At 43.1% G+C, this 144,179-nt stretch overlaps 2 protein-coding genes across 6 annotated transcripts; one reads left to right on the top strand and one right to left on the bottom strand.

Annotated features, from left to right (window-relative positions):
- Positions 1-840: 840 nt before the first annotated feature.
- LOC115481121 lies at positions 841-13,934 on the bottom strand. 5 transcript variants are annotated; one of them, XM_030220163.1, is made up of 4 exons: positions 13,863-13,934; positions 11,791-11,893; positions 7,919-8,479; positions 841-1,063 (listed from the first exon to the last, which is right to left on the bottom strand). In XM_030220163.1, the coding sequence occupies exons 2-3, from the start codon at positions 11,878-11,880 to the stop codon at positions 7,976-7,978; spliced, it is 594 nt and encodes a 197-aa protein (XP_030076023.1). In that variant the 5' UTR covers positions 11,881-11,893; positions 13,863-13,934; the 3' UTR covers positions 841-1,063; positions 7,919-7,975. The 5 variants fall into 5 exon arrangements, with proteins under 5 accessions (XP_030076023.1, XP_030076016.1, XP_030076032.1 ...); XM_030220156.1 differs by having other exon boundaries at positions 13,837-13,874; XM_030220172.1 differs by lacking the exon at positions 13,863-13,934 and adding an exon at positions 13,788-13,859.
- A 15,196-nt stretch (positions 13,935-29,130) lies between these two features.
- Positions 29,131-125,049, top strand: LOC115481096 (unconventional myosin-XV-like). The gene is made up of 17 exons (XM_030220123.1): positions 29,131-29,310; positions 47,479-47,518; positions 54,589-54,680; positions 55,301-55,343; positions 66,806-66,878; positions 74,258-74,331; positions 80,656-80,747; positions 81,885-82,015; positions 92,157-92,251; positions 101,282-101,359; positions 102,168-102,264; positions 106,497-106,660; positions 107,010-107,140; positions 111,455-111,594; positions 116,372-116,484; positions 117,243-117,388; positions 123,926-125,049. The coding sequence occupies exons 1-17, from the start codon at positions 29,285-29,287 to the stop codon at positions 124,797-124,799; spliced, it is 2,409 nt and encodes an 802-aa protein (XP_030075983.1). The 5' UTR covers positions 29,131-29,284; the 3' UTR covers positions 124,800-125,049.
- Positions 125,050-144,179: the final 19,130 nt, after the last annotated feature.

Below are 144,179 nucleotides of genomic sequence, written 5' to 3'. Positions count from 1 at the left end.
CAGTTTCAATTTCTATCGTTTACTAAAATGTTTTGTGGGGTTATTGGTTCACCACTTTGTCTCTCTCAATAACAACTTAGCAAAGGTTTGGTATTTTTATAGATGCTTACATATTTGCAATTTTTGAACTGTTTTCAAGGGCTTATGGTAAGGTGGGCTTTTTATTATCACCATTTTTCATAATAGTTGGTATTAATATACCTTTCATGAATGTAGTTTTATGCAATGTTTGGTGGTCCCAAAACAAGAGACCTATTTGTTTTTCTTTGGTACAAGTAGTTTCAATAAAGCTTTTTCTGATGTCATTGCAAGGGAATTAGAAAAGCACACCATAGGGAGCAGCAAAATGCCAATGTGCCACAAAAAAGGAAGCAGCTGGCAGCATTAAGTGAAGCAGTATATGAAATTTAAAGCTGTTTTTCATCTCAAGTCCCTGACACGGATTCAAACCCCATGTAGAGTTAAATAGAAGGACTGTGACCAACACTGAGCAAAATATCAGTCGCTACTGTATTTGCACATTACAGATAAGTGCTTTAATTTGTATGGTTTAAAATGTGGAGTACTGCTGTACACACGAGAGCTTCTGCTTACTTCTTTGGACATATTATCAAGAATTTGGATTTTGTCATGGTTTGAGTGGAACACTATCAGTAAAATAAGGACCAAATGATTGAAACTGGTTACACTGGGTCACCTAAAGGCGTGCAAATGTTTTCCCAATGGTTCCGGGTTTTTTTTTTTTTACATTATTATTTTGATTACTGAAACAGAAATAAAGTCTTTAAATGAACCAGTATTGCTGAACATTGACTGACCTTTTTTTTTTTTTTTTGGGGGGGGGGGGGGGGGGGATACATTTGTTTAATATAGGCTTAGTCTTTCAGAGATTATCATTGTTTGGTTTGATCAAATAAAAACCAGCACAGCCCATCCAGTCTGCATGCTGCACCACTATAGAAGGGTGAAGAAATAGCCATTTGAACTTCAGGTATGTCACCTAGTCCTAGTAGCGGCAGGAGGGCAGAGCCAAGCATCCAGTTTCAGAATGACACAGGAGTAACTGCAAAACAGAAAAGTGACATAAGCACAAGCAAACAACTAGTCCCAAAATGTTTATTAACTTCTTGAGGTGCTGCCTTTCTGTAGTACAATCAAAGCGGTTTATATATTACACACTGATGATTTCTCTGGGTCTAGTGGGTAGCATTAAAAACCTATCTACTCTCAAAGGCTGCTGATGGAACACAAGATGTTAAGAATGACACACCGCTGAAATACTGATTGTAACTTTTTTTTTTCTCTTTCTACTGAAATTATTGTAATTGCTTTGTTTCATTCTTGTTTTACCTTGGTATTGTAAACCATATTTTTTAAGGATGTAAGGCGGTATAATAAATACTCAATGCATTAAGTGCCTCGCTATATAATATGTATGAGGCTTGTTTTTCACCTTAGAGTTTGGGATAGCACTACCTGGCAGTCAGTTAGTTAGTACTATAGGTGTCCTTGCATCTATGGGTTTTACTTATTACTTTTTTGAATTCTCTGAGGGCACTTAAAAGACTCTCCAGTATGAAACAGCCCTCAAACAGGAATACAGAAAGGGATACATTTCACACAAGTTAAAAGTGGAAGCTCCATAACATATTCATATTTCAAACTGCCATAACAATCCCACTCCAACTTCCAAGGGCTTCTTCAAAGAGCATCACAGATGTCACAAGGCAGCACCGCTCATCCCATATTCCTCCAGTATCAAGAATTTGAAATGTTTTGAGGATTGTTTCACACTGGAGAGTCTTAATTGCCCTCAGAGAATGCTGAGATGGTGAAATTGGTGAATTAATAAAAGTTTTTCTATTTTTTTTTCTGCAGAATCGAGGTTACCAGGTAGTGTCTAGGTTTTTTGTTTTTAGAATTTAACCTGAGAGCGCTGGACTGTGACTTGCTTGTTTGTAATTGTACAGGGGCTTTAAAGCTTGGACTATTATTGGGGGACATAAAAGGGGATTGTTTCCAGATAGAGACAGGGTGGGTTTCCTCCTAAGAAACGCTTGCCCAACTTGGAGGCCTGTCTGTGATTTTTTTTTTTACTCCTCATGCTTCCAACAGTGGCCCTTCAGAATCAAAGCAACAGGAGCCAAAATCATTGGAACAGAGTCTACAACTAATGGAATGCAGGATGATGCATTAAGGTAAAATGTATTTGCAAAAGATTAGATCTTGTGGACACAACTTCTACTGAAGTCACAGAAATAAAATCTGACACCACAGCAGCAGAGTCTAGATCAGATGCTGCTGAAAGAAAAATAGGTTCATTAGTCAAACTCACATATAGAACACAATTCCTGAGGGCACAGGTCTCCTTATTTCTTCTCTATTAGATTGTAAGCTCTTTGAGCAGGGACTGTCTTTCTTCTATGTTTGTGCAGCGCTGCGTACGCCTTGTAGCGCTATAGAAATGCTAAATAGTAGTAGTAGTAGTAGTTATCAGAAGAGCAGGATTCAAAATTGAGACTAGGATCCAGATCTAAGTCACATTCCCCAATTACTGGTAGACAATAGAATGTTCCTTGTAGGAAAAAGCCCAAATGTGACTAAGATCCTTCAGTGCTAGTTAGGTTTTTCCTGAAAAGTCCTGTAGGGGCAAGACCCCTGCCTATATAACTACAGCAAGAACTTGGTTTAACCTCAGCACCAGATGCTTCAAGCCATGTATCAGTGCACCATGAACTGTGACCTCATTTTGTTAAGGTCTACAGTCTCAAAGAAGGCTGTTATTCTCCACAAGTTCGTTCAAGGACTGCTCTGATCACCTGACATGGATTGTACCGAGAACTCAGGTCAGGTCGACCCAGTCTTGGGGAGCCAGAGCACCCATGTCACTAGTTTATTTGGAGTCTGGGTTCTTGGAAATTTACCCTCAATGATGTAACCTGGACATCTCTGTGTTTTACAGGGTCAGAAGATCCAGAACATATGGAGAAACTTGTCTGTCTTCAAGGATAATGCCTCTACCAGACTTGTATAAAGATGCATTGGGAACCAAGGAGCTGTTGAATGTTTTTTCCATTTGGCCTGATTTACCACTGTTCAGGTTTCTACTACTACTACTACTTAGCATTTCTATAGCGCTGCCAGGGTTACGCAGCGCTGTACAAGTTTAGACATGGGGAAGGACAGTCCCTGCTCAAGAGAGCTTACAATCTAACTGTAACAAGCTATGTAGCCAGTGTAGGTATCAGGAAAGGGGAAGGTGGTTAGGCGCCAAAAGCAAGGGAGAAGAGATGGGCCTTGAGTAAGGACTTGAAAATGGGCAGGGAGGGCGCACGGCGTATGGGCTCAGGAAGTCTGTTCCAGGCATAAGGTGATGCGAGGCAGAAGGGGCGGAGTCTGGAGTTAGCGGTGGTGGAGAAGGGTACAGATAGGAGTGATTTTTCCTGACAGCGGAGGTTACAGGTGGGAACATACGGGGAGAGGAGGGTAGAGAGGTAATGGGGGGCTGCAGATTGAGTGCACTTGAAGGTCAATAGGAGAAGCTTGAACTGTATACGGTAGCGGATCGGGAGCCAGTGAAGCGACTTGAGGAGAGGGGTGATATGAGAGTATCGGTTCACGCGGTAGATAAGACTTGCGGCGGAACTTTGGACAGAGTGAAGGGGGGATAGGTGGCTAAGCGGGAGGCCAGCGAGGAGAAGGTTGCAATAGTCAAGACGAGAGGTAACGAGCGAGTGGACGAGGGTTCGGGTGGTCTGTTCAAAAAGGAATGAGCGAATTTTGCTAATATTATAGAGGAAGAAGCGACAGGTCTTAGCTGTCAGCTGGATATGGGCAGAGAAGGAGAGGGAGGAGTCGAAAATGACTCCGAGATTGCGGGCTGAAGAGACGGGGAGGAAGAGGGCTTTGCCAACAGAGACGGAAAGTGGGGGAAGAGGAGAAGAGGGTTTGGGTGGAAAGACAAGGAGTTCAGTCTTTGCCATGTTCAGTTTCAGATGCCGGTTGGACATCCAGGCAGCGATGTCTGAAAGGCAGGCCGAAACTTTGGTCTGGGTTTCGACTGTGATGTCGGGAGTGGAGAGGTAAAGCTGGGTGTCATCAGCATAGAGATGGTATTGGAATCCATGTGATGAGATCAACGAGCCCAGGGAAGAGGTGTATATCGAGAAAAGCGGTCCAAGGACAGATCCTTGAGGGACCCCGACAGAGAGAGGGACGGGGGTGGAAGAAGAGCCGTTAGTAAATACTCTGAAGGTGCGTTGGGAAAGATACGAGGAGAACCAGGAGAGGACGGAGCCCTGGAATCCAAATGAGGACAGTGTGTCAAGAAGTAAATTATGATTGACGGTGTCAAAGGCGGCAGATAGGTCGAGGAGGATGAGGATGGAATAGTGACCTTTGGATTTGGCAAGGAACAGGTCATTGCAGACTTTAGAGAGTGCTGTTTCTGTTGAGTGTAGTGGGCGAAAGCCGGATTGAAGCGGGTCGAGGACGGCCTGAGAGGAGAGGAAGTCAAGGCAGCGGCTGTGGACAGCACGTTCAAGTAAGAACCTTTTCCCTGACCTACCTCACTTGTACACATCTGGTGTTCAGGCAGCCATCTGTGGTGAGGACCATGCTTAGTCATTCGTGTTTTTACTTATGGTGGTTTCACCTACTTGTGAATAAATAGCCTTTATTTTTATAATAATTGGTCAGTTCCCAGAGCAAAGAGAACTTGGATTTGTACGATTTCTAGGAAGGGGTTTTAGAATTCTGGATAATAGCTACCATTACACAATTTGTCCTTCCCGCTTTTATAGTGCATACAAGAGCACTAATCCAGGTCTTGAAACATTGCTTCCAGTGTCTCAACAGGCTCAGGCTTGTTCTTTGGAAATAGTCACTATAGAGTACCCTCCTGAGATACAGACTTTGGAGCAAATGAACAAATAGTATTGGAAAGTTCCTCCTGCTGGCAATAGTCATACAAGCTGTAGGCAGAGTTAATGGCTCACACTCTATGTACACAGAGGCAAGAAGCAACTAGTAACAAGGACAGGTGTGCCCTTTGCAAATTCAGGCTCTGGTGCAGAAGTCAGGGCACAGGCTGGCTGTGGCTTAGCATGGTACCAGCTGTACCAGATTCCCCTCCTACAAGGTACTTAGCAATTCTGCAAGTGCTCAAATCTTTTGCTTCATAAGCTCCATGAATGCTAAGAGTGCCTTCATTTTAGACACAACTGGAGCTCCCCTAACTGCAAGCATTTACATAGTAACATAGTAAATGACGATAAAGACCTGTACGATCCATCCAGTCTGCCCAACAAAATAAACTCATTTTACATGGTATGTGATACTTTAGATGTATACCTGAGTTTGATTTGTCTTTGCCTTTCTCAGGGCACAGACCGTAGAAGTCTGCCCAGTACTGGTCTGGTACTAAGTTCTGAAGCTAACATCAAAGCCCCTTAAAATTTACACTCCAGCCCATCCCTATCTATTCAGTCACAATCAGGGCGTAGACAGTAGAAGTCTGCCCAGCTCCCGTTTTGTTTCCAATTACCAGCGTTGCCACCCAATCTCCGCTAAGATTCCACAGAACCATTCCTTCTAAACAGGATTCCTTTGTGTTTATTCCACACAGGTTTGAATTCCATTACCATTTTCATCTCCAACACCCCCCGCGAGAAGGCATTCCACATATCCACCACCCTCTCTGTGAAAAAATACTTCCCGACATTAGTCCTGAGTCTGCCCCCCTTCAACCTCAATTCATGTCCTCTATTTCTACCGCCTTCCCGTCTCCGGATAAGGTTCGTTTGTGGATTAATACCTTTGAAATATTTAAACTTCTGTATCATATCACCCGTTTCTCCTTTCCTCCAAGGTATACATGTTCAGGTCAGTAAGTCTCTCCTCGTATGGTTTGCAACGCAAATCCCATACCATTTTCGTAGCTTTTCTTTGCACCGCTTCCAGTCTTTAAAATCTTTAGCAAGATACGGCCTCCAAAACTGAACACAATACTCCAAGTGGGGCCTCCCAATGACTTGTAGAGGGGCATCAACACCTCCTTTCTTCTGCTAGTTATGCCCCTCTCTACGCAGCCTAGCATCCTTCTGGCCACGGCCGTCAACTTGTTGCACTGTTTCTTCACCTTCAGATCCTCCGACACCAACACCCCAAGGTCTCTCTCCTGAGTCGAGCTTACTAATCTCTCCCCCCCTATCCAGTATCTCTCTTATGGGTTTCCGCACCCCAAGTTCATCACTCTATACTTTTTGGCATTAAATTTTAACTGTTTCAAATATAGGAAATTACTTTACATTAGAGTACGATATTACATATAGTCAATACAAAAGTACTCCAACACTACTATTCTACATATTTATTTAATGAAGAATAAATGTGCATATATCATCCATATATTAATATGTTTCCATAGGAAGTCTAACTTGTCAGCCTTTCACACCATCAACCACACTCACATATCCAAACATATCGCCAATTGTATACTTGACATGTTATGTGTTATACATTCTAACACAATAATCATATATATATATATTAGCAACTTGCTAAGCAGTCGCTAAAAGCAGAACCAACTTGCTTCAATTGGAGAAAGATGAGTTTTCAGTTTATAAAGGAGTCTCAAAATGGCCTCAGTAATAACTACAAAGTCCTGCGTTGTAACAAAGTATCAACGCTACATCACCAGTCCTGGGCTGTAACAAAAAATCAATGCCGCTAGTTCTTGACGTTCTACTGGGCTTACACGTATGACAACAGTGTCTGGCTTGAAGAAAGCTTCCAGAGGAAACCAAGTTACATAACCTAATCGATTATGTTAAATTCCACTAGTTCCTGAATGCGAGACTGCATTTCGTTCTTTACTTCATCAGAAGGACCACCACCCAGCACGCACACTATCTCTCTCTCTCTCCTCCCCTCCCTTCTTTAATTCTTCCATCCCCTATTTCCAGCATCTGTCTAATACCCCCCCCCCCCCACATCACTCTCTCTTTTCTTTCCGCTGCTGCAGTCCCCCCTCCCCCCTGCATCACACACTCTATCACTTTCTCTTTTCCCTGCCATGGTCTGCATTCTCATTCTGTTTTGTCTCAGGGTCTCACTTTCTCTTTTCCCCCACCGCAGTCCCCCTCCTCCCCAGCATCATTCTCTCTCAATTTCTCTTCTACCTGCTGTGGTTCCCTCCCCAGCATCACTCTCTCTCTCACCGTGGTCTCCCTCCCCCCTCCGCATCATACTTTCTCTCTTTTCCTCCTCCTCGCCTCATTTTCATTTTGTCCCGGGGTCTCACCTGGCAGTAGTTCTTCAAGGTGCAGCAGAAGGATGAGCAGCTCTTTCTCCCTGACTCACTCACCCAAAGCCTCTGTAGCAGAAAGTTCCACCCCCTCTGACAGAACTTCCTGTTACAGACAGAGGCATGGAGTGCGAAGAGGAAGGGGCTGCTGAAGAATCGGAGAGGTAATGTCCCAGCAGGGGAAAAAAAAAAAAGGAAGAAAGACTTGGCCAAGCGCAGAGTTAACTCACGGCAAAAACTTTAACGCATTAATCGTGTTATTAACGCGTTAAATGTACAACCCTTATATAATTTTTGCTCAGGATTTAAAAAGGAAAGGGGGTAGGATTTGATATTCCACCTTTCTGTGGTTACAATCAAAGCACTTTACATATTAAATGCAGGTACTAATTTGCACCTGAGGCAATAGAGGATTAAGTGACTTGCCCAGAATCACAAGGAGCTGTAGTGGGAATCAAACCCAGTTCCCCTGATTCTGAGGTCACTGCACTAACCATTAGGCTACATCTCCACTCCAAAAAATTTTAAGCCTAATACCATTAAGAGCCAGAGGTTTGGTGTACCGACTGCACAGACCTGCCTCAATGACTCAGAGTTGATTAGTGAGCTTACCCTTCAGAGAATGCAGGTCACTTTGTTTAGGGCACAGCTTTTGGAATCTTGCACATCTCACATGAAATCCAAGTACTGAATCTTCAAAGACCGCTGGAATGCTAGGGTCCCTGCGGCCAGGACACAGTCCAGTGCTGCTTCTTTCCTAAGTACCAGCAGTGCTTCCGTTTTCACAGTGGACAGTAGGCCAGCTGCACTCAGTGCCATGCTGCCCAGAATCCCATATGCATTTCCAGTAAAGATGGATACTATAAGGATGCTGACTGAGGTGGTCGCAATTACAGCATAAGCCATCATAGTTCTGCCATCCTCGGTGAAATACTCAAAACCTGCAGCCAGAAGCACACCACCTCCAAGGATGGTGTTGGCAGTGCTGTGATCACCACTCAGCCAGTGGAATCCAAAAGCGAGCAACGGGAGGCCGATGACTGTGAATATCCAGCTAGCAGCTGGGAGGAGGTCTTCCAGGTTCAGTCCTACTGGGTTAAAGAGGCAGTAAGCTGATCTCAGGACTGAAGTGAGAGCCTGCAGGAGAAACCCAGCAGCAGCCCCTCGATTCACCTGTAGAAAGAGATGAGGAGGGGGTGGAGACAATGTGAGAAAAAAAAATTAACCAATTTTAATCCAGCTGTTTAGAAATTAATGAACTAAAACTGAAAAGACTGGCTTACTCTGCAATAAGAAACAGCAGCCAGGTTTGTCTGGCAGATTTCAAGTACAGACATAAGTCCTATCTCAAAAAATGTTTTTCTTTAAGCTGCTGAATTTATTTAACAATACTTGATTTACAGCCCATCACAAAGTATCAGTGCAGCTAGATGGTTTACAGCAGCTAATTAGAAACATGAAAAAGAGGAGAAAGGGGAAAAAGAGGGTGGGGAAAGGTGGAGAGGTGTGGGAACAGCCAAATGACTGCTGAAAAGCCATGTCTTGATCAGATTTCTGAAAAGAGAATTCAAGTCATAGGGCAAGGGGGAAATCAGTTACAGAGTTTTAAGCTGCCAGACAGACCCATGCGCATAGCTGGGTCTATCTGGTAGGCTATGAAGGGGACCTAGGAGACTTGACTACTAGTGCTGTTGCTTTTAGATTATTCTAGAGCTTTATGGTTAGACATAAGAAATGGGGGTGCTAGAGGAACTAAGTGAAAGGATTCATCTACAGAAGATGGTGGAGTACCAAAGAGGAATCAAAGTAAACAGAGACTGGGTAATACAGATACTATAAGCAAAAATCACTAGTAAGTACCACTTAAGTCAAACAAGTCACTTTATTAAACCTTGACATGGGCCACGTTTCACCCTCAGGCTGTGTCAGGGGTACAACTAAAAGAAAAATAAATAATACACCTATAAAAACACACATATATACATATAAATGGTATCCATTTCAAATAAAATACATATCTATATATCTTATTCAGATAATATATAAAGTAATATATCTTTAAAACAATTCTCAGAAGAATCTTCCTGTCATAGCTCCACGAAATTCATGTATCTATTAAATACATTTCATAATAACTACCATTCATTTGCTAAGAGTTCTTTTGAAATTAAGGGGGTCTTTTACCAAACAGCGGTAAAAGGGGTCCTGCGGTGGTGAATGGGTTGGCCATGCACCGAGGCCCTCTTTTACCACTGCCGGTAAAAGTTTTTTTTTTTTTCTCTTAAGGAAGGAAATGGCTGTGTGGTAAGTTAAACACTTGCCACGCAGCCATTTCCTGGGGGAGCCTTTACTGCCTCCTATTTAGCAAGTGGTAACTGGGCAATGTACAGTGCTGCCCGATTATGGCTTGGCATGCCCCTGGTGCTAGAAAATTTTAAAACATTTTCCAGCACTGGAATTGGCACGCGACAGGAGTCGGAACGACAGTAGGGCCAAATCACCGTGCGCAAAGCCGGTGCTATTGCCCTTTTGTAAAAGGGCCCCTACATCATCATTAAGGAGAACTATATAGATGATAAATCTCAGAAATATCCCTATATCAGTTTACATAACATTAAACACAATTATAAATAAATATCTCATAATTCAGAATCATACCATCTTTGATATATTAAAAGGATCAAAATAAAAAATAAAGATAATTTTCTAAAAATAAAAAAAAGAAACCTGTATCAAATTTCATAGGTAAAATAACTTCTAAATCTTCATTTCAACTAAACCAATTAATATAGAAAGAGTTTATGAACTGATATAGATATTATGAGTTTTACTAACTTAGGGGTCCTTTTACTAAAGCTTATTGTGTGCTAATAGACAGTAGTATTTTCTACGTGACACATGGCCTATACGCATAAAATAGGACGTCCAGCATTTAGCACACGTTAATTCCATTAGCGCACTCTAAGCTTTAGTAAAAGGGCCCCTTAAATTGCAGATTCCAAATAATTAATACGTCAGCTTAATGGAACAGCTGAAGACAAAAAATTGTTCTTTAATGATGCAAGTTTAAAATAACCTAAAAGCAAAGACATGAGTCATCGGAGAGGCCAGTGCTAGTTTTAGGCACTATTATGGATGGCTGTCTCAATTCGTGATGTTAGAAGGAGGTCCTGTCTTAGCCTACATCTAGCCTCCACTTTCACGGAATGTGGCTGAGGGCATATGGCCGAAGGGGCGGGATTGAAAGGGCACATTCCATCCCTTTGGAGCAACTGAGGGGCTATGAATGCAGAACTCTGCTCCTTTCCGATGGGAAAGTGTTAAGGGTGGAAAGAGCAGACTGATAAAGCAGAGTAAGTGAACCTACTCCGCCCTGCTTCATCAGGCACAATGAGCACTGTTCTTAACCCAGACGTTTTGAATTCCGCTTGTGAACGAACCCCACCCTTACAATCTGAATGAATATAGGAGATGTCTAGAACATCACAAGTAGAGGGAAATTTAACCCTCAGGTATCAAACCAACGGACGGCTTTCCTTCCAATCTTAGGGGTCATTTTACTAGGGTACGCTAGCGTTTTTAGTATGTGCTAAAAGCTAGAGATGCCCATGTACATGTATATGTTTTTATATGTGTAGTATTTATTTTTATTTTAGTTGAACCCCTGACACAACCTGAGGGAAAAATGTGGCCACAATGGGTTTTAATAAAGTGACTCAACTTATTTGGCATCCTAGGTAAAGAGACCTTGCAGGTTGTTGCACTCTGTGGCTGGGCATATATCCTACCAATGTGAACAGCATAACTGGGTAAAATGGTTGGGCCAGGTTGTCTTTCTACCACCATCTACTCTTACTGTGTAAAGATGATTCAAAGCCACTGATCATCATAGTTTGCTATACCAGGGCCATAGCCTGCAATGCCCAGACCAAAAGATACTCGAAGCAGCCTCCTACAGAAGACAGTAAATGATGGCAGATAAATAAGACAAGATGGCCAGTCCAGTCTATCCAGCAGTGACTGGTCTGCTTTGGGTAGCTACTTATACACCTTTTCATACAGAACCAGACAACAACGTCCTCCCCCTCTCCCGCCTTTCTGTGATCCTCATGCAACCTTTTAAGATTTTAAACTGCTCCTACATATGGGATACCCCCAATGTATTTTCATAGATTTGATGGAATCATACCAGTGCTCTTTTGGACTATAATTGTTATTCTGTAAAACAAAACCCAAAAACAAGAACCACAGACAGGAATAGAACCCAAGCCTCACAAAACTCACCAGATGCAAGAACAAGAGGCGAAGTTGAAAATAGTACCTTGCCCTCCTGCACAGCAGAGGCTCAATCTGTGCATAGAATACTTTATTTTCATTTCTTTCTAAATGACCATAATACATTATGCACTTGATAATTTGCATCTCCCTTCTTATCACCGTGTACCTGGAAGGCCATGCCCAACTAACCTCAGTGCGCTTCTTACCTGATAAGTGCCCTTGGTGGCGCCCAAAGAGACTATAAACAGCAGGATATGTGAAACGATGACACTCAGCTCACAGCACTTATCTGTCATTGAGAGAGATTCCCTGTGGAGTAACAGTCTCACTGAGAAGTCATTGATTCCTCAAGCTTATTAATGCTCTATGTTTTCATTTTTTTAATTATAAGAGATCATGCAATTTATTTAACTGTGCACCATTATCATATTTTTATTATGTTAACTTGCTTACAGATCATGAATCTAAGGCAAAGAATCAAGTATAGCAATAAACTAAAAACTGTAATTTCAGTCTGTGATTTTCCCCTCTCCTGGAACAACAGGCTACATAGTGCTGTGCTATGCTCGATTCCCTCCACTCCCCCCCCCCACCCCATGCTGCATATTAGGGTGGAGGCCATCAGTGTACCAAGTTCTGAAGGTACTGGGAAGGAAATAGGAGGTAAAAAAGGGTTGAGAGACCAGGTAAGATATTGGTCTGACCCAGTATGACATATGTTTATTTTTATAACATTTATTTATTATATACCACCTAGACCTAAGTGGTTTACAATTTCTTACAGGTACTAGCACTGTCCCAAATGTGCTCACAATTTAAGTATTATATTGTAGCTGGGGCAATGGAGACCTATTGTGACTTGCCCAGGGTCACAGGGAGCTGCAGAGGGAACTGAAGCTGGTTCCCCAAGTCTACAACCTGCAGCCCTAAACATTAGGCCACTCCTCCGCTCCTTAAATGGGTAGACTAGATATCCATTTTGGAATTTTTTTGCCATTATTCATTTTGCTACTAGAACTAATTCAGAGGATGCATATGAAAAGAGAGTTGAACACATAATAACTATGTAAACCCCAAATGAGAGATGAGCAGGGGTGACATGATGCAGACATTTCAATAATGTACTGCTACACAAGACAAAAAAAAAACTTTCTTAAAGGAAGCTGTAGAACTAAGGAACATAGTTTATTACAATAACTTGATATGCCACCTAACATTTAGTATATGCAAGCAGTTTACAAGGCTAGCTTAAGAATCCCCTAGGATGGCAATTTAAGAGTTAGCAAAGAGCAGCTGTAATGAGGGGAAAAAAACAGTCGCACAAACTCAAAAGAATCATTCGCATATACTCCACACTAAAGGGCCCTTTTACTAAGCAACAGTAAGCCTACTGTGGGCTTACCGCGCACCAATCTGGAGCTACCACCGGCCCAACACAAGTGCCGGCAGTAGTTCCCCCCCAAGCGCTCATTATTTGTAGCGCCAGTGGAAACATTCAAAAAATATTTCTACAGGTGGTTACCCAGGTTAGCACAGGAGCCCCTTATTGCCACCTCAACAGGTGGCAGTGTTCCCCGCCGCATGGCCATGCGGTAAGAGCAATCTTACTGCATGACCCCATGTCTTTTTTTCAGCCTTTTTACCTGCTGCAGTAACAAGGGCCTCAGTGAGTGGCAAAAATGGCCTCTGCTGCTAGCGCAGCACCGTTTTTACCGCAGCTTAATAAAAGAGCCCCTAATATTTGTAAAGGCTCATTCTAGGCTAGGTGGTGTTAAGGTGCTCATAATTGCTAAGTTTAAGTATCAAAATCTTGGGGGGGGGGGGGAGAGGGGCACTGGAAGAGCCTATTTGCCTACAAGTTAATTGAGGGGGGGCACAAGGCTAAAGGTTTGCCTTGAGTGTTATACCCTAGCACTGCTGGTGGTAATGAGGGAACACCAGTAATGGAGTTCAAAAAGGGATAAGAAATACACTTAGGATTACTAAACGACAAGAGGATGGAAAACACTAATGAAATGACTCCCACGCTTTCCGGGGGGGGGGGGGGGCGGGCTACAGACAGGTAACTTGCGCGGAATGCACTTCTCTACACAGTAATCCGCGCGGCATCGGTCCCCTCCCCGCTCCTGACCCAAGCAGGAAAGTGAAAAGGGGAAACGAGACAAGACCCCCAAACTCTACAACGCACGTAGAGTAGCCAGACCTCGACCCTTGTTGTCACCAGTATAGGAACTGGAAGCTCTCGCACTCACACCATTCAGACGCCACACCACAGTACCTTAAGTTCTACGCCAGCCTTCCAGGCAAGAGCAAAGCTCCATTTCCGGCACATCGCACGTTGTGACCCTCCTGCACAAGGGTAACCACCAGGGAGGTTAGATTGCGTACAGGAGGAGACGACATGACGTCAAAATGTTGAAGCCACTTAGCTTAGTCTATGTTTCCCCTTCCCCGCGCAAGTCGTCCTCCTCCTCCTTCTTCTGCGCAGTGCCAGTGCGTACACTCAAAACAAGCAAACAAACGTATGAGCTGCTACATCCACGGTTTCGTTCTTAATTGTTGGTAGCATTTTTATTTAATCTCACTTATATTTTCAAACATACCAGCTTGTGCAGTATACGGATGTACATAGAGGAAGTATAATAACTTTTCATAGGTAGAGGTAGTAATTTGTTATAAATCGTAATCAGTGTGTCATTTGGAGGGGCTGGTTATAGAGAGACCATAACGTGTTTTAATTGTGCACAGATTTTTTTTTTTCCTCCTGGTAAAGGGCCACTAAAACAGACATCATGTTATGAGAATCAAGTGCTCAACATTCAGAGTTTCTATCTATTTATTTATAGCAGTTATATCCCACATTAAACATGAATTAGGTTGAAACCTGGGAGCATTTAAAATCTTTTTTTCCCCCTGTGCTTAGATCAAATCAAAAGGGAAATACGGTTTGTGGGAACTTGCTCCTTTTGTTTTGTGGAATACAGTGGTATATTATAAAAATGCACTTAACATTGATCATTCCGAAGTCCAGAGTCAGTCTAAATGTGCCAACATTTTTCTGTGACATATATTTATTTCTTCAAGTGAATTTTGAACAACATTTTCTCAGTTATTATAACAACAGTTATGATGAATTCATCAATAAACAGGATATCCTCACTGAAATCTGGCCATGTATCACTGTATTGTATACAACATTGTAGAACAATGAGCACAAAATACAGCCTTTATTCGTGCTGTTTTCCACCAGCTACAATACTTTTTGAAGCTGTTTTAGTGATATTCAGTTTTGATTTCATATTTATATCTACATACTGAACGCTTTCAAATAAATTAAAAAGCTATCAATAAGATAACAATGTTTTTAAATCTACATTTTAAGGTATTGCCTATCCAACTGGAACAGCTTTTGACTTTTTACAGATGGACCACGCATAGGCAGTCCATTATTTTTAATAAACTTTTACTATTGCTTTCAATAGCATTTGCTATTGTTTTGGGTGTACTTGTGACTGCCTACTGCCAGCAAGCTCTGCCTACTGGCTTCAACCCATATAATGAGCTAGATAGCCTCATACTGTCTCCTGTCTCAATCTAACCTTCTTGGACTTTACCAAGGAGGTTGAAGAAAACAGGAGACAGGAGGATGATGTGAAAAAGTTGAAGCCACTTAGGTTAGCCTAAGTGCACACATATTCCTACACTGAGACAGACCAAAGGTCCATCAAGTCCAGTATCCTGTTTTCAAATACCTGGCAGCAGGTGAAAGCTTGGCTCTTCAACCAGGTCTTAAATGGAAGAAGTAACTAACTTGCTACTCTCACTCTAACACACAAGGAGTGACTCTTAGGCTCATTTTTGAAAGATGGACGTCCTCCCAAGGACGTCCAAATCGGTATAATCGAAACCCGATTTAGGACGTCCCCAACTGCACTCCGTCTCAGGGACAGCCAAAGTTCAAGGGGGCGTGTTGGAGGCATAGCGAAGGCGGGACTTGGGCATGCCAATCACTTGGACATCCTTGACCTATAATGGAAAAAAATCAAGGACGTCCCTGACGAACACTTGGACGTTTTCACCCAGACCTGTTTTTCTTATGACTAAGGCACAAAAAGGTGCCCGAAATGACCAGATGACCACCAGAAAGAATCGGGCATGACCCCTCATTACTCCCCCAGTGGTCACTAACCCCCTCCCAAAAAACATCTTTAAAAATATGTCGTGCCAGCCTCAGATGTCATACTCAGGTCCATGACAGCGCATGCAGGTCCCTGGAACAGTTTTAGTGGGTACTGCAGTGCACTTCAGACAGGTGGCCCCAGGCACATACCCCCCCCCCCCACCACCACCTGTTACATTTGTGGAGGAAACCGTGAGCTCTCCAAAACCCACCACAAATCCACTGTACCCATATATAGGTGCCCCACTTCACCCGTAAGGGCTATGGTAGTGGTGTACAGTTGTGGGTAGGGGTTTTGGGGGGGGGGCTCAGCACACAAGGTAAGGGAGCTATGTACCTGGGAGCAATTTTTGAAGTCCACTGCAGTGCCCCTAGGGTGCCTGGTTGGTGTCCTGGCATGTCAGGGGGACCAGTGCACTACGAATGCTGGCTCCTTCCACAACCAAATGGCTTGCATTTGGTCTTTTCTGACATGGACATCTTTGGTTTTGAAAATCGCTAAAAATCAGAAATGACCATGTCTAGGGATGTCCAAATCTAGGGACGGTGAAATTTAAGGATTTGGACGTCCCTGACGGTATTTTCGAAACGAAAAATGGACGTCCATCTTGTTTCGAAAATATGGGTTTCCCCGCCCCTAGATTTCGCCGGTTTGCAAGGACGTCCAAATCGCAACTTGGATGTCCCTTTCGAAAATACCTCTCTCTGCATATACTGCAGCAGGGCATGTTTATCTATGCCTACCCTAGCTGAGATAATATTTAACCATCTCTCCGTACTCATGTGCAACTTTCTTTAAATCAGTCACCTTGCTTTCTAACTCTTCCTACTGTCTTACCTAGCTATATGTTACACCTTTGCTTTACCCTTCACTATCAATTATAATGCTCAGATGGAAGAGGTTCCTCCCTACAGTTGCTGATCCATTAGTTCCCCTGAAGACACCAATACATTGGTGAAGCATGGTCCTTGTCGGGAACCATGAACATTGAATAATGGATATCGTATTTATGAAATCACAAATTTGAAATATAAAAGTTTCACTCCGACTTGAGGCTCAACACAGTTCCTGCATAGCAGTATCCCACTGACACTTGGATAACGACGCACCCGCCAGTGGCGTAGCCAGAAAGCAATTTTTGGGTGGGCCAGCAGGTTGGATGGGTGGGCACCCATGCTCTGTCCCTACCCCACTCCATGCTGGACCTCTATCTTACTCCCCACATGGTCCACATCTCTCTCCTTTCCCTTCAGCCATCCCCTGCATATCCAGCACCTATCCCAGCACCCCTTCTACATGTCCAGCACCTCACCTCCCCTTTCCCTCTAACCCCCCGCCCGCCCGCATATGCAGCTCCTCTCTCCTTCCCCCCTGTAAATCCAGCACCTCTCCGTCTCCCCTTCCCTGCAACCTCCCCCTGCAAGTCCAGTGCCTCCTCACCTCACAGTCTCCGTGTCCTACCCCCGCTGCAGCGCTTGCAATTTGCTATCTTCGGCAGCTGAGAGATGCAGCACGACGTCCTGCTCCGGGGCCTTCCCTCTGCCGCTCTTTTTTAACTTCCTGTTTACGCAGGGCGGAACGCACGTGGCAGAGGGAAGGTCCCGGAGTAGGACATCACGCTGCGTCTGTCAGCTGTGTCAGGCAGCGCACCGACGATAGCAAATTGCAAGCGCTGCCATGGGGGTGGAAAACAGAGACTGTGAGGTGAGGAGGCAGCGCCGATAGCATTAAAGGGAAGCGCTACGGTGGGGGTGGGAGAGGGTGTGAAGAGACACGTCGGTGACAGAGGTGTTGGGAGTTTCTCTGGATGGGCCTGAGCCCAAACTGGGCGGGCTCGGGCCCATCCAGGCCCACCCGTGGCTACGCCCCTGGCACCCGCTATAATCAACGCAAGTTAAGTAGATACCAGGTCATAAATTTTGGAAAGCTACATTTATAGACTGTTCTAGCTGGTATACTACCATATAATGGAGTGGAGGTAGGGAGTGCTATGATGGTGGCAATGGTGTTTTTACATATCTCAAGTCTTCAAGTTGCAGTAAAACACCAAATAAACTGAGCACAATTTGAATTTTTATTCACATATATATTTTTTGAACAATAAGTTTGCTTTACAAGACAAACATTTAGTTTAGGTTGTGATTTATTTTTTTTTCTTTGGTTTCTGTAAGAATTTCCAGTTAAAATTTAATGCCAAGAAGTGTAGAGTGATGCACTTGGGGTGTGGAAACCCAAAAGAGAGATACTGGATAGGAGGGGAGAGATTAGTAAGCTCGACTCAGGCGAGAGACCTTGGGGTGTTGGTGTCGGAGGATCTGAAGGTGAAGAAACAGTGCAACAAGGCAATGGCCGTGGCCAGAAGGATGCTAGGCTTGCTTAGAGAGGGGCATAACCAGCAGAAGAAAGGAAGTGTTGATGCTCCTCTACAAGTCGTTGGTGAGGCCCCACTTGGATTATTGTGTTCAGTTTTGGAGGCCATATCTTGCTAAAGATGTAAAAAGACTGGAAGCGGTGCAAAGAAAAGCTACAAAAATGGTATGGGATTTGCATTGCAAACCATACGAGGAGAGACTTACTGACCTGAACATGTATACCTTGGAGGAAATGAGAAACAGGGGTGATATGATACAGACGTTCAAATATTTGAAAGGTATTAATCCGCAAAAGAACCTTTTCCGGAGACGGGAAGGCGATAGAACTAGAGGACATGAATTTCGGTTGAAGGGGGGCAGACTCAGGACTAATGTCAGGAAGTATTTTTTCACGGAGGATGGTGGATATGTGGAATGCCCTCCTGCGGGAGGTGGTGGAGATGAAAAAGGTAATGGAATTCAAACATGCGTGGGATAAACACAAAGGAATCCTGTTTAGAAGGAATGGTTCCATAGAATCTTAGCGGAGATTGGGTGGCGACGCCGGTAATTGGAAACAAAACGGGAGCTGGGCAGACTTCTACGGTCTACGCCCTGATCGTGACTGAATAGATAGGGATGGGCTGGAGTGTAAATTTTAAGGGGCTTCGATGTTAGCTTCAGAACTTCGTACAAGAACAGTACTGGGCAGACTTGTACGGTCTGTGCCCTGAGAAAGGCAAGGACAAATCAAACTCGGGTATACATATAAAGTATCACATACCATGTAAAATGAGTTTATCTTGTTGGGCAGACTCGATGGACCATATAGGTATTTATCTGCCGTCATTTACTATGTTACTATACGTGTCTCTCTTTCTCTTTTTTTTTGTGATATGTAACTAATTCTTGGAACATGGACGTTATCAATGCGAACTACCATTAAGATGGGTTATTTTACTAGAAGTTGGGCTGTTTTAACATAGGGTCTCATTGCATAAAATGGGACCCTGTATTAAAATACATGGGCCTGGTATTCAGACCAGATGAGTTTGCCTGGCTAACCCATGGTCGGTGCTGAACCCGAATATTTAATGTCGGGCTGTTTCCAGTGACTGGCATTGAATATCTAGTTTATTTTTGGCCAGTTTGACTTTAACTGGCCAAACTGATATTCAGCATTGGCTGGTTAAGTTGGACCGGCCAAAGATATTACACCTATTGACGTGGCCATATTTGTCTGCCAAACACAGCCAGCCAGAAGCTGAATATTGGCACTGACCAACTATGTCACGTTACATAGCTGATCATCTGGCTAGCCACTAAGTGCTAATATTCAGCCGAGATAGCTGGCTATCTCACGCCGAATACTAGCGCGTTGCCGGCTAAGAACGATTTAATCGGCCAGGTGCCCTTCCTGGCTGGTTAAATAGTTTTGAATTTCAGGGGGGGGGGGCATGACTTGTAGTAAAATAACCCCTCCTAACGGTAGCCCACATTGATAACTCCCCCGCTAAATGGTAGGACAACACTGATACACCACGGTGTGTTCTTCTAACAGAACCTTTGGACACAGCTACCTTGTTTGTGAATAGGCAAGAGAATTAAAAGACTAAGGAAGAGTATGCAAAGAGAAAGAAAAAAAAATGGCAAAGTAAAATGAGAGAAGACAAGAAGGAATGTTCAAAAGAGTAAAATGAACAAGAAAAAAAAGGCCAAAATAAAAGAGAAAATCAAGGCATAAGTCGGAGCCAGAAACACTAAGGTCAGCACACAAATATTTCCTTTCCTTATCAAAGTGCATATGGTTTCCACGCCATCTGCTGTACCCAGAAGTACTTTCCTCATGGGAACACTAAATATTAGTAAAGGGAACCCAGACTTGCAGCCAGAAACACACAAATTCTGCAGCAGGTATGAATGACTTTCAGAGACTTGTACAAAACTATGAGTAAACCCTGATAAGCGTAGTAATGTGGAAAAGTAGATCAAACATTGATTCTTAGTGTGGACATTAACGCTTATCTACCCTCAGCTCTTGTCTCAGTTATATATCACACCTGAAAGAGAAGCCTCAGTGAGCTGCGCTGTATGGGCTAGATGTAGTATGGCCCTTCAATAAGCTGCGCTCTGTAAGTCGAGTATAATCACAGCCCCTGATTTCCTTATTTATTCATAAGGCTTCCTTAACCACCATTTGGGCTATCAGCCCATCAAAAGTGCTTTACAATAAAACAAATGATTGTAATCCGCATAGGATAGTATTATTCATAGCAAGGCCCAGAGACCAATGGCAGCTCCTATTAAGAACATAAGACCATCAGAATAGCCATACTGGGTCAGACCGATGAGTATCTTGCTTCCAATAGTGGCCATTCAGGTCACAAGTACCTAGTAGAATCCCAAAAGGTAGTGTAACCTGGGTCTTGCTCACTGCCACTAGCTCAGTACCCCTCGGGGGCCACCCCAGTAGTCCTTGACCACAGTGATACAGTTTTCTCTCTCTTTCATAGTATTTTTCCAACTCACACAGTCACAAATACCCCCATCCAAGCTTGGGCCTGGGACAAGACCGGAATAGAGATCTGGAAAGCGATGGGGAATTTGGGCTTCTCAATGGTACTCAGCCAGTCCAGGGAGCAAGCATCCTCATTCCCACTCCAAAGACCACACTGAACTGCAAGGATTTTTAACTCCTTATTTACACCAGGCGTTTGCTTTAAGTAATTCTTTCTTTCAGTCAAGACTATCTACCACAGTCTCAACCACTTCTCCAAAATTTCCTCCTCAATTGCTATGGTCAGGAGCAGCAACTACTCCATAATTCAGCTTTGGTTTATTCTGCCTTTCCAGGACCCCCCTCTCATCCAAAGATTCCAGCAGGGGTACAGGCAGCCCATGACCCTGTGCCTTGCACAACACTTACATTTATGTAACCTGGGTCCACTGCCACCAGCACCAGCTCAGTTCCTTCCATGTTGACCTGGGTCACAGGGATAATCCTCCACTCTCTCGCTTGCTCCGCACTCTCCATCCAGCATAGTCCCTCTAGTTCAAGCATGGGAGTGGGTCAAGGTCTGGAATAGAGATCTGGGGATTGGAAAATTAAGTGGGGGCTTCTCAGCGAGACCTTACCAGTCCAGGGAGCAAGCATCCTCACTCCCGCTTCGAAGAACCACACTACACTCCAGGGATGTTGTTTAATGCAAACTCAACTTTCCTGAACTTTCTGCAACTAGCAAACAAATTTGAATAACTCCATTTGTACGGTGAACTCCTCCTGTTCATTCATGATCATGTACTACAAACTCAATCCCTTTATCCAAACTTGATCTTCTTTGTACTTTTCAATATTTACACAATTTACAATACCTCCTGACCTTAACCCATCCCAGAAGCTGGTAATAATCTAAGGCTGTTCCTTATATCTCTGATCACAATCCTTATCTCCTCAGGAACAGACTTTTAGGCTGTCCTCCTCAGTGTTGCCAGGTGGGCGGTTTTACCGCCCAATTGGGCGGTTTTCCGCGACCCGCCGCGGGAAATTTTTGCCCGCGGCGGGTTGCGGTTTTTTGGGCTGCTTTTTGGGCTTCAGGGTGGTTTTTGGGCGGCTTTTTCGGCCGCGGGGGGCGGGGTTAGTGACATTTTTGGGCGGGGTTAGTGACATTTTGGGCAGGGTTAGTGACGTTTTGGGTGGGGGCCGATGACGTGGGAGGCGGGGCCGATGACGGGGGAGGCGGGGCCGGTGACGGCGGGGGTGATGACGCGGGGGTGGGGGTGTCAGGGGCGGAGTTTGAGTTTGGGCGGTTTTTGTGCTGGATTGGGTGGGAAAAAAATTTTCCACCTGGCAACACTGGTCCTCCTTCCAGTGATGTACTTCTTGAGCTGCAACTTGGACAGGCTTCCCCAGTGAGCAGGGACTGTCTCTCTTTGTTAAATTGTATAGCGCTGCATAACCCTAGTAGCACTCTAGAAATGTTAAGTAGTAGTAGTAGTAGTCCTGGGTCCTGTTTTTGGGCTGGGCTCCCCTTACCCACCCTAAGCTCTCACACCTTCACAGTTGCCATTGTTATGGCAGTAACTACTCCTTAACTCAGCCTGAGTTTATTTAGCCACTTTGGGATCCCCCCTCATCACCAAGGGTCCCAGCGGGGGTACAGACAACCAAAACCACTTTCCCCCACAAGTCAGAGCCTTTATAACCTCCAGCTCCACCTCCCTTATCAATCAAATAATAAACCCACTTTCTTTCTGCAGTTTATTCCAACAATACACCCCTTGGGCTGGGCTTCCCTCCCACCAGGGACATTCCACATTCTCCTCCCAGTGACCAGGGAAAAGCTGTCATCACTCAGTGTCCCTATATAGTGGGAGATTATATTTATTAACTTTCAAACACCTTCCCCCCATGTCACTCATTCCCTCAAACCATTTCTCTCTGCAACTTATTCCTCAAAACATACCGCCTGGGCTGGATCACAGTCCACCCATTGAACTCACTCACACCCTCCATACCCATTTCAATGGGGTATTACACTATCAAATAGTGGGTTTCTCCATGTTTACCTTAACACCAGTTTAAGGACTTTTCCTCCAGGAGCTTGTCTGTAATCCCCTATTATAATGGGGATTACTAAGAGTCATCTGAGAGAATTCTCCAGAGTCTCTGAAGAGAGGGTTCTGGAGGTAAGGGAGGTCAAGGATCCAGCCCAAGGGGGTGGGTTCCTGAGATAAGTTGCAGAGGGAGATGTTTCTTGTTGTTGAGTGACAGTGTGGGAGGAGTTAAGAGTTAATAAATGTTATGGTTGGGGAGTGCATGAGGTCTTTGGTTGCCTTCACTCCCTCCAGGACCCTTGCAGGAGAGGGAGTTTCCTGGAAAAGCCAGATTAACCTAAGGCTGAGTTAAGGGGGAGTTATTGTAGGCCAAATGCAGTAGCTGTTTGCTCTGGGTGGGCAAGAGGAGCCCAGCTCACGAGCAGGAACTGGGAAGAGCCTGTTCAAGGCCAGAGGGTGCAGCCCAAGTGATGTGCATCTCTGTAGGAGAGGACAGACGAGGGAGTTTGATCCTGGAGGAGTCTGCTTGTGCCAAACAATGCTACAAGCATAGCCGGGTTATACAGCCCAAAGGGATGGATAATGAACTGGAGGAGTTGTAGATATGTATATATTTCTGGATCTGCTATCAGAATCCTTTTAATTAGTGGATAAGACTGTACCAAATAGTCTTGGATGGGCAGAAAAACCTTTTAAATCAAATGCTGACTGTACATAAGGAATTATGGAGTTTGTGATTTACTGTCTGTTGCAGAGTTCAGTAAAGTTTGCATAAAAGATAACTCTGGTGAAATGAGTATTCAGAGAGAGAGAGAGAGAGACACTTATTCACAGACTGTTAAACAGTGGCGTTCCTGGCCTGGATGGCACCCGGGGCGGAGCGCCAATGCGCCCCCCCCCCCCCAGATGCAGCACCCCCCCCCCCCCCGCTAAATGACACCTTCACCCCCCTCCAGCGAAATGACACCCCCCTCCGGGTGCACGCTGCTGGGGAGATGCTGCGGCGCACGCCTGCTCCGAGTTCACTAAACTTCGCTTCGCTGCAGCTCCCTCTGCCTCGGAATAGGAAGTAACCTGTTCCGGGGCAGAGGGAGCTGCAGCTAATGAGCGACGAAGTTTAGCGAACTCGGAGCAGGCGCCCCCCAGCGGCGTGCACCCGGGGCGGACAGCCCCCACCGCCCCCCCCTTGGTACGCCACTGCTGTTAAAGGATACTCTAAATAAAGGCCAGCTTAACATCCTTCTGGATTTTTATCTGCTGCGCCCAAGCTCGAGTGAGAAAAAGACTGAACTGAGTGTGAGGAGTGAGTTGTGGAGGAAAGGAGATATATATATATATATTTTTTTCCTGGTTGGTCAGAGAACTGAGCTGGTCAGTGAGACCCGGGTTACCTGTCCAAACCTATTTTACAGGGGCGGCCCAAGACAATCTTCCGCCTGAGACAGAAAATGAGCTGCTGCCCCGGATCCTCCTCCGCCGCATCCCCAGCCTTCCTCCCCAACCCCCTTCCCCAAAATTACCTTTTCTATTCTTTTTTTTTTTTTTAAGAAGGTGGCAGCAGCGACTCCCATAGGCAGTCCTGCCGCCGGTCCTGGCTCCTTCTCTCTACTGCGGGCGGCCTGCCTCTCTGATGTAATTTCCTGTTTCCTCAGAGGTGGGCTGCCACAGTAGAAAGAAGGAGCAACAGTATTGTTTCATTTGAGCCTAAATACACCATTAAAGACTTTTTATTGTCTTAGTTGTGGAGTAGAAGCTCTTTACACTTGCCCATGGTATCATATTACACAATGTATCTTTTTCTTTTGTTTTATAAAATACAGTATTTTACTGATATTTCTAGTGTGCCCAGTAAATTAATTTGGATTTTCATGGGGTGGGGGAGTGATAGATACTAGGATGGTAGGAAGGGGCAAGAGTCAGGGTATGGGAGGGATCTCTGAGGAAGAAGATGGAGTAAGACAGCAGGGTCATTTGGCCTGGACTTCACACAGAAAATGGGCCTCAAGTTAGAAAAGATGTTTATTTGATTAGTTTTTTTTTAACTTAGTGTGAAAACCTGAGGCCTCCTAATTTGCACTGGCCTGGAACCCTATGATTCTCTGAAAGGTCCTGAAGAAGGATTTGAGGCAGCAGAGGTAGAGGGATTTGGGATGGAGGAGGTACAGGATGAGGGGATCAAGGCACAGAGGGAGATGAGCATGGGGAATTAAGAGAGGAGAATGAGAGGAAGGGAGGAAAAGGTACTGAGGGAATCTGGATCTAAAAGGGGGTATTGATCCAGAGGAGGGATGGTGCTTTCACATCCTTCCTTTCCACATTAAACCTTTCTCTCAGTAGTATATTTGCTCTGATTTTCTCATTGTCACCTCTGTTAGGGTTACTGTACCTGATATAACTTAAAATCTTCTGCTGCTTTCTGAGGACTATAAAGAAACTCCTTTTGATACCTTGATGCTCCAGATTGGGTCTGTTTGGAAGATCCAGCCATCACAAATAATAACTGTGTCAGGAGCAAGGAAGTGGAAAGCTGAGGGATCACCCCAATACATACAAACACAGACCAAGGAAACAAAGGATAGGGCTCATGGAGAAGACAAGCCAGAGGTAATGTTAGAAATTTTTCAGGATTTATTGTTTCATGAACTTAAAGCACCGTGATATGAGCTAGAAAAAGAGAACTTTCAGTGAGACCAGGAGTCAGCTGCACCACTTTCCAGAGGCCTTTGGTTAGGCCATCTTAGGTTAGCCAAATTGTGGGTAGACACTGAACAGTCTGTGCAAATTTCTATAAACTGGGTACTAATATTTATGTGTCCACTGCTCACTTCTATGTTTTGAATACGGCCCAAGTCATGACAGATAAGGTCTCAGTTGGAGAACCAAGATTCAACATGGTTGTGTTTCAGCAAAAATGCCTTTGTCAGGAGTCATATAATAAAATCACATAAGCTTCAATGGGATAAAGGGAAGTGAATACTCTCTAGGTCTCGTATACCAGTGAGTAGTACAGCGGTGCTCAAAGATGATTTTAAGGTGGCCAAACCTTAAGGGGCAGGTGAAGACATCTTATGTTTGATAGAAAATAAAATGTTGTCAGTAACTTTGTTGGATTGTTGGTGTGGAGGGGTATTTTCAATATGACATCTAAATCCAACTTTGGACGTTTTGTGGAAAACATCCAAAACTCCAGTAGCGAACATAGCCATTTTCAAATCTGAAAAATGTTTATTTTTTTGTTTTGAAAATGGCCATTTGCTAGACGTTATTGTGCTCAGTGCATCTATCTTTTTGGACCATTTTTGAAAATAAAACATCCAAGTGAAAAACACATACATTCAAGCCATTGGGATGGGGGGGGGGGGGGGGGCAATATTCTTAGTAGACTGGCCACACAGACATCCTAGCAGAGCAGTGGGGCACCCTAGGGGGCACTGCAGTAGACTTCACATAAATAGCCATTTGCACATTGTGGGGAAAAAAAGTCCAAATGCCGCATTGTGCTGCTTTTTGGACATTTTTCTGTTTCAAAAATCAAGTATTGTATCACGGCCCTGCAGTGCCCTTCTGTACAGTGGCTCACCTGGGGTTACTTCTGGGCACAGGCTTCGGATGCCATGGCATTCTCCGGCGTCTCCTCCCACTCCTGTGGTCCGCCAGCTTGTACGTGCAGGCGTTCCTGGCGTCCAGGGGCCTGCCATGGGTACTGCGGGCTGTCCTTTTGCCAGTCTCACTGGACTGCTCTGGTGTTTCCTGTGATGGAGCGACCCAGCACTCAGCAACCTAAATGTCTGTCTGAACAATTCTGAAGGATATTTGAGGAGCTGGGGAAGGCAGGGAGCACAAACACTGGGAAATTATGCTATCTAGTTCTGCACCCTAGTCTTTGAATTGAACCAGAATAATGAAAGCCTGGTGGCAGTCTTCTGGCAAGGGTTACCACCACACATCAAAGATGAACTATCAGGCTGGGATCTCCCTTCCTCATTGGATGACCTTATCAGTCTTTGCAATTGGGTGAATATTCGGCTTCAGGAGCGGGTTCGGGAACGACAGGCCTCCCGCCTAATAATTTGGATGGCACCCAAGTTTCATCCTGTTCAACCTCCCAGCAAGGAAAACGCATCTCCAGATACGAGGGAACCTGTGAGGGTGGACCATTTTTCCACTTCTGAACAGGAGAAGCAAAGACTCAAGTTCCTATGTTTGTGTCTCTATGGAGGGGAGGCAGGACATTACACCCAGAAATGTCCTAAGAAGTCAGGAAACACTCTGGCCTAGCTCTGGTAGGGGAATCAGTGCTAGGGTCAGAAGACCGAGTTCCCCACACCCAAATCCTAGTTCCAGCATTGATCAAGCTTGACCAAGAAGTTAAGATGACTGAGGCCTTCATAGACTCCAGAGCAGAAGGTAATTTCATTGACAAGGCCCTTGTTTGTTATTTTGGTATTTCTACTCAGGAACTTCCCAGGGCCACTCTGGATTCTTCGTTTTATGGGAATATCTGCAACACATTAAAGCTAAGACTGTACCCATACACCTGAGAATTGGGGTGCTCCATAGGGATGTCATCACTTTCCACATGCTACAAACATCAGTAAATCCTATTATCCTGGACCTACCCTGGCTTCAGAAACATAACCTGAGCCTAGACTGGCAGATGGGAGAGATCCTGGCCTGGGGAGATATCTGCCAGCAACGCTGTTTGGATACTGTAATATCCACATTAATCCTTGCCTCGGTGGACATAAGCATTACAAAAGGCCTGCTTCAGGCTTATGTGGCTTTTACCTATGTTTTCTCCAAGAAACAAGCAGAGAGTCTTCCTCCTCATCAGGACTACGATTGCCCCATCGACCTTCAGCCAGGCAAGACACCACTGCGCGGGACAATTTACCTTCTTTACATACCCGAGACCCAGGGTTTATCTGACCATCCAAATCTCCTGCGGGGGCAGGTTTCTTCTTTGTTGGGAAGAAGGATGGTACCTTACACCCATGTATTGACTATTGAGGCTTTAATGCTATAACGATCAAGAATAAGTACCAATTTCCGCTGATAACATAACTGTTCGATCGTCTCCAAGGGGCCCGTATCTTTACCAAGTTGGATCTCAGGGGTTGCCTACAATTTGATCCGGATCTGTGAGGGTGATGAATGGAAGGCGACCTTTAATACCAGAGATGGCCACTATGAATAGCTGGCTATGCTGTTTGGGCCTGCCAACACCCCACCCCGGCTGTCTTTAAAACTTTGTCAATGACATCTTCTGAAAGCTGCTCCTGACTTGTGTGCTAGTTTACTTGGACCCTTACAACCGCAATCAGGGAAAATTCCACCAAAAGCCAGACTATAAATCTAAACCATTGTGGATCTCATATACACCACGAATACTCCAATTCTTCTTAATAAAAGAGAGGAAAAAAGGCCTCGGAAGTCTGCGGTTTGAAATAAGCATACAGCTCCCTGCAGAAATGCTTCAATCATTGGGCAAAAAACCTCTTCCGCCCTATCTAAACTAATAACAGATTTTTAGTCATCATTTTACAAATATAGCAACTATACAGCACATTGGAGCCGACTCTGTGGGTGCTGTGGGTGCTTGAGCACCCCCAATATTGAGAAAATTCCTTGTATGTGTCCAGAGAGGGGTTATTTCCATTGGGCTTAGCACCCCCAATAATTTTAAAACGTTGGCTCCTATGATACAGCACACTTATCTTCACTATCGTGCTCTGCACTTCCTGATGAGGACCTGTTTCACTTCAAAGCTTTGTCAGGGGCAGCATACTCGTAAACTATTTTCTACAAAGATAAAAAATTAATTATAAATCAAACTTCTTCATGGTGAAGCATGTCAATTCATTCATCATCAAACTTACTTAATGTTTTAAGCTCTGTTTACTTCATATAGCATAAAGCCTTAAACCCAAAATGGCGCTTACTTATATTCAAGATGCCATTCTTTTATCCAATCGGGTTACTCTTCTTTATTTAAAGGAACAACCACCTACACTACCACAGACTGAACGCCACTTAAAGGGATCCCGAAAGGACCTCACATTCAATTACTTAATGATAGAAAATTTTTATGATCTTCTCAGGAATGATATGCTTCTAAAGGTGGTTGTACCTTTAAATAAGGCATTTGCATTTGCCAGGGCTATGAGTACAATTAGTTTAAGTGTTACAGCCCTTGCAAATCTGACTGTGTACTGTCTGGTGAGGTTTTTTCTTTTTATAACATAGAGACTATAACTGTACCAGCCAGGGCAGCTCTGGGGATTTCCCCTGTCTGCCAGCAGATCTCTGCCTCTAGAGTTTGCAGGTCTGAGTTGTGGCTTCTGGTGGTATGAGTGGCTTTGTGCACAGAGGCAGGGTGCAGGTTAGAGATGTTGGGAACCCAGGGTTGGTGGAGGGGAGGGGGTTATAGCTCATTTTCCCTTCATCCTGATCTGTCACTGAAGAGAAAGCAGTGATCGCAGCAGGTGTTGCTACACAACTTTCCCTTGTCATAGTACAGCCCTCTCTGCAGCAGACTTTGACCCCAGCACTGGCTATTTGATTGCATTCGGTGGGCTCCAGGAAAGACAGAGGCACTGAGCAGTAGAGGCAGCATGGGGACAGCCGGCAGTACTACGAGGTAAGAATTTCCAGGGAGCAGGCAAGCAGAGGGTCACAGGTGCAAGAAGAGAAAGATTCAGTATTTTACACTGCTACTCCCAAGTCAACGCATTCCTACCTTATGCAATCCAATGAGCTGTACCCGCACTGTACTAAGATTGTTGGCCCAAGAAATAGAGAACATTAGGGCTGATGACAGCTCAAAAGATCAACTATCTTCAGTTGAATTACTACTGCAATACTACAGACCTCAGTGAGCTCTGCCTTTAATTCCTAACTCTCCACAATTAGGGATCTTTTGTCATCATCCCAGGATTTACCTCTCACTCCCCCGACAGCTAAGAATCCTTTGTGCCTTTTCAGTGGTAGTTTAAGGTGAGTTACTTTCAGGTATAGTAGGTATTATTTGTGGGGTTTAGCTTGTGCCTATTCAGTAGATAGTTGCACAGGGACAGAAATCTGACCCATTCCTGCCCGTCCCCATGGGAATCTAACCCGTCCCCACCAAAGGTAATCTCCTTCATCCCTGGCCCACCCAGCCTCGCTGCACCATATCGCACCCCGCTGCTCAGTCACCTTGACCTCCCCCCCTAAGAAATCCAGATTCTATAAGCAGTGAAAATAGTGGTAAAAGTAACATAAATGCATTTCTTCCATACTGTGCTAAATATAAAATTTTAAAAGATGTACATTTCCAAAAAAGCAAACATCTATGAGCAGCATGTTCCTTTCCCTCCCATCCCCTTCTATCCCGTGTGCTCTATTTCCCCCTTTTCCCTCCCCCCTCCATGTATGTCTCCCTTACCACTCTTTTTTCCAGCCTCCTTCCCTGCACCCACACTCCATCCACCTTTTTTACGTCCCTCTCCCACCTAACATGCCAAGCTTTTTCCAGCTCCCCTCTCCTCCCCTCTGTCTTTTTTATAACCCCCACCCACCCACCCACCCACCCACGAATGACGCCGTTCATCCATCCAACATGGTGTAAGAGCATAAAGTTATACTAGGATATTGTTATATATATGAAGCTATCAACATAATTGCTGTTAATCCAAGGTGAGTAGCTCAGAGTACACTGTTTATAAGTACAATAGCTTGTGTAAATCTTAACAAGGCCAGTATAAAAAAAAAAAAAGAAAAGAGAAAGTAGTCACAGCTGTTTAACATATTCTGTTAATGGTGTTGCTGTTTGAAGTCCTGCAAAAAAGACTAAAGGATGTGGTATTTTGTAAAATGCAATATACTGTACTTTTTAAGGGGTAATTATATGCTGAAGGATAGGGTTCTAACTAACAGGGTTAATATAGATTATTGTGTGGAGTGAAGGAGAAGCCTAATGGTTAGTGCAGCAGGCTTTGATGCTGGCAGCCTGGGTTCAATTCCCACTGAAGTTCCTTGAGACCTTGGACAAGACACTTAACCCTTTGTTGACCCAGGTACAAAAAAACTTAGGGCCCCTTTTACCAAGCTATGGCAAAAGGGGGCCTGTACTGGCATCGGCGCGTGTTTTTGACTCACACCGAGGCCCCCTTTTACCGCAGCTGGTAAAAGGGTAGTCTTTCTCTTCTGCAGGAAATGGCCGTGCGGCAAGTAAACTGGGCAACACAATAATAATGGGTGATTTCAATTACCCCGATGTTGACTGGGTAAATATAACACCTGTCATTCACCCTGTGTTATCCCATGTTCCTGTCACATTCTGTATCTGAGCCATCTATATATTGTATTGTATCCTCTTGAATTCATGTAAGCCACATTGCGCCTGCTCTTGTGGGAAAATGTGGGGTACAAGTGCACCAAAATAAATGCCTATTATCCTAACCTCTATGTAACTCCAACTGTAACTCTTCACTCTGGAATGGCGAATGCCATAACGGAACATTGTAAGCCACATTGAGCCTGCAAAAAGGTGGGAAAATGTGGGATACAAATGCAACAAATAAATAAATAAATAAATAAAATAAATAAATAAAGCACTTGCTGCACAACCATTTTGGAGGAAGCCCTTACTGCCAGCCATTGAGGTTCGCTGCAGCCACTTCTTTAGAATGCCTGCCTAGGCTTCAAGTGGTGGCCTCGCGGGACTTCCATGGAAGTCTTACGAGGCTGCCGATCGTGTCTCAGCAGCCATTTTAATGAAGTGGTGGCAGTGAATGGATCAGTGGCAGTGAGGCAAGAAAGAATGGGGATATTTCTTGCCCTGAAGAGGCCACTAGATCACCAGGATGTATAGAGGTACGTGCGGGGTGTTCTGAGGCTCAGGGGAAGGAGGAAAGGGAACTCCGGCCTATGCTTCTGCAGGAATCCCACAAGACTTGGATCCATCCATGTGGGATCCCAACAGTAACCGTGGGATTCCTGCTGACCCCGTTCCCGTGCAGTTCTCTACTTTTCAGTGGTAGTTTAAGGTGAGGTAGTTTCTGATACAGTAGGTATTGTTTTTGGGAGGTTTAGCTTAGGCCTTTTCAGTCGTAGTTTAAGGTAAGTTACTTTCAGGTATAGTAGGTATTATTTTGGGGGTTTAGCTTATGCCTTTTCAGTGGCAGTGGCGTACCAAGGGGGGGCGGTGGGGGCGGTCTGCCCCGGGTGCATGCCGCTGGGAGGGTGCCGCGTGCCTGTCGGCTCTTCGTTTTCATGCTCTCTCTGCCCCGGAACAGGTTACTTCGTTCCGGGGCAGAGGGAGCATGGAAACGAAGAGCCGACAGGCGCGCGGCATCTCCCCCCCCAGCGGCATGCACCCGGGGGGGGGGGTCTTTCGCCGGGGGGTCGCGCTGTACCCGGGGGGTTATTTCGCCAGGGGGGGGTCGGACTGTTCCATGGGGGGGGGGGCGCTGCACCTGGGGGGCAGGGCGCATCGGCGATCCGCCCCGGGTGTCAGTGCCCCTAGGAACGCCACTGTTCAGTGGTAGTTTAAAGTGAGTTACTTTCAGATACAGTAGGTACTATTTTGAGGGTTTAGCTTATGCCTTTTCAGTGGTAGTTTAAAATGAGTTACTTTCAGGTACAGTAGGTATTATTATGTTTGGTTTTAGCTTATGTCTTTCCAATGGTAGTTTAAGCTTAGTCACTTTCAGGTATAGGTAGATATTATTTTTGGTGTTTAGCTTACACTTTACAGTGGTAGTATAAGATGAGTTACTTTTAGGTACAGTAGGTACTATTTTTTTTGGGGGGGGGGTAGCTTTTGCCTTTGCAGTGGAAGTATAAGGTGAGTTACATGTAAGTATAGTAGGTATTTTTTTTTTAAATTAGCTTATTACTTTGCAGTGGTAGTTTAAGGTGAGTTACATTCAAGTATAATAGGTTTTATTTGGGGGGGGGGGGTAGCTTATGCCTTTTTAGTGGTAGTTTAAGGTGAGTTACTTTCAGGTACAGTAGGTATTTTTGGGGGGTATAGCTTTTGCCTTTTCAATGGAAGTATAAGGTGATTTATATGTAAGTATATTAGGTATTATTTTTTTTTTGGGGGGGGGGGGTTAGCTTATGCTTTTCAGTGGTAGTTTAAGGTGAGTTACTTTCAGGTATAGTAGGTGTTATTTTTGGAGTTTAGTTTAAGCCTTTTTGGTGGTAGTTTAAGATGCGTTATTTTCAGGTACAGTAGGTATTATTTTGTTTGTTTTTAGCTTATGTCTTTTCAGTGGTACATGAGAACATAAAAATAGCCATACTGGGTCAGACCAGTGGTCCATATAGCCCAGTATTCTGCTTCCAGCAGTGGCCAATCCAGGTCACAAGTACCTAGCAGAACCCAATTAGTAGCACCATTCCATGGTACCAATCCTAGGGCAAGCAGTGGCTTCCCCATGTCCATCTCAATAACAGACTATGGACTTTTCCTCCAGGAACTTGTCCAAACTATTTTTAAACCCAGATACACTAACTGGCATTACCACATCCTCCAGCAACGAGTTCCAAAGCTTAACTATTCTTTGAATGAAAAAATATTTCCTATTTGTTTTAAAAGTACGTCTATGCAATTTTATTGAGTGTCCCCTGGTCTTTGTACTTCTTGAATGAGTGAAAAATCAATTCACCTCCATTCGTTTCACACCACTCAGGATTTTGTAGACCTCAATCCTATCTCCCTTCAGCCACCTCTTTTCCAAACTGAAGAGCTCTAACCTCTTTAGCCTTTCCTCATATGGGAGCTGTTCCATCCACTCTATCATTTTGGTCATTCTTCTTTGAACTTTTTCTAATTCCTCTATATCTTTTGTGAGATACGGCGACCAGAATTGAACGTAATACTCAAGGTGAGGTTGCATTATAGAGCGATACAGAGGGATTATAATATTTTGGTATTATTTTGTCTTTTTAATACAAAGATACACTCTCCAGTGTAACAAGGAGAATATGTCTCTAATTGAACACTCCCCCAGTGTAACAAGGAGACTGTCTCTGTAATAGGGAGCCTCCCTCACTGTAACAAGGAGAGTATCTTTAATACAAAGACTCCTTCACTGTAACAAGAAGACTTTTTCTCTAATAGGGAGATTCCCCACTGTAACAGGAGCCTGTCTTTCTAATAGAGAGACTTCCCCAGTATAGTAAGAAGACTGTCTCTCTATTAAGGAGACTGCCCCAATGTAACAAGAACACTCTCTCTCTAATGGGATGACTCTTCCCCCCCCCCCCCCCCCCATCCAATGTAAGAAGGACACCATCTCTCTAATGGGAAGATGTTCCACTGTAACAAAGATACTATCTCTCTAATAGGGAGACTCCCCCCCTGTAAAAAAGAAGACTGTCTCTCTAGTATAAAGACTTCCTCCCACTGTAACAAGGAGACTGTAATAAGGAGATTCCCCCACTGTAAAAAGGAGACTGTCTCTCTAATACGATGACTCCCCCCACTGTAACAAGGAGACTGTCTTTATATTAGGGAGACTGTCCCAATGTAACAATTAGGAGACTGTCTCTCTAATAGGGTCCCTAGACTCTTGTCCACTTGCCCTAGCATAGGGAGGGGCATTGAACAAAGCAAGTATTAGAGCTCTCTCTTCTCCCCCCCCCCCCAACCCCTGAAAGAGAGGATACAGTTAAAATAAAACTGAAGAAAGTTCATAGGCTGTCTCTTGCTGTCTGCTGAGGGAAAGGGGGGGGGGGGTTGGAGGAGGAGAGAAAAAAAACATTCCAAGATTACATTCAGGACAAAAAAATCTAAGCAGGAACAAGCTTCCTCTTTAGAGAGTAGGAAAGTAATCTGTAAGGTTATTGTGCTAAAATAAACATTTCACTAGAAGAGATTACAGAGTTTACAGGTGCCATTGTTAAAGGTTTTACACTTGGGATCATACCAGTTGAAAGGAGTACAACAGAGAAGATAAGAGGCAGACTTTACAGAGTACCAACTGTTCCCACCAACTCTCTTACTGCAGCTCCTAATCTCTGGGCTTTTTTTCTTGTCCTGCCACTAAGATTTAACTCAATAACTTTTACAAATTCTCCCTCCCACCTACATCTAACCAGGTAAATTCATAAGGTTCCTAGACAGCTGGTTAAAAGGAACAGCGCCAGGAGTGTTTCCAGGTCATAGCTAATTAGTTCTCTTTAGATGGGCACTTCCCTTCTGACTGGATGTAAGGTGAATTTTCAGCTGTAAATCTAGTGGGCTAGGTTTGTTTGAAAATTAACCAGCTAATGTTTACTGCTTAGATAAACTAATCTGCCACTCTTTGAAAACTGAGCCCTTTGGAAGAAATTCTCTATAGAAATGCTCCCCTTTTAGGTACTCCAAAGCAGCATGGTGAGATCTGGGCACCCAGGTTCTGTTATAGAAATATAGCATAATCGGGCATCAATGTGCCTAAAATATAGGTGCTTGAGATACAGTTTTCAATGATTAATGGCGACAGTACTCGAGGAATATGTTTTCCAAATTCTTTTATTATATCTTGATGATATCCTTGTGTATGCGTCCACATTCCATGAACATTTACAGAAACTACAACAGTGTGGTAAAAGCTAAAACCAGCAAAGTGTAAATTGTTAAGCAGGGAAGTGAGATTTTTAGGGTACATATTGTCTGAAAAAGGGGTGGCCACTGATTCTGAAAAAACAAGAATATTGAAAGATTGGGTAAAACCAAAAACTGAGCTGAGAAGCTTTTTGGATTTTGCGAGCTTCTATAGAAAATTTGTGATAAACTTTGCATAACTGGCAGCACCTTTGCATCATTTGACTGGCAAAGCAAAGAAACATCAAGGGGATGTACTACTACTACTACTACTATTTAGCATTTCTATAGCGCTACAAGGCGTACGCAGCGCTGCACAAACATAGAAGAAAGACAGTCCCTGCTCAAAGAGCTTACAATCTAATAGACAAAAAATAAATAAAGTAAGCAAATCAAATCAATTAATGTGAACAGGAAGGAAGAGAGGAGGGTAGGTGGAGGCGAGTGGTTACGAGTCAAAAGCAATGTTAAAGAGGTGGGCTTTCAGTCTAGATTTAAAGGTGGCCAAGGATGGGGCAAGACGTAGGGGCTCAGGAAGTTTATTCCAGGCGTAGGGTGCAGCGTAGGGTGAAAGAATTCAGCAAGGGTCTGAGGAGATAATGAAGGGGGAGTTGGGGGAGGGGGCACCTTTAGGAGAGAGTTCAATGTGGTGAAGAGAAGTCGAGGGTTAGAGCCAAGAGAGTTGGTCAGTTGGATATAATATTCCTGTTTGGCACGTAAAAGAGCAGATTGGAAGGAGGTCAGCATGAACTTAAAGTGTAAGAAATCAGCAAGGGCCCGAGATTTCCGCCAGAGGCGTTCGGCGGAGCGGGTACAGGAACGTAGGTAGCGGATATTAGAAGTCAGCCAAGGTTGGGGTTTTGAAGTCTGGCAATCTCCCTGGAGGCCCAATGTTGAATGGACCTAGAGCCAAACCCCATTCTCACCCTAGGGGATGCCTACAGAGCTGCACTTCCTCACACAGAAAGGATGATTTCTGGCACTAATTGATGAGTAAGAATTAAAATGAAGCAAAAAGCACCGTTCTTTCAGCAGCACACAAGTTATACCTGAACTAGAAGAGCTCCTTGACCACTCTTTAGTGACTTCCTCTGAAAAACATTCATTTCAGCCCGCAGCCTTACTGTTGTCCAGCCATCCATCACTGCTCCAGCCCTTTTATTTGGGATGAGTTATGTCAGTCTGCATCGAAATTCTAAAAGAAAAACTTATTACAGCTCCAATCTTGACGTTTCCTGTATTTGATGTCCCTTTCATCTTAACAACAGATGCTAGTTTTAAGGGTCTGGGTGCTGTACTCAGTCAAATTCAAAATGGAGAAGAGACTTAGCCGATTACTTAGGAAATCAGAAAGAATCAATAAAAATTATTCTGCTTTTAAGTTGGAATTGCTAGCCTTAAAATGGGCAGCAACAGAAAGGTTCAGGGAGTATCTCCTGTATAAAAAGTTTATTGTTAGGTTGGATCACAATCCCCTGAAATACTTAAATTCAGCTAAAGTGCAAGCAGTGGAGCAAAGGTGGTTAGCTCAGCTTGCGGAACTTGATTTTAAAGAGGAAAACAAGCCAGGACACATTAACCAGAATGCTGATATATTATCACATCTGCCAGTAAAAGAGGAAGCAGAAAGTACAGAAGAAGATATAGAGAAAGATTTCTGGGTTTTCTCTGATAAGATAATTTCACATACATTAAAGCAAAATAAAATATAAAAATTTGAAGTTACAGTAAATACGCATTTTATTTACACAAATTTAGAGATAATTCAAGCTCAACGGAGAGATGTTGTTCTTAAGGAGATCATTGACATCCTTGAATTGAGAGTTCAACCTGTTCTGTCTCAAAAGTCTATAGCATTTAAACGACTATGGACACAACACAAGTATTTAATAATGAAACATTGAATATTGTATAGACAAATAGAGGACCCTGAGACAAGAGAACAGATATTTCAATTAGTAGTCCCTAATGACTATCAAAATGAATTGTTACAGTTGTACCATGACCGTTGAGTATATTTTAGTAGCGATAGAATGTTAAGAAAGTTAAGACAAGGATATTTCTGGGCAAAAATAACAGCTGATATTGAAAGTTGGGTGAAGAGCTACACTCGTATACTTTCTAAGGAGTCATGCCCTAAAGAGAACGCTGCCATGACATGCTTCACAGTGAGACAACCTTTAGAAGTAGTGGCTTTAGACTATACACTCTTAGACCATGATTCTAAAGGGTATAAAAACGTTTTAGTAATTTGTGATATGTTTTCAAGATTTACAGTAGCAGTACCTACTAAGAATCAATCAGCCAAAACTACAGTGAAAATGCTGATAAAGAACTGGTTTACCATTTATGGAGTGCCAAAACGCATTCACTCAGATGAGGGGAGGAATTTTGAGTCCAACATCATTAAAGAACTCAGTGCTTGGTACAACATTCAAAAATCAAGAACCACTCTGTATCACCCTTGAGGGAACTGTCAATGAGAATGATATAATAAGACACTGAGTCATTTGATTAAGACACTTGCTCAGGAAAAGAAAAGGTGCTGGTCCAACTTCCTGTGCGAGATAAATCAAATATACAACAGCACAGTCCATAGTTCTACCAGGTATACTCCAGCTTATTTGTTCTTGGGTAGAGATTCCTTAATGCCACTTAGCCACCCTTCAGATAATGTTGATGAAGAAAGTTATGTAAATTTAAATGAATGTGTTAACAAAAGACAACAGAAAATGGAAATAGCTCAGGATATTGCAAATGTCATCTCTGAGAAGGCTGGATTGAAAAATAAAAAACGATATGATCACAAACGTAGAGGAGATATCTTGCAGCCTGGAGATTGGGTCATAATTAGAAAGCAAGGTCTCAGAACAAGGCATAAACTAGAAGATATTTGGAGCACAACTCTATTTCAAGAAATCATTTTGTTTGGGCCAATCGTGTATAATATTCAAAATAAAGAAGGGTTTGAAAAAGTACTCCATCATGATTAACTTCGGAAAATTTCATGGGAACAGGCTAAAAATATTTTTTTAAACGTATAATGACAGAGTAGCTCAGAGAGCAAGTGACAAACCCATTAACCTAATGAATAATGTTCCTCCTAAAGAAACTGAATGGTACATTATTCAAACGGTTACCAATATAGAACCTTGAGTAGAGAGGTGTGGTGACCGTGTTAGTCCACTTTTAAAGGTAATCAATAGAAATAAAACAAAATAAAACATGGAAAAGAAAATAAGATGATACCTTTTTTATTGGACTTAACTTAATACATTTCTTGATTACCTTTCGAAGGTTGCCCTTCTTCGTCAGATCGGAAATAAGCAAATGTTGGTAGATGACAGTATATATGAGTGAAACATCAAAGCATTGCAGTGACAGTCTTACAGGATGGGGGTGGATAGGTGAGAGTCAGGGAGACAGGAAGGTGACAGAGCAATACAATTTACAAATATAGAACCTGAAATTGTGTTATCTAATGATAATGAAATTGCTCCTAATGTTAATGTAACTGTTCCTGTTGGTTATTCTGAGGAAATTAGAAGTTCCACTAGAGCAACCAAAGGGAAGAGACCAACTTTTCTTTGTGAAAATTATTGGATGTAACTGTGTAATTTTACTATTGTATAATTTTTGTTTAGAATTTGAATGTGGTGGGGTTTTGTGTTGGTGTGGCGTAAAGAAAATTTGAATGTAACTCTGAGGGTTAGAAATAAAATTTATTTACCTGCTGGTGGAGCTGGCTCAGAGGTGGTGGTGCTTAGTGGTTAGGGGCTGCAGCTATGGCTGAGTCGGAGGGCATTTGCGGGTGCTGCGAGCTCCTATTTGCAGAAATAGGTAGGAGTGGTTAGTTTTAATGTTTGTATCTTTACCTCTGTTTTAGCGAAACATACCCTAGGTATTTATTAGAGTATAGTAGGGTAAATCTTTCACTCTTGAAGGTGGGGTTACATTACCTTTTCAGCTACTACATTTGAGAACCAAAGCCTCTTTCTTTTCCTCTTACTTTTGTGTACTTTCCTAACATAATAGTTTGTCGCCTTTAAAAGAGCTCCTTCCAGTTTTGGCTACTGCTGTTCTACTTCCTCCAGCTGTTCCTATCTTCACTGAGATATTCCCTCATCTTGGCAAAGTTCTTTTGAAGTCTAGAATCTTCAGTCTTGAATAAGCTCTGTCCTCATGTGTCTTAATATTGAACCACACCAACCAGTGATCACTAGATGCCAAATGATCATCCACCAAAATAGTAACTACTACTACTACTACTATTTAGCATTTCTATAGTGCTACAAGGCGTACGCAGCGCTGCACAAACATAGAAGAAAGAAGTCCCTGCTCAAAGAGCTTACAATCTAATAGACAAAAAATAAAGTAATCAAATCAATTAATGTGTACAGGAAGGAGGAGAGGAGGGTAGGTGGAGACGAGTGGTTACAAGTGGTTACGAGTCAAAAGCAATGTTAAAGAGGTGGGCTTTCAGTCTAGATTTAAAGGTGGCCAAGGATGGGGCAAGACGTAGGGGCTCAGGAAGTTTATTCCAGGCGTAGGGTGCAGCGAGACAGAAGGCGCGAAGTCTGGAGTTGGCAGTAGTGGAGAAGGGAACAGATAAGAAGGATTTATCCATGGAGCAGAGTGCACGGGAAGGGGTGTAGGGAAGGACGAGTGTGGAGAGATACTGGGGAGCAGCAGAGTGAGTACATTTATAGGTTAGTAACATAGTAAATGACGGCAGATAAAGACCTGTACAGTCCATCCAGTCTGCCCCACAAAATAAACTCATTTTACATGGTATGTGTTACTTTATATGTATACCCGAGTTTGATTTGTCCTTGCCTTTCTCAGGGCACAGACCGTAGAAGTCTGCCCAGTACTATTCTGGTACTAAGTTCTGAAGCTAACGTCGAAGCCCCTAAAAATTTACACTCCAGCCCATCCCTATCTATTCAGTCACAATCAAGGCGTAGACCGTAGAACTCTGCCCAGCTCCCGTTTTGTTTCCCAATTACCAGCGTCGCCACCCAATCTCCGCTAAGATTCCATGGAACCATTTCTTTTAAACCGGATTCACTCTCCCTGTTTGAAAGCTTCAGGTCCGGAATAACTTCATTCCACGTGGATTCCAATACCAACTGCTGGAACAATTAATTCTTCCTGTAGAGAATCCAAGGATCCCCTGCCCTGCAATTCTGTTACTTTAATATTATTCCTAACGTATAATGCCACTCCTCCATGCTTTTTTCCTACCCTGTCTTTCCTGAATAGATTGTAGCAGGTATAACTGTATCCCAGTCATGGTTCTCTGTGAACCACACCTCCTTGACCGCCACTAAATCCAAGTCAGCTTCTACCATTACTGCCTCTAGATTCAGAAATTTGTTTCCCATACTACAGGCATTGGTATACAAGGCTCTCCAGATATTGCTCTTTTTCCCCCATTTCTATAAAAGTTTTCAGTATCTTACATCAGGCCTTGACAAATTTTCTTAGGACCTAGGAGCCAGCCGAAAAATCTGGGAGCCAGATTTGGACCAACTGTAATTTATGTACTTATGCATACTTATGGATCACCCAAGGTGATAATAATAACAAGCTACTTATTACAGCATCAGTTTAAACATAGAAAAATGAATAAAAGGTATGAAGCAATAGTAAACACAGTGATGTAAAAAAGGTTCTCTCCCCCTCCTGATTTCCCCTATTATTGGCATATATGTCACACTGAGTGGCAAATTTAAACAAAATTTAATATTATACAAAGAGGAAATGGGTAAGCACAACATTGAAACAGAAGGAAACTGCTGCGAGAATGTACAACTGTTAAACAAAACAAAAACATAAGGCAGACCTATAACCATAAAATTCATATTAATACAGATCAAATGCATTACCTCCACCAGAACCAAGATATGCCAAATATCCCAAAGACTGAGGTTTGCTACCTCAATGAGCAAGATAAAAACCCTCACTGACTGGCTTTTATTCTCATAGAAAGGGCAGAGGGCATTTGAGGAATAAATGTGGCATGATAAAGGAGGGTCTGAGGCCTGAGGAAGGGGCTGCTGACTACATTTACGGATAAGTAATGCCTAGACATTACTCCTCTATCATGCCACATTTATGCCTGGACCTCCAATAAATATAAAACAAGGCAGCAAGAGCACTATAGAGGTATGAAGGCAAATCAAAAAATGAAAGCCTCAAGTCAGACCCTGCATTCAAAGCAATACTAGAGATAATAGGGACTGGAATGAAAGATATCAGAAATGTGCATTTCCCAAAACTAAAATCTCTCTATATAAAAGGCACCACCAAAGTTCTAAATGAAGCCTCCAGCTGGAAGTGTGAAGGGGGAGAGATATCCGGTTTCCCCTTGAGTGTCTGCCCCGCCCTCGCTCTCTCTGTAACACAAACAGTGAAGGAAAACACAGCAAAGCACGAAATCAAATCGCTCTCTCTGTAACAGTGAAGGACTCAGAGGGGGGAGGGGAGAGAGGGCTCACTATCTCTGTAACACAAACACAGCACAGCAGGAAACTTAACACTGAAGGACTCGACTCCGAGGGGGGGGGGGGACAGAGAGGACAGACAGCACAGGGGAAGGGAGAGAGGGCAGAGGGCAGGGACACACACACACTCCCACATGCACACAGAAGAAAACCTTGCTAGCCCCCATTTCATTTGCATCAGAAACGGGGCTTTTTTACTAGTATATCAATAAATTCAGAATAAAAATGTCTTTCTACCTTTGTTGTCAGAGTGTATTTTTCCCATTCACTTGGGTCCCAGGGTCTCTTTTCTACTTTTCTCAGTTTTTCATCACTATCTTTCTAGGATCTTCTGTCCATTTGACATTTCTTCTCTTTCTATGTGCAGCAACCATCTTCCCTCTGTGAACCTCTCTCTCCTGTTCAGTATCTTCCCTCTGTGCCCCTGTCTCTAGCATTGCTCCTGTGTGTCCTTATCTCTGTGCTCCTTCCCCATGCAGTATCTCTTCTCCATGTCCCTGTCCCACCTCAAAGTTAGGATCTCACACTCTCCCCCTCAATAATCTGGTTCCTCTACTCTCCAGCACACGTCTGGCATCTATTCTAGCTCCCACCCTCACCCCACATGACATCCCACCCAGTAGTCTCTCATGATCCACCCCACACCACCAAGTGGTCTCACACACACAAACAAACCAGAGGCTCTTTGAAAGTAAATTTAAGCAGCCTTACCAAAGGTTGGAGACACTTCCTCTGCAGGCTGTTCTGCGCCCACTGATTCCCAATGCTCCCCCCCCCCGACGCTGTTCTCACCAGTTCATGCGCTGTTCCTGCTGGTTCCCAACGCTGCTACTCCTGCCGGTCCCCCAATGTTGCTCTTGCTGCTCCCTCCAGTTCCCATTGGTGCTTCTGCTAGTCCCCCCATGCTGCTGCTTTCTGCTCTGTCTGCTCTACTGATGCCTCAATGCTGCCCTGCTGCTCCTTTCAGTCCCTGATGCTATCACCACACAACCGCCATGTGGAAGGGGGAAAAATGTCCTCCACTTCGCAAAGCCGCCACTGCTCCATCCTTCATCCTCTCCCACTCCGCGTGGTAAGGGCTTCCAAAAGGCTCCATTGGCTTTGGTCATCCCCGCGATGGGAAGCAGTTGAGGACGCCCAAAATCGGCTTTCGATTATGCCGATTTGGGCAACCCTGAGAGAAGGATGCCCACCTCCCGATTTGTGTCGGAAGATGGGCGCCCTTCTCTTTCGAAAATAAGCCTGACAGTGATTTAGCCTATCATTTCAGGATTTAGAATTGTATTATATGGATCTGATGCATAGTATTTGCTTTGTAGACTTAATTCAAGGGATTAATTAGAGACCTGGAAATAAAATTTCAACAATAATAGTTAAATATGTGACACTGATTTCTTTGATTAGCCTTCTAAGCAATACTAATGCTGCTAATAGTTTCAGTAGGGCTAGTAGGGCTAGTTCTTTATAGAGTGTGTGTGTGTATGTATATATATATATATATATATAAGAGTATAACTTGTTTCCTTTTTTAAAGTGAGGGTAAAAAGAGAAGCTTAGAGTAAGCTGATGAAAAGTGAAGGTAAACTGATATCCTTCTCTTAGATGTATACAAGAAAGGAAGAGTAAACCTGGTTTTATATACAGTGGGGGAAATAAGTATTTGATCCCTTGCTGATTTTGTAAGTTTGCCCACTGACAAAGACATGAGCAGCCCATAATTGAAGGGTAGGTTATTGGTAACAGTGAGAGATAGCACATCACAAATTAAATCCGGAAAATCACATTGTGGAAAGTATATGAATTTATTTGCATTCTGCAGAGGGAAATAAGTATTTGATCCCCCACCAACCAGTAAGAGATCTGGCCCCTACAGACCAGGTAGATGCTCCAAATCAACTCGTTACCTGCATGACAGACAGCTGTCGGCAATGGTCACCTGTATGAAAGACACCTGTCCACAGACTCAGTGAATCAGTCAGACTCTAACCTCTACAAAATGGCCAAGAGCAAGGAGCTGTCTAAGGATGTCAGGGACAAGATCATACACCTGCACAAGGCTGGAATGGGCTACAAAACCATCAGTAAGACGCTGGGCGAGAAGGAGACAACTGTTGGTGCCATAGTAAGAAAATGGAAGAAGTACAAAATGACTGTCAATCGACAAAGATCTGGGGCTCCACGCAAAATCTCACCTCGTGGGGTATCCTTGATCATGAGGAAGGTTAGAAATCAGCCTACAACTACAAGGGGGGAACTTGTCAATGATCTCAAGGCAGCTGGGACCACTGTCACCACGAAAACCATTGGTAACACATTACGACATAACGGATTGCAATCCTGCAGTGCCCGCAAGGTCCCCCTGCTCCGGAAGGCACATGTGACGGCCCGTCTGAAGTTTGCCAGTGAACACCTGGATGATGCCGAGAGTGATTGGGAGAAGGTGCTGTGGTCAGATAAGACAAAAATTGAGCTCTTTGGCATGAACTCAACTCGCCGTGTTTGGAGGAAGAGAAATGCTGCCTATGACCCAAAGAACACCGTCCCCACTGTCAAGCATGGAGGTGGAAATGTTATGTTTTGGGGGTGTTTCTCTGCTAAGGGCACAGGACTACTTCACCGCATCAATGGGAGAATGGATGGGGCCATGTACCGTACAATTCTGAGTGACAACCTCCTTCCCTCCGCCAGGGCCTTAAAAATGGGTCATGGCTGGGTCTTCCAGCACGACAATGACCCAAAACATACAGCCAAGGCAACAAAGGAGTGGCTCAGGAAGAAGCACATTAGGGTCATGGAGTGGCCTAGCCAGTCACCAGACCTTAATCCCATTGAAAACTTATGGAGGGAGCTGAAGCTGCGAGTTGCCAAGCGACAGCCCAGAACTCTTAATGATTTAGAGATGATCTGCAAAGAGGAGTGGACCAAAATTCCTCCTGACATGTGTGCAAACCTCATCATCAACTACAGAAGACGTCTGACCGCTGTGCTTGCCAACAAGGGTTTTGCCACCAAGTATTAGGTCTTGTTTGCCAGAGGGATTAAATACTTATTTCCCTCTGCAGAATGCAAATAAATTCATATACTTTCCACAATGTGATTTTCCGGATTTAATTTGTGATGTGCTATCTCTCACTGTTACCAATAACCTACCCTTCAATTATGGGCTGCTCATGTCTTTGTCAGTGGGCAAACTTACAAAATCAGCAAGGGATCAAATACTTATTTCCCCCACTGTATAGTATATGTATTTGTAGTACAAAAGAAAGAAAAACCCTGTTAATCTCAAATTAGTAACTGCACCTGATAAAAAGCAGACAGTGCAAAGTAACTGCAATCAGAAATTGTCTCAAAATTGGCTGTAATCTAGATAGACTTGTTTGAAGGGGATAGGCAGTGGATTTGGAAGGCTATATAGGAAGTGTCACCCTTGGTGTGGGGTGGGCTGAGGAGTGGAGTGAAAGGGCCTAAAGAACCAAAGATCTGTGGATGGTGCTAGTTGTGAAGCCAATGTCCAGTGTTGTATTATAACACCTCACTACACCTCTGCTATTCAACAAAGCTTGCCTACAAGACGAGGTGCAAAATACTTTAAGGAATAAAAGTATGCAGGAAAACTACAGATAAATATCTAATTTCTACCAAGACCAGTGGTAAAACAATCAAATATCAGAGATTTAACAGTTTTGAAATGCAGTGCATAGTTTCAGAGCAAAATACATGTTTTTTGTTTTTGTTTTCTTTTTTTTGGAACAAGAACAGATAAATCTTTGAGAAACAGAACAGAAATGCACAAATCACAGCACAAAGATAAGGATTAGCCAGGTTGATATAAGGAGGAAGGAATATAGAAATTGGGCTTATCTCCAGACAGTGAGGCTCCAACTGCAAGGCAGATCTCAGTGTTAGGCCTTAGCGTCTCTGCTTCAGAAGAATAGCCACACCTCTGCTTTTCAAACCTGCCTAGAAGAGACCAGGATGTTTTAGCTATGGGTAATGAAAAGGTGGGGGAGGGGCAGGAGGCTAGTGGAAAATACTTTAAGGAATAAAAGTAAGCAGGAAAACTATAGATAAATATCTAAGTTCTACCAAGATCAGTGGTAAAACAATCAAATATCAGAGATGTAACAGTTTTTAAAATGCAGTGCATAGGTTCACATATGGAAAATGAGTGAAAATGCAGAAATGGATGGTCTATTTGGGAATCCCTGTGCTGCACTCACTTTTTGTTTGGTACAGTTTCCATAGTTTTGTCAGTTCTGAAGTTAAGCAACTGCAGACCCATTAATCTATCTCCTCCTGGTCTTCTCCTCTGCTAAGCCAAACCACATCTATTCTCCACCAGTCTCGGAGAATCTCTTCCACATTCAAATTCTTCCTCTACTCATACAATACATTACAATTAAAACGTGTATTCTACATTCTCCTAAATGATTTGGTGCTAATTACAATCAAAGAAGTCTAGATAAAACTAGGAATTAAAACAAATAGAATAGAAAACAAAATTATAATGTAAAAAGCGAAATAAAACAGCCATCATATTTCCATAAACCATGTCAATCTACTAAATAAGACTAAAACTTATAATGGGGTAAAATAAAAAATAAGATTGTAAAAGATATGGTTAGTTCCAGGGTGACCCATCAGGTCACATGGCCTTATCCACTCTCGGGTGTTTAACTTCCTCCTTCCTCTGTAAATAGATTTGTCATCATTTCCTATTTTAATGACATTTCCAGCCTTGAGTCTGTCACTTGACTAGTCTTCTGTAGATGATATGCAAAAGAACTTATTTGCAGGCCTGCCTCTTCACAAATCCCCTTTTCTCCATTTATCTTATCTACTCTACCTTTGGATTTTGATACTCCCTCTTCTGCTGCCTCCAGAAAAACAAAGCCATCAGCGGTGTTGGCAGAGCTGTGAAGCAGCAGCTGAGAACATCAGTTCCCACTCATTACTGGCTCTCTTCCCAGCCCCTTCTCTGTATTGTGTGCACGGCTGTTTCACCAAGAATGCATGGCCACACAGTACACAGTTATCGATGCGTATAATGGAAGTAGAGGTGGACCAACAGAGACAGACAAATGCCAGTAGGAATTTACCTATAGCAAAGAAATGAATCTACATAGGCTGTAAAAAGAATTGGAAATTGTAGTGAATGTTGTCTTCTGAATGCCATAAAAACTACTTCTTATGCCTTCTTTCATGTTACTGAATGTATGCCATGTTACTTGCTTTTTTATCTTGAAGTTAACCAAACATGTTTGAAACACCCCTTTCTCCCCCCCCCCCCAAAAAAAAAAAATAATATGAAATGGTGACAAAGTTACCATTCTAAACTTCACATTCCTTTTTACTGAACTTTAAAATGACTTCAAAAGTTTCAGTACCATGGCTAGTCCCCCCCCCCCCCCCATTAGAATAATATTCTTGAGAGTACTTTACAACTGTATAGGGCACTTATTATAGCAGGATAGGCTGATGGGGAGAGCCACTTTGCAAACATTGGGGATAAGAGAGGTTTGATAAACCATGGCTAACTTGCTTAAGAGCACTATACATTGATTTATGAAAGATACTGTTCCATGATTGAAGAGGCTTAGCTGTGGGGGAGAGAGGGGTAAATACTGAATAGGTGCAGAGGATCAATTATTTCTCTAACCTTTATGACATCCTGATCCTTTAATGTTTCATAGAATTGTGTTTCTTCTTTCTTCTCCGATAGGGTCCAGAACACGATTTCATTATCAAAGCACCAGAAACAAGTGAGTACCCCATATCTCTCCCACCTCCCTTGCACCCACTATCATGAGTGCAGGAGTAGCCTAGTGGTTGGAGCAGGTAAGCCAGAGGTCAAATCCCACTGCTGCATTTTGTGATCTTTGACGAGTAACTTAACCCTCCATTGCCTCAGGTACAAATTTAGATTATAAATCCTCTGGGTACAGGGAAATACTGTATCTGAGTGTAACTCACCTTGAACTACTGAGAAAGGCATCAGCTAAATGTAAATCCACCATATGAGAGAGGGAAGAAGCAGGGTGTAAGTTTACTTCCTATATTCTTTATACTCAGAACTAGGCTGTGAATTGTCTGGGAGCCTAAAATCCTGATGATGTCATTCAAAATAGGAGTAGCCTGATGCCCAGTACAGGCACTTTCCAGCCAACCTTGAATCTGATGAGTGAGGGAGGTGGGGTGAGGTCTCTTCCTTTGGTCAGTGGACTGCTTCTCACTAGACACCACAGAAAATAGCCTGGGCTTGCTGACCTCATGCCCATCCCTTCCCTACAGGGCTGTAGCGAGCTCTGCTTCAGTGGGCCAGGGCCAGCATAGGGACAGGGTGAGGGATGGTTTCCAGCTACTAGCATTGTTCCCCCCCCCCCCCCCCCCCCACACACACACTGGTATGAACCTGACAAAAAGCACTTGTTAGTGCATGTTCCTATACTGCTGCCAACCTGACTACCTTGCTACTGCTATGGTGTGATGATAGAGATGTAGTAGTAACAAAAGGAAAAAAAATACCTCTGCAGAAAGCAAAGCCAACAAAAACAGCAGAGGTGGTCAAAGGAAGGAGGAGTCACCAAAAAATAAAAAAAAAACCAAACATCAAATTTTATTGAGAAGAGACCCAACTTGGCCAGATTTCAGTTTATTGCCTGTATCAGGGGTCTGTTAACATTCCTTTCTTTTAGTCCTCCTAGTTCAGTCCAGACAAGTGTGTTAGGAGCCCCTTACTCAGAAACCTCACTGTTCTTTTCCTGGGAATATGTTTCCAGCCATAGCAGAAGCCCTGAGGGAAGCGTAGGAAGGAGAAAGTTCCAGAAGGAGAGCTATGCAGACTGAGTGGAAACCAAGTCTTCTGTACAGCTCCAATTAGCTATCAGGTACCAGCATGAATATTGGTGGAAATTGGACCTCTGTGAGCTGCCGGTACCAGGATGTAGCCCAGCACTGAATATCTGGATCTAATTCTGCCATGGCAGTCAGCATTTAAAGCAAGGAGGTTAGATGAACAGGAGATGGCAGGAGGGAGCTTGGCCCATTATATGGGCTGAAACCAGTAGGCGGAGCTTGTCACCCTATGAATTACATTAATTAAAACTTCCTTGGTTTAAGGAAACACTAATCACCATGGGCTGAATATCAACCAGAATGTGTCTTGCATCTTTTAAATGCATGCTAATCAATTTTACCCATATTAATTTGTATCAGGTTGTGACACCTTTAATTGGATCAAGAAAAGATTGGTCCAAAAGGGTGTCATAACCTGCAAAGACTCCAGTTTTGACCAAGGCCAATGTGCTAACTAGATTTCTACACTTCATTAGGTATCAATGAGTTACGTTATTTTCATAGTCATTAACTAGGAATATGGATGTGTAAGGGAGACCATTTCAAAGCCTAATAAATTTTCAGACTCAAGTAAGGCATCCGGCCATAGCTGCAGAACTAGATAATTGTCTAGGAAAATAGAAAATCAAGAGCTGGGGTCTTCCATTGGGCATCCTGAGTTGTTTGGACATCTTGTATGTTAACTAAACCTGCTATTTGAGCACCTAACTAGGCATCTGATCTGTTTTTTGGGGGGGAGCAGGGGGACTTTATATTGGTTTGAACTCTATTTCATCCATTCAACATGTAAAGATGATCTGGAAATTTTTAGTTTCTAAAATGGCTCAGTAGATGAAATAAGAGGAGGGAAAGGGGAATATCTATTCAAAAACATTTTCCCCTCCTATAAGAAGGGTCTTTGTGAAAGAAACATGACAGAACCTGGAATTATACCCAAACCATGCCCTTATGAGAACTGTCTAATGGTTTTCATGTGATGATATCCAAACAATAACCTTGCTTGATGGGCTGAATAAGCTTGCCTGCCTACATCGAATGTATAAAATGCTTACTGAACTGCAATAACATTAATGCAAGGATTTTAAAAAAGCTTTGTACTTTCTCAGGAATTATATAGACACAGTAATTAACAGGCAAAGATAAGACTGGAATACAATCATATGCCAAGGTCGAACTGTGAGGCACTCGGTTGGCAACCAGAAATGTCTGTTTTATGACCTACCTGTTTTATCGATAAAATGCCGTGCTTATCTGATCAGGAAGCAGCCAGTCCCACAGATTCAATGCCTTCTTATCTTTTGAGGAAATGTTATCAAATATGAGATTTTTCTCTCTGCTTTCTAAACACCCTGCCGGTAGTGATTTTTCCACTTGTGATAAGTAGCCTGGTAAAGTTTTGTTTTTGAATAACCCCAACCAGGTTTGCTTTTCTTTCACTGGGACTTGTGCTGACAGCTTGAGAAACTTACAACCCCAAAATATTGCCTTCCTTGCCATTCATGAATAAATTATTATTAAATGTGGCAAAGACTGTATTTGTGATGATGGGACACCCAACAACGTTGTTCCCTTTTGAGAACTGTCAAAAATGGATTACTGCAACACCTCTTCATCTTAGAAAAGAGACAGTGATATGGAGGAAAAGTCTATAGTCTGCTATTGAGACAGACATGGGGAAGCCACAGATTGCCCTAGGATAGGTAGTATGGAGTGTTGTTACTATTTGGGTTTTTGTCAGGTACTTGTGACCTGGATTGGCCACTGTTGGAAGCAGGATACTAGACTAGGTGAACCATTGGTCTGACCCACTATGTTCTTAGGGATGGCAAAAATGCACTGAGTTTCAAAATGCTGCAGCACAATTGATTATGGGGGCCCTGTGATTTGAGCATGTCACCCCGTTGTTGAGGAGCCTACTTTGGTTATCAGCAGTGTTCCCTCTAAGGCGAATGCATGAGCGATCGCTCATAGAAAACGGGAACGTCACTCACTTAAGATCAATGTGTGTTCACTTCAGAGGGATGCGGGAACAAAATGTTTTACCACCCCATGGTGGTATGCGGTAGCTCCTTGGTATCTTGATCAGATAATACAGCTATAAGTCCTGCCTCGCAATTTGAGATCTGATGGTGAGAGAAGCCTTGTGGTACTAGCCCTTAATGCCATTCTTCATGCTGCTATGTTAGCATGTGCTTTTTCTGTAGCAGGTCCATTGCTACGGAATAAGCTTCCAGAGCACCTCAGATTTTGTTCTAATTTGCAGCAGTTTAAAAAGGTTTTAAAATTTGTTATTTATTTTTGCAGGCTTTTCCTTTTATGTAAATAATTATGATTGGTAATGAAAGAAGATATCTGTAGTAGATTTTTAAAATGTTTTTTTAATAAATAATTTCTCATACAGATCAAGCAAAATCAGAAAACAGAAAATTACAATAAGCAATATATTCAAAAAAGGCAAACAACCAAAAAAACTTTTAGTCCACAATAAGAAATGGAGGGGGTCACAGGATGGAAATAAAGTAAGCAGGGTCTAAAACTAAACCCCATAACATATATCTAATACAAGACAGACAGAAAAACAGGAGGTCTATGCTAACTATGGGAAGCAACCCCCACCTCTTTCAATTCCCTTGACCTAAAAAAATGATGCAGTTGTCTTGGATCAAAGAAAGCTAGATTCTTTTATTTTTAATGAAAAGTACATTTGTGTGTTCTGTTTTTTTTTTTTAATTGAATTATGTATGTTAATGAGCTGTAAGCCTAAATGAAGCACCTTAGGGAGCATGGGGAACCAGTTTCCCCACCTATCCCTTGTGTGTCCCTCAGTTCTGTTAGCTAGGCAAAGAGGAGCTGTAGCTGTGCTTTTTCAGGATTGTACATGGTTTATGTTCAGCTCTTTATTGTAACTTCTGCAACTGGCAGACTTTTTGATTCGATGATTCTTAACACAGTCAATACTATAAATCCTTGTGAAACTCAGTGTCGGACACCTGTCATTCCGTGGGGAACACATTTATCTCTGTACTGCTCAGAAATATTTACAAAAGCTTTTCTTTTCAGGGCTATTCACAAATATACAGTCTCTCCCCCATGCCTATTCTGCAGCCAGATGTAACCTCAGGGCTATTTTGTTCTCACCCTCCCAATGTACTCCGTTACCACCAGGCACAGATCCCTTATACTTATCCTCCTTCTGTGGATGTACCTTGCAGGACTGCACCCCTGCCTTGGGCAGGCTTCTTCCTACCCCAAATCCCGCTCATGGGCCAGACTCCCCAATCCACCTGATGCTCTGGCTCCTTCTCCAGTTGCTGCAAATTGGTCAACAACTGTCTCTTGATTGTATCTCACACTTAAGGCAGCACTTCAGGAGCCTCCTTCTTTGGGTTGCTTGGCAGGGGTTTGCAGGCAACCAAGGACATTTCCCACACTAAATTTTCTCTTTTATCTCCTCCCAAAGCTGTCACTCACCCAGTGGCGTACCTAGGGTAGTTGACACCCGGGGCCGGTCATTTTTTAACACCCCCCCAAAAAACAAATCCAGTACTAGGCATGCCGAGAATACAAAACACTCAGGACCTATATAGCAATTCTACCATAAGCAGTCATTTCTACGAGTCACACAAGGAAAAGGAAAGCATCTTAAACACTACAGTGAGCACTAGAACATCAATTCACCTATTGTAAAACGAAACCAGACAGAATAGTACAGATCGTAGATCCTGCACAGTCAATGCCAACTGAAAGCCATGTCTTTTTCACAAACACAGATACACCCTAATCCACTATAGAATAAGTAATCATAAACTTTCTATTTAGACAAAAATTAAACTGAACCCCCAATGCCAGACTCTGCATACAATGCAACACCACAGAAACAGAAACTGTCCCCTAGTACTGTGCAAAATATAAAGACAGCAGATGTAAATTTGAAAAAAACTAACAAGTACCAATCATTACTTTACAAATTAACAAATAGAAATAAAACAAATATAGAAAGTAAAATAATACCATTTTATTGGACTAATACATTTAGCTTTCAGAGGCCAAAACCTCCGTCCTCGGGTCAGTACAGTATAGTGCTGTTACAGTATCCTATCCTGACCTGAGGAAGGGGGTTTTGTTCTCCGAAAGTTAGTCAAAATGTATTAAAATTAGTCCAATAAAAAGATTACCTTGTTTACATGTTCTATTATAAAAATTTATTAACACAGCTACAATACTACTTTATCCTAAAGCAAAAAACAAAAACATATTTTATTTACAGTTTGTTGCCTCTGGTTTCTGCTTTCCTCATCTTTTTTTCACCATCTTCCTTCCATCCAGCATCTGTCTTCGTTCTCTGCCATCCAGTGTCAGCCCTCTCTGCTGTCCCCTCAATCCAATGTCTGCCCTCTCTCCAATGTCTGCCCTCTCTCCCTGCCCCTTCCATCCACATCTGCCCTCTATCTCTGCCCCTTCCATTCACTGTCTGCCCTTTTCCTTCCATCCACTCCACTGTCTGCCCTTTCTCTCTGCCCCTTCAATCCACCATTTGCCCTCCCTCCCATCCATCCAGGGTCTGCCCTCCCTCTCGCTCCCCCTTCCATCTAGGATCTGTCCCCTCTCTCTCTGCCCCTTTTTTTCAGCCCCCAGTTCCAGCCCCCTTCTCCCCTCTAAACACCCCCACCCCAGTCCCCTTCTCCCCTCCCCCTCCCCTGTCTGAGACCCCCACCCCAGTCCCCTTCTCCCCTCCCCTGTCTGAGATCCCCACCCCAGTCCCCTTCTCCCCTCCCCTTTTCCCCTCTGAACACCCCCACCTGAGTCCCTTTCGCCCCTCTCCTTCCCCACCTCAGTCCCGTTCTCACTACTGTCTGAATCGGCGAAGCAGCATCGCAGGCAGCGCCTCGTCTGCCCTGCTTGTAAAAATCAAATCTCCTTCTCCTCATCTTGATGTCGACTCGGGCCTTCCAATCAATCACTATGTCCCGCCCTCCTCTAAGGTAACTTCCACGAGGGCGGGCGCCGGGCGGGACATAGTGATTGATTGGAAGGCCCGAGTCGACGTCAAGACGAGGAGAAGGAGAAGGAGAGATTTGATTTTTTCACAAGCAGCAGGGCAGACGAGGCGCTGCCTGCGATGCTGCTTCGCCGATTTTTGTTTAAAGGAGGAGGCAGCGGGAGCGGAGCACCCCCCACCCACTGGCACCCGGGGCGGACTGCCCCCACCGCCCCCCCCCCTTGGTACGCCACTGCACTCACCCCAATATAGGCACGATCTTTCTGCTTTTTATTCCATATCCACTCCCCATGGGCTGGGTTTCCTCCCACCCAGGGACCTCCTAGTCACTCCCCCCAGTGACTCTTTATCAGGGTTTACCTTTTCAGTAATCCCAACCTCACCAGGGATTACATATCTAAAGAAAAGAATCTTAAAAATCAGAAAACAAAGCAAAATCCTGTTTCATTTCCTACTTGGTGCATTCTCAGCCTGCTCAGGGTGTCTTCTTATGAGAAAGGAGGTCCGTAAGGATGATGAGGTTGCAGGGGGTCAACAAAATGGTGGGCTTGGGTGGGAGATGGACTTCAGCTGTAAGATGAAGGCTGGGTGAGGCACAGACCTTTCAAGAGGATAAATGCTAAGGGGAAATGGAGTCTTTACTGGATAAATACGAGTTTTTTTTATTTTATGTGCTTATTTGTATGTTAAGTTTATTGATATTGTGAATGTTTTATTGTAACCCACTTTGATCTTAAAGTGGGATATACATTTTTGAAAATAAATAAATATTAACATCCTCTGTTCTGCTTGGCTGGAACTGGATGACTATTCACATTTTCCCAAACTGCTGTCTGATTAGCTTTTTAAATAACTATCTGCTATTTAGGGATGGAGCTAGATAAAATACTGCCCAGTAATAATGAGGGCTTTGGGTATTTTGTTCATGTCTTCTCTGTCTCATCCATTCTTCTTTTTTTGCCTTGTTTTATCTGGAAGGGACATTGCCCCAGGTCCCTTGACTGGAAAGTGAGAAATCCCCAGGACTGGCTAGTGGAGATCTTACTGGCATTTGCCCATCAACATTTCAGGTGAGCATGTGTAAGGGATGGTGAAAAGGCATTGGGCACCCTAGATGAATCTTCAGCCTTACATCTGCCTCCACCCAGCTCTATTAACTTTCAGTTTCAGGGCTATACTCTGCCCCCTCCCTACAACACACACACACACATCATATTTTTAATATCAACTTTGTTTGGAGTGTGTGTGTATGTATGTATATATATATATATATATATATATATATATATATATATATATATATCACACAAATAATGAGGCAATTTCTAAAAGTCATATACCCAAGTAAATGGACTATTTGAAGACTGTCATCCTTCCATTGATGGTTCTTTGACTTCGTCTGGCTGTCAGGATCTCTTGTTTTGCTTTGACTGCGGCTGCTTATTGCTGCCTCCCAGAAGCTGCTGCCCTAGACAATCGCCTAATCAGATCTAGTGGTTGAGCCTGCCCTAAGCGTGTGTCTGAAGCACTAAACTAGTTCTAAGAAAGCAGATGTGACTGCACATCTCCATATGGTGGGCCAAATCCAGAGTGTCGGTACAGGCATGCACACTATAGTAGGCCACATTCAGAACATTGCTGTTCCTAAGTCAAAGATACTAAAAGAAATATCTGTTGTGCTTTCTTTCAGGAGTCCAGAGAATGTCACCAGATCCTCGGTGAAATACATAAAGGTAATTCTGATGAAATCTTACAGGGAGAGATGTCCTTGTACAGTGTGATGCAGGTCAGCTGATCCCCAACACAGGAGTGAAGTAAGACTTACCCTTAGTTTGCAGTGAAGGAGGTATGCGTGCTGGCACAATAAAAATCCATTTTAGAGGTTTTCTGGTTGAAGGCAATGTCTCCAAGGGTGTCTTTTACTAAAGATTAGCTCATGTTATCTGCAGCAGGTCCCACATTATTGCTATGGGCCCTGCTGCAGATAACTCGAGCTAACCTTTAGTAAAAGACCCCCCCCCCCAATTGGTTATTTATGCAAATACTATGACAATAATGAAACTCACGCCTAAGCTAGGGTATGTGGAGTATGATCTCAGCCTCTCAAACGTACTGTTAACACTCACCATAGTACCTGCATCATACCAAACAGAGTGTCACGTCTGTGGCCGTGACCACCCTCATTCTTACCCTGTTTCTGGGAGTCAGTGGCTGTGCTGGCTTCTGCTTGTCTCTGTGTCTGTCTCTGTCTTAGTTTCTCTCTGGCTTTGTGTGCTGATTGCCTTACTGGACCTCACCTGTGTGGGCTATGCCTCTTCCAAGATGGCTGCCGACTCCTCTATGCCAGTATCCAAGATGGCTCCCGCTGTTCCTTCCTGTGAGCTGACTTCTCTGTGTGTCAAGCCTCTGTTTGGAGGCAAGGAGATTGCTGCAGCTGTGCTTCTGGTGTTGAAGAGCTTTATTAATCACTTAGAGACTGCAGCCTTTGCCTTTGCATTTTGTCTAAGGGCCCTGGTATGTAGAGTGCTCTGTACACTGCTACATTGTTTGCTCTGTGTGAGTTGCTATGTTTGACTAGCTAGCTTGGGCACAGCTTTGATTGTTAGCCTGTGTACAGCTTTACCAGATCTCCTGGGTTTGCTTAGTGTATGTTTCTAGTGTATGACTTGTTAGCTTGGGCACAGCTTTGCTTGTTAGCCTGTGTACAGCTTTACCAGATCTCCTGGGTTTGCTTAGTGTATGTTTCTAGTGTATGACTTGTTAGCTTGGGCACAGCTTTGCTTGTTAGCCTGTGTACAGCTTTACCAGATCTCCTGGGTTTGCTTAGTGTATGTTTCTAGTGTATGACTGGTTAGCTTGGGCATAGCTTTCTTGTTAGCTTGTGTTCAGTTCCTAGTCTTCTTGTGTTTAGCCTGCTGGTTTTCCCGTGTGTGTTTTCTTTTGCTTCTGGAGCTTCAGCCCTTGTTCAGTCTGTTGCCAGTACTCCTTGATACTGAAGCTCCAGCCATAGTCTTGCTCCTTGGCCTGACCATTGCTTTGAACCTGCCTTCTGCCGGAACCCGGACATTCTGCCTGTCTGCCTTGCTTTCGCCTAGGTGCCTGGGGGCACTTCTGTATCCTGATTCCTGCTGTTCCTGCTGGCAAGTTCCAGTTCTTCCTATAAGCCCTGCCGGCTGCCAAACCTGAGGGCTCAACCCTCGGGGAAAGGTGGCTAAGCGTAGGTGAAGCCAGTCCAGTGGGTTCTGCTCCAGTGTGTTCCAGTCCAGCGGGCTCCACTCCAGTGCGCACCCGTCCGGTGCGTTCCAGTCCCGTGTATTCCTGTGTAGGACTCCAGTCCGGGGTTCCGGTCCAGCCTTGTTTCGTCTCTACCTTGAAGGTGATCTTGCCTGCCACTGCCGCTCCACGGTAGTGGTCCAAGGACTCACGAACCCAGTGCTCCCGGGGAAGAAGCCTGACAGTATGCCAAGGTCCTCGGGAACGCAACACAGAGCTTCCTTTTGGAGTTCATAAGATATTAGATGTATAGGCAATTTATCCATGTGTGCTTGGAAATTCTTTTTAATCAGACCTGTGGCATCCAAAATGATGGGAAATCTTTTCATGTCCTTCTGCCACATTTTCTTGGTCTCAGGCTCCATTTCTTGATACTTGCAGATCTTTTCTCTCTCTACATGATTCACCAAGTAGTCACTTGGGACTGACATTTCTATGACCAATGCTGTTCTGTTTTTCTCTTTCACCACTATGTCCAGTTTCTTGGCACTCAACTTTTTATTTGACAGAATGGGGATGTCCCAGGTGATCATAACTCTTCATTATCCATGATTCTCTTAGGGTCATTATCCCAATGCTTTTCCAGTACAGTGATGTTGTAGTTTTTACAAAGTTTCCAGTGGATGAAGCATGCCACCTTGTTGGGTGCATCAACACTTCACAGCCAGCTAAGAGATGAGTGACCATTGGGCTCATTTTCAAAAGAGAAAAACGTCCAAAAAGTGGCATAAGTCTGCATTTGGACGTATTTCTCACAAAAACGTCCAAATTGGTAGCTTCAAAATAAATTTTTAGATGTTTTTCTATGAACTCATTGCATACAAATGATATCCTTTGATACTCCTGATAAATTTTGTATATAGGAGGAAAAAACCTCAAATTGTAAGGGAACACTCCTTCGTTGGTATCACCAGCATTAGGGCGGTCCCTTAAATCATCATGGGTAAAAAAAACCTCCTTTAAATCTACTGTTGTACCCTTTGGGTCTAAAACCTTAGACTAATTGTTCTCAAATCACACAAAAGACCCGTTTATAAATATACTTCAGATCAATAGCACTTATCTTTTCAATCCACAGTCAGCTAGACACCTTCCACGGCCCGACTTTGGCCTCAGTTTCGAATCCTTCCTCAGGGTCCGTGGTGTCAGACTGCTCAAATCTTTAGGAGAAGCGCAAAACAACATCAGCTTGATCTTTCAATAACACGGCTCCACAAATAGAAACTGAACAATCTGTTCCTTACAGTGTGCTTTCTGATCCATAAGCAAACGCTTTCACACTTCAAAAGATGGCTGTTATCTAGTTATACTAACGTCAGATGCCTTCATAGCAAACCACTCCCTCACACATGTCAATCAAATATTGTCACACAATAATTCCACATTGGGAGCAGGGAAAAAGTTTTCAAAAAAACATGCTAGTTAGAAAAAAAATTTCTTGCTAGACTCAAACGAATTTATTCCATTCTAGCCTCGTATTCATCCCCAATGGCTCTAATGTGTGTAATCGAAAAATCCAGCGCTGTTCTTGTCTGAGTAGGAGGAGTTTTCTATCTCCTCCTCCGATTTGTCATTTCAATTGTTGAAGTACAAAACATTTTAAACTTTCAAAAGTATGTCCTTCTTTGTTACAATGCGCTGCTAGAGGTGCTGTGGTTTTCTTTATATTAATATCGCTCTTATGCTCTATTAACCTGGTGGACAATCTTCTAGACGTTTGGCCAATGTATAATTTGTTACAGACATACCTTGCAAGGAACCTTCCACATGTTCAGGGGGAAAACTTACTCACGATTTCCAAATTTGAGAAGCCATATTTCTATGCTCTACAACAAGTGTAAAATATACAATCTAAATTTGAAAGTAGAGCTCCGCTAGGATATCTGGATAAACCAATAATACAAATTGCACACAAATGATATCCTTTGATACTCCTGATACATTTTTTATATAGGATTTAGATTTTCTATGAACTCAGTCAGAAGTGTGTTCAAATACAAGGGGGGGGGGGTGTCAGGGGCATGCTAAGGGTGGGAGTTTTGCATTCCTAACGCTTGGACGTTTTTCAGCCATAATGGAACAGAACAAAACCATCCAAGACTAACACTAAGACGTTTTGAGCTAGACCTGTTTTTATAATGAATAAGGCACAAAAGGGTGCCCTAAATGACCAGATGACCACTGGAGGGAATCAGGAGTGACTTCCCCTTACTCCCCCAGTGGTCGCTAACTCCCTCCCACCACCCAAAAATGTGATTAAAAACATAACTTGCCAGCCTCTATGCCAACTTCAGATGTTATACTCAGGTCCATTAGAACAGCATGCAGGTCCCTGGAATAGTCCAGTGGTGGGTGCAGTGCACTGCAGACAGGTGGACCCAGACCTCTCCCTACCTGTTACACTTGTGGAGGAAACTGTGAGCCTTCCAAAACTCACCAGAAACCCACTGTACCCACATATAGCTGCCCCCTTCACCCGTAAGGTGGGGGTAGTGGGGTTTGGGGGACTCAGCAGACAAGATAAGGGAGACATGATGAGATGTGTACCTGGGTGCATTTTATAAAGTCCACTGCAGTGCTCCCTAGGGTGCCTTATTGCTTTTCTGGGATGTCTGGGGGACCAGTCTACTAAAAATGGTGGGTCCTCCTATATCCCAATGGCTTGATTTTGTGCGTTTTGCACTTGGATGTTTTTTGTTTGAAAATGGACCAAAAAACAAAACGTCCAAATCACAAAACCTTGTTCAAAACAGTATTTTTGAAAACAAAAGATAGACATTTTTCTTTTTTGAAAATTACCTTCTTTCCTATTCAGATTATGGACGTTATTTATAAAACGTCCAAAGTCAGACTTAGACGTCATATGGGAAATGCCCCTCCACGTCCAGCTCTTTCTTACAGAATCTACAAATATCTGTGGCACCAGTTTTTTTCTATGCTTGCTGTAAACCATCTCATCCATAATGAGTTGTCCTGGGCTGCAACTGTCACTCTCTCATCCTTAGGTTTCAATTCACCTCTTATTAATCATTCACGCGTCCAGTGTTGATCAACAAATGGTTCCTGGACTAACACTTTGTATTTTCACTGTACTTATGTGTCTGGCACTTGTTCCTCATCTGCTGATTCAATTCCTTGAAGAGCTTTTCCTCCTCCCTTGTAAATTCTGTTTCTTGCTTCCCTTTCGGTACCGTGGATTCTCACTCATTCCTTCTAGTTGTTGGAACACCTGGCTAAGTTTAATGATGGAAATGGATTCTGGAAGTTTTCTTTCATATTTCAACATCTTTTGTGCATTGGGATCTGATGATGTTTTTAGGTAAGTCTGGAGGTCATAGTAGCTCGATAGATATAAGTTTCACGTAGAAGATTTTTGGAACCAAGTGACTCCTCTGTTATCTACAGTAAAAGGAACAGTGGAGTCATCTTTGAAAAATTGGTCTTAGAGTATTATAACTGTATTGGATTTAATAGCTCCTCAAAAACTTAAATCCAGCTCCAGAATCAGGAATAACCCTTGGTTCTCGATAGAATGGAAGGCTTTGAAATCTGAGTGTAATCAGCTGGAATGAGCTTGGTGAAGAACTGGTGATAATAATTCAAAGAGAAGCTGGAAAAACTCTTTGTTCCAATATATGCATCAGTTAAGAAATGTAAATATAATATATTATTCAGGGTTGAATGGAATAGGTAACTCAAATCTGGGAAAATTATTCCAACTTATGAAGTGGTTAACTACCTGCTCTAGTATTAGTACCTCTGTGAGCGATCAGCCCACTTCTAACCAACTTGCTACATATTTTTCTCAGAAGGTTGATACAATTTCCACATTTTTTAGGGTTACACCAATATGTGACTGTGAAGACATAGAGAGGAATATAGTTGATCATACTTCTCTGGTGAGTCCTCCAGACAGGTTTTAGTCCACATTTGCTGAAGTATCTGTGAGGTATATAGAACCCTTACTGAAAACAATTAGTATCCTTTCTGTGTGTATTAGATATCTGGTTTCTTTGATTTTAAATTATCCAAATTCAGTGAGTGGTTGGTTGATTTTGTAAATTTGATTCGTGGTCAGGGACACTTCTCTTTCTAGTGGGAGATATAGTTCTGACTCCTATCCTAAAGGGAAACAGCCTGGATCTTTCTCTACTTGCTAGCTTTCGACCTATAACGAGTGTACCTTTCTTAATGAAACTAACAGAATTTTTGGTTAGTTCTCAATTATCACACTACATCCAATGATTCAATTTGCTGGATCCATCCCAGCATGGTTTTAGGTGCTTTCATAGTACTGAAACTTTATTGATAACTTTGACATCTGAGGTAAAAACAATATCTGAGTAAAAGTTCCCACGTTGTTCTGTTGCAATTTCATATTTCTGCAGCTTTTGATACAGTATCTTAAGTAGAGGAGTGTGGTAGCTGTGTTATTTCCGATTTGACGAAGAAGGGCAACCTTCGAAAGCTAATCAAGAAATGTATTAAGTTATGTCCAATAAAAAAGGTATCATCTTATTTTCTTTTCCATGTTTTATTTTGTTTGATTTCTATTGATACAGTATCTGAATTTGGAATAACAGAACTAGTTTTAAATTTGTTTTTGAAAAAAAAAAAGAGGTTACAAAGATGATATTTTTTCTTTGGAATGGTCTCCTGCGTGTGGGGTGCTACAGGAGTCACCAATTTCTCCTTTGTTGTATAATGTATATATGACTATATTAAATAAGATTACTTGGCAAAAAGACAAAAAGATTTTTCTGCTTGTCTCAACTGAATATAGCTTATTACTAAAACCTAAGGTGCTAACTGATATTTTGAAGAGGATAAAGAGCTGGTCTTCTCATTTCCATCTAAAGTTGAATACTGATAAAACCAAGCTTCTTTGGTTTGGTTCAAATCAGGCTTTGTTCCCAAAGGCAGCAGTACTAGAAGATGAGACTTCCTTGAAAATAGATACAATTTAAAAGCTCTTGGGGATGACTGTAGACTCCTGAAAGGGTATGGAACATCAAATCAGTGCTCTAATGAAAAATAAATTTTCAGGCTTAGACAACTGAGGGCAATTCACACATACTTCAAGAGCATTTTAGAGTCTTGGTCCAGACAAGAATGTTGTCATCTTTGGACTACTGTAATTTTTTTTTAATTTCAGTATTTCAGTTAAATTGCAGTTGAGACTTAGCTTGGTAAAACAAATATTACCTTTGCTGTTGAAGCTTCACTGGCTCCCAGTGACTGCATGTGTTGATTTTAAGATCTGCTGTGTGGTTTATAAAACATAGATTTTGTTTCTTTGATCTCATTTTTAGAGTCATCAGTGGTGGGGTGTAATTATTCTCGTTTACTTATGGTATTTCCCTTATGAAGGATATATAAAATTAACATCACTTTATGAAAGATCCTTTCCATTTCTCAGTAAAGATTTGGAATTCCTGACTTCTGACTATTCGATTGGTTCCTACCTATATTCTTTTTCCAAAACTTGTGAAATCTTAACTGTTTGAGAAATATTATAAGATTGGTGGAATACGAAAATCTTGTGTGTTATTTTGAGGCATATTTTCAAAGCACTTAGCCTTCCAAAGTTCCAAAATTTGTTCTCAATCTTTTGGTTCATATCTACCTTGAACCTGCTTTTATGGGAGTAAGTGTAGATTATAAGTATTGTAGCATAGTATTGCATAATCATCTTTTTTTAATTTTAAAAAATCTATTTATATATAATTTTAAGCATACAATCACAAGAAATACAGAGAAGGTTTCCTAAAATTATAACATCAACGCTAAAAGCATTGATATAGGAAAATACAAGCAAACCTTAAAAAAGGAAACATACCAGGGACCTTAGACGATGCAAAGGCTGCAGTCTCTAAGTGATTAATAAAGCCCTTCGACACCTGAGGAGCAGCTGCAGCCATCAGTAAGTAACTATGGAGGCTGTCCAGGCACAAACAAGACAGACAAGTCTGGCAGCCTGGAAGAACCGGACCGGACTGGGCTAAAGTCTGGAACGGGTAGGAACAGCAAGACAAACTATGGCAGCCACTGGCTCTGGCCACCAGCGGGTGAGAGGAGCACAAACCAAGGAGCAGGCAGAGCGCACACAGAACATAGAGAAACTTAGAATACCTAGGTGCAGCACAGAGGAGCAAACAGAGCCAGGCTGGAGACAGAGGTAGAGCTAACTCAGGCAGCACCCCCAGGTGCAGTAGAGTGGAGTAATTAGAGCCATGCTGGAAGCAGCCAGCACACAGAAGGAAAACTACTCCAGAAAGGATAGGCAGAAGCCAGCTTAGAAGCTGACCCCCAGAAATAAGGTAAGTCTGAGGGTGGTCATGGCCACAAACGTGACCATATAGGAGGGCAGACACCATCACCTCTGACTCTATGAAGATTGTCAAACAGAGACAGCAGCACCTCAGTGAATTCACAAAAGCAGAGTCAGAGGGATACTGGTGTGCATTGGGAGAGGCATAGCCAGGAGGAGATAATCATACCTCTGCACAGAGTGTGTGAGTACTAGAATACAGTTTCAGATCTGGAGGCCAAACTTGCACCTTTTTGGATAACAAAGATTCGATTTTTAAGAGTGCATGCACTAATTGCATCACGTCTGGATTACGACAGTTTTCTTTATCCACATCTTCCTAAAACTCAGCTGAAGAGATTGCAGCTCAAAGTTAGAGCAAATTGCAGCCCTCTTGAAGATGCTCAATTGGCTCCCAAAGCTGATGCTAAACATTACAACATGGTCCTATAAAAAAGTAAAACCCAGAGGATTGACCCACACGCCACCACTTGGGTTCCCAAAGGCATGAGATGTCACCACTAGAGAGACCTAGGCAGATCCTGCTGGAACAAATCCAGTGAGAGAGTGAAATCACATGATACATCGACAGAAGAAAGAGCACCTGGGACATTGTAATAGATCCAATCTTCATTTCATTCTGGGGAAGACTAAGGTTTCCATAGCAGCCTGACGGGACACTTCTCCCCCCCCCCCCCCACGCCCCCAGCAGAAAAGCACTGTAAAGTGACAGAGCCATGATCCACAGGTCTATTCCTCCAGCTCTGTTGAGCTGAGGGGGCAGAGTGAGATCATTTAAGATTGTGAAACAACTTTCTCTTCTATGTAAAGTGACATGAGGGTTTTATTGATTTACTACTACTACTTATCATTTCTATAGCGCTACTAGATGTACGCAATGCTGTACACTTGAACATGAATAAACAGTCGCTGCTCGACAGAGCTTACAATCTAATTAGGACAGACAAACAGGACAAATAAGAGATAAGGGAATTACTAAGTTGGGGATGATAAAATAAGGGTACTGAACAAGCAAGTAAGGGTTAGGAGTTAAAAGCAGCATCAAAAAGGTGGGCTTTTAGCCTAGATTTGAAGAAGGCCAGAGATGGAGCTTGACATACCGGCTCAGGAAGTCTAATCCAGGCATATTAAAATGTTTGGCCATATTTCCAGGAGACATACGAAAATAACATAAATGATACGTGGAGGGGCATTTTCTATATGACATCTAAGTCCGACTTTGGACATTTTGCACAAGACATCCAAAATCCAAATAGGAAAGAAGGTCATTTTCAAAAAAGAAAAATGTCTTCTTTTTTTTTTTCAAAATACTGTTTCGAACAAGGTTTTGTGCTTTGGACTTTTTGTTCTTTGGATCATTTAAAAAACAAACAAATGAATAAGTGCAAAATGTAGGGATTCATGCCATTGAGATATAGGAGGAGCCAGCCTTTTTAGTGGACTGGTGCCTCAGACGTCCCAGGAGAGCAATGGGGTACCCTAAAGGGCACTTCTGTGCACGTCATAAAAATGCTCCCACGTGTCCATCTCACCTTTCCTCCCTTATCTTGTCCCATGAGCCTTCCAAAACCCATATAAAACCCACCGTCCCCCAGTGTACACAACTACAACAGCCCTTATGGGTGAAGGGGGCACCTTTATGTGGGTACAGTAGGGTTTTAGTGACTTTAGGAGGGAGTCACAGTTTCCACCACAAGTGTGACAGATAGAGGGAGATAGGGACCTGGGTCCCCCACTGTGTACTGCACTGACCACTACACTACTCCAGGGACCTGCATGTTGTGACCTGAGTTTAATATCTGAGGCTGTCATAGAGGCTGGTAAGTCATATTTTTATTCACATCTTTGGGGGGGAGGGAGGGGTGACTCCTGATTCTCTCCAGTGGTCATCTGGTCATTTAGGGCACCTTTTTGTGCCTTATTTGTTCTGAAAACAGGTCTAGACCAAAATGTCTTAGTTTTAGTCCTGGACGTTTTGGTTTTGTTCTACTATGACTTTAAAACGTCCAAGAGTTAAGCACACCTTTATCCCATCTTTGAAACACCCCTGACATGTCTCCTTGTGATTTGGATACACTGCAGATGAATTGCGTAGATAAATGTCTCCAAAATAGGTTTCGAAAATGCTGATTTGGATGTTTTGAAGAGAAAAACGTCCAATTTGGGCTTTATGACACTTTTTGGACGTTTTTCTCTTTTGAAAATGAGCCCCAAAGTCAACATTTCAATAAAAAATTGTTACAGAGCAGTAGCAAAAATAAAATTATACGTGTTCAATGTATCCCTTTAAGCAACAGAAAAATACAACCAGAACCAGTTAGATTATGATGTAGTCTATAATCCAGTAGTCAAAAGTAGAGGCTGACAAAGGACGAATCACCACCGGAGATGTAAATCCAACAGTCTTTATTATTATTCTAAAAAGGAGGACCCGACACGGGCCGTGTTTCGACGCACGCAAGCGTCTACATCGGGGTCAAACAGTAAACTCATCGTAGAGGTATTTCTCCTGTTGTGTACTTTGTAGTCATAAGTACATAAGTAATGTCACACTGGGAAAAGACCAAGGGTCCATCGAGCCCAGCATCCTGTCCACGACAGCAGCCAATCCAGGCCAAGGGCACCTGGCAAGCTTCCCAAACGTACAAACATTCTATACATGTTATTCCCGGAATTGTGGATTTTTCCCAAGTCCATTTAGTAGTGGTTTATGGACTTGACCTTTAGGAAACCGTCTAACCCCTTTTTAAACTCTGCCAAGCTAACCGCCTTCACCACATTCTCCGGCAACGAATTCCAGAGTTTAATTACACGTTGGGTGAAGAAACATTTTCTCCGATTTGTTTTAAATTTACTACACTGTAGTTTCATCGCATGCCCCCTAGTCCTAGTATTTTTGGAAAGCGTGAACAGACGCTTCACATCCACCTGTTCCACTCCACTCATTATTTTATATACCTCTATCATGTCTCCCCTCAGCCGTCTCTTCTCCAAGCTGAAAAGCCCTAGCCTCCTAAGTCTTTCTTCATAGGGAAGTCGTCCCATCCCCGCTATCATTTTAGTCGCCCTTCGCTGCACCTTTTCCAATTCCACTATATCTTTCTTGAGATGTGGCGACCAGAATTGAACACAATACTCAAGGTGCGGTCGCACCATGGAGCAATATAATGGCATTATAACATCCTCACACCTGTTTTCCATACCTTTCCTAATAATACCCAACATTCTATTCGCTTTCCGAGCCGCAGCAGCACACTGAGCAGAAGGTTTCAGTGTATTATCGACGATGACACCCAGATCCCTTTCTTGGTCCATAACTCCTAACGTGGAACCTTGCATGACGTAGCTATAATTCGGGTTCTTTTTTCCCATAGGCATCACCTATAATCCAAAATTCTTTTCCTATTTGTTCTAAAAATCTGCACTAAAGATGTTTCTTCAATGTGATTAAGAATAAGCTAGTTGAAACAGGAATATCTTCAAAAGTCATCTGAATGTAAGAAATTGTTTCAGCTCTCCGTTCTGTTTGTAAGGTATTCATGGGAGAATGTGTGTTACTTATGGTCTATGCATATCTCTTCCTCTCAACAGATGCCTCTCTCAGAGCCTCTCCTGCCCCACTCAGACCCTTCATTGGATGAATTGGCCCTGGAGATCTTCAGAGGTGAGCTCTGTTCAATATCTCTGAGCAATGTTGGTGAAAGGTTAGAAGGAAAAGTTTGTCTTTTTGCAACAGAGTGAACACCCTGGAGGGCATGGACAACAAAATTATTTAATAAACCGCCACTTCTAAAAGAGGGTCACAGCAGTTTACAATTTAAGAAATTAGAAAAGAACCACAGTTACTAATAGGAAAGAAAAAAATCAGTCAGCAGATACAGACACACTGTAAGGGTAAAAGCAAGCATTTGTTTCTGCAGGAGAAAACCCTGCGTCAGTCTCTAGCTAGCCTGAGGAGTGATGCCAAAAACAAGGGAAAATGAGTTTTAAGGGGCGATTTAAAATGTGGCAAAGACAATTTGGATCTGAGCAAAGGTGGGAGGTTGTTCCAAAGTTTTGGGCTAAGAAGTAAAAAAGCAGTGTGGCAGGTTGATTCATAGTGGGCCTGAGGTATAGGGAATAATGAGTGACGACAGATAAGCAGGTGAGCCAGAATGAAGGGTTTTATGAATAATGCACAGTATTTTGAACTAGGACCGAAATTTGACAGGCAGCCAGTAAAATGAGATAAGTAAAGGGGAGGCTGAATCAGACCTACAGAGGAAGCGGGCAGTGGCGTTCTGCAAGGCTTGAAGGTAACGGAGTTGAGATATAGGGAGACCAGAATAGACAACATTACAGTAGTCAATGTGTGAGATTACAAAGGCATGAACTAAAGTATGCAAAGAATTTAAATTAAACAGCTTAGAGATTAAGTGAAGATGATAGAGGGAAAGAAAGCCATGTTGGAGAACCAAAGACACCTAAGAATTGAAAGAGAGAGAAGAGTCCAAGATAACACCTAAGTAACAGAAAGAATTGACAGTTGGGATTAGAGTTGAAAAGAACAGGAACAAGAGAGGTTTAGACAAAGGGCTGGTGATCCAACAGGTAACCGTCTTAGAGGCATTAAGAACAAGACAGTGTTCTGAAAGCCAGACTGAGTCAGCAGCCAGGCATGAGTGAAGGCAAATGAGATCAACCTGAGAAGTTACTAAAAAAGAAAAAAAATAGAAGCGTAGGTTATTTCTTGGCAGTTAAGCTTGAATGCAAATAAGTACAGAGTGTTGCATTTGAAGTGCAGAAATCCAAGGGAGTTGTATGCAACAGTAGGGGAGAGTCTGATATACATGGACCTCAGGGTGATAGCGCTGGAGGATCTCAAGATGGTGAAACAATATGACAAGGCAGTGGCCAAGGCCAGAAAGATGCATAGAAAAGACCATAACCAGTAGAATACTCCTGTACAGGTGATATGGTTGCAGTTCTTGTCCACTGTAAAGGAAATTAAGAGAAAACAAACAAAAGAAATTAAGTTGATTCCTTTTTCATATACATTTTTGACTAGCTTTGGAAGACCAGAACCACCACCCTGAGGTCAGGAGACAACACAGTCACAGATAAACAAACAAAAGATGACAATTTCAGAATATATAAGTGAAACCCAAAAGCATTCCAATGACAGTCTCATGGGGAGAAACAGGGACAGATGGATGGGTAATCAGAGGATGACAAAGCTATATAATTGTTCGGTTTATAATAAGATAGGAAACCCAAATCTCTGTCTCATTGGTATCAAAATATTTATCATCTTAACTTCAAAGTTCTTATCTCCCTAGATTATTTTAGAATTTCCTCTTAGTATTCTGACCATAAAGTCATTGATCTGGTCTCGCAAATTGGGTTTGATGTTGTGCCTGTGTGAATTGATTCTTGTCTTTTAACATTTTGCCCAACCTAGCATGCTCCTTTCTTCACATTTTCTGCATTGAATGATATACCACTACATTGGAAGATGAGCATGTGTAGGATCCCCTTATGCTGAATAATTTCCCACATGGGTTGTGTGATATGTGCTAGCACAGTTTGCAGCCTGGTATATTGCAGGAACTTGTGTCCTTCACTTCTTTTTCAGCTTCTGTTGGGAGTTTGTTTTTCACTAATTTTTGCTTCAGAATGGTGGTTGTCGTAAGGCCAGTGAGTGTAAGCAGATGTTACAAAGTTGAACTGGACAAGCGAGCAGCCTACAACTTCAAATCAGATAAACTTAAATATTTTGTATTGTGACTTTTATTACCAAAATATAATTTTGTATTGCTAGTTTAACTTACAAAGCAATACAATACACGCATCTTTAGAGATTCCTATCCTGGATTGTAAATCTCACTCTTTGAGCTTAGCCTCACTTAGAATCTCTGGAACTAAAAGTGCTACCAATTATTTGCTGGATTATTGTAATGTCCTGTACTCAGGATTATCTGTGAAATATACAATGTTGTATAGTAACTAAGTAAAAGTAACTAGTTAATGTACTTACCGTATTTTTCGGACTATAAGACGCACTTTTTTCCTCCCAAATTTGGGAGAAAAATGTTGGTGCGTCTTATAGTCCAAATGTAGCAACCCCCCGTTATAGGCACCTCCCTCCCTCCGTTACAGGCATCTCCCTCCGTTAAAGGCATCCTTCCTCCCTCCCTCTGTTACAGGCTCCCTCCCTCCGTTACAGGCACACCCGCTCTCTCCCTCCGTCGGAATTTTAAAACTCCTCACCTCGTCGGTGTGACTCGCGGTAGCAGCAGCGCTTCAGCATGCATGTTGCTCGGCGATCTTCACTCAGCCTTCTCTCTCTCAGCTCTGTGGGCGGGACCAGAGAGAGCTGAGAGAGAGAAGGCTGAGTGAAGATCGCCAAGCAACATGCATGCTGAAGCGCTGCTGCTACCGCGAGTCACACCGACGAGGTGAGGAGTTTTAAAATTCCGACGGAGGGAGAGAGCGGGTGTGCCTGTAACAGAGGGAGGGAGGATGCCTTTAATGGAGGGAGGGTGCCTGGAACAGGGAGGGGGGCCTGTAACTATTTTTCGGACTATAAAATGCACTTTTTTTTTCCCTCCAAATTTGGGAGGAAAACCTAGGTGCATCTTATGGTCCGGTGCGTCTTCTAGTCCGAAAAATATGGTAAGTAAAAGTTTTGTCCCTTTTACTTATACAAAAGTACTGGAAACATTTGTTACTTTACTTTTACCAAAATAATAATTTCACCAATTTTTACTACTTTTACATAATTACATCTGATGCTGACCATTGAAAGTAAAGAGTAAAAACCAAAATGAGACATAAATGAAGATTCCTCAGGAAACCAAATGAAATAGCAAAACCTGGAACAGGATTTTGCTAATGCAAACCTTGTCACGCAAGCAGTGGATCATCTTATCTTGAATTTTGCTGTTCAGGGAATTCAGCCTATGAGAAAAGTGGAGTTGCCTGTGTTTGTTGAACTGGTTGCTGGTCTCCAACCAAACAGAACAGTGATATGTTGGATCACTTTGAAGTGGAGATGAAGCTGATTGCAATTCTTGGTAAACAGACGTATGTCTCTATTGGGCATCCTATGAAAACTTTTACATTGGTGTGGCTGTCCACTGGATTGATTGTCTTTAGAAAGGAGGTCTTTCCTTCTCTGGTTGTAAGAAGGTGGAAGGATTTGCAGATGCACACATTTGAAGTTCTTGTATCATATCTCAAAGTCATTCATACAGAGAGGGGCATAATCGAACGGGGACGCCCATCTCTGAGGACGTCCCCGTGAATGGGCGGGGCATCCCATATTCTCAAAACAAGATGTGCGTCCATCTTTCGTTTCGATAATACGGTCGGGGATGCCCAAATCTCAGCATTAAGGTCAATCGTAGAGATGGTCAAACTAAATGTTGAGATGGTCGTCCTTAGAGATGGGCGACCTCTGTTTTCGCCAATAATGGAAACCGAGGACGCCCATCTCAAAAATGACGAAATCCAAGGCATTTGGTCATGAGAGGAGCCAGCATTCATAGTGCACTGGTTCCCCTCACATGCCAGGACACCAACTGGGCACCCTAGGGGGCACTGCAGTGGACTTCACAAATTGCTCCCAGGTGCATAGCTCCCTTACCTTCGGTGCTGAGCCCCCCAAACACCCCCCAAACACCCCCCAAACCCAATCCCCACAATTGTACACCACTACCATAGCCCTTAGGGATGAAGGGGGGCACCTAGACGTGGGTACAGTGGGTTTCGGAGGGCTCACATTTACCACCACAAGTGTAACAGGTGGGGGGGATGGACCTGGGTCCGCCTGTCTGAAGTGCACTGCACCCACAATAAACTGCTCCAGGGACCTGCATACTGCTGTGATGGAGCTGGGTATGACATTTGAGTCTGGCATAGAGGCTGGCAGAAAATGCTTTTAAATTTTTTTGGGTGGGAGGGGGTTGGTGACCACTGGGGGAGTAAGGGGAGGTCATCCCCGATTCCCTCCGGTGGTCATCTGGTCAGTTTGGGCACCTTTTCGAAGCTTGGTCGTGAAAATAAAGGGACCAAGTAAAGTTGGCCAAATGCTCGTCAGGGATGCCCTTCTTTTTTCCATTATTGGCCGAGGACGCCCATCTCTTAACCGAGCCCCCGTCACGCCTTTGCTACGCTGCCGACACGCTCCCGTGAACTTTGGTCATCCCCGCGACGGAAAGCAGTCGAGGACGCCCAAAATCAGCTTTCGATTATGCCAATTTGGGCGACCCTGAGAGAAGGATGCCCATCTCCCGATTTGTGTTGAAAAATGGGCACCCTTCTCTTTCGATTATGCCCCTGAGAGTTTGCCATCAGACAAAAAACTGTTAGAATGATAATGAGTCCAACTTTGTGAAAACCCTTCTCTGTAATTTGACAGCATGATGATAGCAAAGATGAAGATGCTAGTGATGAATTAACACTGTTTCTAATGAAGTTGATAAGGATGATGATGATAAAACATTCTTTGCTATAGTGAAGTCAAGTGTTTCAGACAGAGATTCTCTTCATCAATATCTGCAGATCCTGTCAGAAGACATCAGTAATATTGCTGCCTGACCTGATTTGAAGGAGCTTTTTATCAGACTGACCAATCCACTTTCTGCTAGTGCAGTTGTTGAACACCTTTTTAGCTGTTCTGGATTAATGACTTACAAGCGCACTCACATGAGTGACAGTCATATTCAAAACTTAGTTTTACTAAAAGCAAAATGGATTGAACTGTAGAGCAATAAAGTTGTTGGGATAAAAACGTTAACAATACTTTTACTCAAAAAGTATTATGCTAGGCAATAACTTTTTTACTGAAATCATTTTTTTACAAGTGTTCTCCACTGTACTTTTACTTTAGCATTAAAACATGCTTTTATTTACTTTTACTTAACTACTTTGACCTCTTTGAACAACATTGGAAATATATACTTTTAAAAACAATTTACATGATTCAAGACTTAAGGTTTCTATTAGGAAGAAATAAATGGGAAAATGAGCATCCTTTTCTTAAGAAACTTTGCTGGTTGCCAATCAGGGAGTAATGTTTGTTTAAGCTAATATTTCTTTTTCCTGTTGTTCAAGATATTTTATACCCCAAAACCGGTACATCATTGAGTTCCTAATCGTATTCTTAGATCATTTATTGTTTATTCCATTTGATATACCATTTTACTTGTGGCCAAATCAAAACAGTTTACAGTATGCAAATAAACAAATAATGCAAACAATGTATAGTATATAAAAAACACAAAATTATAAAAATAAAACATAGAACTCCATTGTTTTATAATAAAACCCACACTCCCAAGACCAGACTGTCACCCAGGCACACCATACACTCATATCAAATGGTAACATATTAAAATCCAGATATCATCTGTATATATTAAGATCCCCTTCTGGCAATTGACTGCCCCAACTTGACATTTCGTCCTTTAGATTGTAAGCTCCTTCGAGCAGGGACTGTCCTGCTTTATTAAACTGTACAGCGCTGCATAACCCTAGTAGCGCTCTAGAAATGTTAAGTAGTAGTAGTAGTGATTGGAGATCTGTTCTTTATATTACTGCCCAAGAATTAGATGGAGAAAAAACTCTCGAGTATCTTTGGTTCGGAATTTTGGAATAAATTACCCAAAGAGCTGCAGGAGATGGATTCTCTGCTGTCTTTTAGGAAGGGATTGAAGTATTACACTAATGGATTTGTGGGTTTCTTGCATGGGTGGTTTTATTCTGGCTTTTATTTTTCCTTTTTTCTTGTTTTATTTTTGTTGTAATGAGTCTAGTTCAATAAATGGGCTAACAATTGATGGTGATCAAGCTAGGGACCTTACGAATGCCACTAACAGCACTGTCACAGAGTCAAAGAATTATTTAATGTATAAGTATATACTTGTACATTTTATGAACACAGTACACCTACACCTACTTCATCCCTATGTCTGCCCCTGAATTAGACAAAGGTTAGGACGCAGGGTGGGAATTGAGCAAGGTTCAAAAAAAAAAAGTTCACGAATTAAAGTTAAGTAAAGTTAAGTCATTCAGAAACAAAACCTGAGAGTAGACAAGGACAGCAAAGAAGCAGTGAGTCTGTGATACAAACTTTCCCTCAACTCACACAGCTAAGGATCCTCTGTGCTTATCCCAGGCTCTACCTCTCACTCCCTAAGGATCCTCTGTGCTTATCCCAGACTGTACCCTGCCCCCCCCCCCCCCCCCCACCATAGCTAAGGATACTCTGTGCTTATCCCAGGTTTTACCTCTCACAGCTAAGGATCCTCTGTGCTTATAACAGACTTTACCCTTCACTCCCCCCACAGCTAAGGATCCTCTGTTTTTATCCCAGGCTTTACCCCTCATTCCCCCCACAGCTAAGGGTCCTCTGTGCTTATAACAGACTTTACCCATCACTCCCCCCACAGCTACAGCTCTGTGCTTATAACAGACTTTACCCATCACTCCCCCCACAGCTAAGGATCCTCTGTTTTTATCCCAGGCTTTACCCCTCATTCCCCCCACAGCTAAGGGTCCTCTGTGCTTATAACAGACTTTACCCCTCATTCCCCCCACAGCTAAGGGTCCTCTGTGCTTATAACAGACTTTACCCATCACTCCCCCCACAGCTACAGCTCTGTGCTTATAACAGACTTTACCCATCACTCCCCCCCACAGCTACAGATTCTCTGTGCTTATCCTAGATTTTACCCATCACAGTTAAGGATCCTCTGTGCTTATCTCAGACATCCCAGGCTTTATCCCTCACTCCCCAACAGCTACAGATCCTCTGTGCTTATCCCAGATTTTACCCTCCACAGCTAAGGATCCTCTGTGCTTATCCCAGACTTTGACCCTCACTCCCCCTCCCCAGGCTGAGGATCCTTTGTGTTTACTTTGGACTTTCTTGAATTCCATTACTGGTTTTTATTCCACCCACTCCTGTGTAAGGCTGTTCTCTGTATTGCCAACTTGATAGTGAAAGAACATTTTTGAAGGTTACTCCAGAATGATTGCATTTCTCTTTTAATTTTGTAGTTGTTCTGACCTTCATGGGAGATCTACCATGCGCTCCTAACTCTGAAGTGGTTCTCACCCACAGGCTGTTGGAGGTACCTGATGCACACTCTTCTTTCTCACCAGTGACAGATTTCAAAATCGTGTGAGATATGACAAGAGAAATCAATAAATGTATAAAGCATTTCTACTTGAAGCAAATCTTAAATGACTTTCAGATTAAAAAAACTAAACTAAACAGAGGGGTTAGCTTGCATGGAGCAGGAGTTACAACTCTGAGAATAGGGGGAGTGTTGGTTTAGGTTTATGCATTTATAATCTGCCTATAACTAAAATGAATGCAAAACAACATACATAAAAACACAAATTAAGCAAATCAATATAACAAACATAAAGCATCAAACATAATAAAAACATACCCACTATCCACCTTATTTTCGAAAGAGAAAGATGCCCATATTTCAACCCACATCGGGAGATGGGCGTCTTTCTCCCGTGGGCACCCAAATCGGTATAATCGAATGCCCATTTTGGGCGTCTTCAACTGCAATCTGTCGCGGAAACGGCCAAAGTTGACGGTGGCGTGTCGGAGGCGAGGTGAAGGTGGGACTTGGGCGTGTTTATCAGCTGAGGAGAGATGGGCGTCCTCGGCTGATAATCGAAAAAAGAACGGTGTTTTAGCGCGAATTTGGGTCACTTTTTTTGGACCCTTTTTTTTCACGAACAAGTCCCAAAAAAGTGCCCTAAATGACCAGATGACCACCGGAGGGAATCAGGGATGACCACCCCTGACTCCCCCAGTGGTCACTAACCCCCTCCCACCAAAAAAAAACAACTTTAAAAACTTTTTTTCCAGCCTGTATGCCAGCCTCAAATGTCATCCAGCTCCATCACAGCAGTATGCAGGTCCCTGGAGCAGTTTTAGTGGGTGCAGTGTACTTCAGGCAGACGGACCCAGGCCCATTCCCCCCTACCTGTTACACTTGTGATGGTAAATGGGAGCCCTCTAAACCGCCCCCAAAACCCACTGTACCCACATCTAGGTGCCCCCCTTCAGCCATAAGTGCTATGGTAATGGTGTAGAGTTGTGGGCAGTGGGTTTTGGGGGGATTTGGGGGGCTCAGCACCCAAGGAAAGGGAGCTATGGACTTCAGAGGTAGTTAAAGTTTTTTTAAATTATTACAAGTGCCCCCTAGGGTGCCCGGTTGGTGTCCTGGCATGTGAGGGGGACCAGTGCACTACGAATCCTGGCACTTCCCACGACCCAATGCCTTGGATTTGTTCGTTTTTGAGCTGGACGCCTTCAGTTTCCATTATAGCTGAAAAACGAAACCGCCCAGCTCAAATCCACACAAATCCGATGCATTTGGCTGGCACAAACCGTATTATTGGAAAAAAGATGGACGCCCATTTTTTCCAAAAATACGGTTTGTCCCACCCCTTCACGTACCCATTCTCGGAGATAGACGCCCATGGAGATGGGCGTTCGCGTTCAATTATGCTCCTCTATACCATACACACTCTCATCTTAATTAGAGTGCATCTCAGATATATGTGTGTGTGTGTGTGTGTGTGTAGAGGGGGGGAGCAGTTAACCTGTACGAATCCTGGCCACCTTCCCTGTTAGACTGGGTGTATCACACTTGTCTTTATATAACATCATTTTCTATGTTACTTAACTGTGTAATCTCTGTGATTAATAACAAAAAACAAGGGCAACTAGGAGATAGGTAGATATTGTAGCAGTCAGATCCAAAGGAATAGATCACATCTATTTAAAACAAATCAATCACAAAATACAACACATTTGTCTTTTAAGTTATACTCATTGATTGCTCAGCATGCTATGGCGAACCACCTGCACGTCAGGCCACTTTGCTTATAATGAAGTTAATGCCACACAAGGATGAGCTGTGTGTATCAAAGAGTGCAGAAAACCAAGGAGAAGAAAACGAACAGAACAATCTAAAAATAAATAAAAACAGAGAAGGGCAACACTTATACACAAGTGGTTCTAGTCACCTGGAATCAATACTCTGGGATTATTATTATTATTATTTGTTACATTTGTATCCCACATTTTCCCACCTTTTTGAAGGCTCAATGTGGCTTACATATAACCGTTAACAGCGTTAGCCGATTCCGGTCTAAATAAATACATAGTATGAATGAATACACAGTGATATTATGGTAGAATGAGGTACATGTATGGTAGGTACAATTGGGGAGAACTTAGGGAGGGAAAGGGGGAAGAAGAGTCAGGTAATGTCCGCTACGGTCTTCGGTTACATTGTGTCGCAAGATAAAGATAAAACCTTAAAAAAAGGAAAAGGAGAATTAAGATTGTGTGTTTATGTTTGTGCAGGTGCAGTGTGCACCTGTATAAATGAAATCATAGAACAAAACAGAGTAAACAACCCCCCCCCCCCCCCACCGTGAAAAGTAAGACCCTTCCTCTCCCGATGAGGATTAAAAATCTTCTAAACCTGATTATTCTTCTCCATAGGATAATAAGCAAATGAATGCACTGGGATGAGAATCACTTAAGCTACTGAGTGCAAGAAAAGAGTCCTTCTGTAATAGATAAAACTATCAGAAACAATGGGAACATATGAGAGTTATAGAAACATATCAGAAATCTTTCTATATCAAAATAAAAATAGGAATGAAAATGAAACTAAGTACTACCACACAGTACAGGGCACATATTGTCCTGCTCCCCATATCTGTCCCAAATGTACCAGAGACTCATTAATTTACTTAAAACTTGCTATACCGCTTTAAGGGGCCCTTTTACTAAAGGGCAGTAGGGCTACCATGTGGGTAGCACATAGCGATCAGCGCCTCCGCAGGGATGCTGAGACTTCCTGCAGTATTGCTGTGATCAGCGTGCATCGATACCTGCAGTAGAAATGAGAAATTAGTTTGTAAAGCGGGGGGGGGGGGGGGGGAGGGGAGTAGGCATTCCGTGTGGTAATCAGGCAGCGCACGGTCATCGCCACGTACTGCCCAATTACCATAGGATTAGTGCGTGAGCCCTTACCGCCAAATAAATAGGTGACGGTAAGGGCTCGGGTGGGAATGGTCTCGCGCCAATTGTGAAATCAGCGCACGGCCATTACTTACAAATTACGATTCCATCATTCTTCCACCGCGCTAGAAAGTGACCGGAGTGCACGCCAAACCCATGCGCTAATCATGGCGCCAGCCACTTTCTAGCGCAGCTTGATAAAAAGACTCCTAACTGACTCGCAGGACAAAATGGTATGCAGACAACAATAACATAAAGGAGCTACAGTAACCATCAGAAATGAGATATCTCACACCAGTTCCAAGTAGACACAAATTTCAGGAGAAGCACCCAGAGCAATCAGGGCCCAGCTGAGTCAGGGGCCAGAGGCTTCCTGAAAAGAAAACATGTTCTAACCACCAATTTAAAATGTTTTAAGGAAAGCTCTCCACAGATCTAGAAGCTTGTAAATGCAGAGGGATCCAGTATTATAACATCTACTGGGCAGCCCTCAGAAACTGAAAAGAAGTAACAGGAAGCAAACAATTAGTGTTATCCAAATTTTTAGAGAACCTAGAGTTGTTAAGAAGCTTGACCCAGCTCAGCTATAATCCCATATTAAAGAGGGGGGTGGGGGTACCAATTGAAGCATTAATATCACATATGAATTCAAATCACAGTTGTCAGCCTATTCACTTAATCAGATTGTAGGAGATGTACGATTGAGGAGTGTGCAGTAATGGCTAAGAAAGCAAATAGAATGTTAGGTATTATTAGGAAAGGAATGGAAAACAAAACTAAGAAAGTTATAATACCTTTGTATTGCTCCATAATGTGACAGCACCTTGATGCTGTGTGCAATTCAAAAAAGATATAGCAGAATTAGAAAAGATACAGAGAAGGGCGATGAAAGTGATAAAGGGGATGGGACGACTTCCCTATGAGGAAAGACTAAAGTGGCTAGGGCTCTTCAGGTTGAAGAAAAGACAGCTGAGGGGAGATATGATAGAGGTCTATAAAATACTGAGTGGAGTGGAATGGGTAGACGTGAATCACTTGTTTTCGCTTTCCAAAAATACTAGGACTAGGGGGCACACAATGAAGCTACTAAGTAGTAAATTTAAAATGAATCAATGAAAATATTTCTTCACTGAACGAGTAATTAAACTCTGAAATTCATTGCCAGAGAATGTAGTAAAAGCACTTAGCTTAGCAGGGTTTAAAAAAGGTTTGGATAATTTTCTAAAAGAAAAGTCCATAAACCATTATTAATATGGACCTGAGAAAATCCACTGCTTATTCCTAGGTTAACCAGCATAAAATATGTTGTATTGTTCTGGGATCTTGCCAGCTACTTGTGACCTGGACTGCCCACTGTAGGAAATAGGATACTGGGCTTGATGGACCTTCAGTCTGTCCCAGTATGGCAACAGTTATGTTCTTATGGGTGTAGTTAGTAATGTGTGCTACCATTAAGATGTGTTATTTTACTGTTAACCCAGTTACTAAGGTTTTGAGCTTAATGCACTATGGTGCAGGATTTTAATGCGCAGCAAACCCAAACGCTGCATCAAGAAGTATTTTTTGTTGCAGGTCATACATTAACATTCAGATTAACACACAGTACTTGCTCTTGTTCATACCCACTCGAATCTCAAAATGGCTGCCATGACGTCTAGCAGCAGCCTCAACAGCTGGAGGTCGAGTCTGGCACGGGAGGTTGTGACAGCCATTTTGAAAGTGGAGATGGCATAGGCAGGAGCAACCAGGGTTTGCTCCTGCCCGACTACACCACTAGACCACCAGGGTTTGTAAGGTAGGGCGGGGAAGCCTACAGATGGGTCCTGGGGGAGGGGAATATTTCTGTTCGGGGGAGGATAGAAGGGAGGCTGCTCCTGTTTGGGGTGGGTGGGGGAGTGTGCTAATTTTTGGCACTGAAACTGAAATTCAGTAGGCCTTTACCACTCACGTATACATCCCCTTACGGTTACGGGCTAAGCAGGTTTGGTGTTTGTTATAGAATTAGCATCTTGCACTTACTCATAACGCCAATTATTGGTGTCTCTAGGTCACATAAGTGCTCTCATTCTATAACATACATGTGCTGGGCGCCAAGTTATTGAATGAGGGGGTTAATCCGTAAAGAAACAATTTAGTGTAATGTTTGCTGTCCAAGGAACTAAATTCAAGATCAGCCGGACCCCATGAAGAATCATTTTCAAAACATAAATGACTAACATCAGTAGAGTACATGTATTTAACCTAATGATGACACCTCTAGCCAAGCTTCTAGACAATCAAAACCTCAACCCATACATATATGCTGACGACGTCACAATCTACATCCCATTCAAACATGATCTACAGGAAATCACCAACGAGATTAGCCAAAGTTTCCAAATCATGCACTCCTGGGTGGACGCATTTCAGCTAAAACTCAACGCAGAAAAAAACACAATGTCTTATACTCACCTCACAATATAACACAAGTAAATTTTCCACCATAACCACCACAAACATGTCCCTTCCCGTCTCTAACACTCTGAAAATCCTGGGTGTTACCATCGATCGAAATCTCACGCTTGAAAATCACGAGAAGAATACTACTAAGAAACTGTTCCACTCCATGTGGAAACTCAAAAGAGTAAAACCTTTCTTCCCAAGGGCCATTTTCCGAAACCTGGTACAGTCAATGGTATTAAGTCACCTGGACTACTGCAATGCACTTTACACTGGCTGTAAAGAACAGGTTATTAAGAAACTCCAAACCACTCAAAATACCGCAGCCAGACTAATATTTGGAAGGACAAAATATGAAAGCGCAAAACCCCTAAGAGAGAAACTACATTGGCTCCCACTCAAAGAACGGACCACGTTCAAAATCTGTACGATTGTTCATAAAATTATTTACAGAGATGCCCCGTCCTACATGCTTGACCTTGTGGACCTTCCATCCAGAAATGCTAAAAGATCTGCCCGCACTTTTCTCAATCTTCACTTCCCCAACTGCAGAGGATTAAAATACAAACTAACTTACGCGTCCAGCTTTTCATACATAAGCACGCAGATGTGGAATGCACTTCCAAATCACTTGAAAACAATTAACAAAATAACAAGCTTTCGTAAATCGCTGAAAACCTACCTCTTCACAAAAGCTTACCATGAGAATCCATAACTAACCACTCCTCCCTTACTATAATTGCCTTCTTTCCACAATTGCTTGATTAGATTGACTTGTTAGCCTTGTTACTCTTAATATATTTGTAACACCAATTGTATTTCTTTACCCTGAAATGGTGATGCCATAACAGGTCTTTGTAAGCCACATTGAGCCTGCAAATAGGTGGGAAAATGTGGGATACAAGTACAATAAATAAATATTTAAAAATGTCCTTCTTTATAAATACAGATGTGTGGGGAAGGCCCATGCCCTCAGGAACTGCAGCTGGAGGTTTACTGCCAAATACTTAAGCAACTGACGTATACCAGCAGCTCCAAGAGGTAACACCTGAACATTACCTGAAGGATGGAAAGGTGGGAGCTTCAGGAAAGGGAAGACCAAAGGTCATATGGAGAGTGGAGGAGAAGAGAAACAAAAGCAGGAACGGGGGGGGGGGGGGGGGGGTGGAGGGAAAGAGGAAAGGAGTCCAGAGAGAGGAGAAGAGGGAGGACAGCAAAGACGGGGTGAGGGAAGAAAGACACCTTCAGAAAAGATCATTACCCTGCCCTTCCTCACTGCGTATCTACTAACCATCATCCTGCCCCCTCCTTTCACTCCTCACCCCATGTCCTCTACTCCCACAGTATTTATTTTATTTATTTAATTATTGGGATTTATTAACCACCTTTATGAAGAGATTCACCCAAGGCAGTGCACTTACAATTTTGTTGACAGCATAACAATTGTCTAGGCCTTTTAAAGCGTAATATATGTAAAGATTTAATATCCCAGAAGTATAACCTCGGCACATCATCACACACCTGGAGCCTGTTTAGTTTCTGAAATTTCCTTGATTGAATAAATATAGATAGTTTACTTACAGTCAGATGTTCAGAAGTGTTGCCCCAAGACAAGAGACTCTGTAATTCTGAGAGCTGTATCAGAATTACGGAAATCTGAAGAAAGGAAGCTTGTTGCAGAGGTGGATGAATAGTTTAACAGATGCAAGCAGTTTAGAACTGGGAGGCTGGAATATGCAATATCTTATGAGAAAGAATGAACAAGGTAAAAAACGAGTTTGTTACAAGAGGGGTGGGTAGCAGGACATGTGCTGTATGAAGCAAGAATGAGAATGTCTCGTGGAGAAGGGGAGGTTAAGAAAGGACTGAAGGGATGGGGAAAGGGATGGAAGGATGGGTTAGCTAAGAGGAGGGATGTGATTATACCTCATTATATTTTATGATATCGTCCTCTACTGTTAAGATTAATTGTGATTTTAACATTCTCTGTTTCTGTCTGGTCCCTTCCACTAGTGTCTTTATGGCTTTACTGTTCCTAATATGACAATCTGACGGTCACCTCAGCCCTGGAGAAATCTGTAGTGCTGTATCAGAATCCAGCAAATGTACCCCCATAGAAAGTGAGCCCCTCTCCAGGGCCCTCTTTGCTTTTAATTCATTCTCTTTTTCCCCACACAGTGACAAATATTACCGCGTCTGGCAGTTACTCTACACCATGTTGGCTTATTACCTCTGCCCTGCCCCCCTCCAGAGCACTATGAAGAAGTACCTGAAGGCCGTCGGCACACACGGCAATGCAAGCTTAGCAGGTAGAAAGTTGTTCAGTCACAGTGTCCATAATACAAACAAATACAGGCCACAACTACAGACAAGAGTCTTTGACAAACTATGTCATAAGGAAGTGCAAGATCTGGTCCATCTATCATTTTTAGTAGAATAATATTGTGATTTCTAGTATATTAATTATAACAATATATATGCCTTCAGCTTGGAGTAGACCTTCTATCATAAGAACATAAGCGTTCTCATACTGGGACAGACCGAAGGTTCATCAAGCCCAGCAACCTGTTTCCAACAGTGGCCAATCCAGGTCAAAAGTACTTGAACAGTAAAACAGATTTTATTCTGCTTATCCTAGAATATGCAGCTGATTTTCCCAAGTTATCTTAATAATGGCTTATGGACTTTTCTTTTAGGAAATTATCCAAACCTTTTTTAAACCTGCTAAGCTAACTGCTTTTACCGCATTCTCTGGCAATGAATTCCAGAGTTTAATTACTCATTGAATGAAGAAATATTTTCTTTGATTCATCTTAAATGTACTATTTAGTAACTCCTTTGTGTGCCCCCTAGTCCTAGTATTTTTGGAAAGAGTAAACAAGTGATTCACGTCTACCTCAGCAGTCTCTTCTCCAAGCTAAAGAGCCCCAGCCTCTTTAGCCTTTTCTCATAGGGAAGTCGTCCCATCCCCTTTATCATTTTCATTGCCCTTCTCTGTACCTTTTCTAATTCCACTATGCGGTGACCAGAACTGCACACAGTATTCGAGGTGCAGTCCCACAATGGAGCGATACGAAGGCATTATAACATTCTCAGTTTTGTTTTCCATTCCTTTCTTAATAATTCCTAACATTTTGCGTATTTATTTATTTCAGCATTTATGTCCCTCATTTTGCAATTCACATTGTTTCAGTGTGGCTTACAAACAAATAGAGCAGTTACATTTGATGACATTATCTGTGTCGGTGGCAGAAAGAAATGGAGTGCAGGTTAGTGTGGAAAATTAAGTTAACAATTAGTTATCAGATTAACAAGTCTAGTTTGGAGTCCCCATGAGTCTTCTTAGAAGAACGTTTTGAAGAAGAACACTTTGAGTTGTTTTTGGAAGTTCAAGTAGTCGTTCATGCTTTTTAAGGCTTTCGGGATTGTGTTCCAATTCTGTGTGCATAGATATGTGAAGCTCAAAGACCATACTGATAGGTATCGCAGTCCTTTGCAGTTGGGGAAGTGGAGTGTAAGGTAGCTTCTTGATTCTGTGTTTATGTTGTGCATTGGTAGGGTTATTAGGTCGGCCATGTATGTTGGAGCTAGACCGAATATGATTTTGTAAGCAATCATACATAGCATGAAAGTTATTCTTGCCTTGATCGGGAGCCAATGTAAGACCTGGAGTAATGGTGTTGCTCTGTTGTAGCGAGATTTTCCATGAATCAACCATGTTGCAGTGTTTTGTGCTGTTTTTAAGTTTGTAGGACCTGATCTTTGCACCTGGCATGATGTGCTAAGGCTACTGTTTGTACAAGCATGCGGAAGACTTTTCTTGGAAAGTAGTTTCTTACACGTCTTAGTTTCCACATTGTTTGGAACATTTTCGTTAAGACCTTTGTTCAGTGGCATTCATATGGGGGGGGGGGGGCGGTGGGTGCGGTCTGCCCCAGGTGCACGCCGCTGGGGGGGTGCCACGCGCCTGTCGGCGCCGCTCATTCCATGCTTCCTCTGCCCCGGAACAGGTTACTTCCTGTTCCGGGGCAGAGGGAGCATGGAACGAGCGAAGCAGACAGACGCGCGGCACCCCCCCAGCAGGTAAAGATGCACCCGGGGGGGGGGTGTTGTTTCGCCGGGGGAGGTGTCATTTTGCCAGGGGGGACGCATCGGCGATCCTCCCCGGGTGTCAGCCACCCTAGGAACACCACTGCCTTTGTTGTCTGTTTTTCGAAAAACAGGTTTCTGTCTAGTGTTATTCGTAGGACTTTTAGGCTGTTGCAGCTAGCAGGTGGGTGTATTCATTTGGAGTGATGCTGGGGAAGGTGTTCTTGCAGTAGGTGGATGTGAGGATTAGGAATTGTGTTTTCTCTTTGTTCAGTTTTAATTTGAATGCAGTTGCCCAGGATTCTAGGATGTTCACTCCTTGGGTTAGTTTGATCGCAATTTCTGTCAGGTCCTTGTCAAATGATAAGTAGATTGATACATCATCTGCATAGATGAATGGGTTGGAGCCATGTCTTGCCAGCATGTTGGCCAGTGGGGTCATTATTATATTGAAATTTATGGGTGATATTGGTGATTCTTGCAGGACTCTGCATTTTGCCGTCCACGCAGGGGAGAGTGTGTTATCTATCTTGACTTGGTAGGTTCTGGATATCAAAAATCCCTTAAACCATTCTATTACTTCTCCACCGATGCCAATTTTGTCCATTAGTCTTTGGTGATCGACCATGTCAAAGGCACTTGACATGTCGAATTGTAGGAGTAGGATTTTCTTTTCTTTGCTGATTTCCCTTTTGAAGTTGGTTAATAGTATTATTAGTACTGTTTCGGTACTGTATTGTGGCCAGAATCCCATTGTGAGTCATGGAGAATGGAGAAGTTGTTGAGGCATTCCATGAACTGTTTGGCTACCAGGCCTTCCATGGCCATGAGATGTGTGGAGGCCACTGGTCTGTAGTTGGTGATTTCACTTTTGCTCTTTTGTGTGTTCTTTGGTATCAGTGTTAGAGCTATTCTGCCTTTTTCTGTTAGAAATAAACCTTTGGATAGCATGTATGATATGTGAGATCAGATTTGTTCTATGAAATGTGTAGGGGCTTCATACATTAGGTGGTTAGGGCATTCGCCTAGCAGAATGCCTTGGAGAATGTTTTGACTAACTATGTTTGACTAACGATGTCAGTTGTGGGTGGAGTGAATGATGTCCAGATTCTGTCCGTGGCAATGCCTTCCTGCTTCACTTCCATTCATCTTTGTATGAGTCTAGGGTTCTGTGGCCTTGTGTTAGCCCCTTTCTAAGATCTACGACCTTATTCTCGAAGTGTTTTGCTAGGTCTTATGTGAATGGGGTCAATTCATTCTGCGATGTCACAGAATTTGTGTCAAGTATGTTTTTTACTAGTCCATGTGGAGGGGCATTTTCGAAAGAGATTTGGATGTCCTTGCAAAATGGCGAAATCCAGGGGTGGGGAAACCTGTATTTTCGAAACAAGATGGACATCCATCTTTCATTTCGAAAATACCGCCAGGGTCGTCCAAATCCTTAAATTTGGACGTCCCCAGATTTAGTCATCCCTGGACATGGACTTTTCTGACTTTCGGCGATTTTCGAAACCAAAGATGTCCATGTCAAATATGGCCAAATGCAAGCCATTTGGTCATGGGATGAGCCAGCATTTCTAGTGCACTGGTCCCCCTGACATGCCAGGACACCAACCAAGCACCCTAGGGGGCACTGCAGTGGACTTCATAAATTGCTCCCAGGAACATAGCTCCATTACCTTGTGCACTGAGCCCCTCAACCCCCCCTCAAAACCCTCTACCCACGACTGTACACCACTACCATAGCCCTTACGGGTGAAGGGGGGCACCTATATATGGGTACAGTGGGTTTGTGGTGGGTTTTGGAGAGCTCACTGTTCCCTCCACAAATGTAACAGGTAGGGGGGTATGGGCCTGGGTCCGCCTGTCTGAAGTGCACTGCAGTACCACTAAAACTGCTCCAGGGACCTGTATGCACTGTCATGGACCTGAGTATGACATCTGAGGCTGGCATAGAGGCTGGCACGACATATTTTGAAGATGTTTTTTGAGGATGGGAGGGGGTTAGTGACCACTGGGGGAGTAACGGGAGATCATCCCCGATTCTCTCCAGTGGTCATCTGGTCATTTCGGGCACCTTTTTGTGCCTTATTCGTAAGAAAAACAGGTCCAGGTGAAAACATCCAAGTGTTCGTCAGGCACATCCTTGTTTTTTTCGATTATGAGTCAAGGATGTCCAAGTGTTAGGCATGCCCAAGTCCTGCCTTCACTACGCCTCCAACATGCCCCCTTGAACTTTGGCCGTCCTTGCGATGGAGTGCAGTTGGAGACATCCTAAATCGGGTTTCGATTATACCGATTTGGACGTCCCTGGGAGAAGGATGTCCATCTTCCGATTTATGTTGAAAGATGGACGTCCTTCTCTTTCGAAAATGAGCCCCATAGGTTCCTTGTCTTTCTGTATTCTATTCCTACTTGTTTTCTGTAGTGATTCCATTTTGCTTGTCTTATACTCACCTGTAATGGAAAAGTTTGTGCTTGATATTGAGTTCTGCCTAAGTGTTATCATATTTAATGTTTCTTGAAAGTACATAATGAAGTAATGATATCATAATTTGAAAGTACATAATTAACTCCCATATGGATATTTAATGCTCTCTTGAAAGTAATGGACTCTCAGGACAGGAATTGATAGCATTATCGTACTAAATTAAGTAATTTGTACTAAATGGAATGACAACATGCTCAGGGCTAAGGATGATGTTTCACATGAATCTCTGGAAACCTGGCCAGTTCCTGGGGATGCATTAAGAAACTGTCACTCCTTAGCTACACGTCATCCTTATTCAATTGAATGAGATCATGTTTACTGGTCAGTATAAAAGCTGGGAGTTAAAGCTGAACAGATGAAAGTCTCCACTAGGAACAGACGTGTTGCCTAGGCCTCTCGTGCCCACTGAGGCTTTCTCTGTTTGGCTGCATCGGGACTTCCCAGCCTCTGACGGGGGATGTTGTCTGCAACTCAAGCGGTAATATATGGTTTATAATTTACTTACTTGAATAAAGTTTATTTAATAACCTTTGACCGTCTCTATATCTATGTCTGACAGAGATATACTCGAAAGAACCAATAGCAGAACATCACCTTGTAGCTCTTTATTGCATTTTTCCATTCCAGCTTATTCTCATTGGTTTTATGCTTTATTCTTCTCTGTTCTCGTTTTCTGCATTGGCATTTTAGTTCCTTTAGGTCTTTATTGAACCAAGGGGATGATTTGGTTTTATATTTCTTCTTCTTCATTACCGGGGCAATTTTGTCTAGTGTAAGTTTCCATTATTCGTCCCAGATGGTTAGGAATTCTGTAGTTTTGGTTGGTAGGTTTCTAGGTTGTTAAGGATTCTGTTCCAGAACTCTTTGCCATTGAGCATGCCTCATGATTTATATTGGGTCGGTGTTTTCTTGGTTTGAGATGAGGTTTCTTTCCAGCTGAGTTAGCTGCAGTCTATAATGATCAGACCATGGTATTTCCCACCAATTATAATTTCCTATTTGTATTGCTTGGTTGGTAGTAAATCTGTAGGCTAGTAAGTCAAGTGCATGCCCTTTTACGTGGATCTTAGATACTGTTGGATGTAGGAAGTCCCAAAGTTTTAGTATTTTCCTGTGTTTTTGTCTTCCTATTCATCTAGATGTAGGTTGATGCCTCGAGTATGGTATTTGAACATGTCATACAGGAGTTTGATATAAAGTCCATAAAGTCTGTTTGGGATTCCTACCAATTGCCTGGTGGTCTGTACATAAGTATATAAGCATTGCCATAGTGGGACAGACCGAAGGTCCATGAAGCCCAGCATCCTGTTTCCAACATTGGCCAATCTAGGTTACAAATATCTGGCAAGATCCCAAAACAGCACAATACATTTTATGATGCTTATCTTAGAAATAAGTAGTGGATTTTCCCCAAGTCCATCTTAATAATGTCTTATGGACTTTGCTAGCCAAACATTTTTAAACCCTACTAAGCTAACTGCATTTACCACATTCTGTGGCAACAAATTCCAGAGTTTAATTACTTATTGAGTGAAGAAATATTTTCTTTGATTCATCTTAAATTTACTACTTTGTAGCCTCATATCTCCCCCCAGACATCTTTTCTCCAAGCTGAAGATCCCTAGCCACTTTAGCCTTTCCTCATAGGGAAGTCATCTTATCCCCTTTATTATTTTCATCGCCTTCTATGTACCTTTTATAATTCCACTATATATTTTTTGAGATGCGGTGACCAGAACTACACACAGTATTTGAGGTACAGTCACACCATGGAGTGATACAAAGGCATTATAACATCCTTATTATTTTTCCCATTCCTTTCCTAATAATACCTAACATTCTATATGCTTTCTTAGCCATTGTCACACACTGAGCAGAGGGTTTCAATGTATCATCAACTATGACACCTAGATTCCTTTCTTGGTCAGTGACTCCTAATGTGGAACCTTGTATCACATTGCTATAGTTCGGGTTCCTCTTTTCTACATGCTTCACTTTGCATTTGCTCACATTAAACTTCATCTGCCAATTGGATGCCCAGTTTCCCAGTCTCGTAAGGTCCTCTTGTAATTTTTCACAATCCTCTTGCGATTTAACAACTTTGAATAACTTTGTGTCTTCAGCAAATTTAATTACCTTACTAGTTACTCCCATCTCTAGATCATTTAGAAATAAGTTAAAAAGCAGTGATCCCAGCACAGACCTCTGGGGAACCCCACTATCTACCCTTCTCCATTGAGAATACTGACCATTTAACCCTACTGTCTGTTTTCTATCTTTTAACCAGTTTTTAATCCACAGTAGAACACTACTTCCTATCCCATGTCTCTCCAATTTCTTCTGGAGTCTTTCAAGAGGTACTTTGTCAAATGCCTTTTGAAAATCCAGATACACAATATCAACCGGCTCCCCTTTATCCACATATTTGTTTAGCCCTTCAAAGAAATGTACTAGATTGGTGAGGCAAGTTTTCCCTTCACTAAATCCATGTTGGCTTTTTTTCATTAATCCATGCTTTTGAATATGCTCTGCATTTTTCTTCTTTATAATAGTCTCTACCATTTTGCCCAGCACTGATGTCAGGCTTAGTGGTCTATAATTTCCTGGATCATCTCTGAAAATCGGCATTACATTGGCCACCCTCCAATCTTCCGGTACCATGCTTGATTTTAAAGATAAATTACATATTAATAACAATAGTTCTGCAAGTTCATTTTTCAATTCTATCAGTACTCTGGGATGAATGCCATCCGGTCAAGGTAATTTGCTACTCTTCAATTTGTCAAATTGTGTCATTATATCTTCCAGGTTTAGAGAGATTTCAATTTGGTTTCTCTGACTCGTCAACTTTGAATACCATTTCTGACACCAGTATCTCTCCCAAATCTTCCTTGGTGAATACCAGAGCAAAGAATTCATTTAATCTGTCCGCTATGGCTTTGTGAGTGCCCCTTTTACCCCTTGGTCATGTGCGAGGGGCATTTTCGAATGGGGATGCCCATCTCTAAGGGCGCCCATTTCTGAGGACGTCCCCGCGAAGGGGCGGGGCATCCCATATTATCGAAACAAGATGGGCGTCTATCTTTCATTTCAATAATACAGTCGGGGATGCCCAAATCTCAAAATTTAGGTTGACCTAAGAGATGGTAGACCTAAAGGTTGAGATGGTCGACCTTAGAGATGGACGCCGATAATGGAAACCGAGGACACCCATCTCAAAAACGACCAAATGCAAGCCCTTTGGTTGTGGGAGGAGCCAGCATTCGTAGTGCACTGGTCCTCTTCAAATGCCAGGACACCAACCGGGCACCCTAGGGGGCACTGCAGTGGACTTCACAAATTGCTGCCAGGTGCATAGCTCCCATACCTTTGGTGCTGAGCCCCCCAAACCCACTCCCCACAACTGTACACCACTACCATAGCCCTAAGGGATGAAGGGGGGCACCTAGATGTGGGTACAGTGGGTTTCAGGTGGGTTTTGGAGGGCTCACATTTACCACCACAAGTGTAACAAGTCGGGGGGGATGGGCCTGGGTCCGCCTGCCTGAAGTGCACTGTACCCACTAAAAACTGCTCCAGGGACCTGCATACTGCTGTGATGGAGCTGGGTATGACATTTGAGGCTGGCATAGAGGCTGGAAAAAATGTATTTTATTTTTTTTTGGGGGGGGGGGGGGTGGGACCACTGGGGGAGTAAGGGGAGGTCATCCTCCATTCCCTCCGGTGGTCATCTGGTGAGTTCGGGCACCTTTTTGAGGCTTGGTCGTGAAAAAAATTGGACCAAGTAAAGTCTGCCAAATGCTCGTCAGGGATGCCCTTCTTTTTTCCATTATCGTCCGAGGACTCCCATCTCTGAACCATGCCCCCGTCCCGCCTTCGGTACATTGCTGACACGCCCCCGTGAACTTTGGTCGTCCCCGCGATGGAAAGCAGTTGAGGACGCCCAAAATCAGCTTTCGATTATGCCGATTTGGGCGACCCTGAGAGAAGGACGCCCATCTCCTGATTTTTGTCAGAAGATGGGCGTCCTTCTCTTTCGATTATGCTGCTGCTAGCAGTCTAACTGATTCTTTTGCCGACTTCTTTTTTACTGTGTGGTTTTGCCTCCAAAGCAATCTTTTTTTCAAAGTCTCTCTTTGAGAATAAAGTAACACAAACACCCCTGGGGTAAATTCTGGGATAAGCATAGAGGATCTTTTTCTGTGGGTGAGTGAGAGGTAAAGTCTGGGATAATCACAGATGATCCTTAGCTGTGAGGTAGTGAAGGGTAAAGCCTGGGGTAAGCACAGAAGACTCTTAGCTATGGAGGAGTGAGGGTGTAAAACTTGGGATATACACAGATGAATCTTAGCTGGGGGGAGTGAGGAGTAACCTGGGAGATCCTTAGTTGTGAGGGAGTGAGGTGTAAAACCTGGGATAAGCACAGATGATCCTTAGCTGGGGGGCAGGAGGATGAGAGATAAAGCATGGGATAATTAGAGGATCCTTAGCTGGGGGGAGTGAGGGATAAAACCTGGGTTAAGCACAGAGGATTCTTAGCGGGGGGGGGGGGGGGGGATTGTAGGAGTAAAGCCTGGGATAAGCACAGAGGATCTTTAGTTGTGAGGAAATGAGAGGTAAATTTTGTCATAAGCACAGAGAGTCCCTAGTTTCAGAGGTGTGAAGAGAATGCCAGAGATGAATTGGTATCTGTTCTTTCTGCCAAAAATAGAACTGTGCATATTGGTTATACATTATGGTCTGTATTTTGCCATCTGTTCTCTGTATAACATGATGCCTTTTCTGTATTTTCGTTTACTCACATTTATGCACTTGGTGAGGCACCACTGACCAGCCTTGTGCACTGCTGTTTTATTGTAAAGAAAAACATGAGCAAGGTATATTTTCAGGTTAAGGAATTAGACATTTCTGGACATAAGTACATAAGTAGTGCCATACTGGGAAAGACCAAAGGTCCATCTAGCCCAGCATCCTGTCACCGACAGTGGCCAATCCAGGTCAAGGGCACCTGGCACGCTCCCCAAACATAAAAACATTCCAGACAAGTTATACCTAAAAATGCGGAATTTTTCCAAGTCCATTTAATAGCGGTCTATGGACTTGTCCTTTAGGAATCTATCTAACCCCTTTTTAAACTCCGTCAAGCTAACCGCCCGTACCACGTTCTCCGGCAACGAATTCCAGAGTCTAATTACACGTTGGGTGAAGAAAAATTTTCTCCGATTCGTTTTAAATTTACCACACTGTAGCTTCAACTCATGCCCTCTAGTCCTAGTATTTTTGGATAGCGTGAACAGTCGCTTCACATCCACCCGATCCATTCCACTCATTATTTTATACACTTCTATCATATCTCCCCTCAGCCGTCTCTTCTCCAAGCTAAAAAGCCCTAGCCTTCTCAGCCTCTCTTCATAGGAAAGTCGTCCCATCCCCACTATCATTTTCGTCGCCCTTCGCTGTACCTTTTCCAATTCTACTATATCTTTTTTGAGATACGGAGACCAGTACTGAACACAATACTCCAGGTGCGGTCGCACCATGGAGCGATACAACGGCATTATAACATCCGCACACCTGGACTCCATACCCTTCCTAATAACACCCAACATTCTATTCGCTTTCCTAGCCGCAGCAGCACACTGAGCAGAAGGACAATGATGAGTTAAAGGGTAGTTGCTGCTGCTCTGACCATATGAAGGATTGTCCTAGTTTGGAAGAAAAAGCATGGGATAGAGCACTGAGTCTGCTGGTTTTCTGCACCAGCGCTAGTCGCTAGCCGACGTTTAGAAAAGTGTGCAGTGCCTTCTTCCTAGCGATATTCAATCTCTGTACATGTTGAACCCTCTCCTTTTCTTTCTTCTCTGTTGCAGGAGTGGCCAAGGCCTGCTATCAGCAGCTGGAGAGAACCAGGGTAATCGGAGGCCGGAGCCGTTACCCTTCTCCCATGGAGATCAAGGCCCTCTTGGTAAAGGAACACAGTCACTGAACCACTGGGCTACTGAGCCAAGCAAGCACATGTTTGAGGCGGTACATTTCCGGGGTCAGCAATTCGGCCATCATGTGGACAAGTAAAACTAGGGATGTGTATTTGTTAGTGCACATTTCGTTTAATGCTCCTTAAAAATTTAAGGGCATGCAAAATCAATTTAATACATGTTAACCTATGAATTAAACACTAGCCACATTGAGCCTGCCATGAGTGGGAAAGCGCGGGGTTCAAATGTAACAAAAAACCCCCCAAAAAACCCTAAAAGTGGAAAGAATGACGGTGTCCCACGAAAAGTCACAGGAGAAGAAAAGGAGTGGGAACAGAATCAAGCTCTTCAAAAAACAGACCAAAAGGCATCCAAAGTTGATAAATATTATTTACTTAAGGATGACTCAACACGGTACCATGTTTTGACACTGAAAAGTGCCTTCTTCAGGAGTCTTAGTAAACATATCTGGCAATCCTTTAGCGATATACTGTTGCTGCACTACACAAAGGTCTTTCTTAAGACCACTACCTTTACAGCTCCAATTTTAAGATATCATCTACAAGGATTGTCAGACACATTTACCAAGACTCCTGAAGAAGGCACTTTTCAGTGCCGAAACATGGTACCGTGTTGAGTCATTATGAAATAAATAATATTTATCAATGCTGGATGCCTTTTGGTCTGTTTTTTGAAGAACCTGATTCTGTTCCCACTCTTTTTCAACCTATGAATTAATACATATATGATTAATTTGTGTACATTCAAAAGTTCCTATGTATATTAGAAAAATTTGCAAGGCACAAGCATTAGTCTGTTTTTCTGAAGGTCCCCCTTTCCCTGTGGTGTTTCTATGGGCTAATTCTTCTTCTGGAGGACTTCCTCAGCCCCTGTACTTTTGCAATGGCTTAATCTAGTACTCTGTCTGGAAGATTCCTTCCACCTTTTTGCCACACAGAGGAGTTGCAATGACTTCATCATGCACCTGGAAGTCTTTTCCATTCCTCCACTCTAGCATCCTAGAGAATTCAAGGAGGTTACAGGGGTTCTGGATCTTTGAAAACAGGAATGGTCCTGATGTTACTAGAGAAAGAGGATGTTGTCCCTCTCTGTAAAAGTGGTAATAGGAAGAGATGAGGAATTACAGAGCAGTTATTCTGACTTCAGAGAGTGATAGGAAGAGAGAAATTTATTTATTTTATTTATTTGTTTATTTATTTGCTGCATTTGTATCCCTCATTTTCCCACCTATTTGCAGGCTCGATGTGGCTTACAATGTTCCTTCATGGCATTTGCCACTCCAGAGTTAAAAGGTACAGTTGATATTAAATAGAGTACATGGATTACATAATAGATTATGTGATTAACATAATGGATCGTCATTACAGAGTAAAAGAGACAATTGGTATTACCTAAAGAATATTGATGACCTGGAAGATTAAATAGATAGATTAATAGCACGTCATTTCAGACTATAGATGCAATTTATATACTACAGAGAATATGGATGATCTACAAGAACTAAGCAATAAGCATAATGAAAAAACATTTTGGATATCAGTAAGAGGTGATGTATTACAGTTCCTGTTATGGGTCATTGTGGTATGCCTTGTTGAAGAGATAGGTCTTCAGTGATTTGCGAAAATTGATTAGATTGTAAATTATTTTCAGGTCCATTGGCAATGTATTCCACAGCTGCATGCGCATATATGAGAAGCTAGATGCATGTGTTAGTTTGTATTTTAGTCCTCTACAACTGGGGAAGTGAAGGTTAAGGAATGTGCGTGCTGATCTTTTAGCATTTCTGGATGGCAAGTCAATAAGGTCTGTCAAATAAGTCGGAGCATCTCCGTGGATGATTTTGTGAACCAGACCTTAAACATAATGCGTTCTTTAAGTGGAAGCCAGTGTAACTTTTCTCTTAGGGGTTTGGCGCTTTCATATTTTGTTTTACCGAATATGAGTCTGGCAGCTGTGTTTTGGGCTGTTTGAAGTTTCTTGATGAGTTGCTCTTTACAGCCAACATATAATGCATTTGCAGTAGTCTAGATGACTTAGCACCATTGACTGTACCAGGTTACGAAAGATGTTTCTTGGGAAGAAAGGTTTTACTCTTTTTAGTTTCCACATAGAGTGGAACATCTTCTTTGTTCTGTTTTTCACGATTTTCAAGTGAAATAGGACCAGGATGGGAAAGGGAGAGAGGTGAGTGGGAATGTGAGGCATAGACCATAGAAGTCTGCCAGGTACTGTCCTTGTTCTAAAACTTCTGAAGTTGTCGTTGAAGCCCCTGAAAAGCTCCACTTCATCCCATCCAAATCTATTCAGCCACGATCAGGGCACATACCGTAGAAGTCCGCCCAGCATTGGCCTTGTTCTCCAATTTCAGAAGCTGAACCTGTCCAGCCAAGATCAGGGCACAGACTGTAGAAGTCTGCCCAGAATTGGATATGCTTTCCAATTACCAATAACAGAGCCCTCTGACCTTTTGCAGTACTGCAACTACAGGAAAGGCCACAGAATTTTCATTTTCCTGTGGAATTTACTAGTCTCTGGAACAGCTGTGGAAACAGGCCCTGAACTGTATCAGGAAAGTGGGGACTGATGCTCGGTGTATATATAACTTTCTTCCTCCTTCTCCCAGTGGATTTTCCTCCCTCAAGCTGGACAAGCAGCAGATGGAGTAGGAGAGCAGCAGCGGATCAGTTCACATTTTCCTCCTTTGCTACCCCAGGCCCATCTTTGCAACTATATAGCTGTACAGTGTCCCATGCAGGTCAAAGCGAGAGTCAGGCCCTGAGGACATGGCATAGGTTATAACATGTTTCTCCTCACCCTCCAGCTGTCTGATCAGTGGAGGAGGGAAGGGAGAGAGAGATTGTAAGTTCTTTGATGTTTTCAATTTTTCGATGAAGAAGTAATCTATCTACTGCGAACTGAGCTTGATTCTCTTGAACTTTTACCATGTCCGTTTCCAGTTTAATTTGTTTAGCGGAAAATTTTTCAATAGTTTTCTTGACTTCTCTTACTTGAACAGAATTGTTTAAAGACACAGATACAAAAGAAGAACAAACCATGTGCAGGGTTTCAAGAGCAGTTCAAATGGATTCCAGTGATATTTCCTGTGGTCTTTTCAGTGGCTGAATCACCGAGGCACATAAGGAAATTTCCTCCTGAGAATAACCAGTAACAGCAACCTCCACCGTTGCCTCTCCCGACACCATAGTCGGAAATAGCTGGATCCCCTCCACTGAAGGCCGAGGAATAATCTCGGCAGTATTTCATCAACCACTTCCTGAGACAAAGTTCGCCTCCCCTTTGAGCCTCCGTTAGTCTGTACTCTCGGTACCGTTGCCCCGTCCGGTCGCGGGAGTGGAGGGGTAGCTGGTCCTACCGGGCTGAGCGAAAGTTCGCCCTCCTGACCGGGGCTCTTCCTCGCCCTGGTAACGGAAACGCCCGAATGCGGGGTTGACACCAAATAGGCTGAGATAGAAGCTTGACACGCTGAGGGGGCTTCTAGCTTCGGGAGAGGAGGTCCCTTAAGCTTGCCTTCCTCTTCGGCATGCTTGTTGCGCGGAAAATGAAAATTTTCAAGCTTTTAGTGGAAGAGCGTTCTCCTCAGCCTTCCTGTATCGCCGCTATCTTCGATTTAAAATTTTTAAATTGAAATTTGAAAATAAACTATAATAGAAATGAAATCACATTACAATTCAATTGTACCATCATTACTATGATGGAAAGAAAAACAATGTATTCAATTCACCAGATTACGGAAGCTAACCTTAACGTAGAGAAAAGAGAGAAAAAGTACAGAGCAAAAAAGGGTAATACTGTTGACCTATCTAATTCCCCCTATACCCATCTTCCCCCAAAAGAAAAATATCAAAGAAACAAGTTATATTTACTTATTCAAAAGAAAGGCCTCCAGTTGAGAAGGATCATTAAAAATATAATTAATCTGGGAAACCATAAGATAAAAATAGCTCCAACAGCTAATACTTTAGATTTTAATTGAAGAAATTGTCTCCTCAGCTGGGTAGCTCCACAAACATCTGGAAAAATAGTAATCTTCTGACCACAATACATCAGATCTTTCTTTGAAAACTAAGCCTTTAAGACTAGCAATTTATACTTCTCAGTACAACATTTGATTTAGACTGTTTATAGCCAGTCTAGTGCGCACATTATTCAGCATCTAATGCTCAAAGGGGTTCTGCGTTGCTTTTACCATTCACGGTAACAGCTACTGATAATCCTATGCAAATGTATTACTTTTTTTGTGTGTGTGCCCAAGTATCTTTATTAACTTTGAAAAGTACAAAAAAAATGTGTACAACAGAATACTGAAGTAAAGAATTCAATGAGACCAAGCAGAACAAAGGAAAACAATTTGTCAGGTGAATTGCTGGATGTGAAAATAAAGAAAGTCATCACCTTTCAAGTACAGTGTCTAGAAAATATCAGAAACATATATTAAAGCTGTTAAGTAAGTATTTAAGCATTGGACATATAGAGGGGCATAATCGAACGGAAACGCCTATCTCCATGGGCGTTTATCTCCGAGAACGGGTCCGTGAAGGGGCGGGCCGAACCGTATTTTCGAAAAAAATGGACGTTTTTGAGCTGGGCGTTTTTTTTTTTTTAGCGATAATGGAAAGTAAAAATGCCCACCTCAAAAACGTCCTAATCCGAGCCATTTGGTCGTGGGAGGGGCCACGATTCATAGTACACTCGCCCCCCTGACATGCCAGGACACCAACTGGGCACCCTAGAGGTCAGTGCGGTGGACTTCAGACAACGGTCCCACATGCATAGCTCCCTTACCACGGGTGCTGAGCCCCCAACCCCCCAACCCCCTCCCCCAAAACCCACTACCCACAAATGTACAACACTACCATAGCTCTTAGGGGTGAAGGGGCACCTACATGTGGGTACAGTGGGTTTTGCAGGCCTCCCATTTACCAGCACAAGTGTTACAGGTAGGGGGGGGATGGGCCTGGGTCCGCCTGGCTGAAGTGCACTGCGGTACCCACTAAAAGTGCTCCAGGGACCTGCATACACGCAGGCCTCTAGGACTTGTTGCTGCTGTATAACATTGGCACACCAGTTGACTCCTGAAGACTAATCTCTCCGAAAACGTCCTTTATTGGAATAACCGCGTTTACTCACAGTTAACTGCAGATCAGAGGTTGTGCCCCACTGGCAACGAGTCTCCCTGGTACTGAGATTAGTAGTAGGTCAGAGCTGGCAGAATGCTGTACAATGCCCTCTTTCAGCCACATTCAAGGTAAGAACTAAGTTCTGTAACGTGGCTAACACAGGAAAGGGAACTAAAACTGGCTTACAAAAATGGCCACTACCACATGGACTACAACAGGAAACACAACAGGGCACACTCTGACCCAGTAGGCAGGGGGAAAAGCACCATGGGAGAAGAGCCTACCAACTACCAACATCGTGAGACTGTAAAACAAGCTAATGAAATCACGGAGCCCAATATCCTACACCCACAACAATGCAATGCTGATGTGACCCTGTACTGCACCCGAGAGCCACATCTGACCCAGGGAAAGGCTGTGACAGGATCAAACACATTCTGCTGTTGGGAGGTGGGTATGGCATTTGAGGCTGGCATACAGGCTGGCAAAAAAGGTTTGTAAAGTGGGAGTTTTTTGGTGGGAGGGGGTTAGTGACCACTGAGGGAGTCCGGGGAGGTCATCCTCGATTCCCTCCAGTGGTCATCTGGGCAGTTGGGGCACTTTTTTGGGACTTGTTCGTGAAAAAAAAGGGTCCAAAAGAAGTGACCCAAAATCGCAGAAAAAACGCCCTTTTTTTCCGATTATCAGCTTAAGACGCCCATCTCTCCTCGGCTGATAACCATGCCCCAGTCCCGCCTCCACCATGCCTCCGACACGCCCCCATCAACTTTATTCGTTTCCGCGAGGGAGTGCAGTTGGAAACGCCCAAAATCGACTTTCAATTATACTGATTTGGGCACCTTTGCGAGAAAAACGCCCATCTCCCGATTTGGGTCGAAATATAGGCGTTTTTCTCTTTCTAAAATAAGCAGGATAGGAGTCCAAACTAGACCATACTTTAAGTGCCAATGGAGAAAGATCTTTCTTATCTATTACTGAGACTTCAAATTGATGAAGTTGCAATACAGATTGCCACCAGAAATTAATATTTAAAAGAGAGTTATCTTTCCAATTGGATAGTACGGATTTTACAACAACTGCTAATAAAATGTTGAGAAATTTAGAGTCATGTTTATCCGGAGAGGTGTCCAATGCCAGAGAACCAAAAATAATCATTTTCCAGGAGATTGGTTGTTGAATATGTAGAATTTTGGAAATAATGTTCCATGTCTTTTCCCAAAAGGCATGAGTGAGACTGCATTCAAAAAGAAGATGTTTCAGATGACCAAACAAAATCAAAATGTGAGCTAATGGTTGGAGTGGCATGTACATTAAGGGGTATTAACTCAGTTTTTTGTTTATTGATCTTGAAGCCTGAAAAATAAGAGTAAGTTTCTACCAGTTTTAAAAATGTTTCTATAGATTGTATAGGATTTGTGAAGAATAGTAGGCCACTGCTTTGATTTCTTCATTTTTAAAGGAAATGCCATATATAGTAGAATTATGACGGATGGAAATAAGTAGGGGTTCCAGAACTAAATTAAATAGAAGAGGTGACAGCAGGCAGCCTTGTCTGGTGCCTCTCTTCAAACTTATTTGCTTTGATAGTGTATTATTTGCAATAATGCAGGCAGAGGGATTAGTGTATAGTATTTTAATTTTATTGATGAAAGAATCTGGTGCTCCAAATTTATGAAGGACAGAGAATAAGAAGTTCCATTCTACTCTATCTAATGCTTTTTCAGCATCAATAACCATTGCTATAACAGGTTGATCTAGAGATTTAGCAAGCAAGGAAACCTGGTGAAACAAGCAGGGATTGTTGGTGATTAATCTACCTGGCATAAACCCAACTTGATTGGGATGAATAACAGAACCAATGATTAAACACAGACGGTTAGACAGGATTTTTGCAAATATTTTGTAATCTACATTTAGTAGAGCTATTGGCTGATAATTGGAGACCTGTGTAGGATCTTATTAGGTTTTGGTATAATAGTGATAACTGCCTCAAAGAATCTATTGGGTGTTTTTTTTTAACTCATGTTTATTAAAGTAATTGCAAGATAACATGACATGTTCAAAACCAGAAGTTTTCAAATGTACAATCAAAAAAGTCATCCCTCAAGCTTAAGATAACAATTTTTACAACATTTCCTCCCCCCCCCCCTTCTTCACCCCTCCCCTCCCCTCTTCAAGAATTCAGTATTCTGCTTCGAGCAACTGGAGTTAACATGTCCCAAAAGGGCGCCCAAGTTGTGCAAAATATATCTCCCTTTTTCCCCCACCAAGTTTTTAATGAAGAGTCATTTTCTAGTTGTTCAATCAAATCTTTACTAAATACTTTATAAAATTCGCTAGGAAGACCATCTGGTCCAGGTGCTTTCCTAGACTTTAATTGGTTAATAGAGATTAAGATTTCTTGATCAGTTAAAGGGGAATGGAGTGAGTCTCTTTCTTTTGTGGACCAGGAAGGGAAAGAGATATTATTTAGAAAATTTTGTAGTTGAGATTGGGAATATGAGGTTTCTGTATAAAATTTGTGAAAAGGTTCAAGTATATCTTTTGTTTCAGTATAATATCAGAATTTTTTTGTTTTATTGTAGGCATCTGTGTTTTAATTGTTTTCCTTTTCAGATAGTTAGCGAGCATATGACTGCATTTATTCTGTTCAGCATACTGGGATTGATTGCGAATAAAGATCTCATGGCCAGCTTTTATACTCCATAATCTGTTATATTTGTTTTTGGTTTGATATATGGAATTGAGAATGTTTGGATTAGGAGATACAATATATTGTTGTTCCAGTGATTTTAATTCATTCTCCAATTCTGTAAGGTGTTTATATCTTTCGTTATTTTGGTGTGCAGAGATAGCAATGAATTCTCCTCTTATAGTGGCCTTGAAAGCTTCCCAAATTGTGATTTGGTTTATGTTAGGATTTTGATTACAGGCAAAAAAAATCAACAATTGCATTTTTTAATTCTGTTTTTGTAGTTATCATCCATTAATAATAGACTATTAAGTCTCCAGAAGGGTTTTTTTTTAAATGAGGTAGATGTATTAATTTGAAGAGTAATACAGATTGCTGCATGATCTGAGATTGTAATTGGAGATATGTCTGAAGAAATAGTTGGTTCCAGTAAATTATTAGAAATTAAAAAATAATCAATTCTTGGAAAACTATGGTGAGGATTAGAAAAAAAAGTGCATTCTCTGGAATCCGGGTGAAACTGTCTCCATGGATCAATCAGATGATATGTATTTATCATAGAGAGTAAGGCAGCGTGTGCTTTAGGTATATGGTAAATTATATTGGATTGTCTGTCTAACCATGTATCTAGAGGCATATTGAAATCACAGGCTGTGATAATGGGAACTGGAGGGTACTGGAGGGTTAGGGGCATAAACATTGAGCAAATTTAGTTCTACACCATTTACAACTATATTTAACAGAAACCATCTTCCCTCTGCATCTTTTGTTTCGCTGCCCTGCTCTTCTTTCTTCTTGCTCCTCACGTAAAAGGAGCGTCAGCATGCACAGGAGGAGCAAGAAGAAAGAAGAGCAGGGCAGCGAACGCTGCTGCGCCGGAGACTGGCGCTGAAGAAGGCTTCGGCTGGCGGGGGTTGGGGACCCCCACCAGCCAAGCCAGGGGCCCGGACGAAATTTACGGGGGCCCTGGTCCCCGTGGCCGCCCGTAGCTATGCCACTGGCTCAAAGGAAATCGCATGAATGTGAGATGTGCGGAAATTCTGCAAGAAGCTTGGTAGGGAAACTGTCTGTTAAAACAGGTTCATGTGCTTTCCTCTCACAGTACTTGTGGTACTTGTACAGTAATGATAACTCTCATCCATTTTAATTGGTAACTCTGTTTTCTGCAGATTGGTCGGAGTCAGAGGTGGATCTTTGTGAATATTCCCGGAAGCTCCAGACAGGCTGTGCATGTTAACATGGGGACTGTAAGTGTACAACCATGAAGGGGCTGTGGGAGTGGGCAAGAGAGCTGATGTCTTCCTAAGTCTACATCTATAGGCAAACTTCACCATCATTTACTGGAGCTTCTAATGAAGTGGAGGGCAGAGGACAGGAGGAGTTTTAGGAAGTGATCTGGGCAGTGAGTGGTATAAGGTGTTGGGGGGTGTAGTACAGGGGACAGGCGGGGTTTTAAGGAATGATCTGGGCAGTGGTATAAGGTGGTGGTGGAGTACAGGGAACAGGAGGAGTTTAGGGAGTGATCTGGGCAATGGTATCAGGTGGGGAGGTGTAGTACAGGGGGTGTGGGGTTTTAAGGAGTGATATGGGCAGTGGTAAACGATGGGGGTGGAGTGCAGGGGACAAGAGGAGTTTTAGGAAGTGATTTGAGTAGTGGTATAAGGTGGGAGTGGAGTGCAAGGAACAGGAGGGATTTAGGGAGTGATCTGGACAGTGGTGTAAGGTGGGGGTAGGGGGTGGATTGCAGGGGACAGAAGGGGTTTTAGGGAGTGATCTGGGCAGTGGTGTAAGGTGGGGGGTGGAGGGCAGGACTGAATATGGTTCTTACTGCTGTATCCTGAAATGTGTGAAAAGGACAGATGTGGATATTTGTACAGTGTTCTTAATCTTTGCATGAATTCATTCCTGCGTTCATGTGGCACTCTGTACAGAGTATGTAATAAATCTGTGACCTGTTTCATGTGCATCTGTGTAAAATTTCATGCAGGTAGATCTTGTCTGTCCCTCAGTAACCAGCACACACTGATGTCCAGTACTTGATTTCCTTTTCTCCAGACCCTTGGTGATGTGATTCACAGTTTGTGCACAAGACTCGGAGTCAGTACCCAGGAGCGTGTAGCTGAATATGGAGTCACTTGGGCAGAGGATGCAGGTTGGTCAATCTTAGTAATGAAAAAAGACTTTTTTAACCAACCTGCTCCAGCTGTCCTAGACAGAGATGGAGGTGTTATAAAATATGAATTAATGCCAGGTAGCAGTGAACAAAGGCTTATGGCCCTGTGACTTAGTAGATACTGGTTTTGATTGATCTGTAAGCCCAAAGGAGCCACTGAGAAATTTTCTATGGGAGTAGACAAGTCCTTGGACACTTCACTTAGGGAGGGGGTTGCAACCTCTGTCTGTGGAGGATTTGAATCATAGATCGGACACACATTTGTCTATGATCATTGAGGTGCACAGGATGCTTCCAAGAGGCTGAGGATAAACCTCACTTCCTGATCTTTCTGTGGTTCTCTTTAGTTTAGTTTAATTTAATACCAGAACTTATATTCCACTCTTTCAAATTACAGAACAGAGTACAACAAGGTGAATTTCTAAACTTAATTGCCAGAAATGGGACTGAAAGTTTAGGCACAAGGCCTATGTAGATCAGGGATTCTGGCTCCATCAACCCCATAGTTGAGACTGATCCTGTAACTTTTACCACAGTATTACTGTGGTAATGGGGAACATTTTTTGGATTTCAACGGTAACACCAAAATTTGGTGATGGTAAATGGTCATGCGGTATTGCCACCAGAATGAGGACCAAAACTATGATACTCCCATGGTAATGGGGATAAATGGGTGACTAGCCATCCCTCCCCGAGCCTACCTTAATGAACCCCAGTCTTTTCTGCCCAGCACCACTGCTTCTTCAGAATGGCTTCCAAGAGTTCCTGCAGCAATCTCAGCCTAGGTAGAGCAATGGCAGTGGTCAGGAAAGAGTGGGGTTCTTTTCTGCCGCCAAAGAGGCCACTGGACTGCCAGGATTCCTCAGGGTAGACCCAGGGAGGGCCTACTGAGGTTCAGGGGTGGGGAACTGTAGTGTGCAGGAGGGGAGAGGTAGAGGTCCTGGAAAATGCAGATGGAGTGTGAATGCAGGGAGGGGGCTGGAAAATATAGATGTGTGTGTGTGCAGGGAGAGGTGCTGGAAAATATAACATACATAGTAACATAGTAGATGATGGCAGAAAAAGATCTGCACGGTCCATCCAGTCTGCCCAAGAAGATAAATTCATATGTGCTACTTTTTTTATTTGTACTGTCCTCTTCAGTGCACAGACCGTATAAGTCTGGCCAGCCCTATCCCCACCTTCCAACCACCAACCCCGCCTCCCAACCACCAGCTCTGGCACAGACCGTATAAGTCTGCCCAGCACTATCCCTGCCACCCACCACCGGCTCTGGCACAGACCGTATAAGTCTGCCCAGCACTATCCCCGCCTCCCAACCACCAGCTCTGGCACAGACCGTATAAGTCTGCCCAGCACTATCCCTGCCACCCACCACCGGCTCTGGCACAGACCGTATAAGTCTGCCCAGCACTAGCCCCACCTCCCAACCACCAGCTCTGCCACCCATTCTAGGCTAAGCTCCTGAGGATCCCTTTCTTCTGCACAGGATTCCTTTATGTTTATCTCACGCATGTTTGAATTCCGTTACCGTTTTCATCTCCACCACCTGGATGTGTATGTGTGCAGGCGCAACTAGAAATAAAGATGAATGGAATATGGGTGCAGGAAGGGGGCTGGAGTGTGAGTAAAAGAAGAGATGCTGAAAAAAGATGGATGGTATGTGTGTGTGCAGGGGGGCCTGAAAACAAAGATGGGTGGAATGTGGGTGCAGGGAGGGGGGCTACTACTACTACTTATCATTTCTATAGCACTACTAGACATACGCAGAGAGTAATAATTATCAACCTATTGCTAATCTCCCTTTTCTCACAAAAATTATTGAGACAGTCATTCACTCTCAGCTCCAACATTTCTTGACCAAAACTAATGCCCTTCACCCAAACCAAACGGGATTCCATGCACAGCACAGCACCGAAACTGCTCTGTTAGGGGTCACCACTTATATACACCGTTATCTAGATATTAATAGCTCTGTAATCATGCTATCATTTGATTTATCAGCGGTGTTTGATCTTGAGGACCATACTATTCTATTAGATAGGCAGATATGCTATCTCAGTTAGGACTTCGTGATACAGCTTTTGAATGGTTCCAATCATATCTTTCCAACTGTATCTACGTTGTTCATTTCCAGAATGACACATCAACACCTTTTTCACTATGCTCAGGAATATCAAAGGGCTCCATTCTGTCACCTATGCAATTTAATATTTTCATGGCATCTTTCCTTAACTTGGTTCAGTCTTTAGGATTTACAGCTTACGTATATGCAGATGACATTCAATTGTTACGTGCTTTTGAGCCACATAACCTCAAAATGATTTCTGATACTAACTCTAAATTGACACAGTTGGCTATGTGGCTTCAAAATGATAGGCTTGTGCTTAATCCTGAAAAATCAAGATGCATCCTGTTTTCAAACTGTCCTAATACTATTCTGCCAAATACTCTCATGCTTTTTTCAGTACCAGTTCATCAACATTCTACAGTAAAGGTCTTAGGAGTTATCCTAGATGAGACACTCTCGTTCTGACTGCAGATCGCTACCGTGATTTGTAGATGCTTTTACCGTGTCAGACAAATTTGATCAATGAAATCTTTCATATGTCCTCTAGCTTTAAATATCCTGATTCATTCTTTTGTTATCAACCAACTCGATTATTGCAACATACGTTATAATGGACTTATACGAAAGGATATATGCCATTTACAACTCATACAAAACACTGCCATTATATTAATTACCGGTTCTAAAAAGTTTGATCATGTCTCACTACTTCTTAAGGCAGCACACTGGCTGCCTTTACCTCATCAAATTATTTACAAAACGTTGCTCCTAGTGCTTAAGGATCTCATAACTAGCAAACCCTAATACCTTTCCCACCTATTGACTCCCTACATCCCTTCATTAACACTAAGATCAGCCACTCAACAACACCTTGTGGTTAAGCAATTCTGTCTTATCCTTATCAGGTTCTACGTATAGCTCCCCTTCACCCTTGAGTCACCTTTTGCAACTTTGGCATACTTTTGCACCTCCTATCCCTAACATACCTATGAAATGTCTTGTCGCTGCATTTTACCGTATTGGGTATTGTTTTTCTCCCATTTGCATCTTTGCTTTCCTGACTACTTTACCAGCTTCTCTTAGCTTTTCCAGATATTGTCGTTTTCCTCTTTCTATGATCTCTTGTAGTTTATAAAGACTAACCTCTTTTTCCTTACTTTTTCAGCTACTAATTTTGAGAATCAAAGTGGCCTGCTTTTCCTCTTACTTTTAGTTACTTTCTTACAAAAAGGTTTGTTGCCCTTAAAATAGCAGTGGGTTTGTTGCCCACTATGTTTCTACTTCCTCCAGATGCTGCCATCCAGCTAACAACTACTTGAGGTAATCCCCCCATTTGAACAACATTAGTTTTTTTTAAAGGTTGGAACCTTCACTTTTGAATGAACCCTCTCCACAGCTATCTTAATCTTAAACCACACCATCCAGTGATCATTGGATGCCAAATGATCACCCACTATAATATCAGAAACACTCTCTCCATTCAAAAGCACAAAATGCAATATGGCCCATTCCCTATGGGTGCAATTACCGACTGCTGGAATAGTTTCCCCTGTAGAGAATCTAGGATCTCGCTAATTCTAGAAGACCCTACAATAGGGATACCCCAATCCACATCTGGCATATTAAAATCACCTATTAATAGTACTTCCCCGTTCAAAGCTATATTTTGAATGTCTTCAATTAAATCTCTGTCCACTTCATCTATCTGTGAATGTAAATACATTTTCCATTCCATGTTTCCATATTAACTCAGTCCCTTTTCCTTACATTGTAAGTCCTGTGAGTCTGTCACTGTAATATTATCGTTAACTTATAATGTCATTCCTCTTTCCTTTCTTCCTATCCTGTCCTTCCTGAATAGATTGTAGCCCAGTATAACTATATTCTAGTCATGAACCATACCTCCATTTCCACCACTAAATCCAAGTCATCCTCTTCCATCACAGCCAGAACCCTATTCCCTATACTACAGTCATTAGTGTACACTGCTTTCTAGATTGTAGATATCTGAAAAACCCAACTGACTGTGGTAATAATAGGACAGGTTTTGGAAGCCCTGCCCTGGGTTGATTTGCTCTGATTAGGCTATTGAATGTTTCCTTTTGTTCATTGCCTTTCTGTGCTCTTCCTGGGGTGACAGAGAGTCTGGAGAGCCCCTTGAACCCCTCCCTGTACATCCTGGACCTGCTACAGGAGATGCAGACCCCAGAGAGAATGTCCTTCAAGCTCTGGTTCTACCAGATACACTGGGAACAGCCACTGGAGTTCAACAACAAGCTCTGTGTTGACATGCAGTACCACCAGGTGAGCACATGGTCTCCTATGTTATCAGTAGGTGAAAGCGTCTCTGCAAGATATCGGCAGGTGGGAGTGTTTCTGCAGGTGATGGTCTGTGTGTTTGTGTGAATGTGTCTGTAGACAAGAGTGTCTTCAGAGTGTTTACAAATATATCTTTAAGGTGTTAGTAGGGTCTGTGGGATGCCTGCAGGGTGTTAAGAGCTGACAGTGTGTCAGCATAGGGTAGAGGAAGGAGCAGTGAAGATACCATCTGCTTGCAGTAATAATTCAGTTCCACTTGCCAAAGGGAAGGGAAAGCCATTGGGAAAAGCCTGACATGTCATGACTGTCTCTTCTTTTGTGCTCCTGGATGTAGGTACTGAAGCTCTATGAAACAGGTCAGCTCTTGCTGCGTAAGGAGCATGCACCCATCTCCCAGGCAGAACTGGCATCCAGGATGGCAGCACTGAAGCACCGGGCTACTGCAGTGTTTCACCCGCCCAACAGGTAAATTCATCTGCAGGAGTCACAAGGAGCAGATGTCAAAACTTTTCCAGTTACAAAAAGCCATGCCCAAGGGAGAACCAATTCTATAGCAGAGGTGCTACCATTTATGCACCATAATGTGCATAACACAAGAGACACAGTACAGACCCCTCCCTTGAAAATATCCACATCTGGGTACTGATTACAGACCCCTACTCTAGAAATATCAAAACTCAGAAGACACAGTATAAGCCTGTCCCCCACAAATATCCATACCCAGTGGATACAGTACAGACCCCTCCCCCAGAAATATTCACACCCAGGGGACACAGCATAGACTCCTCCCTCACAAATATCCACACCTAGGGCATACAGAACAGACCCCTCCCCCAGAAATATCCATACCCAGGGGACACAGAACAGACCCCTACCTCACAAATATCCACACCTAGGGCATACAGAACAGACCCGCCCCCAAAAAATATCCATACCCAGGGGACACAGAACAGACCCCTCTCCCAGCAACAGTGACAATGCAGCATATCTAGTGATAGGGAGAGTAATTTTCAAAGCCATTTCTGGGACTGAACAGTGCACTACACTTGTAAATAGTCTTTTATAAAATTGTCCGCTCTGTGTGATGTATATACGTAATGCCGTTTCCCCTGAATTTGGCACATTTTTGTATAACCCTGCACGCCAAAATGGTCTGACAAATAACCCAAGAGGGGACGTGGCCTGGGAGGGTGATGGGTGGGTTGGGGCAGTGGGAGTACACGCCCAACTTGTGTATCAGGATTTACAGTAAGTTTCAGCAGGCGTAAGTCCTCGCGGACACAGTTGGGTCCGGGAATCTGCATTACCAGGGGCGTAGCCAGACAGCAGATTTTGGGTGGGCCTAGTCAAGAAGTGGGTGGGCACCAAGTGTTCTCCTCCCCCCCCCCCCCCCCCCCCCCAATGCAATGAGGCCAGCATCAGCAGCTTAGGAAGCTTAGACTGCTGAAGTGGAAAGCAGTGTTTTCAGCACCATCAGGGGGAGGTCTTCAGCTGGTGGAGCTTGGGATCTCCACTAGCTAGCACTAAATATATGCTGCTGTTGGGTGGGCCTGAGCCCTAAGTGGATGGGCCCTGGCCCACCCAGGCCCCACCTGTGGCTACGCCACTGCATTAAACACTATTCTAGAAAAGGCACTTAGCTCGGACTGCCCTTTAGGGAATAGCGCTTAGCGGGGAAGAGCCTAGTGGTTAGTGCAGTGGTTTGATTCCCACTGTGGCTCCTTGTGACTCTGGGCAAGTCACTTAACCCTCCATTGCCCCAGGTACAAAATAAAAACCTGTATATAATATATAAACTGGTTTGATTGTAACCCACAGAAAGGCTGTTTATCAAGCCCCAAGTCCTTTCACATTGAAATCCAGCAAAACCCATGCAACAATGTTTATGGTGCAGTTTTTAGACAACAATAAGAATTGGGGGGTTACCAATGAAGTGAAACATTGCACAGAATTTTAGTGCTGTATAAGAAGATTTTTTAATGCCAGTGATTCACCGGGTTCACCCCAAAGTCTTAATTATTCCAGTAGGAGAAGATGGGGTTCTGAGGCTCTTTCCTCCTATTTTTAGCACACTCTGGTGCAAGGTGTGTAGTATTGAAGTAAGAGAGATACTGTTTATGCTGGCTCATGAAGAGAGAATTGAATGAATGAGATGCAATTTTCAGACAACCCATATTGCTGTGAACTCCTGTGTGGCTCAGAACTGAGTTGCTCATTTTGAAAGGAAAACCACATACTTCCACAAAAACAGCAAAAGCAGCCAGAAAAAAGGGGGTAGAAGTGACCACAATAAGACTGTTCCAGGTTAAGATAAAATAAAGGTTTATTCACAAATCCAAAATGAGTTCATTCATTATTGATGCACAAACCACACCTTGTAGCATATATGTTGACAGATGAACAAACCTGAAGGTACTCAGTCTTACAAGCAGGTGATGAACAAGTAGATACTCAGTCTTACTGTCTTAAATCGTGTGCAGTACAGATGGACCCTACATGGGCCATGTTTCGGCAAATATGCCTTCCTCAAGTGTCCTTTATGTATGGCCCAGATTGTTAGTAAAACAGAATACAGTAGATCTGAGAAGACATGAAGATTGTACAGCCTGAGAATCCCAGGGGAGAAGGGCCTCAAAGGAATGAGAAGCTAGAGAAAGGCTTTTATTTTTTACCCCAGGTAGTTTTGTTTCTGTGCCATAAATAAATGTATAGAAAATAAATATGCCTTTAACACCTTATGAAATTGTAAATAGGATTCTACTAGTTTCAACTCCAAGGGAACTATGATAGGACTACTAGTCTCAACTCCAAAACCAGAACTATGATAGGACTTATATTTCACATGCTTTACAAAAGGAAACTGCAACAAGTAACAGTCCTTAGATCTAAAAGAATGAACTGTTGTTCCCATAGTGAATAGCTCCACCAAATAATCGCTCTTTACCTGGTTTAATGGCTTTGAGAATTATCCTCTAACTGCAGAGTCCCAAAAAGTGAGAAGATCTTTACATCCAGGGACCTGCTGTTGTCTAATCCTTCATGTGCAGCCCAGCCAGCAGTATCTCCCAGCCACCAAGTGCTTATCCTTTACCTGACGTGGTCATGTCAATTCTCTTGTCGATAACCAATGTGACAAGGCGGTGGGCATAGCCAGAAGGATGCTGGGCATATCCAGTAGAAGAAAGGAGGTGTTGATGCCTGTGCAAAGTCATTGGTCAGACCCCACTTGGAGTATTATGTTCAGTGTCAGAGGCTGTACCTTGCTAAGATTTGAGGCAGTTCAGAGGAGGGTGACGAAAATGATATGGGGCTTGTGCCAAAAGATGTATGAGAAGAGACTGGAAGACCTGAATATGTATACTCTAGAGCAGGGGGTGTCCGACCTCGGCCCTCGCCAGGTCAGGTTTTCAAGATTTCCACTATGAATATGCATGAGATCTATTTGCATACAACAGAAGCAGTGCATTTCTGTGTTAAACTCCCACAAGAACGGGAGAGTTGACAGATATGGATTAGATTTTTATTGTGGAAAAGATTTATATATTTGGATGAATAATCAACAGCCACGATAAGTATACAACAAGATCCTTGAAGATTGGTGAAGTTATAAAGGAATGGAAGCGATGATATAGACTTGGACTAGATGTTCATTGAGAAAAAGATCCATGTACTAGGATAAGTAATCAACGGTGGTGTAAGCCTGTTGTGAATCACTAGCCCCTGTTTAGTAACAGTCAGATCTTAATTGTATTAGGTAGTAAATGGTTGTAGTAAATGGTGTGTAAATGTTAAGTGTGGATGAGAGAGAATGATAGAGTATGGGTGTAAGTAGGAAATGTTAATGACTATGAGTTAAGATTTTTCTAAATAAAGATTAAAGAGTTTTTTTTGGCATTTTCAAAGGTTGTTGTTACAAGTATATGCATATTCATTAGGGAAAATCCTGAAAACCCAACTGAATTCCGGACCTCGAGGACCGAGTTTGGACACCCCTGCTCTAGAGGCAAGGAGGGGATGGGGGAATATGATACAGATGTTAAATATTTAAAAGGTATTAATTTGCTAATTAATCTTTTTCAGAGATGGGGAAATGGTAGAATTAGAGGACATGAATGGAGGTTGCAGGGGGGGTTGATTTTAGGAGTAACATCGGGAAATACTTTTTCACTGAAAGGGTGGTACATGCTGGAATGCCTTCCCGGGGAAGATTGTGAAGACAAAACAGTGACAGAATTCATGAATGAATGGGTTAAACATGGAAGATCCCTATATAGAAAAAAGATGGAATCCAATTAAAGCAAAACTTAAGTGACCTGTTAGCTGGGCTGAGCTTTGACAGCAGCTCCAGAGGTTGGGAAGTATGACCAATGCCAGAAGACTTCTGTGGTCCGGGTCCTGTGAATGGCAAAAACGGAACAGGATCAAGGCTGGAGTGGGCTTCGACAGCAACTTCGGTAGTTGGGAAGTAGGATCAGTGCCAGGCAGACTTCTACAGTCTGTGCCCCAAAATTGGCAGGGGGTGATAGAGATTAAGTATGCCAGTGTTTAATCATGAAGAAGTGGAACCTGCACAGAGTGCCAGATTCAACTCTGGTCACCTTGTTGGGCAGACTGGATGGACTGTGTAGGTCTTCATCTGCTAACATTTATTATGTTACTATGTAAGGAGGTGCCTCCAGATTGCTGACTTGATATGGCTGCACTAGGACTGACTCAGGCAGTGTTAGAAGTCCCACTTCATTGTCTCACCCTCGTGTATTCTCAAACCCTCTTTTCCAGGTGTGAGGTTCAAGCCTCTATCCCTGCGGACCTCTGGCCAGCCTATAACGAGGAATACTGGATGAAGAAAGTCCTGGCATATCTGACACAGCTTCTGGAGGCAGGAATGTCTCACTTGGGTGCCAAGCAGAACTTTTTGGGTAAGCTGTGTATGAAGGTTGGATGCAGTACATGGCAGAGTGGTACACAGGAGGACGCTTACTGCAGAGGTGGTGTTCACAGCTTGCAAACTGAGTGAGAATCGGTGCTGGTCTCCAAGATCTAGGGTTAATGAGGGTCTGATGCTATAATCGCCAGAGGTTCATCATGGCCTGGGGGTAAATCTTGGATCTTTTCCAACCTCAGCCAATAATTTCTGGTTCTCTGTAGCATGGTTATCACTTGCACGGGGGCTGGATGAGGGGTCTCAGAAATGGACAGGCAAAGGTCAAGAAACTCCCCAGACAGAAGCTGATCCAGTGAGAGCATACGTAGTGGCAGTGTGAGAACATGTGTCTGCATGTGAGAATGTGAGTGCCGATCTCCACTTGATCACCTTCACACTTCATCACCCTCCCCCTCAGTCCCGCCCTACACTAACCACTACCTTCAGGAATCTCCAAGCCGTTGACCCTCCCACCTTATCCTCTAGTATCTCTAATCTCCTCCAATCCATCATGTCCTCCGAGTCTGTTGATAAGGCTGTCTCCGCTTACAATGCCACTCTCTCATCTGCTTTGGATACCCTTGCACCATCCATCTCCCATTCCACAAGGCGAACTAATCCCCAGCCATGGCTAACCCCCTGCATCCGATACCTTTGCTCCTGCGCCCGATCTGCTGAACGCCTCTGGAGGAAATCTCACACCCATTCAGACTTCATTCATTACAAATTCATGCTATCCTCCTTCCAATCCTCCCTATTCCTTGCCAAACAGGACTATTACACCCAACTAACTAATTCCCTCAGCTCCAACCCTCGTCGTCTCTTCGCCACCCTTAACTCCCTCCTTAAAGTGCCCTCCGCTCCCACCCCCCTCACTCTCTCCTCAATCACTGGCTGACTACTTCCGCGATAAGGTACAGAAGATCAACCTCAAATTTACTACCAAACCACCTCCTCCTTTAACCCATTCCCTCAACCAACCATCCCAGGCCTCCTTCTCCTCTTTTCCTAATATCACCGAAGAGGAAACCACCCACTTTCTTTCCTCCTCGAAATGCACCACCTGTTCCTCTGACCCCATCCCCACCAACTTACTTAACACCATCTCTCCTACCGTCACCCCCTCCATCTGCCATATCCTCAACCTCTCTCTCTCCACTGCCACCGTCCCTGACATCTTCAAGCATGCTGTGGTCACACCACTCCTCAAAAAACTATCACTTGACCCTACCTGTCCCTCCAACTACCGCCCCATCTCCCTCCTACCCTTCCTCTCCAAGATACTTGAAAGCGCCGTTCACAGCCGCTGTCTTGATTTCCTCTCCTCCCACGCCATCCTTGATCCGCTTCAATCTGGTTTTCACCCTCTACACTCGACAGAAACAGCACTCACTAAAGTCTGTAATGACCTGTTCCTTGCCAAATCCAAAGGTCACTACTCCATCCTCATCCTCCTTGACCTATCCGCCACTTTTGACACTGTCAATCATAATTTACTTCTTGCCACACTGTCTTCATTTGGGTTCCAGGGCTCTGTCCTCTCCTGGTTCTCCTCTTATCTTTCCCACCGTACCTTCAGAGTACACTCTCATGGATCTTCCTCCACCCCCATCCCGCTCTCTGTTGGGGTTCATGAAGGATCTGTCCTCGGTCCCCTTCTTTTCTCAATCTACACCTCCTCCCTGGGCTCACTGATCTCATCTCATGGTTTCCAATATCATCTTTATGCCGATGACACTCAGCTTTATCTCTCCACACCAGACATCACTGCGGAAACCCAGGCCAAAGTATCGGCCTGCTTATCCGACATCGCCGCCTGGATGTCCAACCGCCACCTGAAACTGAACATGGCCAAGACTGAGCTCATTGTCTTTCCACCCAAACCCACTTCTCCTCTCCCTTCACTCTCTATCTCAGTCGATGGCACCCTCATCCTCCCCGTCTCATCTGCCCGCAACCTTGGAGTCATCTTCGACTCCTCCCTCTCCTTCTCTGCCCATATCCAGCAGACAGCCAAGACCTTTCGCTTCTTTCTCTACAACATCAGCAAAATTTGCCCCTTCGTCTCTGAACACACCACCCGAACTCTCATCCACGCTCTCATTACCTCTCGCCTTGACTACTGCAACCTACTCCTCACTGGCCTCCCACTTAACCATCTATCCCCCCTTCAATCCATTCAGAACTCAGCTGCGCGTCTTATCTTCTGCCAAAACCGATATGCTCATATCACCCCCCTCCTCAAGTCACTTCACTGGCTTCCGGTCAGGTACCGCATACAATTCAAGCTTCTCCTACTAACCTACAAATGCTCTCAATCTGCAGCCCCTCACTACCTCTCTACCCTCATCTCCCCTTGCGCCCCTACCCGTAACCTCCGATCACAGGGCAAATCCCTCCTCTCAGTACCCTTCTCCACCACCGCCAACTCCAGGCTCCTCCCTTTCTGCTTCGCCTCACCCTATGCCTGGAATAAAATCCCTAGGACCATAAGCCAAGCACCCTCCCTATCCATCTTCAAATCCTTACTCAAAGCCCACCTCTTCAATGTTGCTTTTGGAACCTAACCATTGTACCTCTACCCAGGTAATCTAGACTGTTCCAATTTTTGATTGTCTGCAGTCCTTGTCCTTCTTGTCCTTTAGATTGTAAGCTCCTTTGAGCAGGGACTGTCCTTCTTTGTTTGTTTTTGTACAGCGCTGCGTAACCCTGGTAGCGCTCTACAAATGTTAAATAGTAGTAGTAGTATAATACCAATTTTTAAAAGAGCTTCCATGGTGATCTGGAAAAAAATAGACCGGTGAACTGATGCCTTTTTAAAAATTTGCAAAACTAACTGCTTTTACCACGTTCTCTGGCAATGAACTCCAGAGTTTAATTACATGTTGAGCAAATAAATATTTTCTCTGATTTGTATTCAATTTACTGCTTAGTAGCTTCAATCCTAATATTTCTGTTGGCGCACTAGGCAAAAAATATCAATGTATTATCCACATTGACTCCAAGATCTCTTTTTCTTGGGTGGTGACTCCTAACTCAGAATCCAGCATTTTGTTCTTATAATTGGGATTCATTTTCCCTACTGTATGTGCGTCACTTTGCACTTGTCCACATTAAATTTAATCTGTCATTTAGACATCCAGTCTCCTAATCTCACAAAATCTTTCTGCAACCCCCCCCCCCCCCCAATATTCAACTCTGATTCTTATCTTTTTTTGTTGTTGTTGTTGTTAATAATTTTTATTGGCAAGAAATATGCAGAATAGTAACATCAACATGACTTGCATCCTCAAAAATACATAGCATCTATTCTTATCAATCTGACACCTCGAGCCCCTTCTAGATTCTGTTAATCCCTCAGCCACCAAGATTATTGGGGCTATAGTAAAGTCCAGTCTTTTCATATTGACCAAAGTGTGGGTTTCAACCATGATCCCTCTATGCAGGTCACAATAGTCATTCGGGATGTGGAATTGGAAGTGTTTGCAGGTGTGTCTGTATGTCACTGTGAGTGTGCATGTTGTGTGAGCGTGTGTGTTTGCATGTGACTGAGTATGGGTCTACCTGTTGCTTATCCTGTGACCAATTATATGTGTGTGTGTCTGGATAGGGGGTACGATGTGAATGTGAGTCTGGAGTTGTTCCACAGTGATTAGATCCTGAGAGTGAATCTTCTGTTGAGCAGTCAGTTTTTGGCACCTGTATCTATTTGCCTGATATCAACTCATCTCACTCCATTAGGGCAGTGGTTCTCAACCCAGTTCTCAGGGCACATCTAGCCAGTCAGGTTTTCAGAACAATCAGAAAGATTTGCATGCAGTACCTCCATTGTATACAAATCTATCTCATACATATTCCTTGTGGATATTCTGAAAATCTGATTGACTAGTTGTGCCCTGAGAACTAGGTTGAGAAACATTGCCTTAGGGGATGATCCCAGGTCACCGACAGCTAGCTGTGTGGTATGTCAGCTTCTATAAATGCGTGAATGCCTGTCTGTCTGCCCCAAAGTAAGAAATGTAAACATGTTTGAAGGGTCCTGCCTTTCTGGGGAGCTGTCTAATACCATAGTTCACAGTTGGACTATTGTGGGACGCCTATAAAATACGTCCTGGTGCTGCAAGAGCCTGCAGGTGTCATGGGAGATTTTCAAAGCAGGCTCTGGGGCTGTTTGAGGCCCATTTGTGAGGCCTGGTACCATAGTGGAGACCCTGATCCTGCAGAGAATCTATGGCAGAGGCTCTTGTGCCATAGTATTTATTTATTGCATTTGTATCCCACATTTTCCCACCTATTTGCAGGCTCAATGTGGCTTACATAGTTTTGTAAACATTGTCATTCCAGGATATCATATACAATTAGTATTGTGCAGAGATTAAGTAAGGGAAGAGAGAAGAAGGAAGGGAGTGATTAAGGTAGTTGTAGAGGTGGACTTGTAGTAGGGCCTGTTGGGGAGATTCTGACATGGGGAAGACCTTGATGCTGCTGAGGATCTGAAGAGCATGCCTTGGTGCTACAGAGGGGTCTATCAGGGAAGCCCTAGTGTCATGGGTGACTTGAAGGGCAAGTTTTGGTGCCACAAGGGAGACCCTGGCCCAGCAGTGAGACCCATAGGGTAGGTCTGGTGCTGCTGGTGATCTGCAAGGCAGGCCTTGGTTCTAGAGAGGAGTCAGTCAAGCATGAGGGCCTGTCAGGGAGTCTTTCGTTGGCATTCCATGAATTGGAGTGACACAGTGATGGGATCAGGTTGATAGTTTTCCTCTTGGTTACAGACATCGCTAGCTCCTTCCCACTTTTTGGGACAACACTGCTGGAGATCGCCAACAGCGGTGTACGAGAGACACCAGAACAGTTGCTCACAGCTGGAACCAACTCTGAGGAAAAGGTGAGGAGTAGAGGCCGCTGTGGATACATTGGTGACATCAGCTCACACAAAATAAATGAAATTTCATCTAATAATATCACAGGGAGACTATAGCCATCAGCTATTACACAGATGTTGAAGAGACCCCTCAGACAGCAGGCTGGCTCTTCAACCTCCTCCTGTGATTCTCAGGTAAACTAAGTGACCTTTGGTTTTCCATCCAGGGAACAGAGCCTGGGTCTCAGCAAACAGCTGCAGGTTAAGGTCTAGAGAGGCTGGGTTTTCCTCCTCTTGGCCACTCCCATAGCATGTCTTAGGCCCTGTGTCTCTCACACCTTAGCTCATTGGAGCAGAACCACTCAGCCACACATTCACAGACAGTCTCTGTAGACACTACCAGAAGTATTTTATGGTGTTAAGGCAGTTTTAGCATGTCAGTGAAGAATATGGGAAGCGGATGAAACAGATTTAATCCTTAACTACCCTGCATGTAGCAGTTCACTGTCATACTGTACAGTCACCCAGTCACATCTGTGCAGTGGTTGTGGCCTGATACAGTATTCCTAAGTACAGTTTAAGTAAGAATTTGTCATCTTTCTTTTCACCTTGTTCCTGTGATGTACAACATGTTTATCTGTGTTCCTTTCCCCTCCCCCTTTACATATTATTAGAAAGGATGCACACCACTATGTGAGATGTGCCTGCTTGTAACTCACATGCTGTGTGTGTGATGGTCCTCTCTCTTACCTACAGTGTTGCTATTTGTCTTCTTTCCTTAGGCTGAATGGGCGCAGTTGCCAGCACAGGCCTTGGCTCTCATTTATTCCCTCCTCCCATTTCCTGACAAGTTCTCTATGTCCCTGACCTGCAGGCCCTGGGCCCAGGTGTTTTCTTCACCCAGCTTATGGCAGAAGGTGGTGATAAGGTGAGGCGCCTCACTTGCATTCATGTTGGCTTTAGCACAGTCATGAGAGAGCTACGGGACTGGGTCTGTGGTTATGTGTTCAGCACTTTACAAACAGCATGAAAAGGCCAGTGCAATGACCCCAAAGACAGAGGAAGCTCCAATAGGCATGAGTGTGTGCTCTAGTGGTCTCGGGTGCCCTTCATAAGGAAGTTATCATAGTAACACAGTAGATGACGGAAGATGGTCCATCCAGTCTGTCCAACAGTCACAGTCATTATCAATGCATGATTAAACCAAAAATGAATATGGTATAAAAATACTTGACTTTAGAGAAAGAGTAGTGGTAGGTCAAAGAACTTCCAGCAGCCAAGTGTAAGTAAACGCTATTTTATTGACAAAGCACCAACAGTTAAAGAGACATGGGGCCATGTTTCAGCAGAGAGCCGCCTGCTTCAGGGATCATAAATTCTTTTTGTACCAGAAGGCTTACCTTTTCTATTTCAAGTTAAACAGTGACACCATTTATTTTCTGCTGCCCAAGAGATTTCCAGGGGTCATTTTGAGTCAAATGAGCTTTTCTCCATGACTGGAACGGTCTGAGGTGATAAAAATGCTTGATCCTGGTCTTTCTGTGCCATAGATATCTGCCCAGCATTGTCCTTGCATTCCAACTAGTGGAGTTGCCTTCCCAACCTAATCTATCTTGCCATACACTGGACACAGACCATAAAGTCTTCCCAGCACTGGCCTTAGTTCCTCACACCGAAGTCACTGTCTAAGCACCACTCAACACATCAGCATGCATGCAGTCATTTAATTGTTGATTTTTTTAATCATCTGCTTTCTAATTAGGGATCCTCTGTGTTCATCCCACATCTTTTTAAATTCCATCACCATTTTTGACTCTACCATCTCCCTCAGGAGGGAATCCCAGGCATCCATCACCCTCTCCATGAAAAAGAATTTCCTGATATTGCTCCTAAGTCAACCACTCCACAGCCTCAATTCATGTTCTCACAGCAGTTAGCGTATCTCGGTTTTAAAAAAGTTTAGCCAAGTTCTGGAGGAAAGTCCATAGTCTGCTATTGAGATAGACATGGGGGAAGCCACTGCTTGCCCTGGGATTGGTAGCATGAATTCTTGCTACTAATTGGGTTTTTGCCAGGTACTTGTGACCTGGAATGGCCACTGTTGGAATCAGGATACTGGGCTAGATGGACCATTGGTCTGACCCAGTATAGCTATTCTTATGTTCTTACCATTTCCCTGTCTCTGGAAAAGACATGTACAGTGTTTGGCTTCTCTTCCACGAATTCTTAACTGCCTTTAAAAGAGAATCACCATTACTAGAAATGTGCATGGAAAACAATATTCATTTTTGGGTCAGTTTTGGATTTTATTCCTGATTTTCATCTATTTTTCATTTCATCACACATTCATTGTAATAAAAAAAGAAAATTGTAACATGTTACCATACCCTAATTCATTGGTCAATGTGAGTGAAAATAATTTAGCACATGCAACATTTTAAGGTGCACTAACAAACCAAGAATCCCTTTTACTAAATAGTGTTAAGCCCTTAACACATGGTTATCGTGCAGAAGTGACGTACCTTGTGACTGCATTAAGGGATTTGGCCAATTGTTTGCCTGTTTCTATGCATTATTGCATTTTTTAGATTTATTTCCTCAGGGGGCGTGGCATGGGTGGAGAGTGGGTGTGGAAGCATTAACCAGTTAGTTCACAATAAGGGGTCTTTTTACTAAGGTGCACTAACAGGTTTAGCGTGCATTAGCTATTATTGTATGCTAAACACTAAGATGCCCTGTTATATTCAGGGTTAGTGAGCCCTTGGGCCACAGTCGTAGATCTGACTGCGGCAGACAGATCACCTCTACGTCCAAAACAAAGGAGATAAAGCAGGATCTCAGAAGCTAGGTGAGACTGGAACTCAGGACACGACAAGGCAGGAACTCAGGACTAGGCAAGACTGGAATTCAGGAACTAGCAAGGCTTGAACTCATCTCTGATGGTCTGGGATCCTTGTCATAGGTTCAATAGCTCCATGGCTGCTGAAGTAGCCTTGCCAGGCTCTTCGAAGATCCTGCAAAAGTGGATCAAAAACTCCACCAGGGTATTCAGTATAGGCTCATTCCTCTTCCAGATAGGGGAGGCCCAGGAACGAGCAGGACCATTAAGAAGGGAAATGATACAGATCACCTTGGTCCTATCTTGAAATTCAAATACAATCTGACATTGATTCAGGGCACCCTGACATAATAGCCCTGACAAAACAGACCTGACAAAAAAGCCCTGACAAAACAGCCTGGTAATGAAATAGCCCTTGACAAGTCAGCCTCTAACAAAATAGCCCTGGACAAAATGGCCCCTCCCACAAAATAACCCTTGACAAAATAGTCCCTATATGCAGTGACATATTCTGGACAGCCTGATCAGGCCATTTTGTCAGGGGGCTAATTTGTCAAGGGCTATATTATGGGCAGGCTGTTTTGACAGTGGCTGTTTTGTCAGGAGCTTTTTTTGTTTAGAGCTTTTTTGTCAGAACCATTTTGTCAGATAGATGCTGTAGCTGAATGCAAGCTGTTGTAGCAAATGTAAGGCTGGTGACTCGGTCAATCTCATTGGCTTTGCAAGCTGCTATATTCGGGGATAGTGAGTCCTTGGGCCACAGTCATAGGCCTGACAGTAGCAGACAGTTTACCTCTAAGTCCAAAGCAAAGGAGATAAAGCAGGGACTCAGAAGCTAAGTGAGACTAGAACTGAGGACACGACAAGGCTGGAACTCAGGAAATGGCAAGACTGGATCTCAGGAACAAGCGAGGCTGGAGCTCCAAGTTGCAAAGGCACCGGAAGAGGGTCTGGACTTCCATGAAATATACCCAGACCCTTGACGTCATCATGGACGTGCCCCTGAAGGTTCCCGCTGCTAGCCCAATAAACTAAGGGCTGCGGTGTGCGGGTGCACCCTAGGAAGGTGGTGCTCAGGTGACAGGAGGTGAGCTGCCATCCCACAGCAGCTCTGAAAAGAGAGGAAAGCATCAACAGAAGAATTCACGGTAAGACCGTGACACACCTATAGGAATATAATGGGTATCTTATTATTTAGCGCACGCTTAGTAAAAAACCCCTAAATGTAACACACTAACTGGTTAAGGCAGATTTAAAATGGGTCCACTAAATAGGAGATGGTAAGTGGTCCCACATTAACTCTCAGCAGGTATTGCTCACTAATGGGGAACATTAAAACATGACCTGCAATAAAAAAAATAGTGAGAATGCTTTCCAAAAGGTGCCACGTAAAATTTGCAGCTACTGCACAATAAAATTCCATGTTAAGCCATGGTAACTGCAAATTTTAGTGCATTTTTGTAAAAGGGTGCCTACATGCACATCCCTTGGGCATACTATGCAGCTCTTTTCATTATGAACATGCGGCATCGTTAAAGGACAGACTTTTAAATGCCTAGTTGAGTATATATGCTAATCTCAACTTTGTTAAATGTTTCAGACATATCCATCTACTTGCACCCGTGATATAACTGAATTCTATTATTCTGTCTCACTGTATTTTCAAATGTAAGCCATATTGAACCTGAGTTTGCTTGGGAAAATGTGGGATATAAATGTTTTTTAAAAATGTAAATAGTGCATTGATAAACTGAAGCAGCGATCATACTGGGAGTTGCCAGGAGGAAGCTGTGAAGGCTATGATAAGAAGAAGAATAGCCATACTGCGTCAGAACAAGGGTCCATCTAGCCTGATGTCCGGACCGGCTTTGAGTTTAGCGATCTGTGGTTATATTCAGCGGCACTAACCTTTAACATTTCACTGCATATCAGCAGATTGCCCTGCACAGGTGATTTAACCAACCAGGTACCATTTCTGGTCAGTTAAATCACTTTGAATATTGACCTCTGAAGTTTTACCTTTCCCATATGCTCCTGGGTTCAGAAGCTATGGTAAAACTTTAATGCAGTCGGCAATGAGATTCAACATTGGCTGGATAAAGTTAGGTGGATAAGTTGATTTGCACAAAAACTGTGACATGCAAATAAGTTATCCAGAGCCTGCTGAATACTGCCAAATGCCCTCTAAGAGACCAGTATTCAGAAGAGTTGTCCTCTCTCTGTGTTGTTTGGTCAGACAACATTGTTGGTTGCCACAGGAGGCATGATTTGAGTTTAGCTAGATAGCGTTGATATACTGTCCTGTCCTCCTAAATTCAGCCATACAGCAATGGTCATACTGGAGTATTCTCCTAAATGTAACCAAATGTTTCTATCTGCTTCATTTTATCTGGTTATATTCAATAGAATATTTGGGTGACATTAACCAAATGGAGATATGAGGTTAACCATACTTTTCACCACAGCACTCATTATTGAGTCTCTAAGTCAATGCTTCTCTGAACCCAGTCCTCGGCGCACACCCAGTCAGTCACACTTTCCAGATATCCACAATAAATAAGCATGAGAGAGATTTGCATACCAAGGAGGAAGTACATGCAAATCTATTTCATGCATTCATTGTGGAAATCCAGAAAACCTGACTGACTGGGCATTTGAGAACCCCTGCTCTAAAGGTTAATTCTCTATCTGTGCACTAAATTTAGGTATTTAGAGGGTGCCTATTTTCCTATATAGAATACTAGTGTTATATGCCTCTAATTTGTGAGTATATACAGCAGCGATGGAGCTACTTTAAGAGCTTGTGCCTAAATCCCAGAGATGCGTGTGTTAATTATAGTACTCTGTAAGTTACACATGTAAGAGCCCAGCCCAGGCTCTGCCCATATGTACATCTACCTGCAGAATACATGTTGTGGAAAATGTGTAGAATAAGGCTTAGGCATTTACATGCTTATGCGCACAAATACGTGCGTTCATGCCATTATTCTAAACACTTATCCATGCACCCACTTTACAGAATTACCTCTTGTCCTTTTAATATTCTATAAATGAGGTGCTCACATTTACACAAATCTCATGTTTATGTTTAGAACAATATATATGTCCCCAAAACAAGTGACATCCTTATTATACACTTTATAATAAACTACTTCAAAAAACTTTGTGAAAAAAGTAAACAGCCCTTTAGTAATCCAACAATATCCACAGTCTCTCCAGTAGGGTTAAGCTCCCGCAGAAAGATGAAGTGAATAATCACACATTCTTTTAAAATTGTTCAATATCAGTTCCAAACTGCCATAACAGTTCTGTACTCTTTTGCTCCACCGGTTTCATCCTCCATGGGCTTCCTCAGGCAGAGCCGTAGCGAGGGGAGCTGACACCCGGGCGGGTCGCCGCTGCGCACCCCCCCCCCCGGGTGCAGCACGGCGCACCCTCCTCCCGCTGGAGCGCACCCCCCCCCCCGGAGCGCATACCTGCGGCGAGGGATGGGCAGGAGGGCCGATCCGCCCCGACTGCACGTTGCTGGGGTGTGTCGGCTCCGCGCTGGTTCACTGCTCTCTCTGTCCCGGAACAGGAAGTAACCTGTTCCGGGGCAGAGAGGGCAGTGCACCAGCGCGGAGCCGACACCCCCAGCGGTGTGCACCCGGGGCGGACTGCCTCCCCCGCCCCCTTCCTACACCACTGTCCTCAGGTGCAGACTATTATAACCAAAAATTTAAAAAAACAAATATAAACATCATGTAACCCAAATATAAACATAGCATCGAATGAATGGAGCAATGAGTAACAAATTGTTATGGCAGTTTGGAGTTGATGTTGAACAATTTTAAAATGCTTGTGTGAAATGATTCACTTTATCTTTTGGTGGAAGCTCAACCATGCTGTAGAGACTGTGGATGTTGTTGGATTATTAAAGAGCTGTTTACTTTTTTCACAAAGCTTTTTTGAAGGTTTGTTTGTTTTTGCAAAATTTATTATACAGTGTTATCATAAGGATACCACTTGTTTTAGGGGTATACATTTTGCCCTGTTTCGGCTGATGGTCTTTGTTTCCTATTTCCCAGATTATGGTATACTTGGAATGATATATATTCACATATGTTAGTGCATATGCATTCAAATGCCTATACTCTACCTCAGTGCTATTGTGTAAATACCAGCTTAGCTTACAGAGTACGTATTTGCAAGGTGTGTACATGGGCAGGGCATAGGCAGGGCTTATGCACATCCCTGCCACATTTAGATGCTGTACTTACACAGCTCTGTGGCTCGAGTAAGTGTGGATGCCCAGATGTTAGATTCGCCATTACCGGGTTACACTGAATTTCTATAACAAAACCTAGGCACCTAAATTCAGAACAGGCTCCTACCACGTGGTCTTGAGGTACCCAAATGGAGGTGCCCAGTTATAGAATTGTTCACTTAATAACTTCATTCAGAAATTTGGCAATTAAAGGACTGAGGCCTGAGTAATAATAATGGCCACTCCTAATGTGCACTGCTGATGTCTCACCAGGCTTTTTTTCATGCTGGAGAATGCTTCCAGAAATTCATTAACTATTATAACCAGAGCAGCACTCAGTATATGAACGCTAACTTTTACCCTGTGCTTTCTCTGTCTAGAGTTAAACCTGCATCAAGTAAGACTTGGATCCTGATGCTTAAACAGTATGGTCACTTCATAAAATCTGCAAGAATCAAATTTGACTGTACAGATGAGCAATGTCATGAGCTGGTGTCCACTATTATTGACCAACTGTGTCATTCAAGAAATTCCAGGCTTCAAAGTCTATTTCTGGCTGGGTTTTGTGTGCATCTAGAAGACCTCCAAACGAATCTAAAAAGTCTGTTTGGGGCTGCTCCCATTGCCTATCCAGGACTCACTGAGGTAGACTTTACTAACTTCCCAGGGCAATTTGAAGACTCAGTTTTCTTGTCATTAGCTAGAAACAATCCCAGCTTAGAAAAATTGTTGATTGCCAACAAGCATCCAGTAATTAGACTCCAACCTGAGGCTCTTCTCTCTATCCTAAGATCATGTAGGAGGTTGTCCCATCTGGCAGTTTGGGGGTATTCTTTATCTGATATGGTTGGAGAGGCCTTTCTGGAGAAACTCAGAGCTCCCCTTCAGCTCCTGAAGGTTTTCTATGATAGTCCTGCACCTGACTGTGGAATCATCTATAACAATGTCTGGAAGAATCTAAAAAACACATTCCCAGATCTACATGTTCATCTCCATTTCCCCATGGACATTCCTATTTGTCATATATTAGATATTCTTCAACCAGACATGCCTCTGGTTTCCATAGAAATCTGTTCTACCTTGGACCTGTCCAGGGTCCTGAAGCGTGTGTCAGAGTTCTACCATCATTGTTTGAGGAGACTTTCAGTGCAAGGCCCAGGGACACCAGAAGTGTTACAAGAATCAGTGGAGCTTCAGAAACTCTGCAGAAAACTGAAAGAAGTCAAGTATAACTTCACAGGCATACCAACATGAAGGGCCTGTTAACATTTTTAATGGCTTTGAATGATAAAGAATTTGTATTACATACTCTTCAGATTTTGAGACTAGTTTGATAGCTTTGCCTATTGTACACATCATTGCCTCTCGTCTACTATCCTATCATTGTTGTTCCTTTGTCTATAGAGATAATAAGGAGATGTGGGCTACTGATCAGCCATTCAAGTACAAGCCAGATGTGCTGTAGGTACTGAGGTTTGGATCTCCTTTGTGAGAGCTTTGTAAATTGGCAACAATGTGATTCTATCAAGAAACCAATTTGACACCTCACTGGCTGATCAAGTGTTTATTTTATTTGTTCTATCTAACCCAGAGGTGCTGCACGCACTTAATAAAGTTAGGAAGGAAAAAAAAACTTGACAAGAGCAGGTATGAGAAATCAGCTCTCAAAGTTTATTAATACTCACCAAGGCAGTTATAATAAGATCAATTGTAAGCGCAATCAAAGGACATTTCTCATAGGGAGGTCAGTCAGTGAATCAAACAGATGTCACAGATACTGAGGTCTTCACTACACTGGTCAAGCTGACAGTTTTTATACCCTTTTTGTTCTAACAACTTCATTACTGGCAGTCTCAGCTGACAATTAGTAATTCTATTTAGCAATTACTAGTTTCGACCACTATGACAATTCTTGTCCTTCAAGTTTCAGTCCACCCTTTTCATAGTTCTGTTTTCTTGCACCTGGCTAACTGTAATTCTATCTTTTGCAACATATCTCTGACCACAGGTTTTCAAAATGGCCTTGTCCAGCTGGCATTTCTACATCAATTGTACCCTTGCCAAGTTTCACTTTGCCTTATAAGCTGTCACAATTCAATGTTACAGCAATTCTGTGAAATCCTGGGTCAGACATAGTTTTATGATTTTTGAGGCCTAGTTGGCAGCTGTAAGCCTATTGACCAGTATTTCACTAAAGGCAAATGATAACCATTTTCTTCATCTCCCCTCTTGAAGGGCCTATTAGATAGGGCCTTCATATGTAGGACTTCTAGCATGTGGCCATCCATTTCAGAGGGCTCCTAGAGTCCAGTGAAGGGGTGTAGCATAAAGGGTGGCATAGGTGCTTTGGTACTGTGAGTGAACAGGCCATAATGAGAATCAACATGTGGTTATATGGATACATGCAAACGTGAAGGAGAGTTGGGAAATCCCTTAAACATAACCAACTCAAGGAACCTAAATATCCTACATCAACCCCTCTTGGAGCAAGGCGAAACTTGAAGGCACCAGAATCCCAATAGGTCTATTTAACATGTACAATAAAATCTACTAGCTAGAGTAACATTAAAATCTACAGGCTTGAGTAAATATAGTTAAAAGCTAATATAAGATAAATGACTTAGCATAACATTAATGAACAAATTACTAGCAAGGCTTGTATTAGATAGGTTATGCAGACACAAATCGGGATATGGGCATCCTTCTCTCAGGGTCACCCAAATTGGCATAATCGAAAGCCGATTTTGGGCGTCCCCAACTGCTTCCCGTAGCGGGGATGACCAAAGTTCCTGAGGGCGTGTTGGAGGCGTAGTAAAGGCGGGACTGGGGCGTGCCTAACAGATGGGCGTCCTCGAGCAATAATGGAAAAAAGAAGGGCAACCCTGACAAGTACTTGACTGACTTTACTTGGTCCATTTTTTCTTGCAACCAAGCCTCAAAAAGGTGCCCGAACTGACCAGATGACCACCGGAGGGAATCGGGGATGACCTCCCCTGACTCCCTCAGTGGTGACTAACCCCCTCCCACCCTGAAAAAAACAACTTTAAAAACTTTTTTTGCCAGCCTCAAATATCATACTCAGGTCCATCGCACAGTATGCAGGTCCCTGGGGGGGGGGGGGGGGAGGTGTGTGTGTGTCAGCAGAGGCATAGTGAGGGCGTGGACATCCTTCTTTCAAACATTTTGGACATCCTGAACTGCCCCCCCTCCCCACAGGGATGGCCAAATTTCAAGAGCGTGAAGTGGAAGAGTGGCCTAGTGGTTAGAGCACTGGTCTTGCATTCCAGAGGTGGCCAGTTCAAATCCCACTGCTGCTACTTGTGGTCCAAAATCCAAATAAATAAAAGGGTTTTCAGAGGCATAGCAAAGACATGGACATCCTTCTCACAGAAACATTCACATTTTGGATGGACGGAGGCATAGCAAAGGCCCCTAACATTTGGACGTCCTTCACCCATACTAAAAAAAAAAAAGACGCACCTGGACTTGTGTTTTTTAAGGTTGTAGACGGTTATTATACATGCAGCTTGTCTGCGTATATGAAGCCATCTTTGGCATGCACAGAGCAGCCACGCATAACGCATGGCTGCTTTGCACTGGCTTCCCCTCCTTAGGAAGGAAAGCATGTGCAAATAAGCTAACAGCGAGCAGCTCATTTGCATGCAATTTCCTTCATGCATGCCTGTTCCTTTCCGAATTGCTAAGGGATCGGTAAGGGAAGGGCTTTTTCCGTTCAGTTAGTGCATCAGTTAGTCCACTGCAGTGCCCCCTAGGGTGCCCAGTCAGTGTCTTGGCATGACAGGGGGACCAGTGCACTATGAATGCTGACTCCTCCCATGACCAAATGAGTTGGATTTGGTCGTTTTTGAGATGGGCGTCTTCGGTTTCCATTATGGCCGAAAACCGGAGACGACCATCTCTAAGGTCGACCATCTCAACATTTAGGTCGACCATCTCTAAGGTTGACTTAAATGTTGAGATTTGGGTGTCCCCAACTGCATTATCAAAATGAAAGATGGACGCCCATCTTGTTTCGATAATATGGGTTTTCCTCCCCGCCGCTTCTGTGAGGACATCCTGCATGACATCCTCAGGAAAACTTGGGTGCCCCGTTTGATTATGCCCCTCTACCTCTACTTAGGAAGAAGGTAAATGCTTGGCTCTTCAACCAAGCCTTTAATGGGAATGACACCGGCTGCACATACTATAGCAGGACATGTTTATCCACTCCTATGCTTGCAAAGATAATGTTCAAGGAGCTTTCTGACCTCATTTGCAACTTTCTTTAAATTAGTCCCTTACTTTCTTATTCCTGTTACTCTATCTTATCCATCTCTATGTTCCATCCTTGCTGTCTATTAAAATGTCTTAGTGTGTATTGTGTTGACATTGTAATGTACTTGTACTGTTATTTGACTATTTTTACTGCTGTAGTTGTCTGCTGCTTATGTTTGACTTATTCTTGCTATACACTGCCTTGAGTGAATTCCTTCAAAAAGGTGGTAAATAAATCCTAATAAATAATTAATAAAAATAAAGTGCCACATTTAGACATGAACTGTTACTTATGCCTGCCATACATCTGGCATAATTGTTCACGCTCACATTAAGCTGCATCATTGCTGATTTAGGCTAGTATTCCCCAGCGGGATCTTGGTGCACAGATGACGTTTTAGAATTAATGCTCAGCGTGCAGCATCAGCATTCATAAATTGTACCATCCTGCTATAGGTTTACCCCATAAAGTATCATTATTCATTCACAGGGAACATTCCCAAATTGAACAACAAAACTCCCAGCAACAGGCACAGAACAGAATTATAAAAACATTCTGTTCAAATTCAGGTGTCACATCAGTGACAGCAACACAAACTCTTTCCAGCGCCAGACACCGAGAAGTAGAACAAAACCTTACAATAGACACTCACTCTGCACTAACCCTACCTATGAAAGTCACACTGCAAATATTCTAGAACATCAGAAACACCTTCAGCTGGAAAAAGAGAACAATCCTACACAGAATCCACATTTGTATTTTATTTATTTATTTATTGATTGGGATTTATTAACAGCCTGTATGAAGAAATTCACCCAAGGTGGTATACAGTAGGTACATATTAACATCAAGCTTATAATTTTAACAGCAAAACAATAGTAAAATGAACAAATATTAACATAAATACAATAAATGAGGTAAACTTGAAAACAGCAAACTGAAATCTAATAATAGGACTACCATGAAACAGGACCAAAAATATACACATTTAACAACACTGAAATTCAAATAACAGATATAATACAATGTCAGCATAATACTAATGAAACACCTAATAAGCAACATTACAACATTTAAATAACAGATATGATAATAATGCTTTTCTACAATACAGCTTACCATATAGCTGAGGGGTCAAATGCAGATATATAGGTGGGGACAAGATGTGTGGTACAGAGTCAGTTGGGATAAATAAATGGGTGGCTAAACTAAAGGCAAGTTCTTTGTACAGTTAAACAAGATATAAGGAACTGGTCTAAGTTACAGTGTGTGTAGCAAGCTAGTCCAGGTGCAGAATGAGTGTATAGTCAGTCACCCTATGTATTAAGTGCTCAGGAGAAGAGCCAGGCTTTCACCTGCTTCTGAAGTAGAGGTAGTCCTTGAGTTATTCGTAGCCCAACTGGGAGTAAATTTCAGAGCTTGGGGCTTCTCCTGAGAAGGCTCGCTGGCAGGTTATCACATTGTACAATTTCTTTTGATAAGGGTACAGATAGCGATCCTCCTTGAGAGGACATTGGGGGTCTCAAAGCTGTGTAAAATTCTAACTTATTCTTTAAGTACTCTGGCCAATTTTGTCTGGGGGCCTTGAAAATCAAACAGAGCTTTAAATTTAGCCCTGTAAAGTACTGGTAGCCAGTGTAGTTTTTGCAGGAAGGGTGCGATGTGGTCACGTTATTTGCAGCCTTCTATCAGTCATGCTGAAGCATTCCGACTTACTTGGAGCTAATACAAACTCTTTTTGGTTTGACCAGTGTACAGGGCATTACAATAGTCCACTTGTGATGTTATCATGGCATGGACCACTGTGGTCAGACTCATCTTTTCAATATATAGAGAGAGATTTCATAGCTGCCATAGGTGCTAGAGGCAATTTTTAAAGGTTGTTGGAATTGCAGGGATCAGAGTGAGTGATGAGTCTAGCAGTATCCAAGATTCCTGACCTGTGATTTTTAGGGGGAGTTCATACTTCCCAAAAGGTATTTTGAAGTCAGTATTTGTCCACTTGTGTTAGGTAGTTACATGGAAAGACTTTTAAAAGGAATAAGAGAAATATTTTTGCACTCACGAATAGTTAAGCTCTGGAACTCTTTGGCTGGAGGAGTGATAACAGCGGTTAGCATATCTGGGTTCAAAAAAAGGTTGGACAAATTCCTGGAGGAAAAAAATCCACAGTCTGCTGTTGTGACAGACATGGGAAGCAACGGCTTGCCCTGGGATTTGGAGTATGGAGTTTGCCATGATTGGGTTCTGCCAGGAACTTGGATACTTGGCAAGATGGACCATTAGTCTGACCCAGTATGGCTACTCTTATGTTCTTAGGTACCAAAGAATTTGCAGTTTTGTTTGGGTTCAGGCAGAGTTTGTTGTTACTTGCCCATTCCTGAGTTGTGGTTAAGCAGGCAGAGCTGTGGGTAAATCTGGTTCATTGGGCATGAATAGTTGCACATCAGCATAGATGTAGAATTTTGTGTCTATCGTCCTAAGCAACTTAGCCAGAGGCTTGATGGTAGATATTAAATGAAACTGGAGGCAGTATGGATCCCTTGGCACACCCACAGTTTAGTGCCACAGATAATGATGTGCTGCTGCTGAACAGAACTGATTTGTTGTCTGTCTGACAAATAGGATTTGAACCATATAACTACTGTGCCACTGATACCTGTTCCTGCCAGTCTTGTAAGAATGATATTATGATCCACAGTGTCCAAGGTGGCCTGGAGAATCCAGCAATACTAGTATCGAGACAGATCCTGTCACAATTCTGTGCAGATCATCAAGACGGAACACAAAAACTGTCTCTGTTCTGTACCCAGGTCTGAAGCCAGATTACATGGGTCTAGCCAATTACTTTCAATTAGGCAGTTGAGTTGAATGCAAACAAGATTCTGGAACCTTGCTACTCTTTGTCCTTATCTTGTCTGTCTTGATTAGATTGTAAGCTCTGTCGAGCAGGGACTGTCTCTTTATGTCCAGTGTACAGCACTGCATACATCTAGTAGCGCTATAAAATGATTAGTAATAGTAGGTCCATGTAGGAGGTTGTTCCACCTGGAGCTCTTCTTTGTCTGATATGGTTGGATAGGCCTTTCTGAACAAACTCAATAGAATCAACAAATAAAACATGGAAAAGAAAATAAGATGATACCTTTTTATTGGACATAACTTAATACATTTCTTGATTAGCTTTCGAAGGTAGCCCTTCTTCGTCAGATCGGAAAAAATCATATAACTCTGTGCCACTGATACCTGTTTCCTGGCCAGTCTGTAGAATGATATTATGATCCACAGTGTCCAAGGTGACTGAGAAATCCAGCAATACTAGTATCGAGACAGATCCTGTCACAATTTCTGTGCAGATCATCAAGACGGAACACAAAAACTGTCTCTGTTCTGTACCCAGGTCTGACCGATCTGACGAAGAAGGGCAACCTTCGAAAGCTAATCAAGAAATGTATTAAGTTATGTCCAATAAAAAAGGTATCATCTTATTTTCTTTTCCATGTTTTATTTTGTTTGATTTCTATTGATAACCTTAAGTGGACTAACACGGCTACCACACTCCTCTGAACAAACTCAGAACTCCCCTTCAGCTCCGGCACATTTTCTGTGATAGTCCTGCACCTGATTGTTGAATATCTTCAACAATGTTTGGAAGACTCTGAGAGACACATTCCCAGACCTACATGTTCATCTCCATGTCCTCATGACATTCCAGTCTGTCATATATTAGATATTCTTCAACCAGTTATGCCTGTGGTTTCCATAGAAATCTATTCAGCCTTGGACCTGTCCGGGTCCTGAACAGTGGGTACAAGTTTTACTATCACTATCTGAGGAGCCTTTCAGTGCAAGGCCCAGAGACACTAGAAATACTACAAGAAACAGTGGGGACTTCAGAACTTTGCAGAAGAACTGAAAGAAGTCATGTATAACCTTCAGACTTACTAACATGAATTGCCTGTTAACATTTTTAAGGGCTTTGAATGATAAAGAATTTGTATTATACACTCTTTAGATTTTGTGAATAGTTGATGGCTTTGCCTATTGTATACACCACTGCCTCTCTCTTGCCTACTACCCTATCATTGTTGGTTTCTTTGTCTATGGAGATAAGAAGATATAGGCAAGTGGTCAGCTATTCAAGTATAAGTCAGATGCGCTTTAGGGACTGAGGTTGGGATCTCCTTTGTGAGAGCTTTGACAATTGTCAACAGTTTAATTCTATCAAGAAGTCAATTTGTCACCTTCACTACTACTACTATTACTACTTTCATGTTTTATAGCAGCTACTAGATGTACACAGCACTGTACATTTGAACATGAAAGAGATAGTCCTTGCTCGACAGAGCTTACAATCTAATCAGGACAGACAAACAGGGCAAATAATGGATAAGGAATTACTTAAGCTGGGAATGATAAAACAGACACAAGTACTGAATAGGGGTTAGGAAGTAAAAGCACCTCAAAAAGTGGGCTTTTAGCCTAGATTTGAATATGGCCAGAGATGGAGCTTGGACATACTGACTCAGAAAGTATATTCCAGGCATATGGGCATCAATATAAAAGGAATGGAGTCTGGAGTTGGCAGTGGAGGAGAAGGGTACAGATAGAGAGATTTACACAATGAACAGAGTTCCCGTGAAGGAATAGAGGAAGAGAATAAGAGAGGAGAGGTACTGGAGAGCTGCAGAGTGAATGCATTTGTAAGTCAGTAAGAGGAGTTTGATCTGTATGCAGAATCAGATAGGGAGCCAATAAAGTGACTTGAGGAGAGGGCTAATATGAGCATAGTGACATCGGTGGAACATAAGTCGTGCAGCAGATCAAACCATACAGGAAATAAGCAATTACCAGACAGTCTACCACCCATTTAGACAGGTCATGTAGAGGGGAATTGAAATGTTTGGGTCAGGATCTGCATGCAGAACTTCTTGGAAAATATGTGTTAAAAACGTACAGGTGTGCCTGTGTTTTTGTAGCACAGCAGCAGAACCAGTGATTTAAATTTAAAAAAAAAACAACAGGAAAAAAGAACATCCCAACTCTTAAGTTACCTAGTCAGGCCCACTATTTGGGAAAGGGACCAGTTGAGGGATCAAGTTATTCCCTAGACCCTCCCCAGCATCTGTCATATACCCCCCATAAACCCAAGAGTGCCATTACATTTTTGTACCTCAATTGATATGGGAGCTGGCACTTGTGCGTATCTTGGGTAGGAACAAAAATCAATTGATACATTTTTTTAATCTAGATATGTTGGTCAAGTCTATTTTTTAGGGCCTGTTTAACTCTAAGCAAATATTGACTTTACATATATTTGCAAACAGTGATTTTAGAATCTAGACATGTAAATGTTGCCTCTTACATCTCTAAAGATGTTTCTAAAATAAACTCCAAAATCACTTAGCTTTAACCTTTTTGGAAGGTTCCCTTGTTTGTGGGCAACTCTTCATCGTTATTCTTTATTGTTATTTATATGTGATTTGTATAATTATGGTACAGCCAGAGACCCCCCCACTGGAATGGTGGTGGGCCCAGTCATAGAGCTCAGGCCATTACAGACCTTGGCTGAGTCAGAAATCTGATGGCTGACATAACTGGGAGCTTCCTGGAAAAGTATGGCCTAGTTTGTAGCCCAGATTGAGGCCTAAAAGTTAAGTCAATAGATATGGAAACAAAATGGAGGATTTCAACACAAAATGGAAGCCCGTATCTGTTACAAAGTGGAATTTCTCTAATGTAAGTTAGAAAAACAAGTTGAGAAATAAGTGAGTCATAGCAGGTGCAAAGAAAATAGGGAACTAGCTGTTCCAGAGAGGAGGGAGACTTCCTGTGAGCAGGATTGTGGTCAGCTGGTGTGAGAAAGGAAAGGCGTAGCAAGATAGAAGCTACTCATTAGCATGAGCCAATCAGTGACAACCATGACATTAGCATAGATCCAATCAGGTATATCTACTGTCATATTATCCATATCCTGAGGGCGCCTATAAAATTCAGGGTAGTTCCTGGTTTAAGTTAGAGAGAAAAGGGTTGGCACTCTCTCTCCAAGGGAAACCAATGTGTCCAGCAGAATTGACAAATTACCTAATTGCTTTCCCTTGTAAAACCTCTAATTAGTGAAAGAAATTATAAAACATTAGCAAATAATTAACACCTGTTTGCAGCTTATTATATTCCTATAATTAATTGATTGTACATGCCTGTTGTCAATCACTGATTTGACTTATACCTTGGCAAATAAACTCCTCATTCCAAATGATGATTTGTGGGCTTCACTTAATGATCAAAGGCTGTAAGTATAAATGCATTGTATAACTTGTAATCTAAATCCAGTTTGTCATAAGGCTGGTATCTTTTCCTTAGACCTAACGTCTCCCTTAGAGGCAATAACTCCTTGATTACCCCAGTACTAGTGTTATTTAGAGATGGAGTCAGATTAAGGTCACTCTAGCCTTCTTGGGGGGCCTCGGGACCCCCCAATTCTCAACAGATTCTTGTGTCAGAGGCAGTGTGATGCTCTGCTCTGAATCCTTTATTAAGGGCAGGAAACATTTAGGGGCTTAGTTATCAACATGGGCTACTGTTATAACTTGTAATTTTACTGTTATCCTCAGTTATCAGTAACTAGGTCTCACTACATAAAATGGAACTAGTGGTAATTTGGAGGGGCATAATCGAAAGGGATGCCCAAGTTTTGCTGAGGACGTCCTCGCAAAACATCCCAGTGGAGGGTCAGGGAAACCCGTATTATCAAAACAAGACAGATGTCCATCTTTTGTTTTGGTAATATGGTCGGGGATGCCCAAATCTTGAAATTTAGGTCGTCCTTAGAGATGGTCATCCCTAGACTTGATCATTTCTGATTTTCGGCGATATTGGAAACCAAGGACGCCCATCTCAGAAACGACCAAATGCAAGCCCTTTGGTCGTGGGAGGAGCCAGCATTCCTAGTGCACTGGTCCCCGTCACATGCCAGGACACCAACCGGACACCCTAGGGGGCACTGCAGTGGAGTTCATAAATTGCTCCCAAGTACATAGCTCCCATACCTTGTGTGCTGAGCCCCCCAAAATCCACTACCCACAACTGTACACCACTACCATAGCCCTTACGGGTGAAGGGGCACCTAGATGTGGGTACAGTGGATTTGTGGTGGGTTTTGGAGGGCTCACATTTACCACCACAAGTGTAACAGGTAGGGGGGGATGGGCCTGGGTCCGCCTGCCTGAAGTGCACTGCGCCCATTAAAACTGCTCCAAGTACCTGCATACTGCTGTGATGGACCTGAGTATGACATTTGAGGCTGGAATAGAGGTTGGCACAAAATATTTTTAAATATTTTTTTTGAAGGTGAGAGGGGGTTAGTGACCACTGGGGGGGAGTAAGGGGAGGTGATCCCCGATTCTCTCCGGTGGTCATCTGTTCAGTTCGGGCACCTTTTTATGGCTTGGTCGCAAGAAAAACAGGACCAGGTAAAGTCGTCCAAGTGCTCATCAGGGACGCCCTTTTTTTTCCATTATGGGTCAAGGACGCCCATGTGTTTGGTACGCCCGTCCCGCCTTCGCTACGCCTCCGACACGCCCCCGTGAACTTTAGTCATCCCCGTGACGGAAAGCAGTTGGGGATGCCCAAAATTGGCTTTTGATTCTGCCAATTTGGGCGACCCTGTGAGAAGGACGCCCATCTTCCCATTTGTGTTGAAAGATGGGCGTCCTTCTCTTTTGAAAATGAGCCTGATAGTGTCTTAACAATAGCCCACATTAGTACATTGATATGCCCCTTAGTGACTGTTATCTGCGATAAATGTAGACAGTGATATCTCTCAGAGGACTATTTAATGTCTATCTACCTTCTCTGCTGGTCATCATTGGAGCCCCTGATGTCAATTTCCATGGTTATGAAAATAATCTATAAATCTAAAGATTTTTGTAATGTGATGCATTGCGCCATGTGAATAAAATCAATGAATGACTTCAGTAGTATCATCTTGGAAGAGAGGAAATGGTCTAATGATTAATACCTACATATTCATTCTGGTAATCCTGAAAATTGAGGTGTGCCTCCAGAAAAGAGTTGAGAAGCACTGATCTAAGTTAACATAGCGTTGGTTCATTAGGTCTAATAAGGTCAATTGATCAGATCTACAGATTAAACTGGATCAAGAGGTTCTTGTTTGAAAACCTTATATGAACAGGTTGAATTTCATATTGGATTCTTATAAATACCTAAAAAGCTTAGAGGGTCTTTTAATAAGGCACACTCAAGTTTTTGGCGCACGCTAAAATTGTGAGTACACTAAACATTAGAGATGCCAATGCATTCCTATGGGTGTTTCTAACGTTTAGCGTACCCACAATTTTAGCACGCGCTAAAAACGTGAGCATCCCTTAGTAAAAGACGCCCTTAGGTATTTATAAGAATAAGTGAATGGGCTGTGTTGGCATTAGCGCATTGCCAGCTGCTAGCATGGCTTAGTAAACAGGAGGGTTAATGTTATACCCTAGGACATATTTTAGATTTAGTAATGATGCTTTGCTTTGTACCCTGGTGATTAGTGTTGGTTGGTCAGCACCCAGGCTCAGGCTTTTTCTCGTCTAGCACTGAGCTTCTGGAACTTTCTCTTGATGGGGAGTGCCTAAAGTTTAGAGTATTGTGAAAGGCACATGTTTTCAGGATAGTATTTCCTGATGTCTGATAACAGCTACTATTTCTATTTGGCTTTTGTTTATTTGAAGGCCACCTATGAGAGAATTTCATATTTATACTGGGGTTTTAGAGTTTATTTTGGTTTGTATATGTGTTTGTTTAATAATTGATATCTTATTGATTGTGGACTGAATCTTTTGTTTGTATTGTATATTTTACTTTGTTCATCACTTTGAGCCATAGATTAGGCTATTGAATAAAGTTAAATAAAAGAAATACATAAATCATATAAAATTTAGTAGCAGAAATTTTTATGGGCTTCAGTCTTACTGGAGACAGGAACTACAACAATCTGGGGTCCATCCTACTGCAACACAGTATCTGGCATCTCCAAATTATGGTGGTCTGTTTCTCTGGATATGCAATTGACAAGTGAAGTAAGGTTTAAAAATGAAGCTTTATTGAATTTTGTATTCCACTGCAGAACTGAATCTTGATGATGCACATAGGTATCTCAAGGCAGTCTACGTTTATTGTGGGTGGAGGCATTGCCTGGTGCCTCAGCTACTATTCATGTCTGTAGTTCATGGTGCACTATGCTCTGTCTGCCTTACTGCCCATTTGAACCTTGCCCGGATGCTGATGCTGACCTGCCTTGAACCTTGCCCAGATACCGACGCTAACCTGCTTTGCAGCCTGCCTTGAACCTTGCCTGGATACCAATGGTGACCTGTCTTGCTGCCTGGTTGAACCTTGCCCGGATTCCTATGCTGATCTGCCTTGCTGCTCACCTGATACCTTATCTGGTTATCTACTGATCTTTTCTACTGTTTGTCTTGGGACCTGCCTGGGCCTTATCCTTGTCCTGCTAGGCAGATAGTGATGCTCGCTCCTTCTACTCCTTGTTCAGCTCTGCTTCCCATGTCTCAGGTCCCTGACCACTGGTCTCTCCACTCCTCCTCCTCCAAAGTCCCGTTGGCCACCCGAACCTGGGAGCTCTACCCCTGGGGAACTGCGGTCACTACGGGTGAAGCACCTCGAGCTTGTAGACTGCCTATTCCTACCTTAGGGAAAGGGGACAAGAGTTCACACACTTTAGCGACACGATGGTCGTGACAGGCAAGGAATGTGCTTAAGCAGGTTGGCTTTTGGAAATGACCAATTTGTACTCATATAACTGTTTGAACTAGGTGCTGCTAGCATAGGTGGAGGGCATGGCAAGGAGTAGCCTTGCTTGACTAGGCCTGAGAAAAGCCAGGCGGCACTCTTTGTGCTGTTTTGCACTTCTTTTGGGAAAGGATTTAAAAACTTTCCTCATTGTAATTGATTTTCTTTTGGCAAAGACATTTTAAGAAAAATACTTTTAAACCCAAGAGGGAAGAACAGAGAAATTTTCTTCCAAGGACCTTGAGCCTGTAGAACCGTATATTACATGGATTGAGGAAACTATAAGGAAGGGCTGGAGACGTGAACATTTCAAGGAGATGTCATATGAACTGTGTTAAAGTATATAAAAAAAAAGTGACACGATCCTTGTGTTTGTGTTGGATTAAGGCTGAACTAAGCAAAGCTCCCTCAATTAGGAGCAGTGCTTCTTTTTTTTTACTCCAGGTGGGGGAGGTGCACTACTCACCAAACCCTACTCATGAAAGGCAAGAAAAGATTCAGAAATCAGGATGTGTAGATGGCACCAAAGAGATGAGACAGACATGTTACCACAACTCACATACACATACACTATCCTACCACAGAAGAGATACAGGACCTTCCACCCCAAACCCCCCACCCCCATACTCCCTCCCCCTACATACACTGTACAACCATATAACAGATACACTTACACCCCCAACACCCCACCAACACCACCACCACATACAAAGACGTTCACTTACATTGTACCACTACAGGATAGATACTGCACCTTCCAACCCTCTCTCGCCCCACCTCACCCACACACCTACACTTGCATACATTATTCCACCACAGGATAAGGACAACATGAGTAGCAGCAGAGAGATCTTCCTTGACACTGTGTAATGTATCAGCCACATAACTCTGAATATTGTGGCCTAAAGTTTGATATCTATATTATATTCTATGAGAATCACAAGAAATCACCAGGCTATCCTGTAAAAGGTTTGTTTAATGCTGCTTTATTTATGGATTTATTTATGTTCGTTTGCTGTTCCTCCTTTTCGCAGGGCAAAGGCACATTCTGTGTGTAGTTGTGTTGATTCCGTGCAGTTTATCAAGCTGCGACCCTGCCAACTGCGACCCTTCATCTCAAGCCTGCTTCTTCTTGTTCTTCTTCTCTTTTTTCTGCTTCTTTGCCTTCTCCTTCTTCTCCCGTTTCTCTCTCACTGGCGCGTCAGTCTCCTCGTCCTCCTTTTTCGGTTCGTCACTGTTTTCTGAAAAGGAGAAAAAGGAAAATGATTGTCAGAGCAATGAGAAAGAGGCAGTTCTAATCCTCGGCTCTGGCTCTGTTTCCATGTCTGATTCCCTTCAAGGAGTTATTTGGGGGTAATTTTTGCATGAACGTGACCTTCAGAGACCTATTGGGGGGCAATTTTTGCATGCATATGACCTTCAAGGAGTTATCGGGGGTAATTTTTGCATGCATATGACAGTATACATGCATAAAATGGTACTTATAAAACTAGTCCTGCATAAATCTATACACAATGATAAACAAGTCGGTGGGAGCTTTATAAGTTATGGAGTATTTATGTTGCTATGAATTATAATTGGAAGTTATTGTTGTTCTATGTTTTACTATAGCTTGTTAACAAAAACACATACAAAAAAAATCAGTGGAACTATTCTTTTTGAACTGTCTCATTTTTTACAGAGTGACAGAATAGTTCCACTGATTTTTTTGTTTATGTTTTGTTATTATAGTTTGTGGCGCTTCACCTCTGATGCAGCTTGTGGGTGAAATGTGGCCACATTGTATAGTTTTAAAGAAATCTATACTTTTTATATTGAAATAATGCCTGTGCTTCAGTCTGTTATTTTATAAGGGACGCATAAGTGCTTAAATAAATATAAATAGATGCCGAGGTGACGTGTTAAAAAGTGATTCTCTGTATCTCACTGTGTCTCAGTCTAATCCGCTGTCACTTTATGGTAGATGTTCAAAGCTGGAGTCCAGATAGTATGCAGATCAACAGGTGTTATGTTTAGTTTTTTACAATTTTAGAAGGCACCTGTCCGGAGGGGTGTGTCTCAGCTGGTGAAAACATAAAACCCCCACCCCCATACAACATCTAGGAGCTGTAATCAGTTGCTTGTTGGTTTCTCCATGGTTAAGTATGTGAGATTTAAGGCTTTATTTTCTCACTCTTTTATTTCAGCTGTCTAATTATGGAATAATCTTCCTGTAGAATTACGTTTAGTGAGATGTTATTATTTTTTTCGTAACACTTTGCAACTTTTTGTTAAGTTTGGTAAGATATGATTGTTGACTAAATTTTTTTCTTTTTATATAGTTTTTGTAATTCCTTATATATTGTATCGGTAATTTTTTCTTTATTGTATCTCGCCTGGATCTCAATTGAGGGAGTTGGCGGGTGATTAGTCTTTGTAACATAACATATAACATAATATAACACGAAGGTTACACAGGTAGACAGGTTATATATTAACCCCCAAATTCAATATATGGCATCTTAAAATGTGCATGTTAATTGGTCACATGGCCAAATTATGCACACAACTTAATTGATTAACAAGCAAATCAGCGCCAAAAATTGGTACTTAACCATTAGCGGCACTAATTGGCTTAATTAGACTTTACGCACACAACTTTCTAGGCATATTCTATAATGCGGTGCATGTAAATTCTAATGCGTGCAGTCAAATAGGGGGTGTGAATTTGGGCATGGAATGGGCAGGTTGTGGGTTTCCAAAAACTATGTGCACTCTTAGGTGCAGGTATTTAGGCTTGGTTTTAGGTGTCTTAAATGCGTGCACCTAAATTTTAGTCGCAAGAACAGTGCATGAGCATATTCTATAAAAGTATGCATAACTTTAGACGTAGTTTATAGAATAACACTAACCACGTGGTTTTTCAGTGAGACAAGATTTCCCTTGGCTGAAACCATGCACACTGTCCCATTAAACCATGTTTATTTATGTGTTCTGTAATTTTATTCTTTTACCTGGCACTGATACCAGGCGTACCGATCTGTAATTTCCTGGATCACTCCTGGAACCCTGTTTAAAAATCGGCATCACATTGGTCAACCTCCATTCTTCAGGTACTATGGACAATTTTAACAACAGATCAGCAATTTCATGTTTGAGTTCTTTCAGTATCTTTGGTTGCATGCCATCAAGTCCAGGTGATTTACTACTCTTTAATTTGCTAATTTGGCTTAGTAGGTTTTCCAGGTTTCACCGAGATATCTTTGGGTTCCTCTGCATCATCTACTACTACTACTTAACATTTCTAGAGCGCTACTAGGGTTATGCAGCGCTGTACAAATTAACAAAGAAGGACGGTCCCTGCTCAAAGGAGCTTACAATCTAAAGGATGAAATGTCAAGGTTGGGGTAGTCTAGATTTCCTGAGTAGAGCTGTAGTGGTTAGGTGCCGAAGGCGACATTGAAGAGGTGGACTTTGAGCAAATGATTTGAAGATGGGCAGGGAGGGGGCCTGGCGTATGGGCTCAGAGAGTTTGTTCCAGGCATGGGGTGAGGTGAGGCAGAAAGGGCGGAGCCTGGAGTTGGCGGGTGGTAGAGAAGGGTATGAAAGGAGGGATTTGTCTTGAGAGAGGAGGTTACAGGTAGGAAAGTAAGGGGAGATGAGGGTAGAGAGGTAAGGAGGGGCTGCAGATCGAGTGCATTTGTAGGTTAGTAGGAAAAGTTTGAACTGTATGCGGTATCTGATCGGAAGCCAGTGAAGTGACTTGAGGAAAGGGGTGATATGAGTATATCGGTCAAGGCGGAAGATAAGATGCGCAGCAGAGTTCTGAACGGACTGAAAGGGGATAGATGGCTAAAGTGGTAGGCCAGTGAGGAGTAGAATTGCAGTAGTCAAGGCGAGAGTAATGAGAGAGTGGATGAGATTCGGTGGTGTGCTAAGAGAAGAAAGGGCGAATTTTGCTAATGTTATAGAGGAAGAAGCGACAGGTCTTGGCTATTTGCTGGATATGCGCAGAGAAGGAGAGGGAGGAGTCGAAGATGACACCAAGGTTGCAGGCAGATGAGACGGGGATGATGAGGGTGTTATCAACTGAGATAGAGAGTGAAGAGAGAGGAGAAGTGGGCTTGGGTGGAAGACAATAAGTTCGGTCTTGGCCATGTTCAGTTTCAGGTGGCGGTTGGACATCCAGGCAGCAATGTCAGATAAGCAGGCCAACACTTTGGCCTGGGTTTCCGCAGTGATGCCTGGTGTGGAGAGATAGAGCTGGGTGTCGTCAGCATAAAGATGATAGTGGAAACCAATGAGATGAGATCAGGGAGCCCAGGGAAGAGATGTAGATTGAAAAAAAGAAGGGGTCCAAGGACAGATCCTGAGGAACTCCACAGAGAGCGGGATAGGGGGTGGAGGACAAACAATGAGAGTGTACTCTGAAGGTACGATGGGAAAGATAAGAGGAGAATCAGGAGAGGACAGAGCCCTGGAACCCAAAAGAGGACAGTGTGTCAAGAAGTAAGTTGTGATTGACAGTGTCAAAAGCGGCGGATAGGTCTAGGAGGATGAGGATGGAGTAGTGACCTTTGGATTTGGCGAGGAACAGGTCATTGCAGACTTTAGATAGTGCCGTTTCTGTCAAGTGTAGGGGGTGAAAGCCAGATTGAAGCGGATCGAGGATGGCATGAGAGGAGAGAAAATCAAGGCAGCGGCTGTGAACGGCGCACATTCAAGTATCTTGGAGAGGAAGGGTAGGAGGGAAATGGGGTGGTAGTTGGAGGGACAGGTGGGGTCAAGTGATGGTTTTTTGAGGAGTGGTGTGACTACAGCATGCTTGAAGATGTCCGGGACAGTTGCAGTGAAGAGAGAGAGGTTGAGGATATGACAGATGGGGGGGGGGGTGATAGTAGGAGAGATGGTGTTAAGTAAGTTGGTGGGGATGGGGTCTGAGGAACAGGTGGTGCATTTCGAGGAGAAAAGATGGGCGGTTTCCTCTTCGGTGATATCAGGAAAAGTGGAGAAGGAGGCCTGGGTTGGTTGGTTGAGGGAGTGGGTTATAGGGTGAAGAGGAGGAGATGGTTTGGTGGTGAATTCGAGGTTGATCTGCACCTTGTCGCGGAAAAAGTCAGCCAGTGATTGAGGAGAAAGTGAGGGGGTGGGAGCGGAGGGTACTTTGAGGAGGGAGTTAAGGGTGGCGAAGAGACAACGAGGGGTAGAGCTGAGGGAATTAGTCAATTGGGTGTAATAGTCCTGTTTGGCAAGGAATAGGGAGGACTGGAAGGAGGATAGCATGAATTTGTAGTGAATGAAATCAGTATGGGTGTGAGATTTCCTCCAGAGGCGTTCAGCCGATCGGGCACAGGAGCGAAGGTAGCGGGTACAAGGGGTCAGCCAGGGCTGGGGATTAGTACGCCTTGTGGGACGGGAGATGGACGGTGCAGAGGAGAGAGCGGCATTATAAGTGGAGACAGCTATGTTGACAGACTCGGAGGACATGATGGAAGGGAGGAGATCAGAGATACTGGAGGATAAGGTGGGAGGGTCGACAGCCTGGAGATTCCTGTAAGTAGTGGTTAGTGTTGGGCAGGACTGAGGGGGAGGATGATGAAGTGTGAAGGTGAGCAGGTGATGATCAGAAAGAGGAAGAGCTGAGGTGCAGAAATTGGAGGGTGAGCAGGTAGAGGAGAGGACGAGGTCAAGACAGTGGCCAGATTGATGAGTAGGAGTGGTGGAGCTCATTTGGAGGTTGAAGGAGGAGGTTAGAGTGAGGAACTGAGAAGCGTATGAGTCGGATGGGTTATCAGTGTGTATGTTAAAGTCGCCAAGAATGAGGGATGGAGATGAGGGCTCAAGAAAGACGGAGAGCCAGGCATCAAAGTCGGTAAGGAAGGATGAGAGGGACTTATCAAGGGGGCGGTAAATGACTGCAACCCTGAGTGGTAGCGGGTAGAATAGACGGATGGAGTGAACTTCAAAGGATGAGAAGCAATGCGACTGCGGTAGGAGGAGAGGTTGAAAACTGCAGGAGGGCGAAAGTAGTAGCCGATGCCACCACCCGCGGCCACTGGGCGGGAGAATGGGAGAAAAGATAACCTCCATGGCAAAGGGCCCGCGACTGAGGCAGAGGTCGTCAGGCGTGAGCCAGGTTCAGTTAGGGTGAGCAGTTGAAGGGAGCTGGAGAATGAAGAGATCATGGGTGAAGGAAAGTTTGTTGCAGACCGAGCAGGCATTCCACAGGGCACACGAGAAGGGGAGGGGGGGGGGGGGGAGGAGGGGAATAGAGATGAGATTGGAGACATCGCGAAAATGTTTGTGTGGATGAGACGAGGACGAGGACAGGTGTGGGGGACCTGGGTTGGGATTGATGTCTCCCGCAGATAGCAGGAGAAGGAGCAAGAGAGTGCGGAGGAGGGTGGGGGAGGTAGGGCGACGAAGGCGACGAAGGCGACAAAGACAGGGTGCGCTTAGGAGGAATGGGGAAGGGTTTATGGCAGGAAGGAGGTGTTGAAGGTTGAGAGCTAGGAAGGAGGAGGAGGACAGTAAGGAAGGTGAGGTGATGGGGGACGGGGTGGGTA

This window comes from Microcaecilia unicolor, chromosome 1 (genome assembly GCF_901765095.1).
Source record: "Microcaecilia unicolor chromosome 1, aMicUni1.1, whole genome shotgun sequence".
NCBI lineage: Eukaryota > Metazoa > Chordata > Amphibia > Gymnophiona > Siphonopidae > Microcaecilia > Microcaecilia unicolor.
This window is presented reverse-complemented; position numbering and strand designations above follow the sequence as displayed.

Coding starts and splice junctions, on each gene's coding strand:
- LOC115481096 (XM_030220123.1), top strand. CDS start 29,285: ATGGGGACAGCCGGCAGTACTACGAG. Junction 74,332..80,655: donor TCACCCACAGGCTGTTGGAG/GTACCTGATGCA, acceptor TTATAAATACAG/ATGTGTGGGGAAGGCCCATG. Junction 92,252..101,281: donor TGGAGATCAAGGCCCTCTTG/GTAAAGGAACAC, acceptor TGTTTTCTGCAG/ATTGGTCGGAGTCAGAGGTG.
- LOC115481121 (XM_030220156.1), bottom strand. Junction 8,480..11,790: donor CCACCAAGGGCACTTATCAG/GTAAGAAGCGCA, acceptor CTCTTTCTACAG/GTGAATCGAGGGGCTGCTGC.